This window comes from Cetorhinus maximus, chromosome 8 (genome assembly GCF_964194155.1).
Source record: "Cetorhinus maximus chromosome 8, sCetMax3.hap1.1, whole genome shotgun sequence".
Classification (NCBI taxonomy): Eukaryota; Metazoa; Chordata; class Chondrichthyes; order Lamniformes; family Cetorhinidae; genus Cetorhinus; species Cetorhinus maximus.
This window is the reverse complement of record NC_135886.1, coordinates 7,300,452-7,424,618: the sequence shown is the minus strand read 5'-3', so window position 1 is coordinate 7,424,618 and position 124,167 is coordinate 7,300,452. Positions and strand designations below refer to the sequence as shown.

Sequence of the window (124,167 nt, the reverse complement as noted above, 5' to 3'; positions counted from 1 at the left end):
CTTACTCCGGCAGGTGTTGGTGCGTTAGGAGCTTATTTTAGGGATTGGAGAGTAGTGGAAACGGGAGATACATTTACAAGAAATGGCTTTCTCATTTCAAAAGCACCAGACTATATTTTTCCCCTAGAAAGTTGTTGCATGAGTTTTATTCCTACATTTAAAATGAACACTATGCATTGTAGCAGCATGAGTGAAGTCTAACCGTAAAATACAATTTCCTCTAGTGTTATTATGCTTTCGTCGCAGAGTTGAATTTTTTTTTTTACTGTTTTGGCATATGCCAATTACTGCCCTCTAGTTAAGAATGTTTTTTAAATGAAAAGGAAAACCGTTGCTTTAATAAGTCATTTTTCACCTGTGACTTGTATTCAAATCCAGCAAGAAGAAAAATGGAAGTTTAATTTTCTCTTGGGCTTGCAAGGTGTGTTAAAACAGAGGACTTTGGCTTCAAAAAGCAGTCCAACTGCCTGCTGGAGCAATGGAGTCTGATGCCAGTGCATTAGAATAATACCCTTTCACATCCATGTAGATAAAAGGAAACGAAGAGCTACCCTCCAGGATGTCTGTTAAACATGCTAAGAAAAAACACTTGGCAGTCTTCATGTAGCACTTGATCCTAGCTCTTCAGTGCATGTGGTGGAACTGCAGTATTTTATTTAGTCGGAAGGCAATGTACCGTTAGAACTTGGTTTCAAATCCAACCTAGACAGCAAAAAGGTGTTCTGGCTACAAGAACAGGCATGGTGTATTACCTAAGAAAATACCCTTTCAGTTATGGAAGATTTCAAATCTAACTTCTACACTGGATGCAAGTCTCATAGCTAAAATAATTCTAAATTAAATGAATTTAGGGCATTGTTTATTTTTTTTAGTAAGCTCAAGTCCACAAAAAGCCTATGATGTGCATTAATTGGGCAACATGAGAGCCATTAATGTGGGAATAAAAATATCACTGCACTGTTACATATGATTCTCCTACTGATGGATGATTAATGGACACCAGAGAAACGGTGCAAGTGTTTTTAGGCAATTAGAGTTTTGCCCAATAACAACCTTGGAAATTCCAAGTACATGTGCAGGTCCTTCAGTGTTTAGGAATAAGGCACATCAATAGAACAGTGCTTATGAAGCTTTACCCTTGTCTAGCCCACACGTGCTTGACCAGGATGTACTTCAAGGCAATGTGTAAATTGTAAAGACCTTTAAACCAATCAACAGCAACCAAACTCAACATTTCCTGATTCCTAATGCAATACCTTCCACACATGCACCAGAAGAACCAGTTAAGTCAGATAATTGCCTTTTTTACCCCTGCAATCAATTAACTTTACAGTGACTGAGTAGCACTGAAACTCAGTCTTAAGGGCTTTGAATATCAGGTAGAACATTTTAATTGTTGCAGATATTATAAAAGTCATGCAGATTATAAATATTTCAACCAATGCATTGAAATGAGTGCAACTTCTTTTTGTATATAGGTTACAGATTTATAATTTTTTTATATACAGCATTTGGTTTGTAAGCATGAATCTATGAATTTAGCTGTAGAAAATAAAAGTACTGTGTACGTGGTTCAGCTAATAAAACCTTACCATTTTAGTATTTTAAGAAGTCTTGTTTACATCTTGATTAGCTTGCTAGACTGTGGGTTAATTTAGTTTGACACAAGATTTAAGTTTATTTCCTGCAGTAATACTAATATTGCATTTTTTGCCCAGCGATTTAGAATTTGGACTGTTGGTGAATACTGTAGAATTGGTGTTTTATTTCCATTTGAAACATTTGAAGTAGCACACATTGGGGTACTACAGTAGCTGGATAGCTAATGTGCTTGCAAACCTCTTTGCGCCTGGAGATTCTTACATAATACAAGCCCATCGTATTTTATAGCTAAATGGAACAATGTTAAATTTTCCTTACACGATGTTTGGAACCATTTTATTTTCAAATATCACTGTTGCCCAATGGTGTGAAGGTTTCATGTACTTGTTTTGCCTCCAATCTAAGTGAAGGAATTTCAGCTCTCTACATATAGAGCTGCAAAATGTTTCATGTGCCATTGGATGCCAGTGCTATTGGTAAGAGTGTTGAACTTTGAAAGCTTTTAGGTGGCGTATGTATGCATGCTAGATGCACAAAAATGGCTGCCAATCTCTTTAGTAGACAGGAATTTCCTATGTTATCAATTCTTCAAGAGAAGTTAATCTAAAAGGCACAGAACCCTAACTGATCACCTGCTTTTATTGCTAATTTGCCCCCTTCAAGCATTTGGTATCTAGGCAACAGTGGCATTGTGGAGGAACTTCAGCTTGGGTATAGAGTGTGTTCTTGTCTTTGTTCTTGAAGGATGACCATTTACAAACTACAGAAACATAACAGCTGGGGGCCAGTTTATAGTCACCAATTGCCACTTTTCTGCATATTATTCAATGTGCAAGGTTTTTTTTAAAAATGCACTAAAGCTAACAAAAAAAAATCTCTAAAGAATAATTGTGAAATAAGAACTTCTTTCATCTGAACCTGTAAAGGGCTCTAATTTAATCATTAAGACTCAGACAGTTTAGGAGTTTGGTCACCCAATTCTCCCATTGCAGGTGGTTGATTATTATAATCACAATAGGGTTACATCTCTACTCCTGTAATGTTATTAAAACCAACTGGCACCCCAAAAATTTAGCTCACAGAGATTAAATAATTAAGCTTTTATCATGAAAGCCAGTCCTGAACATGAGACTAAAGGCTGGTGAGCTTGGTATTTGAACTAAGCACATTAGGACAAATCAGTATAATAAGTCATTTAAAGCTCCGCTTACCAAAAACAGACAGGGATTTTGTTAAAACTCTGGACACTGCTAAAACAAAATAGAGGAGAGGGGAAAAAAAGGAAAACCATCAGGCTATTTTACAAGTCATTTTATGATAAGCAAGAAAAATCATATGTAGGAATTTAAGGAGTTCCCCATTCTGCATTCGTAGAGGCAGCAGTAACATGCTCCCTATTTTCATGGGATAGCACAAAGGAGGCACATTGAAGTCCCTTTTCTTGCAAATTTCATAAGTTAGGACCAAATTGATATCCATTCATAGCAAGTCTAAAGAATGAATAACACACAAGTGCATAACAATATTTTAATAAGAAATTAATCAAGTGTCTGAATTTCCCAATCAACCATCTATTCTGGAGCAAACCTCTTTGTAAAAGAGTGTTATTACTACATACAATCCATCCATGACACTAGAATACTCCCATTGCCAAAATGTTACCAACATCTGCAAGTATGTTTATACAGCATTTCTACCACAAACTCATCAAGCCTGATAAGAGGAAGCAGGCGAGGAGAAGAATGTTATTTTCACTTCAATGCAAGCCTATAAAATGGCACTAAAAACAATTACTACTTCCGAATGTTTTTATATTAGACAAGTTAGTCCATTTATTACTACAGCTGACAAGTCTTCAGTGCCATTTTCAACAACTTGGTATTCACTAGTGTATTTTTTTTTTTTTAAGTGTTTTACCTCTACTCATTTCACCGGCTGTACATGAAGGTCTGAGAATAGAATACAATTCATCTCAAATCGCCGTAGATATCTCCCATTGAGCAAATTATAAAAAAGGTTTGCGCAACATTAAACTCAAGTTACAAGCAGTGCAGTGGATGGACCTAACGTAGTTTAGTCCATGGGTGAAAATGTTGAGTTTAATTTAATGTCGAGCAATATGCTGCTGTGATCCACCATTGCCTGAACAGCCAGCTTGATAATGTTACTAAGAAGAATAAAGTGAACTTGTCAGTACTGTACTGCCTTTGAGAGGAAAGAACATTCCTGATTTATCACGAGAGATATAATACTAGCTCAGAAATAAAACAGCAAATAAGAACTCCATTCCCCCCCCTCAAAAAGGAGCAAACTGACTTTTGACCTACCACCGCTGTAACAGCAAATTGGTGTAACCTCTTTTTCAAGTTTGACTTCACAATGTTACAGGTTTAAATTTAAATTCAAGTTTCAAGCAAAAGATTTCAATGAGCAGAGCTGAAGACAATGTAGGAAGAAGTAAATCTCAAACAATAACATCTGTTTCTCAGGATGTACATTTCCTCGCATCAGCTCAGGATTGCTCATGCTCCTCTACTCAATGGGAAAGACATTAATAATAGAACATTACAATATCAATGAGATAAATGACAAAGTAACAATTTTGATGGGAGGTCAATTTTGCACTGTTTAATGGAAAGACTGAAGGCCTTTTTTGAAAAAAAATGTTAAAAGTCTTGGCTTGTGAAACCACTGCATCATATTAGCAAGACAATGTCCTCTATTCAACTTGAAATAACATGTGGCTTGGCACAGCAAGTCACATGAAAATAGGAGGGGGAAAGTGAATGATGATGAAAAAGCAATGAAAAAAATCTAAAACAAAAATTCACTTGCAAGAAAGAAATCTAAGCGACATCAAACCTGACCTGTTCCAAGGAGTGAACGGGAGATTCTGAGGAGGACTCCTGTCTGTTCAGTCATGTTTTATGTTACAAAATCAGGTTACCCAATATTAATGGATTAACACCACAAGCAGCAACGTGGGATTTCAATAGTTAAATCCGAATGGCTACATTTTAAATTAAGTGACTTTGAATAAATAGACTGTGTTAGAGACAAGAATCACATCTAATCAATACAAAACAGCAAAATGCCTGATCATGAATGCCAGAAATGTTTATTATGCTGCATATGAAAAACATGTCTTGCACATCACTGGGCAAGCTACACTAACGTAACTGAGTATCTGAACTGAACTTAAAGCTAGTTGTTCACTTTTAAATGCTGACAAAATAGAAATGCAGAGGAAGCAGACAAACTGCAGTAACAATTTAATCCCAAATAGCCAGTGCTTTGAAATTGGATTCTCAGGTCTTCAGTTTCTTTTACTTTATTTAAAAAAATCAAGTCAAAACTATAGTGATCTACAATTATCAGGGCAGATCTAACCTAGTAAGAGTGTAGGTACTAGCTTAGCAAATACACTCAACCTAACAGACATCTGAAAGCCCCAGTGCACCAAGCATCAATATGGCACTTAATCCATCTTGGCTACTTCCCACCATGGAAGTTGCTTAACCTGTAAACTAGGGTGCTGTATGCCTTAGGTGTACCCACAACACCTTTTAAGTTAAAGAATCACAAACAATGCATATCCACACTAATTTTCAGTAACAGTATTCCATTTTGTAGCACCTTTCCTAAACGAGGGTGTTACTTAAATAGACACATGGGTTGGGTTGAACACAATGTAATGGGACAGCTTAAGAGTCCACATTGCAGAAGGTGAAGGGGAGAGAAGGTCCAAATGTACCTTTTCGAACACTGATTAGATAAAAGGTCTCAAATGGAGTGTACCAGTGTGAATGGTATACAACTCTTTTAAAAGCACAGTGCAAGGCATTTCAACAGGAGTGTAACATTTAAGACTAATTAGCAGCAAATCAAACCATCTCTACATAATGTGCAAGAAGGTAAAGCAAAGTGACACTGGTGTAATAATAAGGAAGGTCTGAAATGTTGCCAGAAATAATCTAGAAAGACATCTGCAAAACTATTAAAAGGATTCTGCATTTCACTAGGCCCCTTGCTTCACCAGCTTATGCTTGGGTGGGGGTGTGGCTGGAGGACATACTCCTAAGCATGGTTGTCCCCTTGCATTGAGAAACACCATGTTTTATTACACCTTTCCCAGAACATCACATCACCAGGCATGTCTGTAGTGTGCCACCTACTATGGACAATCACAAAGGATTACAGTGGAGTTATACCGAACTGTTGGGATATTGGATGGATAGCATACAGAGGCAGGATATTTTCTTTACTTTGGAGCTGTACCCTATGTACATGACTATCCGTTCAAAACTAAATCCCACCTCATGCGATCTTTTAGTTCATCATTCAATCCCCACAAGAGCAAAGGTTTTTTTAACTTCGGATATCCTGCAGAAGCCACTTTTCACTAGATTTATTTTCCTATTTTTTTCCTTTATAAATAATTACAACTTGCAGCCAGAAACATAAGATCTTTGTCCAGCAGCTCAGCAGGGAAACTTGCAACATGACAAATGGCATCTCCAGTCAGTTAATCCTACAGCTTTCATTTGTTAATGGAACTCCCATCACATCCAGTGCCCCACGGTCACTCCAGTCTCAATCTCTACAAAGTGGCGGGTTTGGTGAGGCTTCTATTTAAGAACCAGAGCAACAGCCTCCATTGCTTAATGGCTGCGGTTCATCGTCAATGATCTGTACACCTCTTCGTGCGTTAGCTGCCCGACTAGGATCATTCTCTCTTGCTGCTTCCTCTGCTTGGGCAATTTCAAGCATCTCTGAAAAAAAAAGGAGAGAAAACAAAAACGTTTTAGTAACTGCAAGTGCTGACCAAGTCAGTTGTAGGTCAGGGGACCCAGAGGGCAGGGTGCTAAAAGAAAAAAAATGACTTGCATTTATATAGAAACTTTCATAACATCGGGGCATCCCAAAAGTGTTTTACAGTGAATGAAGTGCAGTCACTTATAAATAAAAGGAAACATGGCAGCTAATTTACAGACAGAAAACTCCCAGTGATGTGATCATGGGTTTTCAGAATAAATCTGTTTATGTGTTGCTCGAGAAATAAAGATCAGAGAGGATATCATGTCACAGCTGAGAACGAGTCGTGGTTGGAGAAAAATGCTTACTCACTTTTACAGACATCAAGAAAGAGTTCTTCAATGCCTTTGTTCACTTTGGCCGAAGTGTGGAAGTGCTTTGCTCCTACTGATGCCGCATACCTGTTGGGGAGGAAATAATTTTGGTAAGTCAAAAAAGAGATTTAATATCCAAAAGGACAAACAAAAATATCAATTTGGGGGCGCAACATGTACGAGCCGTCAAGTATATCGGGATCCACAAGTGGGTCCTCTCAGCTAGGCAGGGCATAAACATACAGAATGGGAAAGGGCACAAGGAAATCTACGGCAAGACATGCTTTCAACAGAATTGTTGGAATACAAATGTCTGAAAAGAGTTGTGTTGGTTTATTGATAGCCTTTAAGGGAGCAATAAGAGAATTGAGGACTCACGAAGGACTTGACACAATGGCAAAGTGAGCACATAGTGTATGGCCCACAGGCCTTAAAAAAAAAACTTAACAAAAATGAATACGTTAAAAAAAGGCTAGATATACTGATGCACTTCATTGCTTTGCAGTTTAAAGGCTAATTGAACTGCAGTATGGCTCTAAAGGATTTAGACTTGCAACATTCAAAAGACAAATTTCTAACCAGGACAAACCATTCCTGCAATTAGAATGCAATGTCCTCTTCCAAGTACGCATGTAGATCACTGAGTCACCAAACAAGGAGGTAAACCATTCAGAGCAGTCGGTAGATATAATGTTCCAACTGGGACTTAGCAATACGCATCCTTGTTTGGAGAAACAACTGACTGTACTGTATGTACTTCCATTATATAAAAGTCTATACATACAACAAGAGGCAAGAAATCAGCACAGATGCTCACCACCAAATTCCTGAAATTAAAGACCATTTCCTCAACAACTGAATTAATCATCGACTGCAAGGGCAGACTGTAAAGCTGAACTTTATCCTACCCTCACTCATCAACCGCACACCATTTCCTGCTGGGGACTGGATAGCATTTAGGAGCAGGAGAAGCCTGGAAACTGGGCAACCAGCTCTGGCACCAAGACCCTGATTTGACTCTGAACTGCCCTCTGAAATGACCTAGCAAGCCGCTCAGTTCAAGAGTGATTAGAGATCAGCAGCAAATGCTGGCCCTGCCAGCGAAGCTCACATCCCATGAAAGAATTAAAAAAAGCTGACTTGACTTTTCGAAAATAAAAATCAATCGACAGTTCACAATAAATCCCTTAAGGCTGCCTCCACATGAAGCTGTGTACCAAACACACTTCAGCAGATGCTGAGGTAACATCAGGAGGTTGCAAAATTCATCTCCAGATTTTCCTGCAGGTTCCGTTCAACGTGTGATGCTATAAAGGTTGTCGTGGATCGATTTGCTACCGATAATCTTTTTTATCCATAGTATTTGTCTCATTTCATAGGATTGTCTTTGATAAATGCAGCAGTCTGAGTAATTTTAAAATGTAAACTGCATGTTTGAACTGACCTCTGTTCAGATAGGCTGGTCATTTTAAGCGCTTATAATTGATGAGTAACTAAAAATGGAGCACCACATCAGCAATTGCTTTATCTGTAATAGGTTGATGAACTAAGCTGCTAACTGTAACAATAGGTGACTGTTGGACCAGAAAATAAAAAAAACAGGATACCTCTGCAAGATGTTGCGTAGGAGGAGGAAGTGCCAATGTGCAATTGAACTCAAGATGTGGAGTGTGGCTGGGTGAGCAGGAAACCAGCGTTTAAGTTGGCACAGCCAAAAACAATTGAACTTATGGAGTCAGGTGACCAGCACTTTGGAGAATAAAGAAGAGGGTTTGTCAGCAGCCACAGCTGGTGTGCCAGTGGAATTAATGCTGGTTACACCCTAACACTTGCCTAGCCAAAGGGACAGAAATTATCATGATATCACACGTTATTCTATCCAGAGACTGATAAGGTAATAGCCAATCATGGCTGTAAACCACTGCTGTGATATACGATGTTGTGTTGACTTTTGCCACAGACCCAGTAAAGGCCGGTCACCAACTGGCATCAGGTCAAATTCTTAAGGGAAAATCTGACGATACTTACGCCTCTGCTTCTCCAACGGACACATTCCGATCCTTCTCCAGGTCAGTTTTATTTCCTGCGATTTCAACAAACGTTATTAAGAACGGGAAGCTCCAGTCACCACCACCACCAGAAAAGGCAGCAAAACCGTAAGCTAGTTGAAATTTAATAATTTTATACATTTTTTTTAAAAAAAAATATGAGAATCCAAGTGGAAGGGTGAAATGACTTAGAGCGAGACTGAGTAAAGACGGAGCTCAAAGTGGAAGCGAAGGTCGATGCAGCAGGAGGAGTGATTAAAGGATGTCAAGCCTGGGGTATATATATTTTTTTTAAATTGAAAAAAGCGTCTTGAAATGGAGGGACACACAGCAGATGAAACTTAATGCTGAGGAGCGCATTTGGTAGGACAAACAAGGAGATGCAATAGGGACTAAAGGATACAATTCTAAAGGGGATGCAGGACCAGGGAGGGAATACATGCACAAGTAAATTATGACAGCTGGGCAGACAGAAAGTGGTTAATGAGGTATCCGGGATCCTGGGCTTTATTCACAGAGGCATCGAGTATAAAAGCAAGGAAGTTATGTTGAATCTTTATAAATCACTGGCTGGGCCTCAGCTGGAGGACTGTGTCCAATTCTGGACACCGCTCTTTAGGAAAGATGAGATGATTTTTTAGAGAGGGTGCAGAAAAGATTTGAGAACGACGCTCAGAGAAGATTAGAGGAAATTTGATGAAGGTGTACAAAATCATAAGGAGTCCAGTCTGAGTAAAAAGAGAGGGAAACTGTTCCCATCGACAGGAGAATTGAGAATCAGAGGACAGTGATTCAAAGGTGAATGGTAAAAGAACCAAAGGCAAAAATGAGAATTTAAAACAAAAAACACAGCAAATAGTTACAATCTGGAATGCAACTGCCCGAGCTGGAGGAGGGAGATTCAATCATGGCTTTCAAAAGGGAATCGGATAAGCACCTGAAGGAAAACAATTGCAGGGATGCGGGAGGACCAGGGTGAGAGGCCAGCTAAATAGCTCTTGCAAAGAGCCAGCACCAGCTCAATGGGTAAATGGCTTCCTTCTGTGCTGTAACCGTTCTATGAAAATCTGAAGAATGTGGGAGGACAACCCTATTGTTATAAGTGTCCTGGGAAAGGAATCAATTTTCAGTTTATAAAAAGGTAGCATAAATCTGGTCTGATGTCAATGGCTTCAGTGAAGGAGTGGGCAAACTGCTTAACACGGCAATGCTAATTTCACTCGGCCATCATGGTACATCAGCAAATAGATGATACGTAGAACAAAACTACATTGTGTGTGTTACAGTTTACTCAGAGTCCGAACTGCTGTGGCAACACACACGCTTTTACATGCATGTTAGTCTGGAGCTATGGATAGTGATGGTAGAGGCTCCAACATTCTTTCCATCACACGGCTGACCAGGAATCTCTCCCACTCTTACCACTGCCATTGGCGAGTGTTGGAAGGATTTGCAGGTCGATAATCAGCCTGTTTGGCCACGGAACACACACCTTCCTTGGCTATCAACTCCCAAAAAGAAACGGCTCAAACCCGGAACTTCTGACTCCGAGGCAGGGAAGCGACCCACTTCGCCACGAGGCCACCTTATAAAATTACATTAGCAAGGCTTAAAAGGAAAAAGGATGCTATCAGGGCAATTTTAAAAGAATAAAAAAGGGTGGCAGAAAAACAAAGAGCCACAGCAGTTTTCACTTGTAGGTACAGGAATAACTTAAAGAGAACAATTTGGAGGTCTTAAAAAGGGGTGATACAAATACGACGATGTTAGGAGGTCACGTACCTACGATACAGAGACAGATTTCACTGCCAAGCATCTTCCGCAGCTCTTTCACCCAGTTCTTCACCTGTTAGGTTTAAAGACATTTAAATTTACCTGGACAGACCTGACGCCACCAATATGAGCTACCGCCCAGAAAGTTGAAATAGGTTACAAACAACTTACTGTAACAAAACAAGCCATTCAGCCAGACAAGCCTGTGCTCTACAAAAGTCTCCTCCAATACCATCAGGGTATACTTCTATTCCTTTCTCATGGGCTTATCTAGTTTCCCCTTAAATGCATCAATAACTATTCGCCTCAACTACTTTTTGTGGTAGGGAGTTCTACAGGGCAGGGAATTCCACATCCTAACCACTCAAGGGAAACTTCTTTAAACTGAGTTCCTTATCAGATTTACTGGTAACCATCTTATATTTGTGACTCAGCGTTCTGGATTCACCCACAAGTGGAAATATTTTCTTTACATCTACTCTATAAAATTCTGAAAGGATTTTAAAGGCCTTTAGTCTTGGAATAGCAGGAATCCTAATATCCCAATTGTTAGACTGGCATATTAGCAAACCCCTTAATTGCTGCATGCAAAATTTCAGTAGAATTATTGTATTTGCGCAGAATGCTTCACAAAAAGCATTTTTGAAGTAAGGTTAATTTGCTTGCATATCATTAACTGAACATGACTCAATAGTACACTTGCCTCTACATCAGAAGCATGTGGGTGCAAGACCCACTTCAGGACTTGAAAAGCTAACATACTCAGTATGTTAGCATGTTGGTCAAGTCGTGCACTCTCAAGTGCTTATTCCCATCTTTAAGATGATTGTTAAGAAGCTCCTGGTACTACTCAAGAAAAGCAGCAAATCATCCTAAGGACATCACCCTTAGCCAGCGCACACAAATGAAATGCTAACTTGGCTCGTTATTTGTGGGATCTTGTTGGCTATTATATTTGTTTTCACAACAAACTCCACACTGTAATACACTGTACCCAAAAACAGCAATAGGCCATTCTCCCTTCAAGCTTGTTCCATCACTCAACTGCATCATGACCGAACTGTACCTCAACTCAGGTTCAGTCTTCACTCCCCATGCTTCAGGTGCCCTTACCAAATAAAAAGCTATTGATCTTGCTTCAGTTTCAAAATCTCAGCTGATCCGATACCCGCAGACTTTTGGCAAAAGACAGCTCCAAATCTCCACTATTTTACAACGAAACTTGAAGTTGCGACAGAATCTATTTCATTTTCCAAGTCACACAAAAGTACTCACAATTATCTTGAAGTTTTTCTTTTGGGGTTGGGGACAGCAATTGGTAATATTAATATCGAGAACGTGAATTTGGCTGCAAATGACTGAGAAAAATTGAAAGACTTGCATTTCTATAGCCTTTTTCACCTACCACCAGATGTGTCAACGTGCTTTACAGCCAATTACTTTTGAAGTGTAGTCACCGTTGTAATGTACAAAAAAACGTGGCAGCCCAATTTGCAGAGCAAGCTCACACAAACAGCAGTCCGGGCGGACTTCATCCTAGGGTCTTAACGGAGGTGGCTACTGAGGTCGTAGACATGCTGATGTTAATTTTCCAGAAATCACTTGATCTGAGTAAATGTGGCACAGGATAGCAAAGGCCTGGGGTTGATAAAAGGAAGTTTGAGGAGGAATTCATTCATGTTCATGCCCAGGATGAAGACAAAATTAACCAGCTAAAGAGGAAAGGTATTTGACAACTTTGGTTGAATATCCCTGGGTCCAGTTCTCCTGCATTGCATTGCAAAGCTGATGTCAATCTTTAGATCAACATACACATGCGAGCAGACTTTTTCTGCCTTGGGACACATCAAATGCAAGAAGCACAACAGACTAACGGATGGAAACCTCAGCGCTGAATCGCAAAACGTCCGAACATCCCTGAATCCCAATCCAAGCTCGTGGAAAACAGATCCAACCAGAAGTCGCACTGTGTATGAAGGAAGTAAGTGTCGTGTCAGGCATGCCGACGACCTGGCCCGCCCAGCGGAGAGCATGGTCAATGCTTTGATGCTGGCCTGAGCGAGAACACGGATGTTGGTGCGTTTATCCTGCCAATGGATTTACAGGGTCCTGCGCAGGCAGCACTGGCTCCCGAAACAAGCCCTCTACTCGCAGCTTCAACAGGGCAAGCGAGGAGGGCAGAGGAAACGCTTCACGGACGCCCTCAAAGCCTCCTCGACGAAGTGCAACATCTGGGAATCCCTAGCCCAAGACCTCCTGAAGCGGAGGGAAAAGCATCCTGGGAGGAGCTAAACCCTCGAGTCTCATTGCCAAGGGCTAGCCAAGCATTGACAGTGAAAGGAGCGCGTGGCAACCCGGGCACCCCCTCCACCACCGTCTGCTCCACCTGCAACAGACTGTAGGTTACGCGTTGGGCTCTTCAGTCAGCCGAGGGCTCATTTTTAGTGTGGAAGTCCCCGGGGGACTGCCTAAGCAAATGTAAGTAAGGCAAGCGTAAATATTTCTTTTGCTTTTACTATTTGTAATTGTTGACAGTTCTATTAGTATATGAATGCTTAAGCATTTTCTGTAGCTCAGAATAAAAACTCAACATGTATCAAATGTGTTTAATCTTATTCACCGGGCCGTGGTTAGTGCACGTGCCCGATTCCAATCTTGTGGCCCACTGGAGATGAAGGAGGGCCACTCATGCGGCCCACTCATTAGCCTAGGGTGCCCATCACTGTTTTACATCCAACCCGATGGGGCCTCGGTTTAAAGTTTCATCTGAAAGACTGCGCCTCCTACAACGCAGCTGTCCCTCAGTACTGCACTGGAGGGTCAACCTGGATTTCTGTGCTCAAGTTCAAGAATTTGAACCTGAAACCTTGCGACTCAAGAGCGCTACCAACTGAACCACAGCTGAAGAGGGAAAAAAAAGTGTTCCTGTAGCAGAAAACAGGCATCCACAGATGCAGAAAATAATTTATGGTTTTATCAATCGATAGTATCAATTAATGGATAACTGGGAGTGTCTGTTAATAACAATGTAAAAGGTAATCCAGAATGATAAATAGCCCACCTTCTGAAATGAGTCTTCATCAGTGATGTCATACACTAATATGGCACCATTTGAATCTCGGTAGTAAATGGGACCCAAGGCGTGAAACCGTTCCTGTCCAGCCGTGTCCTGTATGGGGGAAAGAGAGCTTCAGATGCTGAATTCTGGTGTAATGGAATATTCAAGAACACAAGCCAAAATGACAAGAGGTCATAAAGCTCTTGAAAGTTCACCCTTAAGGGGGCAAACCTAGGGTAGCAACTAACCTCGATGAAAACACAATACTGCGGATGCTGGAAATCTGAAACAAAAACAGAAAATGCTGGAAAAACTCAGCAGGTCTAACAGCCTATACGTGGAGAGAAAAGAAACAGTTAACGTTTCGAGTCCGAATGACTCTTCTTCGGAGCACAACAGACTTCTTCAGCTCTTGAAGAGTCATACAGACGCGAGTAGTTAACTGTTTTTTCTCTCCACATTTGGGTTTTTAGACCTGCGGAATTTTTCCAGCATTTTCTGTTTTTGTTATGAACTACTCTCTTCTCTATTTCCCCCAGCTGACTGATCATTCTAAGAAAATCAGATGTCTGCTTATAAAACCATCCTGTGTTTACTGGATACCGCAGCATGATGATATTTTAAGTGCTTTAAAAGATACATTACCTTGTTATTAAATAAAAATCCTATTTGAGATTTGGAGATAAACAAATGAAACTGGACACTGCTAACCATAAATAATTTTTCTCCCCAAATCCAGATTTTCTTTCTTCGCCGAGTTTGATGCTCTTTTCAATTTTCTTCCCTTCAAAAGACATGAACAAATCCGCCCGCCCCCCACCCCCACCCCACCCCCACCAATCCCCATCCCCCACCACCTCACGGAGCTGATTTCTAAGGCAGCAGTCACTCCCTTGATATCCCACCAAAGCAACACTACGCAGGCCTAGATTAGTAAGTGGAAGGTCAAAGTGTCTTAGTCGGTCTCGGTCTGTCTTTCTCTCTCCCACTCCCCAAACCTCAGACATGAGTAATGTACAAGACATTCCATATCACAACCAATTCTTTCCCTTTCTGACTTGGCTGTTTACACTTTCGTTAGGAGAGCTGCAGCTTTCAACCATTTGGTCAGATCATCACAGAACTCAGTGCCTTTTAAAGTTTACCAAGTGTGTTTTTAAACTGAACCTTCAACATGAAATGTATGGCACGTACAGTGACAATTATCATTGCTTCACTGATCACAGTACCCAGGGGAGGGGGGAATAAAACAGAAAGAAGGTCAGTTGTTTGTAGGTGACCCAGGACTATAGCGTGGAAGCCAGATCCAGTGGATTTCTATCTTTGGCAATCTGCAATCTGAGCTTTTGTTGGCCCGGGGGGGGGGGGGGGGGGGGGGGGGGTGGCGGTGAGGGTGGCGGCAGGGGTAGCAGCAAAGGAGAAGAGGTGCAAACCACCCAGCCACTTCCTGCAAATCCAGGCCAGAGTTTGGGGCGTAGCTCGGGGCTTTTCACAGATCTCCCCATGAATTCCACCCATCATCTACAGGCTGAGATCAGGATCAGGCAACATGGGGGATGGGCTGACCATTTTCAGCTGCCTCCATCCTCAGTCCACTTTGGCCTTGGGAAGCCCCTTATCTGAGCTCTGGAGTGCTTTTCTTATTTAGGCTACTTCATTGTGGCGTGTCGTTCTGTCGCCCCCTTCATGGGTACAGGCTCCTGGCCCCATTATACAAGTGACCGCATCCTTGGCGATTTGGACGGGGTGAACGCCAGGGCATGTGGCTGCCCAAGATTATCGGCAACAGAGTGGATCTATAGGAATTTCAGCCCTTCCCTCCCATTGCTTGAACATTATGCAAAGCACTTCATCAGAGCTTTCCCGCTGGGGATTTGACCCCCTTTAAACAGGCTGAGATCACAATTTCAAAATGGATTTCAAACAGGAGTTGGTGGAAGGGGCCATTCTCCTGATGGAGCTTACAATTGAAATGTGATCCTTTTGTGTAACAGTGGATATCTCTCATGATCCCAGCTGAGCACTTACACAGGCCCAGGAGCAATGTGGTAAATGGAAGAGAGGATGTGCAGATGGGCTATGACAGTGGGAGGAAGAGACTACTTTAGGCAAGCTCTGTGTCTGTGGCTGGTCAGCTAGAAAGGGAGGCTTTGGCAAATGTTGGCACCCAAGAGTTCAATGGTGCTGAGACACTTCCAACATTGCAGAAGGAGCAGGGAAAAAACAAAGATTGGAGCAACTTCTTCTCCAGCCAATATTCGACCAAAGTCAGGCTGCTAAACATTTTCGCATCAATTTTTTGCCATTAATCATAACCCATCCAATTTACAGTTTTCTGTCGCATTTCAGTATGGATGGAATTTTAATGCGCTATCCCTGCTTCTGTGCAAATTGCCTTAAATCAGAGGAGTGTCACCAGCCTATTGATTTTTCTATGTCCTTTGTATCGCAGCATATAAAATATTCATCAGTTTACAGCTAGTTCTTAACATTTCTGATGAATGATCCAATTCATTATATTCATTCACAGAATCACTGGCCAGGTCACATTTATTGCCCATACCCAATTGCCCTTGAGATGGTGGTGAGCTGCCTTTTTGAACTGCTATGCTCCATGTGGACTAGTACACCCACAGTACTGTGGAAGGAATCCCAGGATTGTGACCCAGTGACAGAGAAGGAACAGCGATATAGTTCCAAGTCAGGATGATGCGTAACTTGAAGGTGGTGGTGTTCCCACACACCCGCTGCCCTTGTTCCTCTAGGCGGTAGAGGTCGCAGGTTTGGAAGGTGCTGTCGAAGGAGCTTTACCCAATGGAATCGGAACGCTCCAAAGCAACACCCAGTACTGTCCTACTGGGAAGAATAGGATCGAATCTGTGCCCAATGCGTTAGTAACCCATGGTCTTAGCCACTCAACCTGCTCCTCAACAATATGGAGGAAGACAGGCGACACTGAAACAGCCGCTGAACAATAGCAAGATGCAGGAATTCTCTACGGCTTCAGTGAGCTGCAGTCACTTCAAAATTATGTATCCAGACTTGGCACAGTCACGTGTTGGACAAAATGTTATGAACATCCTATTACACCACCCCAAGGAACACAGCCATCAACAATAGTGAAAACCAAAAAAGTCTTACAGTGCTTAAATTCAAACAGAAAATACTGGGAAAACTCAGAAGGTCTGGCAGTATCTGTGAAGAGAAACAGATTTAACGTTTCGAGTCATACGGCTTTTGAGCTTTGGCTCTGAAGAAGAGTCATGCGGACTCGAAACATTAACACTGTTTCTCTCTCTCCCAGGTTCTGCCAAACCTGCTGATTTTTTCCCCAGCATTTTCTGTTTTAATTTCAGGTTTCCAGCATCCGCTGTATTTTGCTTTTAGCTGAAGCCTTACAGTGCGTTAAGCTACTCACCCATATCGCAAGATTCACTCGCTTCCCACTGATGTTCAATTTCTTTGTCAAGAAAGAGGCCTAAAAATGAGAAAACAATTTGAATAGTTGAGTCACAGCAGCTCCAATGCCAGAGCGCTAATATCTGGCTTCCTTTCCATTAGGAAAAAAAACACAAAACCTCAACTGTGTTAAACTGGCCAGCTGATTTCGCTAATGAAAAAAATTCAACTTCTGCTTCATAAAAGTTCACTTTCAATTTTTAAAGTCAAAAATATTTTAAGTTGTCCATAACCCTTAGTGCTATCAGCATTTTAACAAAATATGGCATGCCCCATTATCAACAACATTAGGGGAGCAGTGCGAAGCCAAGCTAAGGAAAGGACATAGATGCCTGGGTTTAGAAATTGGGACAAATTTCACTGCAAGGAATAGTGAAACAACAAGGAAAGGTTAAAAGGTCCGGGAATCACAATTTAAACAGAGAGTGCTGAACTTGGAGATTTTAAAATTTCACAGAAGTTCTTCATTCAACATTCCCTCTTGAATGTGGGAATTATCAAAGCACAGATTAGGAACAAGATCTAGGCTTAAGGAAACAAAAAAACCAAATCATCCAACAGGAACAAAGATTGGATCACAAGAGATTCCTCCATTAAGCTTTTGCCCGTGAGACTTTATTGCAAATAGCACACAGAGAATACAAGAGGTCTGACAGTCTCTAAAAGACAGCAACCACTTTCTAATGATGGATCACGTCCAAAACATGAACCGGTCTCTCTCCCTCGGGCACCTTTTTTAGAAAATTCATTTGTGGGATGCGTACATCACTGTCAAGAGCAGCATTTATTGCCCATGACTTGCTGCGTACTTCCAGAATTTATGAATCTCTCTCACACACAAAAGAATATTGCCTGATCGTACCTCTGAAGCACATTAGAATGTTTTCCATTCGACGTTAAAATGAGCTGTATAAAAGGAAAGCTGCTGTCGTTGAGGTGTTGCAGGGGCTCTTTTCTCTGGGAGAGAGAGAGAGCTGTGGGATGATCTGATAAAAAGCATGAAATAGAACAGACATAAAAAGGTCTTGCTTCTACCTGTGGTGAGACGAAACAATGCTCCATCTAAGCCACACAGCAACCAAGAAATTCACACACAGGCCGCACACAAGTCAACCCCTTTAAAAGTTAACGTGCCTGCGCAGCTGCACAAAAAGACATTTTAAAGGGCCCACACACAACAAAACAAAGGGAACATTGGCCATAAATACATGATTTAGTCACAAGTGGCAATTCAGGAGTAAGCTCTCCACACAAAGAATGGCTAGAATGTGGAAACCACTACAACAGGACATAACTGAGGTGCACGACATCAGTGCTTTAATGGAAAACTAGATAAACGAGGAGGGAAAAGGGAATAGAGGGGTGTGCCTATGGAGTTTGGTGAACAAGGATGGGAGGAGACTCGCAACAAAGTGGCATGGACCAGTTGGGCCAAATGGCCTGTTACTGTGATGTAAATTCTACACTTTTCAAGTACAGATGTAAATGTCAAATGAATATGCAGGTATTTTACATCATGGGTGTCATGTATGTCACTGTGCTAACACAAGTGAATTACTGCTTTCTCCCAAGGATTATTTTCTACTATAGGTATTAGACAAAACCTGAATACACTTCTCACTAGACCACGATGGAAGAAACTACCAAGGACAAAACATACCTCCAAACCCACGTGAAGTGAAAGTAGAAACATCTTAAGTGAATCAGCCAATCATGACTACCACTACCCCTCGGACACCATTCCTTTCTCTCAAATCGTACTAAACCATATATTCGTTCCCATCTCTCTCACTAGGTGGCCCAACATCTCCATGATATTTTAAAGACTTGCAGATGTATAGCGCCCTTCCCAACCACGAGACATCCCAAAGCACTTTACAGCCAATTAAGTGCTTTCTGAAGTGCAGTCACTGTTGTAATTAAGAAATGCTATTAAGTGAGCCATGGCTGACACCTTGGTTTTCATTTCATTGATACACAGGAATTCTACTGCAGCTGGGGATCAAATGGTCTCAATCTGCATTGGCTTCAAGCCCATTTCACTGATCCCTATTTCCTCCACCCATCAAATCAACCATCAATTTCAAATGTCACAGCCACACAAGTCAACAGTGCATTGGTTTGGAACAAGCTGGTGCTTGTCAAATAAGCTGTGTCAAAGTTGTTGGGACCATCGTACATGTACCCTCTGATATAACTTGTTGCATTAAAAAGTGGTACGTGACCTATTTCAAACCTTCATTGGAGCGGTTACAATTCTATTCCCTTTGATACTACACAAGTCCCAAACTTGACTCTGTACTAGTCAACTTCGACAAGGCATGGTACCTGTCACTGCATCTCAATTACTCAATAGCTACATTTCTGATATCTGAACTAAAGTTCACTAAAGATTATTGTCCAACCTAATCAAAGCCCAATTGCTCAGTTATAAAAAACAACGCAAGTCTCACTACTCCAGCCAAAAGGGATTTGGGGGCTAACAATGGAGGTGGTTAAGAGTTAGGAAAACAAGATGAGGGACAATCACAGGTCAGAAACACACCAGCTTGTTCTTTAAACATGACATTCTGTTTCAAGGCTGGGTTTTCAGACCAGGCACATCTCAGTTCTGAAGAAATCATATTGGACTCCAAACATTAACTCTGTTTCTCTCTCCACAGATGCTTCCTGACCTGCTGAAAACTCACCCCCACCTCCCAAAAGTCTGGACTAACAGCCAAAATCCTATAGATTCTGCAAATATTTTGAGAACTGATGCTTCAGACAAGATGCACAATGATCGATAATCTTAAAAGAAACTAAATATCACAGCTCCAACAGGGTTGGGTTACTCAGGACAAGTTTTATGCCTTAGCAAATTGTACGAAGGTCTGTCAGGAAAACGCCCCATTGTATTCTGACCAAGAGTCATACGGACTCGAAACGTTAACTCTGTCTTCCTCTCCACAGATGCTGTCAGACCTGCTGAGTTTTTCCAGCTATTTTCGTTTTTGTTTCAGATTTCCAGCATCCGCAGTATTTTGCTTTTACCATTGTGGACCAGGTCGTCTGCCAGTTCATAAACTGGAACTTCAAATTTCACAGGGCGAGGACTGTCCCTTGCACCGAGCGGGCAATGGCTGACACACCTACCCACAGTCCTGAACAGGGCTGAAACTGCCCTATCAAAAAAACCATAAGACATTGGACTTGCGCAGATAGGTAAACAACTGGAACTAAACTCGAGAAACCTTCCGTTTTGAACAAAGTCCCTTAATTAAAAATAGAAAGAAGAAAAACCCGAATAAACAGGGCAACTATTTCAAGACTTTGACAATACATTAGCAAAGTCCACAACCTAATTAATGTCCATTCAAACTCTTCATAACCGTTATTTTAATATAATTCCAGACTCTCCGTCCTAGTTACATTAGCAATTGGCGTTACAAAAGTTCCTTGCTTGACCTTCTCAAAAAAGGGCACAAAACTCAAGATTTTCGGTCAGTACTTCCAAGCAAATTTACAACGGACACGGGTGCGATTCAGCAAAGGCAGGGACTCGGGGTTCCTGACAGTCCAGAGTGGTTAGGCTGGAGCCGGTAACTTGCCGGCTGGGGCGTGTATACACGGGCGGAGAAACCCACCATGATGCGAATGTCAATGGTTACATGTCCCCAATCCGGAATCCAGAGTAAATAATAAATAAAATCACCCCAGTTATCCATGCCCCTCCTTGTGCCGAAGCCAAGAGCGGGGCTATAAATCAGCTGCTTCACTCATGAGTTAATGATTTGGCAATTATCAAACAACTGGGCAGAACTGGGGGACCAGCAAGTTTACACTTATCCTCAGAATTACCTGGAAAAACTCAGCAGGTCCGGCAGCATCGGCGGAGTTTTTCCAGGTAATTCTGTTTTTGTTTTGGATTTCCAGCATCCGCAGTAGCTTTTAGCTTTTTGTTTTTACACTTATCCCCCACCCCACCCCACCCAACACAACCACACACAAAAAAAGTGCTAAAACACAAGGCTCCGAAATATTTCGAAAAAAGACCTGTTGTTAAAAAGTTTCCTCAAAATAGGAAAGCAAATCAGTTCAGTCACCTAATTTTAAAAAAAATAAGTCATTTACAAAACGAATAGGATGGGTTGAAACCCAGAAATATTGTAAGTTTCTCCCAAGTCCTTACAACACGCGCGAGGGTTTGTTCCCCAGGACGAAACTGGCTCCTTGTCACTTTCAGGCGAGACAAATGTATCGAGTCGACAGTATCCAAATTGATCAATGTATCGAGTCAGTATCAGGACACAAGACTTTGCAACTTACACTGTCCTCCGGAGTCCCACTCACTCACCTGTAACGTGGTGATGTGTTTGTCGCTGAATTTGTTCTCACAGTATCTCAACACCAGGGAGGTTTTACCCACGCAGCCTTCCCCCAATAGCACTACTTTGAAACAGTAGCTCGTAGCGGCTGCCGCCATAATAACAGGAGACACACTAGCTTGGTGAAAGGCAGTCTCATCAGAGCGGGAGAGATTTATTTATTATTATTATTTTTTTTTTAAATGGTTACTTTTCTCCTGGCGTTGACCCGGCTGCGATTCACGACCCTGCGGGGGTCTTGCTTCTTCAGCTAGCTGTAGGCAAATTGCGACAGAACATTTTAAGATGGCGCCCTCCTCCTTTCCCAAGCCCAGGGAGCGATCAGCTGATGTGCAGAGAGGGCAATAAATGCGGCAGTGCCACACCCCCCCGCCCCTTATCCAGCTCTGACAACCCAGATCACATGAGGGTTGAGGGAGGAGACAGAAACTCCGCTGTGAGAAGTGTGCACTCGTTCGCACACAAGTCATTACACGGGCTGTTCACATCGTGGTTATGTCCCCAGTAACCTAAAGATTCAGAGACACAGTTTCATCATCCCGCTATTGTACAGGAGGGGGGCGGGTGGGGAATCTGGATGATCATGAAACCAACATATTGCCATAAAAGCTCATCTGCTTCGTTAATGGCCTGCAGGGGGGAACATCTATATAAAAGCAAAATACTGCGGATGCTGGAAATCTGAAACAAAGACAGAAACAAAAAATTGCTGGAAAAGCTCAGCAGGTCTGACAGCATCTGTGGAGAGAAAGACAGAGTTAACATTTCGAGTCCCTATGACTTCTTCAGAACTAAATAGAAGTAGGAATGTGGTGAAATACATACTGTTTAAGGGGGGTGGGACAGGTGAAGCTGGATAGAAGGCCAGGGATAGGTGGAGGCAAAGGAGAGATTGCAAAAGATGTCATAAACAGAAAGTCGAGGGGGTGTTGATGGTGGTGATACTGACTAAAGGAGGTGCTAATGGTGACATTAAGAGTAGAAAGCAGGATGAGCCAGTGACAGATGGCCCGAGCGGAGGTGGGGAGGACAGTGGGAGAAAAGATCAAAATAGGCTAAAAGGTGGGGATAAAACAATGAATGGAAATAAATGTTTTAAATAATAATACTAGAAATAGGTAGGAAAAAAATATATATATATAAATTTAAAAATAAATATTTGAAAAAGGGAAATCAAAAAGGGGTGAGGATGGAGAAGAGATTTCATGATCTGAAGTTGTTGAACTCAATGTTAAGTCCAGAAGGTTGCAAAGTGCCTAATCAGAAGATGAGGTGCTGTTCCTCCAGTTTGCGTTGAGCTTCACTGGAACAATGCAGCAAGCCAAGGACAGGCATGAGAGCAGGGTGGAGTGTTGAAATGGCAAGTGACAGGAAGGTCTGGGTCATGCTTGCGGACAGACCAAAGGTGTTCCGCAAAGCGGTCACCCAGTCTGCATTTGGTCTCTCCAATATAAAGGAGACCACATTGGGAGCAGTGAATGCAGTAGACTAAATTGAGGGAAGTGCAAGTGAAGCATTGCTTCACCTGAAAGGAGTGTTTGGACCCTTGGACGGTGAGGAGTGGGGAAGTAAAGGGGCAGGTGTTGCACCTTCTGTGATTGCATGGGAAGGTGCTGTGGTAGGGGATTGAGGTGTAGAGGGTGATGGAGGTGTGGACCAGGGTGTCCCAGAGGGAATGGTCCCTACAGAATGCCAACAGCAGGATGAAGGGAAGATGTGTTTGGTGGTGGCATCATGCTGGAGTTGGTAGAAATGGCAGAGGATCATCCTTTGAATGTGGAGGCTGGTGGGGTGAAAAGTGAGGAAAAGGGGGACCCTATCATGTTTCTTGGAGGGAGGAGAAGGCGTGAGGGCGGATGCGCGGGAGATGGGTCGGACACGGTTGAGGGTCCTGTCAACCACCGTGGGTGGGAAACCTCGGTTAAGGAAGAAGGAAGACATGTCAGAAGCACTGTTTTGGAAAGTAGCATCATTGGAACAGATGCAACGGAGATGAAGGAACCGAGAGAACAGGATGGAGTTCTTACAGGAAGCAGGGTGTGAGGAGCTGTAGTCGAGGTAGCTGTGGGAGTCGGTAGGCTTGTAATGAATATTGGTGGACAGTCTATCACCAGAAGTTGAGACAGGGAGGTCAAGGGAGGGTAGTGTCAGTGATGGACCGTGTGAAAGTCTTGGAGGGGTGGAAATTGGATGCAAAATTAATAAAGTTTTTCCAGATCCAGATGAGAGCATGAAGCGGTACCAAAGCAGTCATCGATGTACCGGAGAAAGAGTTGTGGGAGGGGGCCTGAGTAGGACTGGAACAAGGAATGTTCCACATACCCCATAAAGAGACAGGCATAGCTGGAGCCCATGCGGGTACCCATAGCCACACCTTTTATTTGGAGGAAATTAGATGAGTTTAAGGAGAAATTGCTCAGTGAGAGAACAAGTTCAGCCAGACGGAGGAGAGTAGTGGTGAATGGGGGGATTGTTCGGGCGTCTCTTTGATGAAGAAGTGGAGAGCCCTCAGACCATCCTGGTGGGGGATGGAGATGTAGAGGGATTGGACGTCCATGGTGAAAAGGAGGCGGTTGGGGCCAGGGAACTGGAAATTGTTGATATGATGCAGGGCATCAGTGGAATCGCAGATGTAGGTGGGAAGAGACTGGACAAGGGGAGAGAGAACAGAGTCAAGATAGGAAGAAATGAGTTCCATGGGGCAGGAACAGGCTGACACAATCGGTCTACTGGGACAGTCCTGTTTGTGTATTTTGGGAGGAGGTAGAAGCGGGCTGTCTGAGGTTGGTAGACTGTGAGCTTGGATGCTGTGGAGGGAAGATCTCCAGAGGAGATGAGGTCAGTGACAGTCCTGGAAACAATGGCTTGATGTTCAGTGGTGGGGTCATGGTCCAGGGGGAGGTAGGAGGAAGTGTCTGCGAGTTGATGCTCAGCCTCTGCGAGGTAGAGTTCAGTGCGCCAGACAACAACAGCACCACCTTTGTCAGCAGGCTTGATAACAAAGTCAGGGTTGGACCTGAGAGAACGGAGTGTGGCAAGTTGAGAAGGAGACAGGTTAGAGTGGGTGAGAGGAGCAGAGAAATTGAGATGGCTGATGTCACGCTGACAGTTCTCAATGAAAAGGTCAAAAGCAGGTAAGAAGCCAGAGGGAGGGGTCCAGGTGAAGCGAGAATACTGGAGGCGAGTGAAAGGATCCATTGAACAGGGGGAGGACTCCTGTCCAAAGAAGTGAGCACGGAGACGAAGGTGGAAAAAGAGTTCAGCATCGTGCTGAGCCCAGAATTCATTGAGGTGAGGGCGTAAGGGTATGAAACTGAGTCTTTTGCTGAGCACTGAACGTTCAGCATCAGAGAGGGGAAGGTCTGGGGGTATGGTGAGAATACACAGCTGGGGCTGGGATTAGAAGACGGGATGAGGTCAGAGGGATGGGAAGGGGTGGAGAGTCCTGGATGGGCATTATTATCAATAAGTTGTTGGAGCTTGCATTCCTTAGCACTTGAAAGAAAGGGATATCTGCCTTCCTTACCTGGCCTCACCAAAATGTGACTCCAGACCCACAGCAGTGTGGTTAACTCCTAACTGCCTCTGTAATAACCTAGCAAGCCACACAGTTGATTCAAGCAAGGTAACTTACCACCACCTTCTCAAGAAAAGCTTCCTAGGGATGAGCACTAAATGCTAGTCAGCGCAGCCCGCATGGATTAATCAAAAAATTAATCAGAAAGATGAATAAAGACTAAAGTCTATCTAGCTTACCTTTTACCATCCTGTTGTTGCATTTAGAACCATATAACATGAAAGGAGGCCATTTGGCCCATCATGCCTCTTGGAATCTAGTTAGTTCCCTTTCCCAGCACTTTCGCAGCCCTGTGAAGTTACCTACTTCAAATAAGTATCCAAATACGCTGAACTCTTCATATCCAATTCTCCTTTAACAGTTACTGTTGAATCCACTTCCACCACCCTTTCAGACAGCGCATTCCAGGTCACAACAAATTGCTGGTTGTGAAATCGGGCTCCGTAGTATCTGTTCCAGTTAGTGGGATGCACAGCACCTCCAACTGCATCCAGTGTGGCCCACATAGTGCCCAATATTGGAAAGGCTGCTCACACAGGCATTTCATTGTGGGGAAATGTCTATCACAGCTAAATAGCTGCAGGACTGTAGAAAGGGTGGGAAGTGGGTGTGAGGCAGGCATCATTGGAATATGTTGAGGCTGTGGTAGAGTACCTGGGTGTTAGGCGCGAGCCCTGAGTGTTAGGACTGTTGATGAGTGAGTGCTTCGGGTGTGGCGTGTTGAACAGCCTGAGATTAGTGATGCATTAGGTCTGAGGTTCTTTGATAATGGATTCCATGGATTTGACCACTCATGTGAGGTCATTAAACTTCTTGTGGGACTGCATATAGGTCTTTGGGGCAAGGCTCAGTACATTGACCTATTGAGGTCCCTGACCACCTGCTCGCACTCCCTTATAGGCATTCCTTGAGGGCCCCTTGCCCCTTTCAACCTCCCCCACTTGGAAACATGCCCTCTCACTTCCACCTTTAAGGCCTCCAGCACTACATCCATGAACCTAGCAGTCCTTTCTCTTCCCTATTGTTTCATTTATGCAGCTCTTACATGCAACCAATGCCAGCAGAAGCTCCTTTGCACTGAATCCAGCTTCCCTTTAAAAGGGACAGGCTGCCTTTAAGAGCAGTAGGCTGGCTGAATGATGTACAAAAATATTGTTCTTCTTGTTGCCTTTGATTCTTTTGCCAATCATTTTAAATCTGTGTCCTTTGGTTCTCTACAGTTCCACCAATGGGAATAGTTTATCTCTATCAAAATCTGTCTGGATTTTGAATTTCTCTATTTAATCTACTCTCAACCCTTCCTTCTCTAAGGAGAACAACACCAGTGTCTCCAATCAATCCATGGAACTGAAGTCCCTCATCCCTGGAAATATCCTCATAAATCTTTTCTGCACCCTCTCTAAATCCTTCCTGGAGTAGAGTGCCCAGAATTGGTCATAATAATCTGGTTGAGACCAAATCAATGCTTTCCAAAGATTCATCAAAACCTCCTTGGTTTTGTACTCTATGCCTCTATTTGCCTTTTTATGGAACCCATATGCCTTTTTAGCCACTTTCTCAACCTACCCTCCCACCTTCAAAATTTGTGCACATATACCGCCAGACATCTTTGTTCCTTCAGTGTATCTTGCCTCTCTTTATTCTTCTTACCAAAATCACTTTGCATTTCTCTGTGTTAAATTGCATCTCTCATGCATCTGATCATTCCACTAGTCTATGTCCTTTTGAAGTTTATCATTATCCTCCTCACAGTTCACTATACTTTCAAGTTTTGTGTCATTTGCAAATTTTAAAACCAAGTCTACGGTCATTAATATAGATCAAGAAAAGCAGTGGCCCTAATATTGACTAGCTGGTTACACTTCCTGTGCACGTGGATGTCCAGGACACAAAAAGTATCTTGAAGTTCCTGTATGGAACAGAATGCATATTCCACAGGACTGAGGTGCTCTACCATGCTTCTATTTCTTAGACAATTAACTTACTTAACAGAAATAAACTTAAAGCTTAAAAACTCATTAACCAGGCACTGGAGGTAAAAAGAAGAGAATAAAAAGCAGCACTTCCTTCCTTTTCTGTATTGATTTCCCACTTGCACCAAATTCCCAATTTTAACACTGTTAATGATGCAGTCAGTTCTGTAATCACTTTGAAATGATGCCATATATGTCCAAGATCAGGTCATTAATATATATGCAAAATAGAAATGGCCCTAATATTGACCCAGCTATAAATCAGGAAAATCCCAGAAATAGCTGTAAATCAGGAAATGGAAGGGAGGAACTCAGGAAAATTACAATCACCAGGGAGGTGGTACTGAGCAAATTGTTGGAGCTGTGGGCTAATAAGTCCCCAGATCCTGATGGACCTCATCCTAGCATCTTAAAAGAAGTGACTAGTGAGATCATTTATGTTTTGGTTTTACTTGTCCAAGACTCCCTAGATTTGACAAAGGTGCCATTAGATTGGAACATAGCAAATGTAACTCCTTTATTCAAAAAGGGAGGGAGGCAGAAAACAGGACACTACAGGTCAATTAGTTAAATGTCTGTCATTGGGAAAATTTAGAAGCTATTATTAAAGATGTTACAGCAGGGCACTTGGATAAATTCAAAGTAATCAGGTAGAATCAACATGGTTTTGTGAGACGGAAATCATATTTAACCAATTTATTAGAGTTCTTTGAAGAATGAACATGTACAGTGAATAAAGGGCTACCAGTGGATTTACTGTACTTAGGTTTCCAGAAGGCATTTGATAAGGTGCCACATCAAAGGTTATTGCAGAAAATAAAAGCTCATGGTGTAGGGGGTAACATACTGGCATGGATAGAGGATTAGTTAGCTAACAGGAAACAGAGAGTAGGCATAAATGGGTCATTTTTTGGTTGAAAAGATGTAAGAAGTGATGTGCCACACGACTCAGTGCTGAGGCCTCAATGTTTTACAATTTATATAAATGATGTGGATGAAGGGACTGAAGGTATGGTTGCTACATTTGCTGATGATACAAAGATAGGTAGGAAAGTAAGTTGCGAAGAGGACATAAGGAGGCTACAAAGGGATATAGATAGGTTAAGTGAGTGGGCAAAGATCTAGCCAATGGAATATAATGTGGGAAAATGTGAAATTGTCCATTTTGGCAGGAAGAATAAAAAAGAGACATATTCATCTAAATGGTGAGAGACTGCAGAGCGCTGAGATGCAAAGGGACTTGGGTGTCTTAGTGCATGAATCACAAAAGGTTAGTATGCAGACACAGCAAGTAATTAAGAAAGCCAATAGAATGTTATCATTTATTGTGATGGGAACTGAATACAAAAGTGGAGAGGTTATGCTTCTGTTATACAGGGCACAGGTGAGTCCACATCTGGAGTACTATGTATATTACTGGTCTTCTTATTTAAGGAAGGATGTAAATCCATTGGAAGCAGCTCAGAGAAAGTTTGCTAGACTAATACCTGGAATGAATAGGTGTCTTAAGAGGAAAGGTTGGACAGGCTAGGCTTGTATCCACTAGAGTTTAGAAGAGGCGAACTGATTGAAACATAAGATCCTGAGGGGTCTTGACAGGGTGGATGTGGAGAGGATGTTTCCTCTTGTGGGAGAATCTGGAACTAGGGATCTCTGTTTAAAAATATGGGTTGCCCATTTAAGACAGGGATGAGGAGAAATATTTTTCTCTCACAGGGTTGTGAGTCTTTGGAACACTCTTCTTCAAAAGGTGATGGGAGTAGAGTCTTTGAATATTTTTAAGGCAGAGCTATTTTTTTGTTTATTCATGGGATGTGAGCATCACTGGCTAGGCCAGCATTTATTGATCATCCCTAATTGCCCTTGTTCTAAGGGCATTTTAAGAATCACCCACATTGCTGTGGGTTTGGAGTCACATGTAGGCCAGACCAGGTAAGGATAGCAGTTGTTTATTGAATTCACACCATGTGCTGTGGTGGGATTCAAACCTGGATCCCTGGAACATTACCAGATTCCAAGTCCAGTGACAATACGACTACGCCAGCAGCTCCCCAAGACAAGAGCTAGATAGATTCTTGGATAAGCAAAGGGGTGAAGGGTTGTTGGGGTTAGGTGGGAATTTGGAGTTGAGGTTACAACCAGATCAGCCATGATCTTATTGAATGGTGGAACAGGCTCGAGGGGCCGAGTGGCCTACTCCTGCTCCTAACTCGTATGTTCGTATGTACTACTATATATTTCTCTCCAGTCTGAAAAACAGCCCTTCATCACTACTCTCCACTTTCTGTTCATTAGCCAATTTTGAATCCATGCTACTAGTGTCCCTTTAATCCCATGGGCTTTAATTTTGCTGACAAGTCTGTTATGTGGTATTTTGTCAAATGCCTTTTGACAGCACCAACCATCTCTGTTACTATTTATGAGATTTTTGTTTCAATGGAATTCACCTTATTTTTAAGCATCTCTTTGTTGCTGCCTCTGATTCACATATCTGATGCAGCTGCGCCTACCTGTATCCCCAGGCCATGGTGTCAATTACCACTTATACAGCCTCCAGTTGTTGTACAATAAACACGACTAGAACTGTAATTCAGCAGTGACCGAGTGCCACTGTTGTCCAATTCAATACCACCCCTCCCCCACTGAGTAACTACATATGTTCCCCCACCTTACTACCTGACCAGAAGGTGGCTATGGCTAAAAAAGTACAGCCTTTTCAAATTAAATATGCATGCTTAGAAAAACCTTTACCAATATTTAGAAGTTGATGATAAACATTTCCTTCTCTTCAGGTCATTTTTCCTCCTTTCAAAATCACTATCATCCACCCGACACCACCACTAACTCAAATAACCCAGCCTCAGCCCCACTGTTCTTGCAAGTTATTGTCACATCTTCAACATCCCCAGGGTGTTTGATTGTGTTGTTGTTTCCCAAATTCAAGTTCATTTTTCCCCACAGCTCCATGTTTGGATCTCTCTAATCAGGTTTCCCACCAAAGAGCTGAAACCACTCTCATCAAAGTCACGAATAACACCTGATCTAATTGTGTTTGTTCATAGGAACATAAGAACTAAGAGCAGGAATAGACTATTCAGCCTGTTGAGACTTCTCCACCATGCAATATGATCATGGCCAATTTTCTGCCTCAATCCCACTTTCCTGTCGGCTCCCCACATCATTTGATTCCCTGAGGGACCAAAAGTCTGTCTATCTTACTCTGGAATCTAGTCAACAATGGAGCATCCACAATCCTCTGGCATAGACAATTCCAAAGATTCATGACCCTTTCGGTGAAGAAGTTTCTCCTCATCTAAATGATCTTAAATGGTCCCTTTATGCCCCCCTGTTCTAAATTCCCCAGCCAAGGGAAACAACCACTCAAGCCCCTTCAGTCAAGCCCCTTCAGAATCTTGTGTTTCAAAGAGATCACCTCTCATTCTACTAAACTCCAGAGAGTACAGGCCCAATTAACTCAGCCTCTCATCAAAGGACAACCCTCTCATCCCAGGAGCCAATCTCGCTTTACTGCTTCCAATGAAAGTACATCCTTCCTTAAATATTGAGATCAACAGATGACCATCTTGTGTCACATTCTTTTGTCCACTGTTTTCATGCAAGAACTGATGTACATTATTTTAATTAAAATAGCTGTTAAGGGTAAGTCATAGGAATATGTTAAACATTCATCCATTGATAGCAACAAGACTTCTTTTTCCTTTTTTTATATTTTTGAATGTTAAAGTGATTCAATGGTAACACTTCTCACCTCTCAGTCAGAATGTGTAGGTTCAAGACCCACTCCAGTGGGTTGACCACCTAATCTAAGTTGACACTTCAGTGAAGTATTGTAGGAGTTCTGCATCATTAGAGCTGTTGAATTAGGCGTGAAACCAAGGCTCCATCTGCCTTCTCAGGTGGATGTAAAGGATCTCATGGTACAATTCAAGGCAGAACAGCTGAATCCTGACCAATGTTTATCCCTCAACCAATGCCACTAAAATCTGATTAGCTGCTTAATTATTTAATTGCTGTTTGTAGTGTTTGCTGTGTGTATATTGCCTGTCATGTTTGTCGATATAATAATATTTGATGTAATAACAAGTGCTAGGGGACATCCTGAGGACATGAAAGCCACACAAGAACAGGATAAGGCCATCCAGCCTTTCAAACCTGTTTTGTCATCGATTTGATCATGGCTGCTCTATACTTCAACTCCACTTCCCTACTTGTGCTCCCCATCCCCTTATTCTGTTTTCCTTTAACCTACTCCTCATCCTTGCATTTCTTTTGTCGTTATTTACAGAAACCTCATTCATGTCTCCTTATCTAATTGCCCTCCAAGTCTTGACTTAGGAATTTGTCATTCCCTCCCCCAACGCCTCTCCTGGTATTTCAGGAACATGGAGCAAGTCAGCTTCATTAAAATGAGTCAGGGGACATGTTGACAATCCTAGTATCTCCAAATGGATTATTTTGAGGCTTTTAAAGGAAGTTTGCCTGTTGCTTAATTCTAAAGCTGGACAGAGGCATTTAGATTTTCCACTGCACCACAGCAACAGATTGGATTTTAATAAAAGTTCAGACAATTCAGGCACAAAGACATGGCTACAAATCAAAGATGAAAATTTATTATGATTTAATTGCTATGTTACAATGCGGCTAGTCCATAAGGAAAGGGATGAGCTCACGCAGAATATTCAGAAATATGAGGACCTCGTCATCAATCAGGTTGAAGTCTCTACTTGTTTAGGCCCGGTATAGAGACTGATCCCTTGATCTCAACCAGAAAGCTCTGTATCATGTATGTCAAGCATGTGTTCTGCAGAATGCTTTCATACAACCCACAGATTTTCCATGGAATTTCGAGTTAGGAGTGCCCCGGAAGGGTCTTTGGAATTGAACAGCAATCAGAGAATGGAATAATTATCAAGGCGTATAAGAAAAAAACTGAATTAAGTATTATTATATAGGACCTAATATGGTTGATAATTTATATATTTCCATTTTAATAACTTTTGTTGAATGTAGCTGGTGGTCTGCAGTGTGAGTTGAATTGTTCTAGCTAACACGTCATTTATAATTTATCATAGTATAATAACCTAGGGGAGTAACACTCTTGAATCAGTTATTTAAGTAAATCACATTGGCACATTGTTGCTTTTTCAAACCAGTACCCTTGATGTTGCTATCCTTTGTATAAGAATGGGTGTCCAATTCCTCGGCCAAATGATCTTGTGTTTGACATTTTCCTGTACTAATATACAGAGAGTGTACATCTTCTGGCAGAACCTACATTTGTTGGTCCCAGTCTCTCAAAGAAATATTGTAATTGATAGACTTCATGCCCCTACACTGTACCATTAACTGAAATATCCTACAACATTCACTGCTATGATGTATACCCCCCTCATTTCAAGAAATACCCTCACCTGTAACCCCATCATTCTCATTGTCCAAATAGCCGCAGATCACACTCTCTGACACACCCCACACTTCTGGTAGTTCTGTGAAATACTGCTATTTTCCTCACTGTAACACTCTGACATATTCCACATCTCTCATCCCTAAGCTATATCATTGTTAGCGGAGTCTGGTTATCTGTCCATTAGAACAAGAGCCCTGTCAGCTGTTTCCTCCTTCCACTTGGAAGCAATGGAGATAAAAGTGGTGATGCCCATCACACAAGAATACAGTAACCCCTCAATCTTGACCTGTTGCCATCCCTTCCAAATCCCTCCACAGGTGTGAGGGTGATAGTTAAGAAAGTTGTATGTCGAAGAGTGAGGGTGGGAAGGGAAGGATAAATCTTAAGACCAACTAAAAGCGAATGGAATGAATATCATTTTTCGATTCAGTGATGTACAGCACTCAAGACAGCTGTTCCCAAGCCGATAGTTAACAAGTCCAAAAGTTCTCGATTTAGCCTTCCAAAACGTGAATTGTTTTGATTCACTTCTCTGCCCTCCAATCCAGAAGGTGCTGACTCTTCCTGAAGAAGAGATCACAGGTAGAACAAGCCCTTGGGCAAATAAGAACAGGAATAGGCCATTCAACCCCTCGAACCGACTCCATCATTCAATAAGATCATGGCTGATCTCTTCAATTCCACTTTTCCACCCTATCCCCATATCCCTTGAATCCCTTAGTTCCCGACACCCTATTGATCTCCAATTTGAATATACTGAACAACTGAACATCCACATTTCCCTAGAATAGAGAATTCCAAAGATGCGCAACACTCTACATGAAGAACTTTGTTCTCATCTCCGTCCCAAATGGCCGGCCCCCTTATTCTGAGATTTACAACCCCTCAATCTAGCCTCACCAGCCAGGAAAACCAGCCTGTCAGCCACTATCCTGTCAAGCCTGCTAAGAATGTTATGTGTTTCAATGAGATCACCTATCATTCTTCTAAACTCCAGAGAATATAGACCTAGTCCACTCTACTTCTCCTCATAGGAAAGCACTATCTTCCCAGGATCCCTCAGCCAGGTAAGCATTATTAATGTCATAACAGGCATAAGTGTTGCAGGATATTCCATCTTCAAGGCTCAGGGGTGGTTGGGGAGGGTTTGTTGGGGGGAGGCGGGGGGTGAAAAACATCAAAGCAGGGTGCGGTCCTCCCCAGACGTGGGACATTAGAAAATGATTAGGAGCTGGATTCCTAGCTTACCCTCTCCCCACCCCCGACTCCCCCCAATTCCCTTGCCCCCGCAGCCCTACCATAACCCAGAAATGCTCAGCCTTGGAGACAACTCACCTATCAACGCAGAACAAGCATTAAACCTGTCACGGTCCTGGATTGTGGTGTTCTGCTCTACACCATAGAATCTTACAACACAGAAGGAGGCCATGTGGCCCACCTTGTTTGTGCTGGCCCTTTGAAAGAGACAGCTACATCAGGGGAAGTATTTATCACTAATCTGTCAAATGAATTGACGTTCATTTTTTATTTAAAACCATCACGGGAGTAAATTGCGTAATGTCAAGTTTTAAAAGATTTCATAACAAAGACACGTTGTTTACTGTAGTCTTCCCTATGACACCACTTATAACCATTCACTCTTGGTAATAAATGGGAAGACTTTCCATGTGCACTATTTGTATTGAAATAATACACCTGCTACTCATTCGAATTACAAAGCATCTACAGAACAGAAGCAGGCCATTCGGCCCAACTGATTTATGCTGCTGTTTATCCTCCAAATGAGCTTGCCCCCACCTTCTTAATCTAACCCAACAGTTTATACTCGTGCATACAGTTTTGCTACAATATCGACCAAAGAATTCTTGGTTAAAAAGTCAGATTTCTATTTAAAAGTCAACCACTTGCCATTAAAATCAATAATTCATTGTTTTTGGACCCATTTGTTTCAGTGAACATGATACACAAGGAACGTTCAACTCTTTCAGCATCAAACATTTTTCTTTTGCTCGAAACATCAAGTTTTTGAGTGGAAACTTCAAGCAGAAACAGGTGTGCCCGCATGCTTACCGATCGGAAATAACTTATGTTTAATCTACTGATTTGGCTTCATCTTTAAAGTTTGCATACAGCTGAATACTGGTGTATAGATCTAAACAGAGTAGTCCCTGGAGCTGGATCCACAACACTGGGTTTAAATTTGGTTTTTTTTTGTGCAGTCTGTCACTCCTCTGATTGCCTCGGTGGTTTAATTTCGTCCCTGCATGGGATGTTGTCTAGCTGGGCCACTTACTGCCTGTAAAGAAAGAGACAAAAGATTTTATTTTTCCTTATTAAAGTCAAATGTACTGGAGTAACTGTTTCTCTCACCTTCCCTCAGCTTATCTGCATGGATGAAACCCTTATCCATGCCTTTGCTACCTCCAGACTATTCCAACTCTCTCCCAGTCGGCCTTCCATCTTCCACCCTACATTAACTTATGCTCATCCGAAACTCTTCTGCCCATATTTTAACTCACTCCAAATTTCATCCCCCAGTATCCCATGCTCACTAAAATTCACCACGATTTAAAAATTCTCATCGTTGTTTTCACATTTCTCTGTGGCCTCGCCCCTCCCTACCTTTGTAATCTCCTCCAGACCCACAAGCCTTTGAGTTCTCTGCACGTCTCCAATTCCAGCCTCCTGCACATCCCTGATTTTAATCACTCAACCAATGGCAGCCATGCTTTCAGCTGCCTTGCCCCGAAGCTCTGGAATTCCATCCCTAAACTTCTGTACATCTCTCCTTTAAGATGGTCCTGAAAACCTACTTCTTTGATCAAGCCTTTGGCCACCATTCCTGATTTTTCATTCGATGGGTCGGCACAATAAAATGTCAAAAATTATTTTCTTGAGATTGTTCTTAAAACGATTTAATCCCTTTTCTGCAGTATATCAATATGTTATTATTTTTTTGCCCAGTGCTTCTTATTTTAATTTTTCTTCAGTCTGAGAATGCACACATTTTCTGAAATCACCTTGCAGTTTGGCCATTTGTTTACTTACAGGGCCATTGTCTGGGATGGTCATTACACGTTGCGCAGGCTAGGAATAGAATGGAGCTGTTTGGAGTCAGCTGAACACAATCCCTGGGCTTGTTGGATAATATGTTGTTGCAGGATTGGGCTGTTCATCTTTGCAGAGCAATGGTTGTTGGGGTGGGGGGGGCGCACGAGTGTGAATTTGATGCTGGCGAGAGGTGGGGGGGCGCTGGGTTGTCCTGTGATTCCAAAGTGAGAAACACTTCTCAGGTACTTCTATCTTATTCTTTTCCAGAAACTCAAAAACTGAGAAATTCCTTTCCTCACTCAATCCCTCCCTCCTCCAATTTAAAAGCCTCATCCAATATCATAAGTAGTTTAAATAAACATAACATATAATATCTATAGGGGCAAACATGCATTTTTTCTTACCCCTTCATGGATTCGGAAAATCCAAATACACCACATCCACTGGTTCTCCCTCATCTATTCTGCTAGTTACGTCCTCAAAAATCTCCAGTAAGTTTGTCAAGCATGATTTCCCTTTCATAAATCCATGTTGACTTTGTCTAATCCCATTGATAGTTTTTAAGTGTCCTGTTATCACATCCTTTATAATAGACTCTAGCATTTTCCCTACTACTGATGTTAGGCTAACCGGTCTGTAATTCACTGTTTTATCCCTCCCTCCTTTTTTAAATAGTGAGGTTACATTTGTCACCCTCCAATCTACCAGGACTGTTCCAGAATCTACAGAATTTTCGAAGATGACAACCAATGCATCCACTATTTCCATGGCCACTTCCTTTAGTACCCTGGGACGTAGATTATCAGGCCCTGGGGATTTATTGGCTTTTGGTCCCATTAATTTCTCCAGCACTGTTTTTTTAGTAATACTAATTTCCTTCAATTCCATCTTCTCACTAGACCCTTGGTTCCCTAGTATTTCTGTGAAGTTTTAGTGTCTTCCTCTGTGAAGACAGAACTGAAGTAGTTGTTTAATTGCTCTGCCAATTCCTTGTTCTCTATTATAAATGCTCCCATTTTGGACTGTAAGGGACCTACATTTGTCTTCACTTCTTTTTCTTTTTACGTAGTTATAGACGCTTTTACAGTACTAAGTGATCATATAATCTGTTTTAGGTGTTATTTGAGGGATATACATTGGCCAAGATATCAGGGAGAACTTCCCTCCTCTTCTTCCAATAGTGCCATGAGATCTTTTATGTCCATCTGCGAATGGAGATGACGCCTGGTTTTAAAGTCTCATCAAATTTCATAAGTAGTTTAAATAAACATAACATATAATATCTATAGGGGCAAACATGCATTTTTTCTTACCCCTCCATGAACCATATTGTGGACAATGTGACCTTCTGTTTTAGTGATCATCTTCAACTCTTCCTTAGTTAGACTCAGTAACTGAGAGCCAGTAAGGACCCCCAGAGATGCCACAGTGCTGAAGGAAGAGAAAAAAGAAACATATGAGGAGAGAACTTACAAGCAGGAAAGATCAGAGCTAAGTGGGAAACATATCTGACACAGCGTCACAAATAGAAATAGATGAGGAGCAAATCTTGCAAGGAATAAAGATTTGAACTGTGAAGAATCCTCTGTTTTGATGAAAATAATGTGACTATTTAGAAACTTCTAGAGTCTAGAGTGCAGCATGACCTATACTTACTCTCGTGAAAAACCTTTCTTCTGGAGCCAAATTGTCACTTCCTTGGGTGTGGAGTGTCGTGTCAGGTCAGGAGAGTCGGCGTAGGGGGAATATTGGGAACCAGGATGGTTACCGACATGCTATGAATAATCAGAAGTTACATGGAAGATCACAGCAGGAAAAGAAACAAATTCACGAAGATGGAATCATACATTTAACACTGCAATGCACTTCAAACTTGGATTGTGCTTGTCCAGGATAATCAGGAATTAGAAGATGAGCCAAATGCATGGGGCCTGGATAGAGGAGGCTGTAGACATCCAAAGAACCCAGCAAGATCAGGGAGGTATTGCCAAAGTTAAGTGCAAGGCTTTGTTAACATTCTTTGGCACAGTTTCTCACCTGGCAGCCAGTCAAATTTTATTATTCATTCATGGGATGTGTTCTTCGCTGGCTAGGCCAGCATTTATTGCCCATCCCTAGTTGCACTTGAGATGCTGGTGGTGAGCTGCCTTCTTGAACTGCTGCAGTCCATATGGTGTAGGTACACCCATAGTGCTGTTAGGAAGGGAATTCCAGGATTTTGACCCAGCGACAGTGAAGGAACGGTGATATATTTCCAAGCCAGGATGGTGAGTGACTTGGAGGGAAACTTCCAGGTGGTGGTGTTCCCATCTATCTGCTGCCCTTGTCCTTCCAGGTGGTAGTGGTCGTGGGTTTGGAAGGTGCTGTTGAAGAGGCCTTGTTGAATTCCTGCAGTGCATCTTGTAGATGGTACACATTGTTAATACTGTATATTGGTGGTGAAGGGGGTGAATGTTTGTGGATGTGGTGCCAATCAAGTGGGCTGCTTTGTCCTGGATGGCGTCAAGCATCTTGACTGTTAAGGGAGCTACACTCATCCAGGCAAGTGGAGAATGTTCCAACACACTCCTGACTTGTGTCTTGTAGATGGTGGACAGGCTTTGGGGAGTCAGGAGGTAAGTTACTCATCACAGGATTCTCAGCCTCTGACCTGCTCTTGTAGCCACAGTATTTATATGCCTAGTCCAGTTCAGTTTATGGTCAATGGTAACCCCAGGATGTTGATAGTGGGGGATTCAGTGATGGTAATGCCATTGAACATCAAGGAGCGATGGTTGAATCCTCTATTGTTGGAGATGGTCATTGCCTGACCCTTGTGTGGCGCGAATGTTACTCGCCACTTGTCAGCCCAAACCTGGATATTGTCCAGGTCTTGCTGCATTTGGACATGGACTGTTTCCGTATCTGAGGAGTCTCAAATGGTGCTGAACATCATGCAATCATCAGCGAACATCCCCACTCCTTGACCTTAATACGGAAGGAAGGTCGTTGATGAAGCAGCTGAAGGTTGTTGGGCCGAGGACACTAACCTGAAGAACCTGGAGCTGCGATGATTGACCTCCAACAACCACAACCATTCTCTTTTGTGCTAGGTATGACTCCAACCAGTGGAGAGCTTTCCCCCGATTCCCACTGACTTGTTTTGTTAGGGCTCCTTGATGCCACACTCTGTCAAATGCGGCCTTGATGACAAGGGCAGTCACTCTCACCTCATCTCAGGAGGTCAGCTCTTTTGCCCATGTTTGAACCAAGGCTGTAATGAGGTTGGGAGCTGAGTGGCCCTGGCGGAACCCAAACTGGGAGTCAGTGAGCTGGTTATTGCTAAGCAAGTACCGCTTGATAACACTGTTGAAGACCCCTTCCATTACTTTACTGATGGTGGAGAGGAGAATGATGGGGCGGATTTGGCCAGGTTGGATTTGTCCTGCTTTATGTGTACAGGACATACGTGGGCAATTTTCCACATTGCTGGGTAGATGCCAGTGTTGAAGCTATACTGGAACAGCTTGGCTAGGGGCGCGGCAAGCTCTGGAGCACAAGTCGTCAGTACTATTGCTGGAATGTTGTCAGGGCCCAGAGCCTTTGCGGTATCCAGTGCCTTCAGCCGTTTCTTGATATCACGTGGAGTGAATCGAATTGGCTGAAGACTGGCACTTGTGATGCTGGGGACCTCCGGAGGAGGCCGAGATGGATCATCCACTCGGCATTTCTGGCTGAAATTTGTAGCAAATACTTCAGCCTCATCTTTTGCACTGATGTACTGGGCCCCCCTATCATTGAGGATGGGAATATTTGTGGAGACTCGTCCTCCAGTGAGTTGTTTAGTTGTCCACCAAATGGATCAGCAGCAGGAGGTCACAGCAAGGGACAATTGGGGGTGACTGCAGGGGTCAGGAGTGGGGAGTGAAGCCGTGATCAGGACCGAGTGGAGAAAGGCCACAATCCCAAGCGAGGAGGGGAAGGCCACAATCAGGAAGAGGGAGGCTCTTACTGCACTTCCCGCTCAGACCTCCAACCAGTGTTGCAGATTGGGTCAACTGTGATTCGCAGATCTGCCCACTCATATCAGGAATTACCAACATTTTGTTTTTTACTAAACTGCAAGGTTTTCTTACCAAAGGGAGGGATTCCTCCTCATTCGTCAGCAGCATGATGTTGGAGGGTACATAACCAACGTCACCATGCACGTCCTTCACTTTCCACCACTGCTTGCTGGCCTCCAACACCTGAAACACACAGCGGTATGAGTGAGCCAGTGAGGCTTATTTGGACCACAGCACACGATGAATAACCAAAGTCAAACAGAACCAGACACTTTGATGAGTCAGTCAGATCATGGAGGGCCATAAGAGTGTGACAGTTAGGCAAGGTTATGTTCGATGAGGACCAGATGAGTTAGAACCCTTTAGTGTCGGAGACTAAAGTGGTGGAACGAAAGTCTCCTGTGAAATAGGTTTGAACAATTCCAATGCACTTTCTGCTGCATTTGGACCATTCATAAATTAATATAGGAGACAAACTCATTCTCATTGGTGCAGTAGGGGGTCCAAACACTTACCAAAGTTGCAAATCATTTACTGCATGGAAACAGTCCATTCAACCCATGAGATGGATGCGGGTATTTTTGCTCCACATATGCCTCCTCCCATCCTGCTTCATATAACCCCATCAGCATTATCCCTTTTATTCCTTTCCCCTTAACTGCATCAACCTCTTCTTGAGGTCGGGGTTAGGGTTTATTGTTAATTTAATAAGGCATCTTTCTCTATATCTACCTCAGCAGAACTGACCTGAGAATACTGTAAACTGACTCACAATTGCTGCACTCATCACACAGTTCATCACAAAGTAAAGTTAGGTACTGGTTTGGTGAATAAATAAGGGTGGGTCATAGGTTACAGAAATCACAAGAACTTTACCATTCACACAAGACAATGCTAAAAGGAATATGGCACTATCTTCTGTGTTCTTTTTTAAAATCCATTGCTGGTAAGACCAATTTCAGTTCTCATTCTGATAGGGGTTGGGGATTAATTGCACTATGCAGTGTGATCCCAAACAATAGAAGACTGGGAGGACCTTAAAGTTTCATTTCACCTGACCCCGATCAACATGACCTTCTATTCATTTTCCCCTTCATGTATTTTTCTCGCTTCCCCTGAGTGATTCTATGCCACTGAACTCACCTACTCTATGTGGTAACAAGTTCCATATTGTAATCACTTCTTCTTCGAGTAGTGTTAGATGTGACTCAGTTGACATCACTGTTGCCTCTAACACAGAGATTTGGGGGTTCTATTCCCACTCCAAGGCATAAGCAACAAATTCCAGACTGAAGGAGTGTTGGATGTGCTGCCATGTGGGAGGGATGTTAAACTGAAGTCCTCTCAGGTGGATATAAAGGGTCCTAATGTCCTCTATTGAAAAAGAGCAGGGTAGTTATCTGCAGTGTCCTGACCGATATTTATCCCTGAACTAACATCATAAGACAGATAATCTGGTCAATTATTACATTGATGTTTGTGGGAACTTGCTGTGCACAAAGGGGTTGTTACCTTTCCTCCAACATTGACTATGCTTCAAAAAGCACTTCATTAACTGGAAAGTGCTTTGGAATGTCCTGGGGACATGAAAGGTGCCAAATGCAGTCTTTCTTTTTTACTTTATTAAAAGTTTCTTCTGAATTCCTTATTGGATTTATTCATGACTATCTTATATTTATGGCCTCTGGCCTGAGCTCCTCCACAAGTGGACAGATTATCACTACGTTTATGTTATCCAACCCTTTCATCATCTTAAAGCCTCTATCTGGTCACCCCTCAGTTTACTCTTTACTAGAGAAAAGTTCTTCAGCCTCTGTCCAATCCTTCCTGATGCATATAATATTTGTGTCTGTTATCATCCTTGTAAACCTTGGTTGCGCATTCTCCCTTTTGTAACTTTAAGACCAGAATAGTGCACAGTGCACATTACCTACCTGTAGAACATCTCCTTTTGTTACTGAGAGTTCCCTGGTATTTCTTTTCATGAAATCGTACATTGCCTTCGCCAACTGAGGATCCTCCTGTGACCTGTTAATGACCAAGCAGCAACTGGTTAGTTATCTGACCTTGGCGTATTCTCCTGCTCTTTTTAATCAATGGGGAAGCCTCAGCCCTATTCACCTGGCAGAGATTGGGCAGATGGTATTACCCAGGAGACTCTCACCAATGTCCAGCTGCCTTTCTGCAGCCTGTCAACTGAACCTGAACTCCCGATCAAGGACAATAGACGGAGACCTCTTTATAAGCAGAAGCCTTAGAGGGGAAGCCATTGCGGTTTTCCCACCAGACTAACCTTGTGGGATGAGGATCTGAGGAGGCCCAAAGAGGAAAAAATATGTGATTTCTCTTTACTTTCTTCATGGGGCCAAGAGGAGCAACTCAGCCAAAACCCCCTCCTTCGCAACTTACCTGAGTGTCAGGTCCCTGGTCACCAACTCCTGCTGCTCAATTTTGCCAGTTCTCAGCGTTGGATGAGAAAGTGATGGGCAGTGGGGGGCGGGTAGATTGAACACTAGCTATGCAGGTAAGACCCGAAGGTTAAGCTCTCCCAGGCTTTATATCGCTGAGATCAGGATATGTTCCACGCCCACCTCAGACCCTACCTGAACAATTCGAGTTAAAATAAAGGCAGTGATGTCTTTCAACATCAGGAAATGCTTGATACAAAGATTGATTCGCACTTAGAATGGGCAGGAAGGATGACACAGGCCTAGACTCTTATTGCATTGAAGAAACACTTGGATGCTATAATGAGAAGATGGTGGGGTTGGTATTCAGGGAGGGGGGAGAACATTGGCCAAATGGCCTTCTTCAGTAAGCTTCCATTGTGACACTTGGGTAGGGGAGTGGATCATAGAATGATACAGCAGATAATGAGGACATTCAGCCCATCATTCGTCTGCTGGCTTTTTGAAGGGGTTACCCAATTAGACCGCTCCCATTGCACTTTCCCCATAACCCTGAAACCTGTTCCCTTTCAAGTCTACAATTCTCCTTGTAAGTTACTATTGAACCTTTCCAGGCTATGTACTTTCCGGATCATCATAACTCGCCAACTACAAAAAAAATTTCCTCATCTCCTTTATTGCCAATTATCTGAAATAAATGCCGCTGGGTAACGCCCTACCACTGAAAACAGGTTCTCCTGACTTATCAAAGCACATCATAATTTTGAACATCATTATTAGATCCCTGCTTAACCTGTTCTGCTCTGTAGGGAACAAACCTAGCCTCTCTAGTCTCTCTGCGTCACTGAAGCCCCTCATTCCTGGTACCATCCTGGTAAATTTCCCCAGTCTGAAGCCTGGAAGGAAAATACCCGGCACTATTGAAGAGTCACAGTGGATGCGATGGTGCGGACACTAGGTAGATGAGCAAAAATGGGATGAGAGGCCTTCCTTGTTCATGTTTACTTTGCGATATCATACTCACTTTGCAAAGGATGCACTAGGTGAGTCTTCCATCTACCAAGAGAACAAAAGACAGAATTCAATGAGATGAAAGCATTTTTGTGACATAATTATAAACATTCAGTACTAATTTGATTATAGTCACTTGACTGTTCTAATTAGTATGTTCTGATGATGAGGTGAAAGCAGGTGACATCAAAGGACTTTAAATCACATTTGGCTTATTGTCAAAGCTCCCGTATTCCATGTATCTGCTCTGTAGCCTGGTCCACATGGCAAGCTCACCCTGTTCAAATTAGTAAGTCTCCAAATTATGATGCTCATGATGGGTATTCCTTTGCAATTCCATGAGATTGGATGTGGGGTTGACAATCAGAGTCCAAAGTATCCATTAAGCTGTTCAGAAGATCAGGCACCCAGCTACCTCTTTCCTTAACATTCACCAGCCCCACAACCCTCCAAGATCTCTGTGCATGTCCAATTCTGGCACCTAGCAGATGCCTAATTTTTATCAGTCCACCACCGGCAGCCATGCCTTCAGATGCCTGGGCCCTAAACTCTGGAATTTCCTCCCTAAGCCTCTCGACCTCTCTGCCTCTCGTTCCTCCTTTATGATACTCCTTAAACCTACCTCTTTTACTAAGCTTTTGGTCACCTATCCTAGTTGTTCCTTGTGTGGAAAATTTGTTTGGTAACACCCCTGTAAAGCGCCTTGGGGCTTTTTAGCTAAATTAAAGGTGCTATATACATGCAAATTGTTGTTCTGCATCAGATTGAGCCGTTCACCAGAAACGCCACAAGAGGGCAGCTTCTCAATGGGGTTTGACAATATTCTTCACTTACACCCACCCCACCCGAACTTTAATATTTTAAAGAGATGAAATGAAAAACAAAGGGGGTCCTCCATAGGCGTGTAATCCTGTAAACATTTCTCAGCTTTCTCTGAGTCACCAGTGCATATTTAAAAGTGCCACCAACACCAGGACAAACACTCCTTTCAAGTGAAGCAGCATTTCACTTGCATTTCCCCCAATTTAGTCTACTGCATTCGTTGCTCCCAATGCGGTCTCCTCTACATTGGAGAGACCAAACGTAAACTGGGTGACCGCTTTGCAGAACACCTGCGGTCTGTCCGCAAGAATGACCCAGACCTCCCTGTCGCTTGCCATTTTAACACTCCATCCTGCTCTCTTGCCCACATGTCTGTCCTTGGCTTGCTGCATTGTTCCAGTGAAGCCCAACGCAAACTGGAGGAACAGCACCTCATCTTCCGACTAGGCACTTTACAGCCTTCCGGACTAAATATTGAATTCAACAACTTTAGATCTTGAACTCCCTCCCCCCATCCCCACTCCCTTTCCGTTTCTTCCCCCTCCCTTTTGTTTTTTCCAATAATTTATATAGATTTTTCTTTTCCCACCTATTTCCATTATTTTTAAATCTATACCTTTAATGCCCTGTCAGTCTTTCCACCCCACCCCCACTAGAGCTGCACCTTGAGTGTCCTGCCATCCATTCTTAATTAGCACATTTGTTTAGATAATATCACCACCTTCAACACCTCTTTGCTCCTTGGTCTGTGACATCTTTTGATTATCTGCTCCTATCACTGCTTGCTTGTCCCTACAACCACCGCCCCCCCCAACTTCTCTCCCCCCACCCCCCCACCTTAAACCAGCTTATATTTCACCCCTCTCCTAATATTACTCAGTTCTGTTGAAGGATCATGAGGACTCGAAACGTCAACTCTTTTCTTCTCCGCCGATGCTACCAGACCTGCTGAGTTTTTCCAGGTAATTCTGTTTTTGACCTGTGTATCTATTGTGATGTAATGTATGAGTAGAAGCAGTGACCCCCTACCGTATATAGCACCCAATGAGCCACTCAGTATGTCCTTCATTTTATTTAAACATGGAAAGGCCTCCCGAAGACTCTGACTCGAGTGTATTCAACATGCGTCATCCTGCCCATCTGGTCATTTCTCAGGTGTGAGTTCAAACCAGGAAGTATTTGATGACTGGGGGAATCACAGGCAAGCTAACTTGTGTCCTTTGCTTGCTGGGAGTTACCTGGCCTCCACTGTCCTTGCAGTCACCCACTGAAGTAGCAGAGGAGCTAGCTAGCTTTATTGTATCCATCAGACTCTCTTTACAGAGACTTGATGGCAGAAACAAGTGAAGATCCAGCAAGTTATGTTCTTTTGTTTTCTGTCCTTTCCTTGATGTAACTTTTTCCCTCTCTCTTGTGATTTCCATGTCTCCTGTACCATTTAATAAATCAAGGAACAGCCAAAGCAGGATGTTAGTCTCGCCAACCTGCTTGTTGCTGCAATTAAGTGACCTTGTTCTCTGATGTGTCACCTCTTGTCATTCATATTTTACAGACTCTCTTACCCCACATGAGGGCAAAAAAGTAAAGACCTGCATTTACGTAGCACCTTTCATGATCACAAGACATCCAAAGCACTTTACAGGCATTGAAATTCTTTTGAAGTTTGGTTCTGTTGTACTGCAGGAAACGAAGCAGCCAATTTGCACACAGCAAGCTCCCACAAACAGTAATGTGATAATAGCTAGATAGTCTGTTTTTGCCATTTGTTCGAGGGATAAATGTTGGCCAGGACATCAGGGAGAACTCCCCTGTTCTTCAAAATAGTGCCGAGGGATTTTTTACGTTCACCTATGGGGGCAGACAGGGCTTTTGTTTAAGGGCTCATTCAAAAGATGGCACCCCTGACACTTGCTCAAGACCGAACTGGAGCATTAGCATTGACTTTTATGCTGAAGCCCTAGGGTGGAATTTTCCGTACCCGCTGGCGTCGGGCGTGATTGGTGGCATGAGCGGACAACATGGCGCGATCGGTTTCACAACGGCGTGAAAGCAGTTTGTAACTGTCCGTTCAGCCTGCCAATGATGGGCCGCGTTTCCCACCATCGGATATCAGGAACCTCGTTGTAATACATCAGCATAGAATTAATCAGGCCAGCCCGCCAAAATTGTCCCTCCCCTTGCGGGAAAGCAGGCCGACATGTCTCACAACAGCACATAAAAGGTGTGCACTTGGCAGGGGAACTTTAAAGTGAGTACACATTAACGTTGTGCAGCACTCGCCAGGGTCGCCTGTTGGACTTCAAGCTTGAGGGGCGTTGGGGGGTGGGGGTGGTAGGGGTAAAGGGCAGCCCAGCCATTGAGGTGACCTGTGGGGTGGGGGTAGGGGGGTGGTGGGCAAGGGCAGCCCAGCCGTTGAACATCGTGCAAAAGCAATCAGGGTGGGTGGTAGGGTGGGTGAGGGAAGCGGCCATGCATTAGGGAAGCCTGTATACAGTGACCAATCCACTGCAACTGAGACAGTTCAGGTGCAGCCACATTGATACGATTGAGATCGGGCTCCTAGTTTATCTGCCCACTCAAGCAATGCAGAGGCATCAAAGTGCCACCAAGCAATCCAAGGCTTTTCACCCCCCCCACCGCCCCCCCACCCCCCCGCCCCCCCCACCACCAACACCCCCAACCCTACCCCACCCTGGCACAGGCTGAAAAGTCATGAGCATTTTAGTGGACTGCAGAACAGTTGGACTGCACACGTTGTACAATCTCCTCGCTAAAGTTGGCCATGGAGCAGTCACTGGTGGAGGTGCTCACAGCCCCTCGCAATGTCAGCATCCCGGTTTGGACCAGTCTCCCCCATGGTTCAAGCTAACAGCGCAACCTTGCAGTGCAGGTTAGGAGAATGCCTGTGCCTGAGCTGAGAGCACAGCCTGCAGTCCAATGGGCAAAGCTGCTGCCAATCGGTCAGATGGAGTGGGGCGGAGGTGGGTGGGGTTTCAGGCAGCCATGCAGCGCACTAATCTCTGGCCATCCAAGTGGTGGCCAGCACTCTCCAGGAAGTGTTAAGGGGGCTTCACACTTAACCAGTTCAGGCCTTCAGTATGCCCTTGCTAACCGCGTGTCTCTGACTTTCATCCTGCAGGAGGAGTACATCAGGATCATGGAGCCTGGTGAACCAGCTGTATGCCTGATGGCCTACAGAGCGTGAAGACGACAGAGGAGAGAATGACTGAGGCTCCTGGCTGTGCAGAGGCAGGAGCAGCAACTTCAGGAAGAGTCCTAGAGCCACAGCAAGCCGTCGCTGGTCAGCACCCAGGGTCTATAGACACGCCTGTCATTCCTGCAGGTGACCAAGAACCAGTGTCGCCAAAGATTGCGCATGTCTAGAGAACTGGTCGGTCACAGCTGCCAGTTACTGCAGGATGTGTTGCCATGGGGACAAGGGAGGCATCCACTGCCAGTGGCCGTGAAAGTGACCATGGCATGCAATTTCTACACCAGTGGCTCCTTTCTGGCCTCCACAGGTGACCTTTGTGGGATATCACAATCCACCACCCACAAATGCATCCTTGAGGTCACGGATGCCATCTTCTCCATGGCACACAACTTTGTGCAGTTCACCTGGGACCGGGACAGCCAGGATGCAAGAGCGATTGGATTCGCGCAGATCTCGGGTTTCCCACAGGTACAGGGTGCGATCGACTGCACTCATGTGGTGCTCAGATCTCCATCGTAACACACGATGTACTACATCAACCGCAAGGGGTTCCATTCGCTGAATGTGCAGCTGGTGTGCGACCACCAGAAACACATCCTGTAGGTATGAGCATGGTTTCCAAGGGAGTGTGCACAACTCATACATCCTCAGTCAGTCACAGATCTCTGGAGTCTTCCAGGGTCCACAGAAGCTGCAGGGTTGGCTCCTCAGGGACAAGGGCTACCCGCAGAGGCCGTGGCTGATGACACCCGTGCGGTGGCCTCAGACTGCAGCAGAGCGACGCTATAATGAGGCTCATGCTGCAACTCGCAACTTAGTGGAGCAGACCATTGGGATGCTGAAGACAAGGTTCTGGTGCCTGGACTGACTGGTGGAGCCCTGCAATACAGTCCGCAGAGGGTGTCACACATCATTGGTGTCTGCTGCGCCCTTTACAACCTGGTGCTCCAACAGGGAGACGAGCTGGCTGAGGAAGAGATGGAGGAGGTCAAGGTCTCCTCCAATGAGGATGTTGTTGGGGATGAAGGTGAGGAGGTCCTTGGAGGTGAAGATGATGGGAATAAGGCCCTCACACTAGCTAGACAGGGCAGGTGCACTCAGGAGGCTCTCATAGCTGCTAGCTTTGTGGAGAATGATGATGACATGCAGTGAGGTGACCCCATATATCCTCACATTTGCATCTGTGCACGTTTGACTCCAGTCTGGCTTATGGCAGCGCCAATACCCTCTGTGAGAATACTCCTGTCATGGAGACACATTGGAGACCCTAATAGTAGCTCAGTTGGTGGAGGATGATGACGACATGCAGTGAGGATACTCCATAAATCTTCTCATAGCCTCTGAGAATGACTGACTCCTGTCTGGCTGAGGGCAGCTCGCTTGCTCTGTGATCAGGATCATATCATAGAGATGCAGCCATGAAACTTTAGAAGCACCTGATCCTTTCTCTGCCTTCAGCACCTGAGCCCTTCAAGAGCACAGCGTCACTGGTCACAGATGGTGAGATGGGGGCCAGCCCCACCTTAAAGGTGATCAGAGCACAGAGAGAAAATGAGAGAACTCTATGGTGCCAGTCCACTACATTCTGGCAGCAAATACAAGCGCCAGGTCTGGAGGCTGCACAGAGCACAGGGAAGGGGCCCTGGACTGAGACACCTGCCTTTGATTTGTGCAGAAAGGTTTCACATCTGAGTGACACAAACACTGCTCATCAGAACAAGGAACCATAGGCAGGGAGACATTCTGGGAGTTTATTGACAATAGTGAATGGTAAGTACAAGTGATTAACACCCGTGCCCAGGCTGTGCAACTAATTCTTCTTGACTTTCCTAACTCTGCCGCTACATCTTGGTGTACTCTTGACATCCACAGTGGAGGTGGGGGCAGCTCTCTCTGTCTTAATTCATTTTTTCTTTCTCTCTCTTTGTCTTTTTCTGTACCTGACTTAATGTTGAATTTACTGCTCTAATTTACACTTCCTTCTTAATTCTTGCACTGTTCATTTCTCAATCCTTCAATCGATTGTTTAAGGAGATACCTAACAGCTTGCACTCAGGTCACAGATGCCTGATTTCCCTTGCTATGACAGTGTTAGCTCACCCTTTCAGTTTATTTGCCATGTAAAAAAAAAATTTAAACCCTGAACAACCAAGGACAAGTCTAACAAACACAAGTCCTGTCTGTTGCCCTGACGCAGTGATTTTTGGGCCAATATCATTTAAGCCATAACAAAAACAGAAAATGCTGCAAAAACTCAGCAGGTCTGTCAGCATCTGTGGAGAGAGAAACAGAGTTGACATTTCGAGTCCATATGACTCTTCTTCAGAGCTTCTTCAGTAGCTTCTTCAGTAGCTCTGAAGAAAAGTCATATGGACTTGAAACATTAACTCTGTTTCCCTCTCCACAGATGCTGTCAGACCCGCTGCGTTTTTCCAGCATTTTCTGTTTTTGTTTTAGATTTCCAGCATCCACAGTATTTTGCTTTTATCTTTTTAGCCATGTTGCCTTAGGGATAAATATTGGACAGAATACTCAGGGGAACTTCCCTGCTCTTCAAAATAGTGCCATGGAATATTTTACATCCACCCAAAAGGGCAGACTGGTCCTCAGTGTACTGTCTCACCTAAGGACAACACCTATGACAGTACAGCACTCCCTCACTGGGTGTGTCAGCCTAGATATTGTGTGCCCAAGCCTCTGGAACGGAACTTGAACCCACGACCTTCTGGTTCAGAGGAGAACCTTCCCATGTGGGCAACCTTAGACACAAACGCACAATCAACCATGCCATGAATTTTTAACTTTGGGGCAGCCAGGATGTTGACAGGACTCCTTACTCTATAATAAGGCATTTCATAAAAGCATCAGAGTGTTTATAGGCTTCCTTTCCAGTTGGTACCTGCTCTTTCAGCCAGGCGCTCTCATTGCTAAATTGCTGATCGGATGTTGAAGACATCTGCGGGCTTGGTGGATTCCAACCACTGGAAAACTTAGGAACATAAGCATCATAACTCGCGCCATCCGGCCAATCTGATCTGCATTTAAAAACAGCAATAACAGTGTAATAAAAACAGAAAAGGCTGGGGGGGAAAAGACCACTTAGCAGGCCAAGCAGCATCTTTAGAGAGAGAAACAGAGTTAATCTTTCAGGTCAATGACCTTTCATCCCCATTAAATGGTTTCCTCAAAGGCAGCCTTGGAAGCATTAGCATAGGCTTATCCGGGTGATCTGCTTTTGGCCTGGAAACACGTTGTCAGATTATTAACAACACAAAAATAGAATTACCTGGAAAAACTCAGCAGGTCTGGCAGCATCGGCGGAGAAGAAAAGAGGTGACGTTTCAAGTCCTCATGACCCTTCATGAGGACTCGAAACGTCAACTCTTTTCTTCTCCGCCGATGCGGCCAGACCTGCTGAGTTTTTCCAGGTAATTCTGTTTTTGTTTTGGATTTCCAGCATCCACAGTAGTTTTTTGTTTTTGTCAGATTATTAGCCTGACTTGGGGGGGTGCCCAGGAATCATTGGTGCAGGTGAACCCAAACCAGGAACTCTGCTCAGAGAGCAAGCCACCAAGGTAAAGTGCTTCATAGAGTGCTGAAAAAGGATTGTTGTAAAATCATATAATCAATCCTGTGCAGTAAGTGCTGGGGGCCACAAGCTCCCAAGTTGTGACAAATCAATTCAGAGCAGTCGCATCACTGAGAATTGTTTTTTCTTTATTCTTTCATGGGATGTGGGCATCAGTGGCAAAGGCAGCTTTTGCAGCCCATCCCTAATTGCTCTTAAAACTGAGAGGCTTGCTAGGCCATTTCAGAGGGCAGTTAAGAGTCAACCACACTGCTGTGGGCCTGGAGTCACATGTAGATCAGTCCATGTAAGGAAGGCAGATTTCCCTCCCTAAAGAATATTTGTGGGCCAGGTGGATTTTCATTACAATTAATGATGACTGTCAGGGTCACCATCACTGAGACTAGCTTTCTATTCCAGATTTATTAATTGAATTTAAATTCCACCAGCTGCCATGATGGGATTTGAATCCATGTCCCCAGAACATTAGACTGGGCCTCTAGATTACTAGTTACAATGACATTACCATTACACCAGTACAGCAAATCTTAACAGCACACATGATGGGAAATTGTGCCCTTCCCTCTGCACCTTCCACTATTCACAGTTCTCTCCACCTCACAGTAAGGCTACCGATGAATAATTAATAATTACAGGCAATACACATCTGGACGTTGTTTGTTTCACCAACCTTGTAGTCTTCCACGTCTTTCCTAGGGACTTCCAGATGTCCTTCTCTTCCGCACTCGTGAGTGAGTTGAGGATCTGTAAGGCACCTGGGATCAGGAAAGGGACGATCACTTTCTGTGCCAGATTTGGCTTTGGATTGTTCTCCTGGACCTGAGAAGAAACATGTATTTTTCAACAAGAGAAACAAATAAGACTTTTGGCATGCAAAGACTCCATACCAAGACGGCCTTGGATTGGGTACTGCAGTGAAGCGTTCTGATGAGTAAACCAGGCAGAGTCATTGATGTGAGATTGTCAATTTAAAATGGCGCCCCCCAAGAGTGGGGAAGGGCGTTAGGTTGTATGGAGTGATTTAGTACAGGGAGTAGTTAAGGCAGGGGCCATTGAATCTTCGGAGAAAATTGGATAAATATTGAAGACTAAGGGGGAAGAGTGGGATAGTGAGAACAATTTTGCATTGCTCTGGCAAAAAGCCAGCACAGTTACAATGGGCCAAAAGGCTTTGTTTTGAATGATAGCATCCTATGGTTTTATGAGTAATAGCTGTGGCATTGCCTCCCTTTTACTTGCGCACTTCAGTAATTTGGAAATCCAGTAGTATCCTATTGTCCTATTTCAAAACAGTGCTGGCATTTATGATGAGACAGAGCTGTAGAGCTGAAGAAGGAAATACTAGGAGATGTGGATTTTAGTGGTCAGTCTTAAAGGAGGAGATAAAGAAAGACTTGAATTTATATAGTGCCTCTCATGGCCTCTGGATGTCGCAAAGCATTTCCTAGCCAACTGAATACTTTGAAAGTGTTCTTCTAATGCAGCAGCCAATTTGCAGACAGCAAGCTCCTACAAACAGCAAAGTGATAATGATCTGAAAATACATTTTACTGATGTTGGTTGAGTATTGACCAGGACACAATGGACTCCTTCCCTGCTGTTCTTTGAAATAGTGCCATGGCAACCTCAATCTCATAGCTCCTGTGAATAACAAAGTCAGGGGTCACCACCAGTTTGCTCTGGAGTCTTCGTCATACTAGTAATGTCCAACGAGAGATAACAGGGCTTTGTTTCAATTCCTATCTGTAAGTGATACTCCATCAGTGCAGTGCTGAAGTGGAAGCCTGGATTGTGTGCCCAAATCTCTGGAGTGTGACTTGACCCCACAAACTTCCAATTTAGAAGCAAGAGTGTCACTCAGTGAACCAAAGTGTAGAAGCTGAAGACATGTCTACCAATTGTGGGGCCAAAATGAAGGGGTGAGCAAAAGCCTGTAATCATTAAAAGTCAGTCCCAAAATCAGGGATCATTACCGGGGGTTTCATTGTATAGTTAACCACTATAAAAAGAGGTAGCCTTATACACAAGTCATTTTTATTGAAATATCCAATAAATGCATCTCCTTCAGGAAATTGGTTTTGCCCTTAATTGGGCTATTGTGATTATTTTTATTAATTTCTGGGATGTGGGCATTGCTGGCAAAGCCAAAATTTATTGCCTATCCCTAATTGCCCTTGAGAAAGAAGATGGTCATAAGCTACCTTGTTGAACCGCTGCAGTCCATCGGTGCAGGTACACCGACAGTGCTGTTCAGGAGGAGTTCTGGAATTTTGACCCAGCGTCAGTGAAGGAACTACAATATTGTTCCAATTCAGGATGGTGTGAGACTTAGAGGGAACTTGTAGGTGGTGATGTTTCCATGCACCTGCAGCCCTTGTTCTTCTAAGTAATTTAGATTAGAGGTTTGGAAGGTGCTGTCGAGAAGGTTTGGTGGGATGTGCAATGCATCTTGTAGATGTTACGCACTGCTGCCATGGCACACTGATGGTGAAGGGAGAGAATGATTAAGATGGTGGATGAAGTGCCAATCAAGTGGGCTGCTTTGAGCTTTTTGAGTGTTGCTTGAGCTGCACTCATCCAGAAAAGTGGGGAGTATTCCATCACATTCCTGACTTGTGCCTTGTAGATGGTGGACAGGCTCTGGGGAGTCACTGTAGAATACCTAGTCTTTGATCTAGCCACAGTATTTGTATGACTCAGTGAATTTTTAGGTGATTTTGCTTGGATCACTCAATTAAAAGACCAGCACAAGGTGTCTTCTTCTGAAGAAGAGTCTTACTGTCTCGAAATGTTAACATTGTCTTTCTCCCCACAGATGCTGTTAGACCTGCTGAGTTTTTCCAGAATTTTCTGTTTTTGTTTCAGATTTCCAGCATCCGCAATATTTTGCTTTTATCTAAGGGAACAGCAATGTCAGGTACACAATAGTAGGTTGCTCACTGACCCTCCCGGTTGATGCATGATGTGATGGTCTTAACAAATGAGATAATGCCACAGAACTGAATGGGTCTTACTAATCAGGAAAAAAAAAAGCTCAGTGCAGAAGGAGGCTATTCAGCCCATCTTTCCTCCATTGCTAAGCAGCATTCACATTTTTTTCTTTGCTCTTAGCTCAAATCCTTTCACACATGCCCTCATGTCACAGTTAGTGCACCTAGAGTGCCCATCTCAGTGTGTACTGCCTCACATAATGCCAGGAAAGCTTATCTGAACGCAGCCAAGTTAGGGATCGTTTAAAGAGGGGATGGAGAAATAGGGAACATTTACTTACAAATTCAATAATCTTGAACAAACTGTGAACCATGTCTGCAGTGCTTGGATTCTTGAGTTCGTTTTCCACCATGCTCTAAAGAGGAAACAGAATTCATCATCACCTTTAGAATCTTGGTACAATTCACATATAGCTTCCGCCAGCAAATGGATAAAAGTAAAACCCAAGGAACCATTGCATCGTATTTATTGTCCAGAAACAGGCCATTCAGTACAACAGTTCTATGCCCGCATTTATTTGAATGCCTTTTGAGACAGGTTTATTGTTCTTTGTTACATGCTATTGGTTTTGGTTTCTAAATAAGGTGAAATTTATCTTTTACTTATTGTTTTCACATTTGTAGTTCTTTTAAAAAGTCACATTGTCAGGATTTGTATATCTCAGAGCCAATTTCTTATTTTTTCATTCTTTCATGGGATGTGATCTTCACTGGCAAGGGCAGCATTTTGTCGCACATCTCGAATTGCTCTTCTGAAGGTGGTGGTGAGTCGCCATCTTGAACTGCTGTAATCCATCTGGTGCAGGTACACCCACAGTGTGTTTAGGAAGGAAGTTCCAGCATTTTGACAGAACAGCAATGAAGGAATAGCAATATAGGTCCAAGTCAGGATGGTTTGTGGAGTGGGACTTGCAGGTGGCGGTGTTCCCATACGTCTGCTGCCCTTGTCCTTCTAGGTGGTAGAGGTTGCAGGTTTGAAAGGTGCTGTCAAAGGAGCCTTGGCTAGTTGCTGCAGTGCATTTTGTAATCGGTACACACTGCTGCCACTGTGCATCAGTGGAGAGAGTGGTGGATGGGCTGCCAATCACTGGTGGGTCATTAACTATGAAGAAAAGTGGACAGTCCCCGCATTCAGAAGTCTCCACGTCAACACCACAACAATCCCAGTAGGCCATTAGAGCGCGTGAAGATGGAATAAATCATGCAGCCCAAAGAGCGACTTGCTTCAACAGCCTCTGTGCAATCCATCTCCTCTGAGAAAGTTGCTGGAGCGTTTGGCCCAATCAAAGGGGGAACACAAAAACAAAAACAGTGGAGAAAAGAGTAACGTATAGGAGTGAAATCCTGCAAGCACTATATCACCATTCACATGAGAGGTCCGGACAGAAAGTCGTGAATATATGGTATATGAGCAAGAACAGTCAATTCTATTGTGGAGATGATAACCGAAGAAGGAAAGATGCAGGTTAGGTTAATATTTCCTTAAATGTTTAATCTCACAACAAAAGCCTTGATGAAACAGTCTGTCTATTTGATGACTACCATCTACCCACAAAGCATTTGTGGTGAAATTAGTACCTTTATGGCAACAATAATCTTTAAATCCCCATATCCCATGACATTTCCATTCTTCCCATGTCATCCTTCTCATGCCATACCCACCCCATTCCTTTCAACCCTTTCATATCATCCTCACCCCATTCCCCCATTCCACCCCCTTCTTCCTATGCTATCCCTGTAGCATATTGAAAATTGCATTGTGCATCTTGTCCACTTAAGGCTTCCATACACATATGCCAGCAGAGGGAATCCAGCAGGGAATAAAGGATTCCTTATTTTAACAGCATATGCAGCAATTCTGTTTCTTACTGAAACTATTTGAATCTTACTGTTTCTTCCCAAGAACTTCACAACCTCCACAGCTACTCTGTCCTTCTTATGTTATCCCATTTCCATCCCCCATTCCACACCTTCCATTCCATCCCAGTAGACCCCCTAATACCACCCCACTGCCTCTCATTCTGTTCCCCCTCCCTTCTTCCCAAACTGTTACGACAGGTGCTCAGGCAAGGTCCACCAAGTTGTTATGATCGCGGACAAGTTACCCCAAATTGTTAACTTCCCGAACGGGACCCCAATTTTGTTATGCTCCCAGGTGAGGAGGAATGAGCTGGCTTCCCTTCTCTATTCATCCCCCACCGTTGGTCACAACAAGGTTTAATTTAAAAGGGATCCCTTCCCTCATGGATTTCTCTTCCCAGCCCAAATGTACTTATGTTTTAGAAGGAGCCAATTTAACCAGGCTTTCTTGAGAAAGAGTAAGTTTATTAGTTACTAAAACCCCAAGAAAAAATAATTAAAATGCAACATACAAACATACAGATTAGAAATGGAAAGTGGAGTCCAAAAATAAAAGTTTAAAAAGATATACAAATCAGTCTTTGACTTGTCCATAAGGATTAAATGGCGAACCATTGTGGCTATTAAGTTGGGTGATTCCTGTACAGCTGACTTTGGCAGTTGAGAAGTTGGTTTGAAGACACTTGGTTCTGCAGGTTAGCTGAAGAAGCTGTTCTATTTCCTTTTGACTGTGGCTTTGCTGACTTGTGACTTGCCTCCAGCAACAGAGAAAAAAGACAGACTTTTACTTGCAAGGTACAGGGATGCCTAATTGCTGTTCTTCTGCTGTGACCCTCATAGCAGACACTAGCACACCAGAACTAGAACACTAGAACCACCACACACAGACCAGGTTTGCAACTGGCTTTTTAAACCATTTCCTTGTGTATTCCTGGAAGGGAGAAAACAAACATGTCTTTCGCCCAGAATATGCTTTCTTTCAACTCAGACCATTTCCATATTCTGAGATATAACTCAACAGGAGATGGTTCCAGTTGAGATGTGGTAATCAGTCTCCATTGTCTCCGCAACCACAGGAGATTAAAGTTCAGTCTTTTGTATTGCATCTCTCCCTTTCAAGTGTCTCTGTCTGAAGTAGGCCTTGACCCCTTTTAGGTGCGACATTCCAATCTCGCTGGTCTAGTCAGTCAAGTGTAATCCACATAGGAATTTTCCAGCAAGTGGCAACTTTACAGTCTCAACCAGCTTTTGCTTGTAGGTCTTTTTAAAAAAACACATGTCTTCCTTAAAAAAGTTCAATATGTCTGTATGTCTGTAAGTAATTCAGGCTATGATCCACTGTTATGACAATACCAACCCTTTCTCCTTCCCTCCCATGCCATTCCCCCTTCCCTCCCGTGCTGTCTCCCACCCTAATCCCTCCATCCTACTTTAGTGGTGGATGAAAGTTGTCCTTAACCACACTTAATCGCAAGGGACAGACAGGAATAGAAAAAGGGGAAGGTAATAATTTTAGAAAAATAGCACAGATTATTCATTAGAATGGGTATATTTGTAATGGGATATCAAAGTGCCTAATCCATAGTGCCTAATTTACCCCTTCCTAATTCATTACACCCACAGGTCCCTAAATTAGCCTTTAGAAATACAATAATTATTCTGAAGCACAATCTTCTCACTGCTGCAGCTCAGGGCAACTTTATTGATAATATTTTATGTCACTACAAACCGTAGTGGCATCTTTTCAGAATAACGTTCACTCAAAATAAAATTGTATCTCAGTGGATGGTGATGGATCTCTCTATTAAGTAAACCCAGCTGGAACTTTGTATGTGGCTTACCTAGATGAACCCTGGACCAATAAAAGCTTAGGGATTGTACTGAGCTAACATGTTAATTTTGAGATCTGATGGTGGAGTTCGTTAGCACTGCCTCTGGGATCTGGTGGAGTGAATTACTCCACTTGTTCTGGGATCTGATGGAGTGAGTGATCCTGCTGGTTCTGGGATCTGGTGGAATAAGTGATCCTGCTGGTTCTGGGATCTGGCTGAGTGAGTCATCCTGCTGGTTCTGGGATCTGATGGAGTGAGTGATCCTGCTGGTTCTGGGATCTGGCTGAGTGAGTCATCCTGCTAGTTCTGGGATCTGGTGGAATGAGTCATCCTGCTGGTCTGGGATCTGATGGAGTGAGTGATCCTGCTGGTTCTGGGATCTGGTGGAGTGAGTCAAGCTGCTGGTTCTGGGATCTGGTGGAATGAGTGATCCTGCTGGTTTTGGGATCTGGTGGAATGCGTGATCCTGCTGGTTCTGGGATCTGGTGGAATGCGTGATCCTGCTGGTTCTGGGATCTGGTGGAATGAGTGATCCTGCTGGTTCTGGGAACTGACGGATTGAGTTATTCCAGAGGTTTTGGGATTTGGTTTCAATCCAGCTCAGGCTGACAGAATGTAAATTGCCTCTGTCTATTGATTGTAAGGGCCCTATATATTGTGCATCTGGCATAGTCTTAGCCTAGTTCCATGAGGTTCCTTCTAGTTTGGTACAAAGTCGGAAATTGCGTGTAAAGGACCCACAGGTTGTCGGCCGTTGCACTGGTGTAAGCTCACAGATGCACATGTTCACAAATTATACAGATTGTACAGCACAGAAACAGGTCATTCTACCCGACTAGTCCATGCTGACGTTTATGCTCCACATAAACCTCGTACCTTTCTTTTTCAGCTAACCTTATCAGCATAACCTTCTATTCCATGCTTAATTTTGTGTTTTTCTAGCTTGCCCTCAAATGCATCTATGCTCTTCACCTCAACTATTCCACGTGATAGCACATTTCACATTCTAACCACTCTCTGGGTAAAGAAGTTTCTTCTGAATTTCATATTGGGTTTATTAGGGACTATTTTATATTTATGTCCCCTACCTTTAGTCCCCTCCACAAGTGCAAACATCTTCTCTACATCCACCTTATCAAGCCCTTAAAAATCTCTATCAGTTTACTGTTCAGCCTTCTCTTTTCTGGAGAAAGAAGCCCCAGCCAGTTTAATCATTCTGGATCGGTATAGTCTCTTACTTCTGGTATCAGCCTAGTAAATCGTTTCAAAAATTAATCCACGGTATTTACACTTGTATGTTTCAGTGATTGATCTCCCTCTTTCATTGTACTGATGACAAGATCCTTATGTCTTTCTCCATTCTTTTACTTACTACCAAATTAAAGGCGTATTTTATCTTCTGCAGGCAGTCCTCAAACTCACTCTCAGGAGGTAATCCTTCTGCAGGGAAACATTCACAGAAAACCCAGTTAGTGGAGAGTCACAGGATGACAGCAACTAGCTGCCCATTTACTAGCAACACTCACAGGGCTGTATTTACTACCCTTCCCAAACTGGCCCAAGAGCCAACCATAAGGCGTGGAGCCTGAAGTCACAGGTAAGCAGAGGAGACAGGCTCTGTTCCGTGAAGACCAGTGAACCAGTTGGGTTTTTAATGACAAACTCAAAGCCATCAAAATCAGGTGTTGTGCCCCACAGAAAAGGCCTATAGATTCACTGAACTCAGCTTTGTAGGACTGGGGCCTATGGCCACTAATTTTTGCAATTCTATATTTTATTTCTGCTTTGCTCTTGATTTTAAGCCTGCATTGAATATTTAGAGTTATTTTGTAGACCTTGATTTAAACTAAGCGTTATTGTGCTTTGATTAAGCTCAGTAATTAATCAGTTGTAATCAGTAGTGATATTATTAACTGTAGACATGTTTTCCCAATACCTTATTTTTCATACTGGCCATTCACAGCTGGTATTTCATCTACGTACGTCATTGTTTTCTCTTTTCAAGCTAGACTTACTCGAATAAAAGTTACCTTTGATTAGCAGAAGTCATTTTTCTTATTGTATTCAATGACCTGTGAACTACAAGCCAGGACAATGAATAACCTTGAGAACTATGGTGTGGAATCAGGAGATGGAGTTTCACTGATGGACACACAACTCGATTGAGGGCAGATGGGAGACACCATTGAAAGATGCGTACACAACTTGAATATTGCAAAGTCTGCAAAGCCTTGCAGTGCCTGTGAGGAGAATTTGATAAGAACTCACGTTTACCAGACCCTTGTTTTGAGAAAATCTGCACTGAAGCCTCGAAAGGCTGGAATGGAGCCAGAAATTGGACTTAAAGGGGCAAAGCGTCCAACATTCAGGGCTGCAGCCGGAATGGATTAGTCAATCACTCAAGACTATGGGAGGTCAAGGAAGATCGACAGAGTGACTGACTGGAGTGTCCATCCCCATGTAAGGTTGTCGGAGACTTGGTGGCGTATGAACCAAGGAGAATTTCACCGTTTTAGGGAGCTGTCTTGAACAGGCTAATTTGGGGTTAACATTTGTAATATAGCATGTATAGTATGTATTTGTAATATAGAATGTGTAGTATATATGTAAAGTTGTGTTCCTTCCTTTCTTTTATACAAAGAGTTTATTTCTTCCTTTTTAATAAAGTTATCTTTCTTTCACTCATTAATAATTGTTTATTAGTTATCTACTAAAGATTGTTGTTTTCATACATTGCTTGGTATTGAGTCGCTCATTCCTGTTCATCTAGAGTCCAGCTCTGAACTTAAGTGAGATTCCACAAAGGACTCTCATACTCTTACATTTTCACAACTTGAACATGGTGGGATTTGACCCCACAACCTATAACTTGCAAGTCAGTTGCTATAGCCACTATGCAAAGTGCTCCATTTGACTTCATCTATTCATTCGGTGAAAGGGCTGGTGTAATAAGTGTAATTTTCTACTAATGGTAGATGTTTCGGTGCCTTCTGTATATTTCCTATTGGCATAGATTTGACACAAAGACCACCCATTATTTTAACTGCATTAATTTTTGTATTAAAGTAGTCAAGAAAGCTGGCGTTAAGAGGACAAAAACAGAATTACCTGGAAAAACTCAGCAAGTCTGGCAGCATCTTCTCCGCCGATGCTGCCAGACCTGCTGAGTTTTTCCAGGTAATTCTGTTTTTGTTTTGGATTTCCAGCATCCGCAGTAGTTTTTTGTTTTTATCTCTGGCGTTAAGAGGAACTTGTTTGAGGCAGTGATATCAAGGGAGCTCACATATTTTGGACATGTGATGTGAACAGGAGGGGAGGTGTTTAGAAAAAAGAGGTAGTGCAAGGCAAGACACCTGGAAAACATGCAGATGGAACACCCAAGATGACATGTGGGTGGATTAAATCAAGACCCACAGCAATGTGGTTGACTCTTAAATGCCTTCTGAACAAGGGCAATTAGGGATGGGCAACAAATGCTGGCCTAGCCAGCGACGCCCACATCCCATGAACGAATAAAAGAAAATATCAGAATGTGGACTGGCCTCTCCATGGGACAGGCAGTGCGGGCAGCAGAGAAAGATGGGCAATGGAGAAAGATTGGTCATAGTGCTGCCAACCCTCGGAATGAGGACGGGTCAAAGGCACAACAAGTCAAGCTGCAAATTTGGCATGGGCACTTTAAAATATCACTTCCAAAACAATGCTAATCGCACAATATGTCTCAGAGAGTGACTGGGGTTAAAACTAAAATTCTCACTGGATGGAAAAGTGCCTGAGGAAATTTAAAAAAGAAACAAAGACTTGCATTTCTATAGTGCCTTTAATGACTCGAGGGTCCCCGATGTGCTTTGCAGACGATGAATTACTTTTGATGTGTAGTCACTGTTGTAATGTCAGAAACTTGGCAGCCAAATGATGCACAGCAAGCTCCCACAAACAGCAACATGATAATGACCAAAAAACAAGACCTGTTTTTGCGATGCTAACTGAGGGAGCATTATTGGCTAGGACTCCGGGGATAATTCCCACACTGTCCTTCAAAATAGCAATATGCACCCGAGAGAGAGAGCAGTCAGTGTTTCAGCTTAACATCTCATCCAAAAGATGGCATCTCCAATAGTGCAGCAATCCCTCAGAGCTGCATTGGAGTGTCAGCCAAGGTTTTGGTAATCTAGTCACTGCAGTAGAAACACACAGCCTTCTGACTCTTAAATAAGAGTGCTACCAACTGAGCCATGTTGATGTAAGTTTTAATTATTAAAAGATAAACCTTTCGCTTCAGCAATTCTTGACTTGTAGGGGAGAAAACTCTATAGGATGGCAGAAAGTGTCAATAATAGAGTCAAGATACTGTTGCTGTTTTCTGAACTCTATATACTGAGACCATTTGAAGCCATCTCCATTGTAACTAGATCAGGAATACAAGGGACCCTTCATTATAGACAATTACCTATACGCTTTTTTGATTTCTTCTTTTTCTTCTGAGGTTTGGAGCCAATGGCCTGAGTAATTTTATCGGAAAACAGCTCAATGTCATCTAAGATGTGATTGAGGATGTCCTGTCAGGAAACAAAGACACTACATCTCAGATGGAAAGCTCACCAGTAGTCATTCAATGTGCACAATAATTGGGTTGTAGTTGTACTGGATGATTTTAATAACAAGCTTGTACCAGGTTGATATGTAATTTCATTAGCTGCTATTTTTTTCATGAAAGTCTTGCAGTTATATATTGCCTTTCGCAATCTCAGAATATAATGTGGGAAACAGCAGCCAATTTGCACACAGCAAGTTCCCACAAACAGTAATGTAATAATGATCAGATAATCTGTTTTAGTCATAAGTTTTGGCCAAGACATCGCTGCCTTTCTCAAAGTAGTTTCATAAGAGTTTTTATATCCACCTAAGAAGGCCTTGGTTTAACATCTCATCTGGAGTGTCAACCTGGCTTGCATGCTTAAATATCTGGAGTGGTGCATGGATGCACAATGTTATGACTCAGAGGCAGAAGTGTTACCTACTGATATTCAAAGACATTAAACAATTTAAAATAGACGAGTCAATGTAGCAGATGAAAGAAATTTCAAATAACCTTATTAAAACTGGGACTGCAATGATAGTTCTCAGTGCTGTATATTCCTGTGTTGCAATGTAATCATATTAACACAACGCAAAATTCAACCCAAATGGCTTACATGGTACAGATCGGTTATGGTGTAATTGAATGGTGGAGCAGTTTTGAAGAACTGAATGATCTATTCCCGTTCCTATGCTCCCGGGCTGGGGGAGGAAAAGGCGGATATATGAACAGCAATGTGTTGCTGTTCTACCCAGCCCTCACCCCTCCCCTCACCCTACAACAGCAGAGATTCGATCTCCAAACACCCTTGGTAGCCCACGTCCAGTGAAGTTTCGGGGATGGGATGTAGCATTTAAGATCTCATCTCAACCCCTTAGACATGCTTGTTATTAATTTTTCAAAGCTCAGTGGGTTCTGGAAAAAGAATGAAGAAGACATCGTAGATTACAACACAGAAGGGCTTGAGCTGGAACATTTGTCATGTAAGCTGCTTTGGGTTACAATTGCAGTGACCACAGGGCTTGGTGTTATGCTCAGGTGAAGACAATTCCTTCCAATGTAAACAGTTCAGCTTTTACAGCTTCACTGTGAATCGGAACCTTGATCCAACATCATAAATGTAACAGCAGTGGCTTTGTTTAATTGCAAGTGCGATGACCACACCATAGAATCCAGATTCAGTCTCTGGTCTGTGCTGTGCTGACTGATCTCAGCCAGGCTGCTTGTCAAGTTGGTACATTTAGGCACCAGTACTTGGCTTGTATTCCCTTTGAGCATAGAGGATTAGGAGGCAATCTGATCAAGGAGTTTTAAATGTTAAAAGAATTTGTAGGAGATACAGAGAAACTGTATCCTCTGGTGGAGAAATCAAAAATGAGAGAACATAATAAATTAGAGTTAGTGCATTCAGAAGGGAAATCAGGGAGTACATTTTCCACATAGACGGTAGCAGAAATCTGGAATTCTCTCCCCCAACAGATTGTGGATGCTGCTTTCAACACTGAGGTCAATAGATTTCTGTTTGATAAGGGTATTGAGGAATTATAGAGCTAAGGTAGATAAATGGAATTGTGGTACAGATCAGCTATGGTCTGACTGAATGGTGGAGCATGTTTGAAGAGCTGAATGATCTATTCCTGTTCCTATGTTCCTAGGCTAGGGAAGGGGAAAATATATAACCAGAGCTCTTATTCACTGGAGGGCTTGTGGCACAGTGGATAATGTCCCTCCCTCAGGCTCCAGGTTCAAGTCTCACCCCAGGCCTCGATGACCGAGAAAGGTGTATTCATAATGTGGCTGAACAGGTTGAGTATCAACCTGCAAATCTTTTCAACACATAGCAATAGCAGGCGGTGAGAGTGGGTGAGATTCCTGGTCATCCGTGTGATGGAAAGAAAGGTGGAGACTCTACCATCACAATCCATAGCTCCAGGCTATAACATGCGTATAAATGTGCATGTTGTCATAGTAATGTGGTCTCCCTCGGTGCTCTGTAACCCACCACCTGCTCATAATTCCAGTGGGGATATTGCTCAGGGAGGAAATTCCGGACTTTAACACCGAAAGGGTGGAATGAAGGAAGTGAGGGATGCGCAAGAACCCAGAGTAGGAGGAACTCAGAAATCTCAGAGGGCTGGATGACTGGAGGATGTTACAGAGGCAGGGAAGGGTGAGGCCATGAAGGGATTTAAACACAAGGATGGGAATTTTAACATTGAAGTGATGGTGGACCAGGAGGCAAAGTACGTCAGCTAGCACAGGACAGAGAGAAGACAGAAATTTTAGTTTGTGCGAAGCCACTTGTATGAAGAAAAAATATTGGGAAAAATATCTGGCAAAATAACTTTTTTGGAGTAAGTGTTTACTCACCATATATTTTAGCTCAGTTGAATGATGCGGAATTTCCTTCTCTCTATCATCATTGCTGATCTTTGAATATATTGAAGATGCTTGTAATGAAATAACGTAGATTTCAGGTTAAAGATCTCAGGGCAAGGCAAAACAAACAAAACAGGAATTGACTGACTTGCGGCTGTACCATATTCAGACGGTGCCCTGGACTGTTGCTCTGTCCAGCTTCCATGCTCTGACATTGCAGGCTGTAGAGGCTTAACAGGGTCTAGCGGCATCCATTTATCCTGAGGGGGCAGCATTGCAGACTTCCCGTAAGGTGGCTGAGGATGCTGAGAGAGCATGCTCTCTAGGTTGTTTCTGCAAACATTTGAGAGGAGGGAGAGAGAGAGAGAGACTGACTAGTGTTTAACAGCAAGGACAATGACTGAATGCAATGGCTTGTAATTAAGGCAGCTAATAGTATAAAAACAAAAAGCTAAAAGCTACTGCGAATGCTGGAAATCCAAAACAAAAACAGAATTACCTGGAAAAACTCAGCAGGTCTGGCAGCATCGGCGGAGAAGAAAAGAGTTGACGTTTCGAGTCCTCATGACCCTTCAAAACGTCAACTCTTTTCTTCTCCGCCGATGCTGCCAGACTTGCTGAGTTTTTCCAGGTAATTCTGTTTTTGTTTTGGATTTCCAGCATCCGCAGTAGGTTTTTGTTTTTATTAATCCAGAGGCCTGGATAAATAATTTAGAGACATATCCCACCATGGCTGCTGAGTAGTTTAAATTCAATAAATTAAATAGATCCTGGAATATAGGAGAAAAACCAGTAATGGATAATGGTGACTATAGACTATTGGGCCGTTGTTTAAACTCTTCCAGTTTACTAATGCCCCTTAGGGAAGGAAACTGCCATCCTTAGCTGGTTTGACCTACTTTGTGACTCCAGACCAACAGCAAAGTGGTTGACTCTTAACTGCCCTCTGAAATGGCCTAGCAATTTACTCAGTTCTGTTCAGGAAGCTGGATGACTGCTACCTTCTCAAGAACCGTCAGGGATTGCTAACAAATGCTGACCTTGCCAGCAATGCCCATGAATTTTTAAAAAAAAAATAGATGGACATTTAAATTCCCAGTTTGTAAATTAACCATAAAATGACTCTGGCCCTTTAGTTATTCTGTGGAGTATAAGAATCTTTGGTGAGACCTCACCTGGGTTATCGTGTAGAGCTTTGGCCTCCTTACCTTTACTTTCCTTAGAGGGAGTGCAACAAAAGTTCGCTAGACTGATACCTGAGATGAGAGGGCTGTCCTATGAAGAGAGATTGAGTGTACTGGGCTTATATTCCCTGGAGTTTAGAAGTGACCTCAGTGAAACATATAACATTTTTAGCAAGCTTGACAGGGTGGATGATGAGGCTGTTTCTCCCTTGCTGGAGAGTCTAGAAATAGGGATAACAGTCTCTGAATAAGGGGTTCAGCCATTTTAGGGCTGAGATGAGGAGAAATTTCTCCACTCATGGGTTGTGAATCTTTGGAATTCTGTGGATGTCATTTCTTGGATATATTCAAGCCTCAGATTAATTATTTTTGAACACCGATGGATTCAAGAGATTGGGGGAGGGGCAAGAAAATGCAGTTAAGGTAGAAGATAAGCCATGATCTTATTAAACGACAGAGGAGATTCAGGGGGCCCTATGGCCTACTCCTGCTCTTGCTTTTTAATGTTCTTATGAACTACAAACCTCAGCACATCCTGGTTTCCTTGTGTCCCTTTCTTTCCTCTGATCTTGTTATCAATTTCGGCCTGTATCAGATCTGCCTATTCAAATGAAAACAAAGATACAGAGATAAACATATTCTGTAAAGATGTCCTAACATTTGAACTTATTAAGAATAGAGTGCCCTTGTATCTCTCACCCACCAGTTACACGATGACAAGAGTACAAAAGTATTATATCTTGAATGCATAGTTTAACTGGTTGAATTTTCATTTTTTTCTTTTATTTATTCTTTCACAGGATGTGAGCGTTGTCACAAGACCAGCATTTGTTGCCCTTCCCCAAACTGCCCTTGAAAAGCTGGGGGTGAGCCGCCTTCTTGAACAGTTATGGTCCATGTGGTGCAGGTACGCCTGCAGTGCTGGTGGCAAATGAGCTCCAGGGTTTTGACCCAGCGACAGTGAAGGAACGGTGATATATTCCCAAGTCAGGATGGTATGTGGCTTGGTGGGGAACTTGCAGGTGGTGGCGTTCCAATGCACCTGCTGCCCTTGTCCTTCAAGGTGGTGGAGGTTGTGGGTTTGGAAGGTGCTGTCGAAGGGGAGTTAGCACATTGCAGCCGTGTATCTTGTAAATGGTACACACTGCTGCCACTGTATGCCAGTTGTGGAGCGAGTGAATGTTTACGTTGGTGGATGGGGGGGTAATCAAGCATCCACTTGTTCACTGCCAGCATGGTCATTGTGGCTTGGTTGGTTGTACTCTTACTTCTGACTGAGAAGGCTCTGGATTCAAGTTCCACTTCAGAGACTTGAGCATAAAACCTAGGCTTATTTCCCAATTGAGTGCTGAGGGAATGCTGCACCATTGGAAATGTTGCCATTTTGATGAGATGTTAAATCAAGATCCTGTAAAAGATTCCATTACACTATTTGGTAAAAGAAAGCTTGGGACTTCTAAGTGGTGTCCTAAACATGATTTATTCCTCAACCACCATCACTAAAAATCAGATTACCTGGTCATTATCACTTTGCTGTTTGTGGGGCCTTGCTGTGCACAGATTGACTCCTACATTTCAACCTTCACTACACTTCAGAAGTACTCCAATGGCTGTGAAACACTTTGGGACTTCCTGAGGTCAGGTGCTACATAAATGTAGCTCTTTCTTTTGATTAATGAGAAGTTATGACATTGCACCATCTAATGCCAGTTTTGAGAAGTAGATTTTGAGCAAAGGAGGCCACTGGGGATGTCGCAGTGTCTCCAATATTGGGGAGCACGGGGGAATGGGGAGCAGAGGGAGAGCGTTCTTGATATACCTCAGAAGTAGAAGTCTCAATGGACCAAGTAGTTTTCCTGTGCTTTTAGCAACTTGGCAGCAGTTAACACAATGAACGGTTGATGCTTGCATTAAATAGAATCCATAAAAGCTTTGAAAAGGGAGTGGATAAATACTTAAAAAAGAAAATTTGAATAGGTACATAGTAGTGAAGTGAACTGAAGACTTGGAGTGCGCTCCAACAGAAGGCTAGTACTGGCACAATCAGTTGCATGTGTCACTATCTAATTTTAACTCCTCTCCTTGCCTTTGCATGCTAAAGTGTATCTTCATTATTTCATTTCTCCAACTTTCCTGCTTTTTCTGCCAATTTTAACCTTTTCTCACTCAAGGATCTGATTCATCGCTGCAGTGCAGATATTAGTTTCCCTCGGGTACCTTGCTGAACTGTCCATGCTTTGTGTGTGAATTTAAGCAGCGAGTTGCTGGAGGCATCATCACTGAAACTAATCTGCCCTCAAGTGACGTTCCTACATGCACGGAGATGGCTATATGAAGTTCTGCCAATCGCTTAGTGGGCGCATGTAGGATGTACCACTGAACTTGAAGGGGCCATGGATTAATTGCTGATAGATTCTCAGTTTATTCATCTTTTTTAAAGGAATGGAAAGATGGTATGATTGGTTTGGCTCCATAAGGCTACTTTTGGGAACTCCTGCTTTGCTGGAGATGTTAGTCCACTATAAATTTAAGAACAAAATCTCACTTTGCAAAGTGTGGTAAATTTGGCACTAGAATTTGCAATGATAGAGAAAGTGGTGTGTGTTGTATGTGCTGCGTGCATTGTGTGTGCTGTGCCTGTGTGTGTGTGCACGTACATGCATGTGTATGTGTACACTGGAGGAAATCCCAGCATTAAAAAAGCAGGTATGGACTCCACTGCAGGGCAGATTGTGATTGGTTTGTGGAAGGCTCAAGCTTGGTGCTTTATCTTCCCTCCTCTCCTGAAGGTGTTGACTCTTTGCTGAAGTTCAGTTCCAAGGACACTAAATTTCCTTCAGTGCCTCACTCAAGAAGCAATTCTACAAATACGAGCTTGGACAATTAGCTTGGCAGGCCATTCAATGGTGGGCAATATCACAGTCCAGTTGGCCTCACCCTCATTCAATTAACAGAAGTCAATGGACAATGATTGAGACCAATTATTGTCTCTCTACGGGCTAGCCTAACTAAATAAAGACTGTGGATTAAGCCTCAGCCCTTACTGCTCGATATGGTTCAAATCTACACCTTGTAAATACATTTACTACTTATGGTACTCCTGTGGCTTAGCTGGCAGCCCTCCTGCCTCTAGTACCTAACAGTTGTATGTTCCAGACCTTGAAAAGGAGTGTTCACAATGTGGCCTATCAGCCTATGAATCCTTTTGACACTGCACTATTCCCCAAAGGGGAAAAGAGTGTGAACAAACAGAAACATTTCCATGTTTTATGATGATCTGCATTGGGACCCATCTGTTCCCCTTACCTTACACTCCCTTTATACCCACTGTGTTCTGGGAAAGGACTGAAGGTTGAAAACACTTATTTAGTTTGATGTGTGAACTGTGTCTGTGCCATTCCCCACATTTGGTCAGCATTTCCTGGAGCAGCTATCCCGTTTCCCTCAACTTTCTTACAATGCATACTCACAGAGACTTCCTCACATTGGAACAGGTACACACTTGTCTTCCCCTTGGTCGTGCCTTTGATGGAGATAGCCAGCACTGAATTGTAGCCACAGCTGTTTAATATTGCCTGGCTGTCTTGAATTGCTTCAATAGGGAAGACTTCCAAATAATCCTAGAGAAATGCCAAAGGGGTAAATACAAACAGCTTCACACAATTGCCCATTTTGCAATCGCGCACAAAACTGACAGGGCCTTTCAATTAGGTTCATTTAAGAATGTTCCCCTTTTTAAGCTTTTCAGAGGCACTGTGATCAAATTGACATTCATTCACATTCAGACAACAAAAGGGACCAAAGATGGCATGAGGAATTTTTTTTTTCTAAAATGCACCAAGCAGTTTGGAATACACCTGAGAGGGTGTTGGGAGTCGATTCAACAGTGGTGTTCAAAACAGCATTGGATAAATACTTGAAAAGAAACAAAAATGGTTCTATGGGGAAAGAACAGAGGATTGGGACAGTGCTACAAAGGAGCTGGCACAGGCATGGTGGGTTGAATGGCCTCCTTCTATCAATTGTTGGCTTACTGATTATAAAGGAGAATTTTCATCTGGCAATCCAACGTTTCCTTCCGACTCTGTCGCTGCAAATATCAGTCAGCCATTTCAGGACTGAGATGGGAAGTTTCTTCATTCAGAGGGTTGTGGAAACTTTGGAATTCTTTGCCGCAGAAAGCTGTGGCAACTGATTTCCACTCCACCGAAGTTACAGGCCATTATTTTGGGGTGTTAGCAGGGCTGATTTGACATAATACCCTAACCCCCTCTTCCCTCCCGCCATTGACTATTCAAAACGGAGGTCGATAGATTTTTGGACTCTCAGGGAATCAGAGGATAAGCAGGGAAATGGAGCTGAGGTAGAAAACAGCCACGATCTTAGGGATAGGGTTGCCAACCTTCCAGGATTATTCTGGAGTCTCCAGGAACGAAGGGCAACGCTTTTGGCTTTGGCTGCGAGTAACCCAGTCGAAAAATCTTCGAAGCATTCAAAACTAATTTTTAAAAATTTCTTCTTTGAGCACGGTTTATTGGTTATGAAAATATTGGCGATGGTGGGGAGGTGGGGAAGAAGTTGCTTGACTGGGTGTGAGAGTTATGCTTTGAACTCTTCAGGAATATAACCAATTCAAGTTAGAGAGCCTAATGGTGGAGCGGGCTCAAGGGATCAAAAGGCCTACTCCAACTCCTAGTTTTTTTTTTGGTTGTCATGACAAAAACCTGTGAGATTCTTTCCTGCCCCAGCTTAGCTGCCTTTTCCAAAATAGTTCCCAAGATTCCATTTCAAAAACGCTCCAGGATTTGCAGGCAGTTTGACCTGATTTTCCTCTTTCCCCCTCCCTTTACTCTTACACCACTGGGGAGTGTGGGCACAGGATTGAAACATCCATAGAAGCTTCTGTAAAGTGATTCACCTGATGAGTCAGGGATAACTGAAACATGCAGGTTGTAGAGCATCGAATTTGAGTCATGACTTGTACTGAATGACGGTGGGGGGAGCAGAGGAAGTTGAAGTATAATGTCAAATCAGTCCTGCTAACGTCCCAACATAATGGCCCGTAACTTCCTGGCAATCAGAGTTGGACTGCCGCTTTGCTCCTACTTAGTCCACTACTCTCTCGGCTGACCTTCTGGCTCTGGCCGGGTGAGGACAGTGTAGTGCAGCACGTTCCCGAGACCTGGTGCCGAGGGCAGGAGAGTCAGGGGTAAGGAGCCCACGCCGTAAAGCCAGTAGGTTTAAAGGTCCAGCCACTTTGAGAAGCCAGGGAGAAGGTAAACGTACAAGGTCAGTGGGTAAGATTGGGGGTTGGGGAGATTGCCACCAATCAGAGGCTCAGGGATAAAGACGGAAGACTAGAATTGGGAAGGTACATTCTCAAAGGGTCATTGACCTGAAACATTAACTCTATTTCTCTCGCCACAAATGCTACCTCGCCTGCTGAGTATTTCCAGAATTTTCTGTTTATACTCCAGGCATGTGTACAGTTTAGTTTTAAGTACTTTAACGTAGGGAGTGATTGTATGGGAGATCTGGATATCTACTTGAGGGAGTGGGTGGGGGAGAGGGTCTAGCTTTTGGGACTGGTGAGATGAACGTTAGTCTTTTTTAGTCATGTGCCACCCTATCATCCTAATAATATCTCTCTCTACTCTGAAATGTTCCAGGATTTGTGCCACATTCAAAGTACTACCATTGGCAAGATCAGCAGGGGAACATTCATGTGACCTTCCCATATTAGCCGATGGGAGTTCAATTCATTTCACATGGGTTAATGGCTCCATTAAAATAGCAGAAGGATGAATGCCACACGAATGTCAGCTATCGTTATCACTAGTGGTAGCTTTTCGCTTTGTATTCTTTCAAAACCCTACACAACTTCTGAAGCGATACACTCACAGGATGTAATGTGACTGCAGATAGACAAGACTATATTGAATGGGTCTGTTTTCTGTCTCAATCTGGGAGTGCTGAGGTTCAGACAGATTGTCAAGGAAATAGAAGGACTGGTTAAATCCATTAAAACAAAATGTAAAGTTGCTTGTGGGCCAGGACTATTCTTTCTGGTCCCAGGAGGATCCCTTGGGCCTCCCCTGTTCCAGGCTACTCCCTCCCTCTTCTGATTCCAAACTTGAGACTCTACCCCCACACCCTGCCTCTCCCCTCCCCCCACCCTCAACCCTTTGTATCTGTTCCCATGGGTCCCCAGTCAGGGCGTAACCCCGACTACCACACCTCGCCCCACACAAAACCACCAATTATGACTCCCATCCGCCAGCAGTGGCTTCATTCTCATTGGTTTCAAGCAGGAGTCAGAGTCGGGGTTTACAAGTACAGGTCAGGGAGATCAAATCTCACGGTCGATGGGGGTGGTCAGACAGCCCGTTCCAGGACCCCCAACTTCCCATTCCTCAGCCTCCCTCAAGGCCCCCAATTTCTCAACCCCCATCCCATGCTGCCACCTCACCCCCGTCATCTCCCCTCTCCACTCCCCCCGCCCCCCTTCACACCACCCCCTCACGCCACAAGTTGAAATCTGACCCATACCTTGAGCTTACTCTGAGATTTTACCTAAGGGAAAGCTGAGCATTGTATTTGTTGTCACCTGAGGATCTCACCTGCATTGCTCCCCAACAGAGTGTGATGATTCAGGTTCCGGGGAAGGGAGGGGGAATTGAAACTCTTCTATTTCTACCCTCCACCCCACTCACTGTGACGACAGTTACACACAGCTAAACTCCTTCCGGAATTCTTTACCTTGGTCATAATGTCGGCCAATTTGAAAGTGGTGTCAGTCAGCTGCAGGAACATGTCTTGTCCCCAGATTTTACCCTGGGCGTGCAGTAGCTTAAGCTTCATGATACAATGGTCCACAGACCTCAGATTCTTTGAGTCAAGCTCACAGGTAGTCAGGTGCTGCATACAAAATTCAGAAGAGATTCGAAACAAAAATCAAGTGAGTGTTGGAACAGTAACGGGGTGCGGTGAGTTACAGCGATCTGCAGTACACTTCCTGATGCGCTATTGTCTCCTCGCTTCTAAACTATCTTCCTATCTGCTTTCCTGAGAACCTTTCCATCACTGGAATTTTCAACTTTGCCTGGTAATGTTGGATTAGCCGCTTGTTATATGCCCTTCCTGATTACCCTTTCCACTCAACGCCCCCTTTTCCTTCCCCGCCTTCCCTCAAATGTTGAAAGCTCGGACCCACTGGGGGCAGGGTTTCTCTCAGAGTGGACTCTGGATGTGTAATGCTCAATTATTCAATTGTGCTGTGTTTGATTATGTGGAGTCTGGTACACTCAAGCTTCAAAACACAAGCACAATTTCAGCCGAGCAGAATACTGCTACTCCAAAGAGGTACCTTTGCCCCAACGGTTCACAGCACAGAGTGACCAATGTTCGGCTGCCTTCTTGAATTTTCAGGGCTTTCCTTAGCCCTCTTCGATTACCAGGGCTTCTCCTGAGCCCACTTCACTTAAAGTCTGCTCCCAGCAGTGCTTTCTTTAACTGGAGGCTGTTTCTCCTTTTCCTAACTCAACTGGGACTTGTTCCTGTCCTTTGTCTCTTGTCTCTGCCTCTGGGACACTTCTTGGGACCTTTCCCTGCACCCCCCTCCCTTGTCCCTCCCCCTGGCTGACTATGGCGCTCTGCACCCTATTTTTTTCCCCTATGTGAAGGTGCACAGGGCCTGTGCAGGGCCTGAGGAACGAAAAGTTGCTGAAGCGTGCACGTGCAGACCGTTCCCGGCCTGCGCACACGCGGGAAGTCTGAAGATTGTTGGGACTTGGAGTTCCCGACCTCTGTTCCTGACAAACAGGTAAGCTTGGGTTTTGTAACACGGTTGTATTAAATTGAGATACAAAAAGGTGGTCAGCCACGGGCCACACTTTGTGTCAAAGAGCCGTGTGCAACCCCTGAGCCACGGTTTGGCCACACCTGGTGTAGACACTTTGAAGCATTGTATAGAACTCTTTCATTAAAGTTCCTGCATATTTAGACACCAGTGTCATCTCTGCATTGCCCTGAGGAAAATCAAATACATAAAATATGCAACAGGGTGCTTGGCCAGTGGAGGGTGCTCAGACCAGTAGCCCTGGTGGGAGGCCAGGACCATTAGGTAGGGCCTGGGCCACATTAACATTCAGATGGTAGGGAACCCTTCTATCTATCCCACTATAATATTGCTCAAGGTTTACAACATTATAATATAGTATTATGACTGCCGTATATTAAAGATGTACGACCATAATATTATAGTGAGCCTGTCATGACCATCATACTGCAGTGAGCCCATGACACTATATTACACTGTGCCTGCAATACCATAATATAACAGCGGGTCAGTCGCCATCATAATACTGCAAGAACCCACAGCCTTCTGGCTCAGAGGTGAGAGTGCTACCAACTGAACCACGGCTGATTCTTCATATAATATTACAGTAATTCTGTCAAATTATAATATTGCACTCTATAATACTATATTGATTCCCTTAATAGAAAACTAATTTCAAAAAAATCTGTGACACAAACCTCGACATGATACTGCACGAGACTGTCTGCAGAGGTAATTGACAGTGCGTAGGCTTTTCTTTGCTCTGTTGAATAGTGAGAGAGAAAGATGATTAGAATGCTTTGAAGAGTCAGGACAGCTTTAACTACAAAGGGGTGAGTTGCAATAGGCTGACATGAAGGGATGTTACCTGTACACGAGATCAGCTTACAGTTTGTCAGCTCTATCCGCGATGTCTGCTTTTCTATATAAAATTGTCTTGTGTGTTAAATTAGAATTAAAATCTGTCTTAAAAGGCACTAGGAGGTTTTGAGCTAATTTTGAGATACTTCTGGTCTCCCATCAGATTTGCAATTCATGAAGCGATGTTTCACTCCTTTGTGACATCAGCTCCATAGGATTAGCAAATTTTTCGCTGCGGATCAGCAGAATGTTGGTAAAGAGTTGCTCTCCTATAGAGATCATTGTGTTGTACTGAACCTAGATTATTGGAGTAACATCGTATCACAGAGAGCAGACATCAGCCAAGTTCCAGGTAATGATCACAGTTCACTGACACCTGCATCTGGGTGGATATTAGGTGAAACATATGGGGCTTGGCTGTGATGCCTTTTTTATTATTCATTCATGGGATGTGAGCATTGCTGGCAAGGGCAGCATTTATTACCCATCCCTAATTGCCCTTGATAAGGTGCTGGTGAGCCGCCTTCTTGAACCACTGCGGTCCATATGGTGTAAGTGCACCCACATTGCTGTTAGGTAGGGAGTTCCAGGATTTTGACCCAGTGATAGTGAAGGAACGGCAATATAGCTTCAAGTTAGGATGGTGTGTAGCTTGGAGGGTAACTTTCAGGTGGTGGTGTTCCTGTGCAACTGCTGTCTAGATGATAGCAATCACAGGCTTGGAAGGTGCAGTCGAAGGAGTCTTGATGAGTTTCTGTAGTGCATCTTGTAGATGGTTAACACTGCTGCCACTGTGTATCCGTTGTGGCAGAAGTGAATGGTTAAGGAGCTTGATGGGGTGCCAGACAAGTGGGCTGCTTTGTCTTGGATGGTGTCCAGCTTCTTGAGTGTTGTTGGAGCTGTACTCATCCAGGAAAGTGGAGAGTATTCCATCACACTCCTGACTTGTGTCTTGTAGATGGTGGACAGGCTTTGGGGAGTCAGAAGGTGAGTTACTCTCCCCAGCATTCCCAGTCTCTGACCTGCCCTTGTAGCCACAGTATTTATATGGCTAGTCCAGTCTCTGGTCTAGGGTAACCCCCCAGAATGTTGATAGTGGAGGATTCAACAATGGCAATGCTGTTGAACATCAAAGGGAGATGGTTAGATTCCCTCTTGTTGGAGATTTGGTCATTGTTGGTCATTGCCTGGTACAAATGTGATATGTGTTACTTGTCACTTATCAGCCCAAGCCTGAATGTTGTCCATATCTTGCTGCATGTGGGCATGGAGTGCCTCATTAGCTGAGGATTCACGAATGGTATTGAACACTGTGCTTTCATGGTTGAACAGCCTACTGATGTGTAATGTCTAGGCCCAAGTAGGGAGGAATGCCAGTGGGCAAGCTGCTAAAAGGTTGGCCATCGATTCATTATGTCCCAAAACAATCATATTTTTCATAATATTATTGTAGGCTTATGGGTGTGAGTGGGGATGCTTCTGTTTGCGTGACTGGTTTAATCAGACTAGAGACACTTAGACTACAAGATTGAAATTAGCAAAAGAGTTAGTTGTTAAGCAGACTTTTGAAATGGAGATGGATGAACTAGAATGAGGGCTCCACAGATAGGGCATGAGTGAAATTAGCATTTTTAGATAAGTGAAGGGGTTGTTTGATTTTCAAAGGGATGGTGTAATGTTTACAATAACAACATTAGTGAGGTAAAGCAATACATTTATTTTTCCCGGAAATGCTGACCGTAATGATGACACGAAAGATTTTTATATTATGGGAAAAGCAAATTTTCAGAGGCATGTAGGACAATGGGATTTTACGCATTAAAGAGAGAGAAACATATATAAAGAAGGATGGAAGGCTATGTGGGGGTGTGGCCGTGTAAAATCTTGAAAGATACACTGTGTAAAACAGGCTTGGAAAAAGCCTCTAGCCGCTTGGAAGAAGAGGTGCTGCTCCAGTAACTAAAGTTGTATTAAAAAGCCTTTGGAATTCCACTATCGAGTGGGTGCTGTGGTAACCTTGCTGGATTTGCCTATTTAAATTTAAAATCTATTTTGGACTGTTGCCTTAAAGGAGGTGTGTAGTTGGGAGTCAGGTTAATTAGGAGTTTCAGGATTTGTTCTAATATCAAGTAACAGTAATCTTATGTATGTGTTTGAATTCTTTTCTTTTGTTAATAAAAATTTTAATTTAACTTTTAAAATCTCTAAAGGTGTTCGTGGACTCATTACTTCTAAATTCAGTGCACAAATCTCATAGTAAATACAAATTGCAAAACCATTGTGATAACGTGGCCAAGTTTCCCTTGTGCATTTGGTCTGCCTGGCACATATCACCTGCTGCATCATAACAATTATACTGTCCATGATCTAATTGAAACTTATAAAATTCTTAAGTGTCTTGATGGGGTAGATGCTGGAAAAATGTTTCCTCCCCAGCTGGGGAATCTAGAACATGGGCTCACAGTCTCAGAATAAGGGGTTGACCATTTAGGACTGAGATGATGAGAAATTTCTTAACCCAAAGAGTTATGAGTCTTTGGATTCTCTAACCCAGAGATCTATGGATGCTTACTCATTATGTATATTCAAGACAGAGGTCAATAGGTTTCTGGGTACTAACAGAATTAAGGGATATGGGGATAACGCAGGAAAATTGAATTGGGGTAGAAGATCAGTCATGATCTTATTGGAGGCCAGAGCAGTTTTGAAGGGCCAATTGGCTTACCCCTGCTCCTATTTCTTATGTTCTAGATTCATAGGCCATCAGCAACAGCAGAATTGTACACCACCACAATCTGTAGCCTCATGGACCAGCAAATCCTTCACTCTTCTAACACAGGCAAATAAGGTGGTGAACACTGGTTGATTGAGGAATATAGAAGACCATTGTAACTAAAAATGTGATGCCAATCCTAGTGAAACATGACACAAGACTACAAGTGTGCTCAACAGTGTAAGAAACATGTTATAGATGGAGCTAAGCAAGCCGACAATCAATGAATAAGGTCAAAGCTTTACAACTCTGCCACATCCAATTGCAAATGGTGGCTGCGAATGGTGGTGGGCAATCAAGCAACTAACAGGAGGAGGAGGCTCCACACATCTGCAGCATCAACAATGGCAGAGCCCAGGATGTGACAAGACTGAAGTGTTTGCAACCATTTTCAGTCAGAAGTTCTGAGTGAATGATCCTTCTTGGCCTCCTCCTGAGTTCACCACCATCACAGATACCAATCTTCAACTAATTCCAATTACTCCACATGATATCAAGAAATAGCTGAGGACACAGGGCATATTAAATGCGTAGGGCCCCAGTTGTAATGCTAAAGACCTGTGCTATACATATAGCCATGGCTCGAGCCAAGTTATCCTTGTAATTCTGAAACAGATAACAAAAATCTAACACTTACCATAAATAGCTTTTGCACTTGGTCTTTTGGAGGTGTTGGATCTTTGGAGTGGAGATTTTTCAGGAGTAAACCCACTAAAGACAAAAAATAAAACTATGAAGCTGATGTTTTACATCTATGGTTTTGTTATTTAATTTGAATCAATGATATACAGAGGAGCGTCATCAAGTTGAGAAAAATGACAGAAACATCATATCAACACAATGGGTCACTGACCTCATCCTGTTCTACCTTTTGTAAATTGCATTTCATTATTGACAGATGTGACTAAACAAGCCCATTAACATTGAATGTTAGAACCGGAGGGTTGTTTGCTAAACCATTAGCAGCAGTTTATAACCCAGTTCTCATTGATGCGCTAACCCAACCCAATAGAACCAAGCAAAAAGCGTGAAATACTACCTTGAACTAATCAAAATTAGCAGGCTAAAGATAGAAGCAAAATACTGCGGATGATGGAAATCTGAAATAAAAACAGAAAATTCTGGGAAAACCTGGCATGTCTGGCAGCATCTGTAGAGAGAGAAACAGAGTTTCCCATATGACTCTTCTGCAGAGCTCTGAAGAAGAGTTTAGTACTCCAGCTAGCGTAAAACACATGCTGCAGTGCTCAGCACACCAGCGCGGGGGTGGGAGGAGGGCGAGCGTGGAAGTTCGCGCATGCGCAAGAGCAATGTTGAAAACATGTCTTTGTAACCCTGTCACATGACCAGGGACATGTTATAAATGACACTTAAACATTTTTATTCAATTTTTAATTGCTCTTGGAAACCTCATCCCGCCCATGGATGAGGGTTCCTAAAAAATCCAAAGGTCGCTTGACCTTTTCACCTACCCGTCAACCGTAAGGTTGGACAGGCAGCGCAAAAAGTCATTCAGTTATAACTTTAATGGCCTTATTAGGCCTGTTAATTGCCGGCTGACGCATGCCGACTCACACCCGCGCCCGCCAACCGAAGTATCGCCCAAGTACGCGATGACATCAGGACGCTTACTCAACGTCATCGCTTGTCATTTCATAATCAAGTGGGCCGGGCACGCACCCGCTTGCTTCATGCAAATTTCTTCCCATGGATTACCATAGAATCATAGGCCAGGATACTGAGGCCGGCGAGCGGGGGGGGTGGGGCATGCTCGCTGATGCGTAAAATGACGTGGGATGACGTCGGGCGGAACTCCCGACGTCACCCTGCATCATTTCAATTTTCAGGTTGGCGGGGAAGCAGCCAAATCAGCTGTGCGCCCGCTGACCTGTCAATGGCCAATTGAGGCCATTTAAAAACTAATTGAACTAGTTAAAGGACCTGCCCGTCCAACCTCAAGGTTGGTGGGAAGGCCGGGAGCCCTGGTGGGCTTCAGAAAAAGCATGATGCCTCATCCTTGGGCGGGACAAGGTTTCATGTAGGTTTTAAAAATTTAATAAAAGTTTGATCAAAAGTGATGGACATGTCCCAACTCATGCGACAGTGTCACATGAGGGGACATGTCAGCGAAATTTTATTTCTCTACATTTACCATTTTTAAATTTGGCGCCGATCTCCCTGAGGCAGCACTTAGCCTCAAGGAGATGAGGGCGCTCATTCGTGCGCATGCGCAAAAGAGCGTACTCTTGGCTGAGGGAATCCCCCCACCGCCTGCACAGGGAGCGCATAATGCTTCCTGGTGGACATCACGTTGGGCGGGCCTTAATTGGCCTGCCCACGTAAAATGGCAGCGCACCCCCCACTGGGGGCGCCGATCGGAGGCGCGCCTCCATGTACCCGTTCCTAAACTTCCCCCCGACGGTGGGAAAATTCTGCCCATAGGGATTTCAAGATATGGCCATTCAGCCCATCATGCCTATAACTGACACTCTAATTTCATTCCTTTGTAATTTAAAGTTCTGTCAGCCATGACTCAGTAGGTAATACCTTCACAATCTGAGTCAGAAGATTGTGGATTCATGCCCCACTCTAGAGACTTGAGCACAAGAATGTTGTTTGACACTCCAATGCATTACTGAGGGAATGCAGCGCTGTCAGGGCTGCCATCTTTTGGAGGAAAGGTTAAACCAAGGAGCTGTCTGCTCAGGTGGATATAAAATATCCCACAGCATTATTCAGAGGTGAGTAAGTGAAATAAATCTGCTCTGCTGACCAATATTAATCTCTCAATTAACATTATGTAAACAGATTATTGCATTGTTGTTTGTGGGAGCTTGCTGTGTAAAAATTGGCTGCCATGTTTCTTGCATTATAACCATGACTTCAAAAGACTCCATCTTCCCTATCACTTGTAGGATATCTCAGTCAAATTGCTATGATCCCAGTAATTAAATCAATTTCTACAACCAAATTTCCCAGCTGTCCAATGTGCCACCATTTAAATCTCTTGGTCCACTCTTGCATCTGCCAGCTATTTTACAAATCACCCATTGGCCAGTACCCAGGATTAACTCTCTGCCACAAGTTCACTTGGCAGTCTTTCCAATAGTAGCACAGTAGTTCCTCTGTGAAATCACTGTTGGGGAGGAAATTGAGGAGCTTATGATGCGAACACTTCTGCAATATGCAGATCTTTGCCCAGTGTCCAAAACCTCAGCCAAAGTCTCGCTGGAGGGCAATCTCAGGATCATGGCAGAGGAACGTAGGAATAGGATGAGGTCATTTAGCCCCTCAACCCTGCTCCGTCAAGCTGGTGGCTGATCTGTGACTTAACTCAATATATGGGCAGTTGTCCCATTTTCCTTAAAATTGCTGGCAAACAAAAATCTATCAGTTTCAATTTAAAACTTAATAATTGATCTAGCATAATTTGCAGAAGGGTTCCAAATTTCTACCACCCTTTTCATGAAGAATTGCTTCCTAGGCCAGGGTTTTGCCCTCGTCGGGCAGGCTCGGCGGGGGTGGGGCTGGGCAGGAGCGGCCAGGAAGCCGCCCGCCGCCCGCGATCGGGGCCAGACTGCGATTTCACACCGGCGGGCCAATTACGGCCCGTCCAACATGAAATGCGCGTGGCAGCGCTCAGCGCTCAGCGCTGCCTGTGTAGGAGGGGAGGAAGGCAAGCGTAGCGAGTGGGCAACTTCACGCATGAGCGCAGGTGCGTGCTGGAAAAGCTCCCAGAGCTGCCTCAGGGAGATGATCAGTTTCGAAAATGAAAAATAAATGATTGTAAAATGTTAAAAAAAATACATGTCCTCTCAAGGGACTCTGTCACATGAGCAGGGTCATGTTATTAATGGAATGTTTACATTTTTATCTCATTTTTAATAGCTGTTGGAAACCTCACCCCACCCGTTAATGAGGTTTCCTAAAAAATCCAAAGGCTGCTTGGCCTCTTCGCCTGCCCGCCCAACGTAAGGCTGGACGGGCAGTGAAAAATTTCTTTCAATTATGACTTTAATGGCCTCAATAGGCCTTTTGTTGGTGGGCGCCCTGCCGATTCCCGCGCGTGCCCGCTGACCGAAACATCGCACGGGTGCGCGACGACGTTGGGACGCTCGCCTGATGTCATCGCGCATCATTTTACGCTCGCTTGGGTAGAGCACACGCTCGTCTAACGAGCGTAATATTCTGGCCCTAATTTCACACCTGAAACGCTTGGCTCTAGTTTTTTGACTCTGCTCCCAATTCTTAGACTCCCCAACCATTCTTGCAATATTCCCTTATCTGTTCTCCTCAATATCTTGAAAACTTGAACATGCAGTGCCACATGTTAATGTCTTGTCAATTACATTGTTCAGGTTTGTTAATGTCAATTATATTGTTAAGGTTAAGAGAAGCAGCTGATGGGTATTAATTGTCTTTGAGGACATATAAATAGGGGATAGCTGGGACACTGAGTTGAATGGGAGGAGAGCTGTGAGTCTGAACAAGTCAATGAACTCTCTACATAAAGAAATGCTCTGTTTCTTGGTTTTGGCTTCACCAGCCAGCTTGCAACCTATTAACACTACGGAGTAAGAGGACATGTTTAACTCTAATGATTTACCACCTGCTGAGCAATTGATTTTGGTCATGTCACTGCTGCCATGGTCAGACATTTCCTCACCAGAACAAAAACTATAGGATCAGTAATTCTATTTAACAGGGTTCTTACTATAGGGTCAATAGCTCCATCGAACACGATATTTACTGAAGGCAGGAAAAGAGGGAGTCAGAATGAGTAAAACACACAGAGAATAATTGTGATTAATGTTTATCATTTAAAATTATTAACTAATTTATCATTGGAAACTTATCCTGTGCTAAAAGTCCTGGCACTGATGGAGTTTTCATTCCTGCGTTTTGTGGTACTTCTCTGAAGGGAAATGAGCTTGGCTCAGTTCAGGTACTCCAGACTCACAAGTAGAAGGTTGTGAGTCACAGCTCAAATATTGGATTTGAGCGCGTAATCTAGGTTGACAGGGGAGTACCCAGGGAATGCTGGATTATCAGAGATGCCAGGACTTGGGATGAGACAACAAAGCCTCATCTAGCTGTTCACGTGGTTATAAATCCAATGAGCACTGCGTGCAGAAGGGCGGGAACTCAGTCGTTCTTCCTTCAATCCACACCAGCGAAGGAGAACAACTAGCCATTTGTCTCATTGACGGGATCTTGCTATGTGCAACTTGGCCACCACAGAGCAATAGCAGTGACTACATGGCTAAAGAAATTCATTTGTTGAGACATGTTTTGGGATGGGGCCAAGGTGGCGAAAGATCCTTTACGGATACAAATTCTTTCCTTGTATGATTTCAAACTCAATAGCAAAAAGAAAAGCCCATGATATTAAATCAATTCTTACTTGTAAAAACAATAATTATCTGTGCCGAATGAATGCCAGGGCCAAAATTGGATGAATTGCAATATTAAAAGTTCATAGGGCAGAGGGAAGGATCCCTGGGTTGATTTGCATGCTGTGCAGGGATAAGGGGTTGTGGAAGGGGAGGCCAACAATTTGCCAGTTGGTGAATGCATTTTAATAGCTATACTACTGGTTTCTACAGTTTTGATTTGCTTACTTCAATTGAATTGTCCCAATTTATCGGCAGGTACTGAAACATTTGACTGTAATTGCCACTTTTAAAGCCTGCTTGCCTGTTATCTCTGCTATTTTTCCTGATGGTGTTTGTTTTAGTTTTAGCATGTTCAGCAAGTTTATTTCAGAAACACTGACCTTTGCACAAGAAATTTTGCTTTCAGTCCAGTTCAGTTCATACAGTGGGAATATGGTGAAGGCTTTTTTTATTGTGCTGAATTCATTTAAAGAAGGTTTTCTGTCTTACATGGACCCCTCAGATGTCTAGTGTGACGTGACACACTGTAACGCTTCTAATAGTTGTTTCTTTTTAACATTTCCCATCTCGGTGGTCTTGATATTGTTATATTTTAGCTGCAGCAATGTTTGTTCCAGATCAGTTAATGTGCCTTTAACGACGCCAGCAGCATGGGTTCAATCCCAATTGGCTGTGGTAGTTCGTGGAGGGTCTTCCTCCTTGCCCTGCCACACGCTTGATGCAGAGTGCCAAGCCTCAAGCTTCATAATCACTTGTCTCCCTCTCTCTCTAATGGAGAGAGAGATGCCTCTGGTCCCTTGCAGACTGTAGCTAATTACCTGTTATAAATTGCAATTGTTAGCAGTGCTCATTAAATGTAAACTCAGAGACATACTTGATCTGGGAGTCGTTATCATCATAATCTGGAATGCGTCGATTGCCATAATCTCCATACATTGCAGTCATTGATTAGGATCCTGCAAAGGAAATGAATAAACCTTAATATCTCCTGTAGATGGGAGTTGCAAGAAGGTGTCTGGACACGGGAAGGGGGTTGGGTTAAGACAAGAGAAGATTGGATATGGGAAAAAGAGAGAGTTAAAGACAAGAGGAAATCATCTATACCTCAGACTAATTGCTAATGATAGTTGGTAAATATGGTATTGCAGTAAATATGAGTTTTGTTGGACAGGCAAAAACATCATGTAATAATCTTATTTTTAAACATTCTTTCATGGGATGTGGGTGTCACTGACAAGGCCAGCATATGTTGCCCATCCCTAATTGCTCTTGAACAGAGTGGCTTGCCCCACCATTTCAGAGGGCAGCTAAGAGTCAACCACATTGCTGTGGGTCTGGAGTTACATGTAGGCCAGATTTGAACCAAGCGAACCTGATGGGTCTTTACAACAATTAGTGATAGTTTCATGGTCATCATCACTAAGACTAGCTTTATATTCCAGATTTATTAATTGAATTTGAATTCCACCGGCTACCATAGTGGGATTTGAACCCATGTGCCCAGGGCATTAAAACCTGGACCTCTGGATTAATGGTCCAGTGACATCACCATTACACCACCATCACCCCGCTTCTAGTTTGGCAAGGGGGGGTGGGGGGAGGGGGGTAGGGGGTTGGTGGGGTGGTAGGGGGGCGATTAACTAAAAGGGGCCTCATGGGAACTCCCAGTCAGTCATCAGCAAGTGCCTTAAGGCATCTGCCGGACTTTGGCCTCAGCAGGCGGGGCGACATCTGCCACTCGGAAGATCCCATTGGTCACCCCAATTTGCCTATAATTGGACAATTATGTAGATTGACTACCAGCCACTGCTGGTCAAGGCATCCTTGCCATTTCCACCCCTTCTCTGGCAAGATTGACCAGAGGTGGGGACACATCAGCCCATTGGCCCAACATCCTCCCATTCCACATCCCTCCCTCCCATTCCAGCTTCCTCCCTGTCCCACCCTCAAGTCTGCCTCAGTGGGACCGGGAAGATGCAGCCCATTATTTCTAATCTCAGATTTATTAAAGACTGGAGCCAAGTTCTCAACTGGTTTTGGTGAAATTTGAGCTCATCTTCACTGGATTATTAATTCGGTAAGATAGCCACCATGCTGCTGTACTTGTGCACATTCTAATATAGGCTGGAACATAGGGACGTTGTAACTGGTGCATGGTTTAACTCTAATCTTTGACTTAACATAAAACATAAGAGCAGGAGAACATTAGCCAGGGCCTACTGGATTACTAGCCCAGCGCCATTACCGCTACGCCACTGTCTACCCCTTTTGTGCTGATGAAAGATCTGTTTCAGGAATCATAGAGTCATAGAGCCATTGCAACACAGAAGGAAGCAATTCATCGAGTCCATATTGGCTGTCTGTAGAGCAATCCAGTCAGTCCCATTCTCCTCTCTTTATCCCTGTAGACCTGCAGGTTTATTTCCTTCAAGTGCCCATCCAATGTAAACCCAGGACAAGATAAAAATGTTCACTTTTCAAGTCACTGTTAGTGATTTTGTTTCTGACTGAAGGCTGGGAAATGTAGAAACAGGCCAGATAGCAAATGTACATCATTGACCCACACACCATTGAATCATTACATAGCAGAAAGGGGCCACTCAGCCCAGAGTGCCCAGACTAGCTCTCTGAAAGAGCAATCCAATTGGTCCCACGTCCCTGCTCTTTTCCCATAGCCTTGCAAATTTTTCATTCTCATTTAGCCAATTAATCCTGGCATCCAAATCTCTTCCCTACCTGCCCCCACCCCCTCCCATTCTTGCCCCACCACCAACCCTACCCCCCCACCCACCCCCAGCAAAACCCTCACCCCCCCTTTCCAGCTCCTTTCTCAATCTACTCTGGACAGGACTAGTTTTGTCATTCATTTTGGCAGCACTGCTCATATTTGCCATAAGTGGGAGATCATTGGTCCCACGCATTGTGAGCTTTAAATTGAAGTTTGCTTGTTATGGTGTACAGGGACTGGTGAGGTGGCCTGTCAAGCTGAGCAAGCAGCAGCAAATCAAGTGGATAACCTGCTTTAAATTTAATAATCTGCTTTAGATTTAAATTAAGTGGGTAGTCTGATTTGGGATTAAATTGCCTCTTGTGCTGGGATCACTAATGCCCCCTGGCAAGAAAAAAATATGTTGGCTGCTGGTTAGAATCAGGGTCTGATGGTCACACTCCGCACATTATGATGCACTAGTAACACGTTCAGTACAGGTTGTCCTACCTGTGTTATTTTGGCAAAACAAAAACAGAATTACCTGGAAAAACTCAGCAGAACTCGGAGGTCATGAGGACTCGAAACGTCAACTCTTTTCTTCTCCGCCGATGCTGCCAGACCTGCTGAGTTTTTCCAGGTGATTCTGTTTTTGTTTTGGATTTCCAGCATCCGCAGTAGTTTTTTGTTTTTATCTCTATGTTATTTTGGCCTCTGGTGTTTGTTATCTTCAGAGGAGTGGGATGTGCTGGGCTTTCCAGGAAAACTACTCCGCCTTAGGAAGCAACCTTGGCTCATTGGTAGCACCCTCACCGCTGAGTTTGAAGGTGTTTGGGTTCAAGTCCTGTAAGAAATGGCACTATTCAGAATATTATAGGATTCTAATGGAGTTAGTAGGCATAGAGTGAGGCCATCTGGCAGAAGAGTTGTTTCTTTGGAAAAACACATAAACCATCCCCAGAAATGTCAACGTCTCCTGAACCAGGCTTCCATGTTGACATCTCTAAGTCGATAGGATGGCATCTTGTACCCCCTTAACTATACAAGTCTCTAGTAAAGATTAGCAAATAGCTGCCAGCATGGGGTAAACTAAAAGATGACACTGAGCTAAAGCAATGGACGGGGTGGGGGGTGTGGTGTGTGGGGTTGGTGACACCTTGGTTGTCCATCCTGGGTTATTGGGTAGAGCCATTTGAACAAGTGATTGGCATAGGGTACACAACCAGCCCCTCGAAATAAAGTATATTAACGGGTGCTTGGAGGCAGGGGACATTCCTCATCAGGATCATGCCTGATCTTCAGATGGAAGAAAACCAGGGAAGACGGAGGAAGGCCACAGGAAGGGAAGAGCTTCCTAACAATTCAACTACTGAGCAACTATCTGACCACAGCCTACATAGATCAACACACACTCTGCACCCCTATCTGACCTTTTGTGCTCCGGGATCCGTAAACTGCTCTCATCTGTCATGGTCGTATGCTTTTCCTATCTATTTAGCTTATGCATCATATCTAAACTGTCACTTCTTAATAAACTGCCTTAAAATCATTTATGAGTTCTCAGCCACTCTTTTGGATAATCTGTGACTTCTGAACATTAAAACTTACTGTCGCCCTCCAGAAGATTCAGCATAAAATCCAGAATGACACTCTGATGGAGGACTGAGGGAGTGCTGCACTGTTGGTGGTAAAAGACATCTTTTCAGGTGGGTCTTGGTGCCTCAATGGGCACCAGAATCATGTGATTTACCTTACAGACTTCAGACAAGCAGTTATTTCAATCAGGAAGAAAAGTTGCATCCAATCGTCTATCTTGTAGTTCAGGTGAAGGGAGAGATTGGGGTTTTTTTATACCTTGTTAAGACTTGAAATACTTCACAGGAAACAGAGGTTGAAGCAGAATCCATAATGCCATTTAAAAGAAAAGGGATAATAATTTGAAAAATGAAAACCTTCAAGGAGTTTGAAAAGAGCAGGATTATCCATATAATGGGACCTTCTTAAGGGCAAGTAGGGATGGGCAATGAATGGTGGCTTTGCCAGCGACGGTCACATCCCACGACAGAATATTTAAAAAGTTCTTTGAGAGCTAGTGTGAGCATGATAGGCCAGAAGGCCACCCCTACACACATTTACAAACATGCACACGCTCTCAAGCCACCGCCTCTGCTTTCCAAGACTACAGTTAAATATTTAATCACTTAAACCAATGCAGCAAAACTGAGTAAGCTTTTCTTGAGTTGCATGCAACAATTCCGCAATGATTAATAATGTTTTGTGTTTATAATCCCATTGTACTTCTCACAAGGTCCCATTGTAGGCCAGCTGTGAGAGTTGCAAACGTACAATGAGTTGCTCAGTCCTAGTAGTTCCATCACATCACAATGCTAAAAAGGGAGTCTTTTTGTCATACAGTCCATGTAGACAAAAGAAAGAAGGAATTTACCATTATATAGTTCTTTTCATGATCTCAGAATGTCCCAAGACAAAGTTGTAATGTAGGAAATGTGAGAACCAGTTTATTCACAGCAAACTCCCACAAACGGCAATGAGATAATGACCAGATAATCTATTTGAGAAATAAATATTAGGCAAGCCACTGAGGAGAACCCTGGTCTTCTTTGAAATAATAACATGAGAACTTTTATATCCCCCTGAGAAGGCAGATGGGGCCTTGATTTAAGGTTGCATCCAATAGACAGCACTGCCAATAGAGCTCTCCCTTAGTACCGCACAGGAGTCTCAGCCTAGATCTTGTGCTCAAAGGTCTGGAATGGGATTTGAACATTTAACCTTCTGACTCAGAGACAACTGTTCTACTGAGCCATGGCTAACACTTAATGCAATTTCCTGCTAAACCTAAACCACTGGCTACTGCAAAACAAGAATGAAGATCATTGTGAGTTCATTAGTACAACTCTCATTTTGGTTGGGAATTAACATTATCAATAGATTCTTCTGATATCTATATCTCTGTTGATGCCTCCTCTACAGAGAAACATGGCAAGTAGTTTGGGATGCACATCACCAAACAATGTACTTTAAATCAACATTTATAAATTGGTTAAATGTTACCACTCCAGTAAATCAATTAGAATTGGGAGATGGTGGTGGGGCAGTGGTAATATCACTGCACTAATAACCCAGAGATAAATACTCAGGGGATATGGGTTCAAGTCCCACCATGGCAACTGGTGGAATTTAAATTCAATTAATAAATCTGGAATTATAGTGACCATGAAGCCATTTTTGCCAAAACATCATCTGGTTCACTAATCCCCTTTCGGGAAGGAAATATGCCATCCTTACCTGACTCTGGCCCCAAAGCAATGTGGTTGACTCTTAACTGCCTGCAGAAATGGCCTAGCAAGCCACTCTTAAATCAAACTGCTACGAAGCCTAAAAGGAATGAAACAGGGTGGACCACTGGCAAACCCAGCCCTATCGATCCTGGAGGCTTGTGCTAAAATTGGGAGAGCTGTCCCACAGATTACCACCTACTGCCCTCCCTCTGATGAATCAGTGCTCCTCCATGTTGAACACCACTTGGAAGAAGCACTGAGGATGGCTAGGGTGCAGAATGTACTCTGGCTGGGAGACTTCAATGCCCATCACCAAGAGCGGCTGAGTCCTAAAAGGTATAGCTGCCAGACTGGGTCTGTGGCAAGTGCTGAGGGAACCAAGAAGAGAAAAAAATGCACTTGACTTTGCCCTCAGCAATCCACCTGTTGCAGATGCATCTGTCCATGACAGTGTTGGTAGGAGTGGCCATCAGACAGTCCTTGTGGAGGCAAAGGCCTGTCTTCACATTGAGGATACCCTCCATCATGTTCTGTGGCACTACCACTGTGCTAGATGGGGTTAATTTTGAACAGATCTAGCAGCTCAAAACTGGGCATCCATGAGGTGCTGTGGGCCATCAGCAGCAGCAGAATTGTATTCAACCACAATCTGTAACTTCATGGCCCGGCATATCCCCCACTCTACCATTACCTTCAAGCCAGGGGATCAATCCTAGTTCAATGAAGAGTGCAGGAGGACATGTCAAGAGCAGCCCCAGGCATACTTCAAAATGCATTATCAACCTAATGAAACTACACCGCAGGACTTGTTGTGTGCCAAACAGGAAAAGTAGCATGCGATAGACAGAGCTAAGCGATTCCACAACCGACAGATCAGATCTAAGCTCTGCAGTCCTCCCACATCCAGACCTGAATGGTGGTGGTGGTGGACAATTAAACAACTTACAGGAGGAGGAGGCTCCACAAATATCCCCATCCTCAATGAAGGAGCCCAGCACCTCAGCCAGTTGCAGCACCTCTGGCAGGAGGGTGTAATTGCAGTATATCAAATTTACATTGGCAGTTACCATTATTTAAAAAAGGAAGCCTTGCATTCATACCGTGCCGTTCACCAACATCATTTTATCCAAAATTGCTTTACAGCCAATGAAGTACTTTGGAAGTATCATCACTGATATAATGTAGAAAATGTAGCAGCAAATTTGCACATAGAAATGTCCAACAAACAGCAAGTGATAATGACCAGGTAATCTGTTTTAGAGATGTTGGTTAAGAGACAAGTATTGGCCCAGGACACCAGGGAGAGTTCCTCTACTCTTTTTCAAAATAGTTTCATGGGATCGGTTATGTCTACCGAAGAGGTCAAATGGAGCCATGGTTTAATGGCTCAATGGAAAGATGGGATGTGGATTAGTAATATATACAGCAACGGTGAATATTGACAGGAAACGGGCACAGACGCAAGATAGAAAGCATGGTTAGTGAAAATCATGGAGTTTCATCATCAGCTTGTTTTCTGATTGGCTGATTGATGGTATGAGGGATTGGAGACTTCAATTATGTAGAGAGACTGGAGAAGCTTGGACTGATCTCCTTAAAGAAGAGAAGGTTAAGGGGAGATTTAATAGAGGTGTTCAAAATTATGAAGCGGGATGAGGTTTCCTGAAGGTTTCAAAAAATAATTAAATAAATTTTGCTAACTGTACAAACATGTCCCAGCTCATGTGACACTGTCACATGAGGGGACATATTTAAATAATTTTTCAGATCCTTTATTGAAGATTTCCAAAACCAATTTAATCTCCTGAGGCAGCTCCGTGCTCCATGCCTCAGGGAGATTTCTGCGCTCATTCGCGCGCATACGTGAAAGAGCACAGGCCCCGACCCTCCCTCCTCCCCCTGCCTGCACAGGTAGCGCTGAGTTCTACTGGCCGTGAGCCATGCTGGGCAGGCCTTAATTGGCCCGTCCATGTAAAATGGCGGGTGGCGATCAGCTCTGCGCCCGCCCTCGCCTGCTCCCGACCAGCCCGCCTGACACAGGTACGTTTCTGGCCATAGATTTTAAATGACCCAGGCACGGTGACACCCAATACCCTGAACCAGTTGAATTCAAAGTGAGTTTTCTTAACTTCTTTGAAGACAGCAACTTGAGGCTTTTCACACTTGTTAGATCTTAAAAATGCCTACCCTTACACACAGTCTTTGCTCCTTTATACATATTTTCCCCTTTGAATGCAAATTCCCATTGTTTCACAGAGGTGCCTCAGGGAGATTTCTGCGCTCTTCCATGCACATGCGCGAAAGAGTGCAGGCCCAGACTCAGGGAATCCCCCCCACCTGCACAGGGAGCACTCAGCGTTTCTGGGCGAGTGTCACGCTGGGCGTGCCAAGGCCCGCACACATAAAATGGCAGCGCAGACCCAGTCGGGAGCACCAATCGGGTTCGCACTCACTCCTGCCCGCCTGCGCACAACCCCCCCCAACGGGGTGGGGGGTGGTGGGGGGAATCCAGCCCAATGACTTTAAACTGATATAGTCCATCTGGCATCACAAAAGCCGATATCTCCTTTGCTCTCTCCAATAACGGTACTTGCCAATTTCCTTTTAGCAAGTCAAACTTTGGGATAGATTTTGATTGCCCCACTTTCTCAATACAATCTTTCAACCACGGTATAGGATATGAATCTGCATTTGTCACCAGATTGACCTTTCAATGGCCCACACACAATCTTTGTGTTCCATCTAGTTTCAGTAGCAGCACAATAGGTGAACTCCAATTACTGCAACTAGACTCAATGCTATTATTTTCAAGCATGAATTCGATTTCTTTCTATACTTGAGATAATGTTGCCGGATTTAATCTATAAGGATGTTGCCTTATCAAAGATGAAATTCCTACAGACAAATCATGTATAGCTAAATTTGTCCTTCCCAGCTTATTTCCACAAATGTTGTTGTGTGACCACAATAGCTTTTCCAAATCGCTTTGACACTTGTCTGGAAGCTAACTCAATGTTACATTTAAATTTTCAAGTACCCCCTCATTAGCCAGTTTGATCAAAGGAAAATCAATTTCAGAATCCTGCAGTTCCACTTCTTTCTCATTATCTACCACCACTAATACCTCCTTTTGGTCCTCTTCCCTGTCAAAGTACTTTTAAAGCATATTTACATGGCACACCCTCTGCTTCTTTCCTCTCTAACTGGAGTATTTATTAAATAATTCACCTCACTCAGCTACTTTTCAATCCTGCAAAGGCCCACTAAACCTTGCCTTTAATGAGCCACCCAGTACTGGTAACAGAACTAGCACTTTCTCCCCAGCACCAAAACCATGAGCTGTAGCTTTCCCGTCTGCTTTTATTTTCATCGCTTGCTGTGATATCTTTAAATGTTCCCCAGCCAACTCACATGTTCTATCTCAACTCTCTCTGAAATTTGATGCCTAATCCAGGAGAGTAGTTTCTGAATTTTGACCATCAATTTCTCAGGAATCAATTCCAGTGGCCCCCTTATCTCATGACCATAAACTAGTTCAAAAGGATTAAAAACAGTCGAATCATTAGTGTCCCTAATGGCAAACAATAAGAATGGAATTCCCTCACCCCAATCCTGCGGATAACCTTGACTATATGCTCTCATCATTGTTTTTAGAGTTTGATGCCATCTTTACAAAGTCCCTTGTGACTCAGGATGATAAGCTGTTGACTTAAATTGTTTTATTCCCAAGCTGTTCATTACTTCCTTAAACAGCTGTGACATGAAACTTGAACCCTGATCCGATTGTATTTCCTTACGTAAACCATATCTTGTAAAATAATTTAGTTAACTCTTCCACAATTCTCTTTGTTGTAATATTTCTCAAAGGTATTGCTTCAGAAAACCTGGTAGGTACACTCATTATTGTCAGTAAGTACTGTCTTAGAGAGGGGTCCTACATAATCAATCTTGACCCTAGTAAAAGGTTCTTCAAATGCTGGAATGGGAATTAAAGGTGCTGGCTTAATCACTGTTTATGGTTTACCTATCACCTGACATATGTGACATGTTCTAGAGAATTTTACTACATCCCTATGCAATCCAGGCCAATAAAAATGTTTTTGTATCTTCACCTGTGTCTTTCGAATTCCTAAATGTCCCTCCCATTGGAATTTCATGAGCTATCCTCAGTATCTCATTTCTATATCCAAATGGTAGTATAATCTGATGCACTTGCCTCCAGATTTCATTTGCTGAAACATGATAAGGCCTCCATTTTCTCATTAAAACAGTACCCATGAGGTAATAACATTCTGGAATACATTTTGCCTCTGTTTCTGAGTAAGCTCTCTGATATAAATGTTTTATTTGCAAATCCTTTTTCTGTAACTCCACTGACCTCCTTGAGTTAAACACTTCAGCTGAATTCTCCTCCGGTCTCCCTGTGTCTCTTAAAATTTTAACATCTTTACCTACTCCACCCTGTACACATTAGAAAGACTTGCCCTTCACACACAAAATCTTTAAACATTTAAACATGCTTCTCCGAATTCTCTTGGGTGAATTGTGAACACATTCCCACTTCTTTACCTGAAACTGATTCTCCCTGTTTTACCTGTACACAAACCATTGGTTTCCCTCTGCCTGAACCTCAGAACGCACAGTGCTTTTACTTCCAGAACTATTCTGCGCCCATATAATTCCAAGAGATTTTCCCTGCAATTTCCAACACACAGATTTCGTATGTCCAACTTTATTGCAATGAAAACACCTCAATTTTCGAATGTCACTTCTACCCTCAGCGCCTTCCTTTTCATGCTGAGAAAAAACTTCCTGCAAATTCCCATCTACTCCTTCTCTTCCCTGATTAAGCACCTTGCTTTCACCTTCCTACTTTCCATCCTTTCCTGATTTAAAAAGGCAACAAAAAAAAAAGGTTTAGCTCTATAAAATAACTCATAATCATCAGCTATCTCTGCTGCTTATCTTACCATTTGAACCCTCTGTTTCGCCACATGATTCTGACTACAGAAGGAATTGAATCTTTAAATTCTGCCAAAAGAATTACTTCTCTAAGAGTTGCATATGTTATCTCTATCTTTAATGTCAATATCCACCAGTCAAAATTACTTCGTTTCACTTTTTCAAGCTCAATATAAGTTTGCCCAGGCTGTTTTCTCATATTCCTAAATTTCTGCCTGTATGCCTCAGGAACCAAGTCAAATGCACTCAAAATAGCCCTTTTTTTTATCACATCATAGCTCACGGACATTTCTTCTACAGTGAAGCATATGCTCTACCCACCAACCTGGATTGTAACGACAATGCCCAGTTTCCTGTGGCCATTTCATCTGTTTAGCGATCTTCTCAAATGAAATAAAGAACGCTTCAACATCTCTTCCCTCAAACTTTGGAAGAGCTTGTACAAATTTAAACATCTCCCCACTGGGTTTTCAGTTAAAGGTTTTTTCCTCATCAGAACTTTCCTCAGGATCTGAGATCTCTTTTTTAACATCCGGCCTTTTAAGCTGGTATTCTCTGTCTCTTTCCTTCATTCTCTGTTCCATTGCTTTTCATTCTTTGTCCACCTCTCTTGCCTGGAATTCCAGTTCCAGCTTCCTTTCTTTCTCCTGCCTTTCCACTTTCTCCCTTCGAAATGTCCTTCCTTTTTCTTTTTCTGCCCTTCCCTTTTCTGCTGCCTCTAGCTCCAGTTTTCTCATTTCCAATTCCTTTTCCTTATCATTTGCCTCCAATTCAAGTTTTCTCAGTTCCTTTGCTTGTTCAAATTCAAGCCTCTCCATTTCTAACTGAAGTCTCACTGCCTCCAGCTGTGACCCACTAGTATCAGGTATCACTTCCAACTTTAAATGCTGTGCTATACCATCAATTATATCTGCTTCCTTAGCCCCTGCAGGTATCCCCAATTGTAATCTATCCACCAATTCCATTAACTTAACTTTAGTTACCTTTTGTAAACTAGCCAAAGTTATAACTTCAACTCCCAAACAAGTCTGAGCAACTGCCAAAGCCATATTGCAGCCTCACCTCTTAAAAAAAACCTCACACCAACTCCTAAATTCAAAGTGCTTCTTGTGTTCGGAACCTTAAGATTCACCAACTCCAAAACAATCAAGGAATTTCAAATATATCCCACAAGGAGCCCCCAGCTGTGTTATGGCACAGCCGATGGTAAATGCTGAGTTGCTCAAATCCCAAAGGGAAACTGGAAACAACTGCCACAACTTGTTTTGCAATTTGTATAAATTTCGAGATGCGTGCCTTGAATTCAGTAGTAATAAGACCACCAAGTCTTACAGGAGCACGATTTTGCCCTTGGCGGGGGTACTTGGTGGGGGCGGGCGGGAGCGGTCGGGAAGCCAATTAAGGCCCCCTGAGCGCTGCCTGTGCAGGCGGGGGGAAGAGGGAGAGCCGGGCCTAGCGCGCAGTTCACACATGCGCAAGAAAGAGTGCTTCAATTTCCCTGAGGCACAGAGCTGCCTCAGGGAGACTGAAGCGTTGTGTAAAAAAAACAATGACGAGAATAAAAATTTAATAATACATGTCCCCTCATGTGACATAGTTGTCCATAGCTGGGACATGTTTTTAGTTCAAAAATAATGTTTTTATTTACTGTTTATTTGCTTCAGGAAACCTCATCCTGCTCGTGGATGAGGCTTCCTAAAAAATGTAAAGGCCGCTTGGCCTTTTCACCTGTCCGCCAACTGTTAGGTTGGATGGGCAGCATAAATTTGAATTTAATTAGAAATGGCCTTAATAAGCCTTTTAATTATGGGCAGGCGCGCAGCCGACTCCACAATGACGTTGGAATGCATGCCCGACATCATCACGCGTTATTTTACGCTCGGGCGTGTTGGGTGCGTGCCCAAACGCTGAGCGTAATATTCTGCTCTAGGTTTTTACAAAATTAGATTAAACATTTATTAACAAGAGAAATGGTTTTAAATACATTCATTCATACAAATTACTACTGTGGTAACTTCTAAATGCCCTAACCAATCTAACTCCCAGTTACACTTTCATTAAGGCACAAGTGAGACAGGCAGATTTTAAATGACACAGGCAAGGTGACACACAATACCCTGAACTAGTTGAATTCAAAGTGAGTTTTCTTAACTTCAGTTCTTTGAAGACAGCAGCTTGAGGCATAGATGCTGAAGGCTTTTCACACTTGTTAGATCTTAAAAATGCCTACCCTTACACACAGCCTTCGTTCCTCTATAGATATTTTCCCTTTTGAATGCAAATTCCCATTGTTTCACCATGTCTTTGGACTTTACCTTTCTGGTAATAAAATAAAAGTTTTACCAGTAATCTTTGGGAAAAATAAACACACTGTTTCTTAACTTCACCTGGCTAGGTGGCACATTTCACTCCCTCTTTTGAAAACAATCTAGGCTGGTTTATTTAAAAATGCAAATATCCTTTTACACCTTACATTCAAAACTTCCCCCATGTTTACCATGGTTACATCAAAGCCTTCAGACCAGCTGCCTTTAATCCAATTAAGTCTCTATCTCACACACACAAACACACACACACAGATACAACAATTTTACAATAAATTCCAATAACATTATGAGAATTATTATATCTTCCTGACAAATATCTCAGTGTATGACCAATTAGCAATTTTTTCACAATTTTAAGGCCAGCCAGTTTGATGGCAGCCCCATTTCTCCACTCATTTCATCTTGTCCTTCTAGCTGGTCACTCACCCTTCCTAAAGGTGCCAATTCAAGCTGAGGTGTGGTTATTAATGGCAACATTCCTGTATCTCATCCAAGTAGCCAAACATCATGTGTGACTTGACTATGTGTTAGTTGTCAGCCTACGTGCATTGCAGCTTGCCTGGTAGCCACGCACAATGTACTTGTAACACAGGGTAGTGAAACCTTTTGCTGGGCACTAAGATCATCCTAATTGGAATCATAGAATGATACAGGACATTGGCCCACCATGCCTGTGCTGGTTCTTTGAAAGAGCCATCCAATTTGTCCATTCCTCCTCCCCAATCCTGTAGCTCAGCAAATATTTCCCCTAAATATTTATCCAACTACTTTTCAAAATGAAGTTACTATTGAATCTGTTGCTACCACCTTTCGAGGAAGTTCGTTCCAGATCACCACCCTTTCAGGCCATCATAACAATTCATTCCCTAAATAAAAAATTTCCCGGTCTCCCCTCTGATTCTTTTTCCAATCAATCATCTTTTTTGTGATTTTTAATTATTCTTTCATGGAATGTGGACGTTGCTGGCTAGGCCAGCATTTATTGCCCAACCCTAACTGCCATTGAGAATGTGGTGGTGAGCTGTCTTCTTGAACTGCCGCAGTGCAGATAGGGAGGGAGTTCCAGGATCCTCACCTTGATTCCTCCATGTAAGAGTAATATTTCTGATAAAGTGATATAACATGGAAAGTATTCCATGATGTCTCAAAAATGTCTGACACTAACCTTCTGCGCCATAGTTTCTCCAACTTGCACACAGGTTAGAGCTTCCTGTGCCAACATTAAAGATAATAACTCTAAGGGGAGTGGTGTACAATTTTCAACGATACCTAACATCCCTCTGGTAATTAGGTTCACTCCCATAAATGAATGCCCATTCCCTGATCTAGTGCCGTGTGTCTGTAATACCTCCTGATGCAGCATTGCAAAGGCCAAAGAGAAAACACTGTTACTGTCATGCGTTCACTGCCCAAGTTATTGCATAATGGAAGAGCAATTACTTTATCAGCTTTCGTGATAAGCCTATAATCTACACATCAGGTTTGCTTCTGAACCCAAACCATAATTTTAACCCACCCTGCCAGTCGGTAACTGGGCGTGTGAGGGGTTAAAAGGTAGACAGGTGTTATCAGCTGCTTTCCCTTACCCGGCTATTTTAACTCCTGGGTTTTTGGGACCATCAAACTGCACAGCTCATGGTTCTATGTACCAAGGCATCCAATGACATAATTCGAACCCTAATGCTAATTTAATGCTGAGACACTCTACCCAGTAATGTGGCAAAAACTAGACCAAGACCAGAAGAGTTCCAAAAAAAATTATTTGAAAAGAGATCTTTTCAATGTATCTTTCTGGACCAATATGAACAGCTCCCTTCTTCGCCTGGCCCCACTAGGAACTCCTGGCCCTCCTCTGCTTTGGGCTACCCCCCTCCCCCACCCCCCCACCGGCTTCCCCCACCGTCCCCGCACACCCCGCCCCCTTCTGCCACCCTCAAGCTTGCCACTGTTTCATTTCTGCCCTCAGAAGCCAATCTGCCACCACTTGATTTCCTGATCCTGGGCCTTACATTGAGGGGGAAGAGGGACTGACCAACTGCCACCCATGTTAACCACCCCTCCCCCCCGCAATAGGTTACAATGGAGGAACTAGTCTCAGCAGCAAGCACTCCCAGTTAGGCCAGGTATAACACAAACAGATAACAGATGGTAAGGCCTCTACCCTGCTGCAACAATATACCTCTGTCTCAGCTCCCTAAAGTCAAATGTTTTAAATAAAACATTAAAACAATTAAATCAGGAGAAATGTGTACCCAAGTTCCAAGCCTTAAGTGACTCAAAGACATGAAGTGGTTTAGTTGCACCTCAAATGCTAATCTTTCTGATGGATGTTCTAGTGCAGCTGGTTTCATTTTATCATATTTCTTATGGGTGAAAATGCAAAATTCTGTCCTTTAGCTTGGGAAGCTAACAAAATAAAAAGGGTTGTTAAAAGTACTTTAGCTGCTGAAACACTGGCTCTTGTGGTGCACTAAGCAGAGTAACATTCCTCCATTTCACAATCAGCCGTTCTATGAAATGATGATGCGCTTATTGCCAAATGAGGCACAGTATTGTTTGGTAGGATATGCTTTTTAGGGGTGGGACTGCATAAACTCATTTCACAAGATCAATGAAAGAATTTGCATTTCGACAGCATCCTTATGACCTCAGGACATCCCAACACTCTTTACAGTCAATGAAGGAGGTAATTGAGAGCAAATTTGTTGACAAATTTAAAAGACGTGTAACAAAAATAGAGGGGTAATATGAGGAGACTTTAATTACTATAATGCAGACTGGGAAAAATATTATGTTAAGGGTAGGGAAGGAGAGCCATTTCTGAGATGTGTGCAAGACAACTTTCTCAATCAATGTCTTCGGTCCAACAAGGAATGAAGTAGCTTTGGATCTAGTTCTGAGAAATGAAGATGGCAAGTGGAATGTGTTACAGTGGGCAATCATTTAGCTAACAGCAACTACAACATAATTCGGTTTAGAGTAATTGTGTAAAGAGACCAGAAAACATTGAAGATAAAAACGCTTAACTGGGAATAAGCTAACTTTAGTAATTTAAGAAGGGATCTCGTAGTTTGGAAGAGATGATTGCAGGGTAAAGCATTAGCGGAACAATGTAAGGCATTCAGGGACAACAGACATCTGGTACCAACTATACATATTTCTCTGAAAGAAATTGGAGCGTCCAAAGATAATGTGGAAAGGAAATAAAAGTTAAAATAAAACAGAAAAAGGGGGCTTATAACAAGCGTCAGGAGCAAGCTTCGATATCTGACATCCCTCTGGTAATTAGGTTCACTCCTATAAATGAGTGCCCACTCCCTGATCTAGTGCCGTGTGTCTGTAATACCTCCTGATGCAGCATTGCAAAGGCCAAAGAGAAAACACTGTTACTGTCATGCGTTCACTGCCCAAGTTATTGCATAATGGAAGAGCAATTACTTTACCAGCTTTCGTGCTAAGCCTATAATCTACACATCAGGTTTGCTTCTGAACCCAAACCATAATTTTATAACCAGGAAGGTCAGATAGGGAAACGTTTGCAGGGCTATGGGGAAGAGCATTGAAGTGAGCCTAATTGAATAACTCTTTCAAAGTGCCGGCAGCACTGGCTCGATGGGCCCCTTCTGGGCTGTAAGATTCTAAACTCTATGATAAATACTTTTGAAGTGTAATCGCTGCTGTCATGTAGGAAACACAGCAACCAATTTGCACACAGCAAGGTCCACAAACGACAATGCAATAAATGGCCAGATCACCTCTTGGTCACCTGCCCTAATATCTCCTTATGTGACAAGGTGTCATGTTTCATTTTAAAAGGCCCCTGTGAAGTGCACTGGGACATTTAAGTATGTTAAAGGTGCAACATAAATGCAAGCGGTTGTTATTATTGTGTTGGTTGAGGGGTTAACTCTCCTGCAGCTTCTTCAAATAGTGCCTTGGGATCATTTACATCCACCTGAGAGAGCAGATAGGGCTTCAATTTAATGTTTCATCCAAAAGACAGCACCTCCAACAGTGGAGCACTCCCTCAGTACTGCATTGGGAGCATCAGCCTAATTTATATTCTCAAGCCATTAGAGTGGGATTTGAACCCTCAAATTTCTGACTCAGAGGCAAGAGTTCTATCCTTACGGGGAGCCACAACTTTTGTTTACAGGCTGTAGGCACAGTTTTGGGTGGATTTAAACCCGGATCCTAGAGGTGAAACACCAGAATCTTAAATTACTACAGCACTCAGTTCCTAACTATCCCATTTTAGTTTGGATTTTTGGAGGTGAAATGGCAGGCTTGGAGAGCAAGGATCCAGAGCCAAAAAACTCAGTTCATTCGGCGTTCCCATGGAAACACCTCACCCCTGAAATGAGCACCAACTGGAATTCCACCTATCAATGCAAAGTCACCAACATCCCACTCAAGCAGTGTCTGGTCCTGTCAAGAAGATATAATAATGTTATTGGAAATTATTTTAAGATAGAGTTTAGTGGTGCCTGTGTCTATGTGTGTGTATGTGTGTGTGTGTGTCTTAATTGGTTAAAGCCAGCTGGTCTAGAGGTTTTGACGTATCGAAGAGAAGTAGGCTTGAAATGGTAATTAGATAAACATTGGGAAATAGAGGGTGAGGTGTAAAGGGGGAAATTTGTATTTGTAAATAGACCATTCAAAAGAGCGGGTGAAATATTACACCTAACCAGGTGAAGCTCAGAAACAATGGCCAGGATTTTCCAACCCCGTTGGGGGTGGGACCTGCTGTGGGTGAGGCGGCGCCCCATCCAGAAGTCCATTGACTTGTGGCAGGACAGGAAGATCCCCGCGGCGGGCAGGTACAGAAAATCCCACGCAATGTGTTTATTTTTTTAAAGCTCGCTAGTAAAGTGGGTATTACGAAAGCGTTTTGTTAGAAGATTTAAAGTTTAAAAAAACCTAGTGACAATGAGAAATTGCAATCAATGGAGGAAAATATGTATAAAGGAAGAGAAAGATGTTGGTAAAAGGAGGAGGGATTCTAAGGTATAAAGCCTCTAGCCTGTAAGCCTCAAGCCTGTCAGCAAGGACCCAGAGCTGAAAGAAACTCATTTTGAATGTGACTGTCCAGGGTGTGTTTTGCCAGAGGTCTGTTTAAATCTATGTGTTTTACTGTTGCCTTACCTGGGGTCTAACTGACAGTCAGATTAATTAGGGGATTTTTGCAGTTATTATAGCAGTAATTTTTGTAGACATATGTATGTGGTCTTATTACTACTGAATTCAAAGCCTGCATCTCGAAACATACAAATTGCAAAAAATGGGTTATGACAGTTGTTTCAAGTTTCCCTCTGGGATTTGAACAACTCAGCCTTTCTCATCGGCTGTGTCATAATAGTCCACAGAGCTCACATATCACTCTCCGCCACATGGCTCCTCTACTTAATGGGAGCACATTGGAGTCAGGGAGAGGAGCTATTAGTGACTGAGTTCAGGAGGAGTGGGGTCAGGTTGCGCTGCAGAATTCTAGCCACGCAGCAACTTACAAATTTCAGGCAGGGTGAGATCGCCGCTGCCTTTGAACTGTGGTGGAAGCGGAGATGGTCAATGATTTCAAAAGGAAATTGGATTGGCACTTCAGGGAAACACACCTGCAGGGCTCCAGGAATAGAGCAAGGGAATGTGACTGACTGGATTGTTCTACAGAGAGCCAGGATGGTTTGGATGGGCTGAATGGACTCATGCTGACTCTATGAGTCTATTTAAACACAATGAGGAGAATTTAAAATTTGAAATGTTGGAGCACGGGGAGTGGAACAAGGTTGGTGGGTGGGTGGGTGGGTGGGTGGGATGTGAAGATCCACTGGTAGAAGTTTGGGTGTGCTGAAGTTCAGAAAGAATGACTGGTCAGGAGGTCTTTGGGAATCTGGAGTCCGGAAATGACCAAGGTGTGTATGGGTATTTCAGTGGCAGGTGGGCTAAGGGAGGAGCAGAGGCAGGCAAGTAACAGAGAAATGGAGCTGGGTGTCATCAGTTTACATGTGGAAGTTGACATCATGTCTGAGATACGTTAAGTTCCCAAGGGTCACTACGTACTCCGCAAGGGCAATCAGTCCTGTTATGCACAATTTGTCTGATTATTATTCATACAGTCAGTGCTGGGACACTCAGTCCTGTTATATGTACAGTCAGTGCTTGGACACGCAGTCCTGTTACAAACACACAGCCAGTGCTTGGACATACACACACGCACATGGATTTTCACTCCCAGTTAGGGTGCTCAAAGTCAGAGAATTCCCGGCTCCGCAAAATTGGGTGGGGGGTGGGGGTGGGGGTGGGGGTGTTGGGTTACATTAGAAGTCGGGGTGGACGACCCCGGAAAACATGAGAAGGCTGGGCAGAAGGTCTGCCTCAGGGTTCCAGCACTGTGTTCAAAAATTAAAAAAAAACATAAAACACCTCTTCACCCCCCCATACCCTACCCATGCCCCATCCATGCCAACCCATGCAACCTCATGCTCTCCACCAACTCCCCATGGCCCCTCTTACCCTCTATGCCAACCTAAGGCATTGTACTCACCCCCATGGCCCTTCATAGCCCTAATGCCAACTAAGTGCCAACTAATGCCAACCCATGACCCACATCCACCACATTTTTCCATAACACCTATCATGTCAACTCACCCAGTATCCACCCTGGGCAAACCTCAGGACCCATGTAGATATGAGATTTTAAAAAGTTCTATAAAATAAAGTTCTAAAATATTAATTGCAGACCACCCTATTGAAAAGAACACACTCATTCATAAAAAACAATTTACTACATTTACATTCCCTCATAACTACATAAAGCCTTACAACAACCAACATTTCATTCAAGTGCACAATCCCTTATAACAACAAGCATTGGCATTCATAGTCCTACTTCAAAGGGTTACAAAATCACAGAGTCTCAGAATATTTACAGTGCAGATGGGGACCATTCTCTGAAAGAGCATTCGACCTAGTCCCACCCCCTGTCTATAACCACTTGTAACTGTCAATCAAACTGTGAATGGCAGACACCCTACTGTGACAATGGATGGTTGTGAAATCAGTCATGCAGCATTAATCCAGTAATGAAAATCCTCAGGCTTAAGTCAACAGACAGAATAAAATAGCAAGCAATTTTTTTTTTAAAAATACTGCAAACAATTTTTTCAAAGATTTAAAGGACAGGGCTTTTAAAAGCCTTGAAAGCATGACAGTTCCATTTGACAGGTGCGTTTGACAGTTTTGACATGAGCTCGACAGTAATGAGTTTATGCATTTTTTATACACATTTATGCCTACTTTTAACAATTCCAAAGGGACCTGATCTACCCCGGAGGGCACCTTACCTCCACCAAGGACACCTCACCTCCCTGCTGTGGTGTCCCAGGACTAGATCCAAAAGTGTACCTTACCACTCCAAAGGCTATCGAAACGAATCCACAAAGTTCAGACCTGCTCTTACCAGGTCTAATCTGCACACTTTGGGTTTCACATTCCTGGCCTACAAAGGTCCAACTTCAGTAGAGGCAACTGATGATTTAAATGGCCAGCTGCCTCCATAAAATGCGCATGCCCCACCACTATTCCTGCTCGCTGGAGAAAATGCAAAGTGTCATGTTCAGGGCAGAACTTTCAATTTTCGGGCAGTTCCACTATTTTCACCACAACAAAGACGCACTCCGTCATGGCGAAAATCTGGGCCACAGTCAGTTCTGGGATACTCAGTCCTGTTACAAACACAGCCAGGGCTGGGACAGTCAGTTCTGTTAGACACACACAGTCAGTACTGGGACACAGTCCTGATATATACACACACAGTGTTGGGACATACAGTCCTGATATCAACACACAGTCAGTGCTGGGACACTCAGTCCTGGTGTACACACCCGGTCAGCGCTGGACACTCGGTCCTGTTATACACACAGACAGTGTTGGGATACACAGTATAATAAAAGCAAAATATTGCAGATGCTGGAAATCTGAAATAAAAACAGAAAATGCTGGAAAAACTCAGCAGGTCTGACAGCATCTGTGAGGGAGAAACAGTCAGTTCTGGGACATTCAGTCGTGTTACAAACACACTGTCAGTGCTGGGACAGTCAGTCCTGTTATACACACAGTCAATATTCAGTCTTGTTCGGTACAGCTAGCTAATTCATCATCGTAGTTCCGTTTACATCAGCACTATTATTTGCTTTACTTGGTCGACTTGCTACAAACACTAATATTACTGAATTGTTGAACAAGCACCTTTTTGACATATTATCTCCCGAGGAAGGAATGATGAACATTAAGGATTTAATTAATGAGCAAAACAATATTTGTGGTGGGTTACATGGATAGGCATATCTAGGATAATGCAAGTTTCCATCAGATCCATGAAATAACTATCAGCATTGTGTAATTCGTTGCTGGTCCATTAATCTTAGATAAACAAGGGCAGCAGACGTGACTTTTCTCTCTGTGCATGGGAACACCACCAGCTGCAAGTTCTCCTTCAAGCCACACACCGCCCTGACTTGGAAATGTATCACCGTTCCTTCACTGGGACAGGGTTAAGAGTTGCCTCCCTATCAGCACTGTGGGTGTACCTACACCACAAGAACTCAGTGGTCTAAGAAGGCAGCTCATCACCACTTTCTCAAGGGCAATTAGGAATGGGCAATAATGCAGGCCTTGCCAGTGATACCCATGTCACAAACACGTATAGAAAGAAGTCTATGAATTCAGAGGGAAGTGCAGTTGTCCACTAGTGCAAAGAGAGCGGCTGAATTTATGCATCTGGATCTGGGACAGTCAAAGATGAAAGGACCCTCTTCTCCAACCCGAAGAAAAACCTCCAAGTGCCAAAATCAAAAATAGAAGTGCATGGTCCCAGCAATGGCAGCTGTAGTCACTCTTCACCTCTCTTATTGTCACACTACTCCTCGAGAAGTCCCCACACACCCTGCTCAGTTCCTGTGTGCAGCATCTGTGCGGCACAATGCTTTTTGTCACAATCCAAAGTTCAATGCTGTGTAGATGGATTATTTTCCATGCCACTCGACATGATGGGAAAAGATAGCACCATAAATAAGACCCCCAAAAAATTCAATTTAATTATTTATTGGACTCCCCAGCACACTGAAAAATGGTTTCCCGCATCTGCCTTCTCCCCCACAACTGCTCTCCCACCGCCCCCCCACCATTTCTTAGATGGAGCATACAATGTCACACCACATCCTACCATCCAGGCAGAAACTGTTGGATAAATCAGTAAACTGCTGCTTTTACATCAGGCAATCATTTCCCAGCCTGGACTTTCTCCAAAAGTTTTTAACTTGAGTTTACGACAGAAAGTCATTTGTTTTTCATAAAAGAGGGTCAAGTTCCTTAAGAACCAATAGCTGCCCCTTTGTATGTGCCTTAACTGATTGGCAAAAGAGTCAGAGGCGACATGAGGAAAATCTCTTCTTTTATGCAAAGATTGTTTAGGATTTGGAATGCACTGCCTGATAGCTTGGTGGAAACAGATTCAATGCTAGTCTTCAAAAGAGAATTGGATAAATAAGTGAAAAGGAAAACAATGAAGGAATATGGGGAAAGAGTGGGCGAGTGAGGCTAATTGGATTGCTCTTCAGAAGAGTTGGCACATTCTCAATGGGCCAAATGGCTTTCTTCTGTGCTTTACTATTTTATGGGCAGAATTTTGCCCTTGGCGTGCGGGATCGGCTGGTGCGGGCGGGGGCAACCAGGAAGCCGACAGCCCCCTCCCACGATCGGCAGTGCTCCGCAACTTTACGCGGGTGAGCCAATTAAGGCCCGCCCAGTGTGATACCAGAGCGGCAGCACTGAGCACTGCCTGCGTGGGCGGAGGGGGTGGGGTTGGGGGAAGAGTGCGAGCAGGCCTAGCATGAACTTCACGCATACACGTGAGACAAAACGGAGTAATCTCCCTGAGGCACGGAACTGCCTCAGGGAGGTGAAGAATTTTCAAAAAAAAAGACAGAAAAATGTAATGAAACATGTCCCCTCGTGTGACTCTGTCACATGAGCAGGGTCATGTTTTTAATTAAAAAAATAAAGTTTTTATTTTATCTGAAATTGCTTTTGGAAACTTCATCCCACCCGTGGATGAGGTTTCCAAAAAAAATGCAAAGGCCGCTTGACCTTTTCACCTGCCACCAACCATTAGGTTGAATGGGCAGTGAAAAATTAAAGTCAATTGTTAACTTAATGGCCTTAATAGGCTTCTTAATTGTCAGCCGGCATGCTGCTGGCTCTGGCGTGTGCCCGCCCAACCGAACTATCACGCGACCACGTTGGCACGCTCAGCTGACGTCATCATGCATCATTTCAAGCTCAGTCAGGTCGGGCACATGCCCACCCGCCAAGCTAAAAATTCTGCCCCATGAAAAGGGATATCATACACGTGACTAACAATTATGACTAAAGTCATATGAGATGCATACCACATTCTCCTTCCTAGTCTGAAAGATAATATCGCATTATCAGATCATTGTTTTCAGGTTAAAACTAATAATTGGATTTATTTACAAGGCAGATAATTTTTTTACAGAGAGGTTTTTGTTGGTTCAAATGCTTAGATACTAATAAAACTAGAATCAGTGCACAAGGGGAAAAATATGCTCTTGGGATTCATTTCATATGGATTCCAATAAGATTCAAGGCAGGTGGATAAAACCAACTTTCATAGATGCCTCACAGTGATGGCTATGGGAGTAATGTAATACTTGGATCTACCTAAGTGTTCAACTTCACAAGTGAGCTCAAATAAATTTGAACTGCTGGGACAGTCCCTGTGTATTGAATGGAGACTTTTATTTTCCAGGGACTAATATTACAGTATTAACTAACTTCTTTCCACGCCAAACATATTCCCTGTTGGGTCAGCATTATAGCTAATTCCCTCAAATTGTATAGGATTTCTTCCAGTCTCATGCTGGGTCTCCACCTATTCCCTATGGCAACATGAATTTCAGTGCTAACAGATTTGTTTACTCCTCCCCACCAATTAGATGACTTGCATAGATTAGCATTTCAGTGAGAGACCAACCAGCCAACAAAAAATCTTTAATGTAGACCCAGCCTTACGACCCTCCACCATATCTACACTCCTTCAAATTCTGACCACTTGCACATCTCCAATTTTGATTGCTTCACCAATAGCAGCTGAGACCTCAGCTGCCTTGCATCTAGGCTCTGGGATTCCCTCCCTCTCCCTCTGGTATCCCCTCCCTCTCCCTATGGGATTCCCTCCCTCTCCCTCTGGTATCCTCTCCCTCTCCCTGTGGGATTTCCTCCCTCTCCCTCTGCGCCTCTCTCTTCTCTAAATTGCTTCTTAAAGCCAGACTCTTTGGCCAAGCTTTTGACCACCGGTCCGAATATCTCCTTGTGTGGCTTGGTGTCAAATTCTGTTAGATAATGCACACGTGAGGTGCCTTGGGACATTTTACTACATTGAAGGCACTATATAAATGCAGGCCATTGTTGTTGTTCGGATTGTTGTACTGACTAAGAAAGCAAGCCAACTTGAAAGTGTGGGTGGGTCTGCTCAATACCACGGACTGGCATCCACCGAGGCAAAAGGGGCTTGGATCTTCTGCTGAATCATCAACACTGGAGGAAGAGTAGGGATGGGGAGTTATTGTTGTGAGCAGCGTGGGACGCACGAGGCAGGTGTGGTGTTGGGGACGCGGTGGGAGCAGAGGCGAACAAGACTTCTGCCTGCTGTCAACTTGCATCCCTGACCTCAGCCTCACTTCTGGCACCAGAATTGTTTAACTAATGCTGCTGGACTCAAGCACTCTGACTGAATTACATCCCAGAGAGCCACGTAAATCAGGCAGAGTACCCAGGCCTGGGAGCCCTTTATACACTAAGATGTCGAAAGCCGATTTTTAAATCCAATCTAAAGTAATTTTAAAAAATCTTACTTGACACAGGTGGAATGTATAGCACTCGTCGCAGCTATTTTCGATATTCACTGAAGTGAGCTCTGTATTATTTAGCCACAAGCTCTTTATCCTGAGTTTCGAACTTTAGTCGGCAACCTGCCTAGTTTCCACAGCCCCATGTGGTTAATGATTAATTTTAATTACAGAGTTACATTTTCAGCTTGCTCAGGCTGAATATCAGACTAGTTCTAAAACAGCTCCAACTGGGGTCCTTTGTTTACATTGGATTGCCTGAAACTGGGAGGATGTCTTGTTTCGAATTAATTCCCCTACTGAGTAAGCTGTTGAGAAAATGTTACCCAATACACAGGAGCAGCTAAGATTATCTATACTGTACTCTATATACAGGAACAAATTAATCTCAAGCAAACCACCAACTAAAATGCCACAAACCTCCACACCATCCAATGACATAAGGGGATATAGGGATAGTGTAGGAAAAAGACATTGAAGTGGATGATCAGCTATGATTGCATTGAATGGCAGGGTAGGCTTGATGGGCTGAATGGCCAACTCCTGCTCAAGAGTCCTGTACACAGGTTGCAATAAACTCACAGTCCGCTAAATACAGATTGAAATGAACTCCCAACGCCTAAGGTATAATGATCTGAATAACCTCCCAATGTTGGGTCTATACTGATATGAATAATATGGCCTGAAGAAGAATTTTCTCTTTGTTCAGGACTCAATAGTTAATATGTGACCACTCGATGGGAGGCTGGAGCTGTAACAGTTCTTGTTCTTATGTGTTTTTCCAGGTAAACAGGACAGTGCCGTTCACAGTGTCATTAGGTTTCTATTGCACTGATAACACAGTGCACACCCAGTACGTGATGTTCAGTGAGATGAGATGACTCACACCTTCCATTTCCTCCACCATCACCATATTACAATCTCTGTCCCAGATGTACAACATTTTTCTGCTCCCCCACACCCACCCCCACCTCCCCCCGCCCACCTCCCCACTCACTGAAATGAATTGTGCTCACAATCTCCAATATTTTCCAGTCTGAATCGCGCGAGCATCCCCTGGCTGGGTTTTGTATTGACAGAGGTTGCAAGAAAGTGAAGCGCAGAGAAAGGTACAAGTTCTTCCCTTCTTTCTTTCCTCTTGTTACACCATTGTGCACATCAAGTAACTAAAATGAGTTCCTCATCTGCTTTAAGAATCTGTACATTGCACTGTAATAATAAGACAGCGCTAGTCACTGCATGAGATCATCCCTCAAGCCCTTGCTTTTCCAGTTGATGTCCCACTTGGCACCCTTCGTAAAGTTAAACGCATCCACAGCTCTGCTGCCTATATCCTAATGTCCACAAAGTCACATTCACCCTTCACCCTTGAGCTCACTGACGTACAATGGCTCCTGTCCCAGAAACTCCTCGATTTTAAAATCCTCATGCATGTCTTTAATCCCTTCCATGTCCTTGCCCCTTCCTTACCTTAATTAACCTCCTCCAGCCCTACAACCGTCCGAAATTTCTCTACTCCTCCAATTCTGACCTCCTGCGCACCTCTTAATTATCATTGCTGTACTATGAGCAACCATGCCTTCAGCTGCCAAGACCCTCCCTAAACCTCTTCATATCTCTACCTCTCTCTCATCCCTTAAAACCTACCTGTCTGACCAGACTTTTGGCCACTTGCCCTAATGTTTCCTTCTGTGGTTTGATGTCAGATTTTGATAATCCTTTAAACATTGAGATGTAAATCCAGTCTCAAGTCACTAAAAGCAAATCTTACTTGACACAGGTGAAATATGTAATGTTTATCACAGCTATTTCCGTGGAAATATAATTTCCGATATTCGCTGAAGTGAGCTCTGTATACTTAGCCACAACCTTTTATACTGACTTTTGAACTTTAACTGGAAACCTGCCCAGTTTCCGCACGTCCAAGTAATTAATGATTGATTTTAATTACAAGGTAAAAATTTTAGCTGGCTCAAGCTGAGGTGTTTCATGGAACAGGAGCCATTTTCAATATAATCTCTCCCATGAATAATCACCTCGGGGTATTGTACCATGTTGCAGGTGCTATATAAATGCATAGTTTGCTATTTTGATGTTCTTACTAAGTTGCCGTTGTCCCCTCTGGGGCCGAGGTTCTGATCCAATTCCAAATTTGATCCGGCCTCAGATGCCTCTCCCAGTTGCATTGGGAACGTCAGTCCCGTTTGGGCAGCCTAAGCCCAATTTCTAAGGAGAACAAGGTCATGCCACAAACCTGACTACAGGTTTGCAGTCAGACTCGGTCTACAAGGAGGGCTGGGAGAAATGGGAATGTCATATTTTTTGCAGGAAGGAGAGTCCTTCTGAAAGCAACCAATGGAAAAGTGTCCTTTAACACATCACAGGCGATCTAGGAACCATCAGTGGTGACAAAGTTCCATTCCTCTGCATTGATTCACCACTTAAACAGTTTCAACACATACCTGCAATAAAAATAAACGAATAAAGCAGCAGTAAATGTTATCTTCTTTTATTCACCCTCGTGATGTAGGCATTGCTGGCAAGGCCAGCATTTACTGCCCGTCCATAGTTGTCATTGAGACAGTGGTAGTGAGCCGATCTACACAGTTTTGTCTGGAAAATGTCGCCGTTTTTAAGAGTGGGTGCAGGTCGGGTATATTAACCGTGAGATTGGGCTTCCTGTTACTTCTCCCCCATTCTCTCTCCTGAAAATGCTGGCAGCTCCAGCAAGAGAAATCATGGGATGTAGTTGGATGGAGCTCTTCCCCAAGCTTTTGGTCAGTGCCACCTTTTCTTGTCCGACAAACTCACTTGTTCCCTTACATGCCAACCATCCATCCCAAAAAAAGACCTACCTGAAATGTGAGAGGGGGTATAGCTCAGTGGTAGAGTATTTGACTGCAACTCCCAAGGGCCCTGGCTCAAGTTGAGACACCCCCTTCACTCCTTATGATGTTAAGGGATAGGACAGAAAAGTGGAGTTGATGTAAAAGTTCAGCCATGATCTCATTAAATGATGAAGCAGGCTCAAGAGGCCATATGGCCTAGTCCAGCTCTATTATGTCAGCTTTTTACAAATAAAACGCCATCAACCTTTCCCACTTTCCAATGCCAGTGTCAACTATGCCAAACACAGGACATATTCATCAAGACCCTGGCTGATCTGATTATGGCCTCAATTCCACTTTCCTGTCTGCCCCTCACAACCTTTGACTCCCTTGTCTATCAAAAGTCTATTTAACTTAGTCTTAAATGAATTCAGTGACCCAGCCACCACTGCTTTCTAGGGAAGAGAATGCCACAAACGAATGACTCTCTGAGAGAAAAAAATTCTCCTCACCTCCATCTTAAAAGGGAGACTTCTTAGTTTTAATCTGTGTCACCTAGTTCTAATGTCCCCCACAAGAAACAAGGGAAACATCCTCCCAGCATCCATCCTATCAAGTTCTGCTCTCATTCTTCTAAACTCCAAGGGGTATAGGCCCAACCTAGTCAATCTTTCTTCATAAGATAAGCCCTTTATTCCAGGAATGAGTCGAGTGACCCTTCTCTGAACTGCTTCTAATGCAATTGTATCCTGGTCAAATAAGGAGACGAAAAACTATACATAGTACTCCAGATGCAATCTCACCAAGGCCCAGTACAGCGGCAGTAAAACTTCCTTTCCATTCTCCTTGTAATAAATGTTAACTTTTCATTTGCCTTCCTGATCACTTGCTTTATCTGCATAGTAACCGTTTGCGATTCATGTACCAGGACACGCAAATCCCTCTGTACCTCAGAGTTCTGCAATCTCTCTCCATTTTAATAATATGCTGCTTTTCTATTGTTCCTGCCAAAGTGGACAAGTTCACATTTTCTCACATTATACCCCACCTGCCAGGTTTTTGGCCACTTATTAAGGCCTGTCTATATCCCTTTGTAGACTCTTTGCCTCCCCTTTGACAATTTACTTTCCAACCCATCTTGGTATCATTGGCAAATTTAGCTACCATACATTCGGACCCTTCATCCAATTTGGATGGTAGGATTGCAGTTGTCAGAATCAGATTGGTTAGGGGTCATCAGTCAGCTGCCAGCTGGGATACACTGGCACAGTGTTTATGTTGCTGGACTAGCAACCCAGAGGCCTTGACTAATGATCAGTTCAAACCCTACCCTGGTAGCTGGGGACCTCAAATTCAATTAACTAAATCAGTCTGGAATTAAAAAGTTATTATTAGCAATAATAGCCATGGAGCTACTGACTGAAAAAGCTAATTTCCTTTCGTTGATTGTTTCACACGAGTTTTGAGGCAGGAAAAAGTTGAAACAACTATTTGCCTCCAATCAGTGGAGGCTATTTTGATCTTGGGCAATGGTGTAAAGTATTGGATGAATTAGTTGAAATTAGATCAATGAAATTGAAAATCAGGAGAGATATGGCCCAATTTACACTATATCCCCAAAGTCACAACTTGCTCCATTGTTCAGGTTTATTTAACGCTTATTCCAAAAGAAGGTATGATATTGTATTATATATATATATCCTAGCACAGGAGCAACCAATGGGAAGAATGTTCATTATTAATATGTTTTATGTCCCTAGATACAGACCCATGGCTACTTGTTTGCCCTTTCTGCAGGCTTATCCATCCCCACTGTCACCTTTAATGACCTGTGGGCCTGCACACCAGTGTCCATCTGTGCCCTTGCTTCATTTAAAATCTTACAATGCTCCACATTGATTGTCCTTGTGGGAGAAAATTTGGAGAACATTAGCTAGTTTCTTGTTATGACTTCCTTAATGTGAACTTCATCAAGGTAGGAGATGATGGTGGTGGAGAATAGAACTCTGCTGGGTCATGGAGGACAGACGGCAACAGGAAGCGGTTGAGCTGAATGGACTGTCTCTATGCTGTAATTTCTATGTAACTCTCCATTACAGCCAAGGTGTTACCAAGACTCCCCAGGACAGGTTAGATGCAGACTAAAGCTCTCTCAACGTTGGCTCAGCAATGAGAGTTGCCAGCTGTGATTAAATATAATCCCTGGAGGCCTCCACGCTCCAGCCATTAGTTGGCCAACACATCCACCCTTGTGTTGTACTGTCTTCCTATAAGCCAATTAGAAAGCAAAAAGACTCATTACCCAATTGAATGATGCTTGACTGTCAGCCAATCAGCCTTTTCTCCCCCATTGTCAATATTTTTATAACTGGTAAAGAGAAAATGACAAAAGAAAAATCATTTTTAATGTCCCGATGATTTTTCTCCTGGGTTGTACACAGCAGTGTCCTAGAGATTGATCTTCAATTCCTGGACACTCCAGGCCAATCTTGGAGGGCTGGCAACCCTCTCAGATCCAATCCCATCTCCAGCACAAGTCTGATCCCAAAGCAGCCATATTCTGGCATTTCAAAATAAAATTGTCAACTGGTCTTAGTGTGGGAGTAGTTTCATGTTTTTAATGATTCATACTGGGAACAGAATGTCTAAAGTAACTTCACACGGGGCTTTTGCTGTTCATAGAAAATGGAAACTTTTACCCTCCCCCACAAAACCCCCCGTCGGTTTGTTAGATCACTCATTCCCAATATCTCACTGCCTGATAACTGCCACAACAGTTCCTTTAGCTAAAGATTCACGTCTGCAACTCAACAATAATTAGCTCAACCTAGAGCTCTTAATGTAGAAAAATAAATGCTATGGCACAAAAAGGTGTGAGAAAAAGGCTGAAATAAAGGTGAAGAGGTTAGGAAGGGTGACCTTAATCAGGAATTGAAGATCAATCTCTAGGACACTGCTGGTGTACAACCCAGGAGAAAAATCATATTGGTCAAAGACATGGGTTTTAGGAAGGAGGAGATGAACGAGTATAGGGAACAAACTATAGCATCTTCAGTACTTTAATGATGGTGGAGGTGTTTCTAGGACCATGCAATGTGTGTCCATGTGATTTACATATTGGTGTTATTAAGAATGAACTTGCATTATTATAGCACCTTCCAAGGTAAATTAAAGTACTTTACAGCCAACAAAGTATTTTTGAAGTATAGTTACTGTGGCCAGGATTTTCTGGTCCCGCCCGCTATGGGACTGGAAATTCCCACCTGACATCAACGGACCTTTGGCTGGTTCATTATATCCTCTGTCCTCGCCTGGGTCGATTCCTGCCACAGGCAGGACTGAAAAATCCCGGCTTGCGGTAATGCCGGGAACCACATGTAAAGGCCAATAGCCCCTGTACATGTGCACAGCCATCTCCCACAAACAGTAATGAGTTAAAGATCAGGCTTTTGACTGGAGGATAAATGTTGGCCATGGTACAGGGAGAACTCTCTTGCTCTTCTTTGAATAGTGTCGTGAGATCCACCTGAGAAGGTAGTCGGGACCTCGGATTTAATGTCTCACCTGAAAGACAGCAGTTAGTTGAAAGATTGAGGCTTCAGTGAGCAGAGCAGGGCTGTAGAGACTGAGACTTTACTGAACAGAGCAGGACTTAAGTTTAAGGAAATAGCCTTTTAATTAAAAACAAACAAAACATATGGCAAGGGAGCTCAGTCCTGTGTGTTGCACGGCCTGCAGCACATGGGAATTCTTAGACACTCCTTGCAGTCTGGATGACCACATGTGCAGGAAGTGCCACTGGCTTGACCAGCTTGAGCAACGGGTTTTGGAACTTGAGCGTCAGCTGGAGACACAGTGGTGCATCCGCGAGGCTGAGGGTTACGTGGATAGCACGTTTTTAAGATGTGGTCACTCCGCAGCTTAAGGAAGTGCAGTCAGAGAGGGGATAGGTGACCACCAGTCAGAAGAAGGGAGGCAGGCAGGTAGTCAGGAAAACCCGAGAGTGCATGTCACTCAAGAACCGTTGGAAAACGGTGAGGGTGAAGGTTCCTCTGGAGAGTGCAGCCAGAGCCAAGTTCACAGCACTGTGGGTGGCTCAGTTGCCCAAGAGCGGAGGAGTAAGAGTGCAAGAGCAATAGTGGTAGGAGACTCAATAGTGAGGGGTCCAGACAGGAGCTTCTGCGGCCTTAGACGTGACTCCAGGATGGTGCGTTGCCTCTCTGGTGCCAGGGTCAAGGATGTCACAGAATGGCTGCAGGGCATTCTGAAGAGGGAGGGCAAACAATCAGAGGTTGTGGTTCACATTGGTACCAACGACATAGGTGGAAAGAGGGATGAGGTCCTGCAACAAGAATTTAGGGAGCTAGGTAGCAGATTAAAAAGCAGAACCTCAAAGGTTCTAATCTCTGGATTGCTCCCTGTGCCACATGCTAGTGAGTATAGCAATAGGAGGGTAGAGAGGATGAATGTATGGCTGAACAGATGCTGCAGGAGGGAGGGCTCTAGTTTCCTGGATCAGTGGGTCTGTTTCTGGGACCAAAGTGGCAATCTGTGTGTGGAGCTGGAGGATGTTAGTGAGGTTTTGAATGATTAGTTTTCACCTGTTCATTTTGGAGAAGGACAAGGTAGGTGTAGAAATCAGGGAGGGGAACTGAGATATACTCGAACAAATTAGCATTGAAAGGGAGGAGGTATTAACGATTTTAGCGGGCTTAAAAGTGGATAAATCCCCAGGCCCAGATGAGATGAATCCCAGGCTGCTATGTGAGGAAGGGAGGAGATTACAGGGGCTCTGACATTAATTTTCAAATCCTCTCTGGCCACAGGAGAGGTGCCAGAGGACTGGAGGACAGCAAATGTGGTACCATTATTCAAAAAGGGTAGTAGGGATAAACCAGGTAATTACAGGCCAGTGAGTCTGACATCAGTGGTAGGGAAACTATTGGAAACAATTCTGAGAGACAGGATTAATCTCCACTTGGAGAGGCAGGGATTAATCAGGGATTGTCAGCATGGCTTTGTCATGGGGAGGTAATGTCTAACAAATTTGATTGAATTTTTTGAGGAGGTGACTAGTTGGTGTAGATGAAGGTAATGCAGCTGATGTAGTCTACATGGACCTCAGTAAGGCCTTTGACAAAGTCTTGCGTGGATGAATGGTCAAGGAGGTAAGAGCCCATGGGATCCAGGGCAATTTGGCAAATTGGATCCAAAATTGGTTTAGTGGCAGGAGGCAGAGGGTGATGGTCAAAGGTTGTTTTTGCAATTGGAAGCTTGTGACGAGTGGTGTACCGCAGGGATCGGTGCTGGGATTCTTGCTGTTTGTAGCGTACATTAATGATTTAGACGTGAATATAGGAGGTATGATCAGTATGTTCACAGATGACACAAAAATTAGTGGTGTCGTAAATAGGGAGGAGGAACTCCTTAGATTACAGGATGATATAGAAGTAAAATGGCAGAGCAGTGGCAAATAGAATTTAATCCTGAGAAGTGTGAGGTGATGCATTTTGGGAGGACGAACACAGCAAGGGAACACACAATGAATGGTAGGACCCTAGAAAGTACAATGCATCAGAGGGACCTTGGTGTACATGTCCATAGATCCCTGAAGGCAGCAGCACAGGTAGATAAGGTGGTTAAGAAAGCATATGGGATATTTGCCTTTATTAGCCAAGGCATAGAATATAAGAGCAGGGAGGTTATGTTGGAGCTGTGTAAAACGTTAGTTAGGCCACAGCTGGAGCACTGTGTGCAGTTCTAGTCGTCACACTATAGAAAGGATGGTGATTGCACTGGAGAGGGTGCAGAAGAGATTCACAAGGATGTTGTCTGGGCTGGAGCGTTTCAGCTATGAAGAGAAACTGGATAAGCTAGGGTTGTTTTCCTTAGAGGAGAGAAGGCTGGGGTTGGACCTGACAGAGGTACACAGAATTACGAGGGGCATAGATAGGGTAGATAGGAAGAAACTTTTCCCCTTAGCGGAGATGTCAATAACCAGGGGGCATCAATTTAAGGTAAGGGGCAGGAGGTTTAGAGGGGATTTGAGGAAATAATTTTTCATCCAGAGGGTGGTTGGAATCTGGAACACACTGCCTGAGGGGTGGTAGAGGCAGGGACCCTCACAACATTTAAGAAGTATCTAGATGAGCACTTGAAATGCCATAGCATACAGGGCTATGGGCCAAGTGCTGGAAAATGGGATTAGAATAGATAGATGCTTGATGGCCGGCATGGACGCAATGGGCCGAAGGGCCTGTTTCTGTGCAGTATAACTCTATGACTCTATAACAGTGCAGCACTGCCCAAGTACCGCAACAGAGTGTCAGCCTAGAGTATGTCCTCAAGTCCTCAAATGGGACTGGGTTGCCAAAATTGGTAGAGGGGTAAATATTGGTAGGACACCATGGTAACTCCTCTGCTCTACTTTCTATGGCACCATGAGATCCTTAATGTCCACCTGAGAGGGCAGGTGGTTTAACATCTCATCCGAAAGACAGCACCTCCGACAGTGCAGCACTCCTTCAGATGGTCAGTCAGTCCAGGTTATTTACTCAAGTGTTTGAAGTGGTACTTGACTCCACAACCTGCTGGCTCAGAGGCGAGAGTGCTACCAACTGCAGATGACACCTAATGTCCCGCAAAGTCTAACTGCCTGACAAATACTCACTGTTGTCACTCAACACATTTAGAATGTGTACTTGGGCAAGGTACTGAAGAGCTGTTGTCCACTGTGGAACCTGTACCCCAGCAAGGATCAAAGCCTTGAAAAGGGAGGAAGAAAACTGAGCAGGACAGAAATCGATAAATTAATAATAATTTGCAATAAAGTCAATAAGTTAGCCATGCTAGGGACAGTGGGGTAGATTAAGGGGCAAGGCTTGACAAATCCACTTGGCGTTCACAAGATTCAGGCTCAATTCCTCACCTGTCTCTTCTCTATTGTTAATATATTCAATGCAGACCTCAGTCAGGCTCTGGATGGAGGGACAGTTCAGGGACTATTGGCTTTTAGCTTGCTGAAATCTGTATGTCTATCAGAAACACTGTAAATCTTCCTGTGGAAGACCAAGGGTTAACAGAGCTTTGATCTTTTTGCATGACAGTGTGAATCACTCAGCATTTCTATCAGGCTATTACATAGGTGACCTTTGTACCTAATGCATTACCTGGATACAATCATTTGTCAGCTCTAACACACCTCGATGAAAATGACTTTCCTTCAGTGTTAAAGTGGCAATTGTGGTGCTGCTCTATTTCAGCAGATGTGGCAACATTTCACATAACAATGCTGAGGTTTCCATGTCATTATTATGTAAAAGACAACAATCATTGGAGCTATTTTTCTTTATTCTTTCATACAGTATGGGTGTCACTGGCAAGGCCAGTATTTGCTGCCTACCTGTAATTGCCCAGTTTACTAGGACATTTCAGAGTCACATGTAGGCTAGTCAAGAACAGCAGATTTCCTTCCTTAAAGGGTTTTGATGGTAGCTTCAGGGTCACCACTATTAAGAGTGACTTTTTATCCCAGGTTTATTAATTGAATTTGAATTCCACCAGCTACCATGGTGGGATTTGAATCCATGCTACCAGAACATTAGCCTGGGTCCCTGGATTATTAGGCCAGTGACATTACCACTACACTGGCTCTGGCTGCATCCAGGATTTAGTGGAAGTCACAGCCCTGAAAATGTAAACTTTATGGTGACCGATAGGGCAGTAGTGTGGATGACATAAAGAAAGAAGAAAAGACTTGCATTTATGTAACATCTTTTACAACCTCGGGAAGCACTTTGCGGCCAGTGAAGTATCTTTTGAAGTGTAGTCACTATTGTAAGGTAGGGAAATGTAAAGAAAAGACCTTGCATTTATGTAGCACCTCTGATGACTTCAGGACACGTACTGCCTGAAAGGACAATGGAAGCAGATCCAATAATAACTTTCAAAATGGAATTGGATAAATATTTGAAGGGAAAAAAAAACGACAGCCCTATGATGAAAGAGAGGATTGGATTAATTGGATAGCTCATTCAAAGAGCTAACACAGGCAAAATGGGCTGAATGGCCTCTTTCTCTGTTGTTTGTTTCCATGATTCTATCATAAAGCACTATACAGCCAATGAACTACTTTTTGAAGTGTGGTCATTTTTGTAATGTAGGAAACACAGCAGCCAGTTTATGCACAGAGAGATCCCACAATCAACAATGTGACAATGACCTGGCTACTGTCAGTTAGCCAGCGCATTTGGGAGATCTCCCCTGTTCTTCATTTAAACAGTGCCACAGGATCTTTTACATCCATCCAAGAGCAGCGACAGGCTTTGGTTTAATATCTCAACCAAAAAATGGCACTTCCAACACTGCTGCACTCCCTCAGAACTGCAATGGGAGTGTCAGACTAAATTATGTGCTCAAACCTCAAATCTCAAGCGAGACTTGAACCCATGGCCTTCAGACTCAGCAATGAGCATTTTAAGCAACAAACCATTACTTGCACTCTAAAGTAACAATTCCCTTGAGGGCCCCACTTCCACACACCATCACCACCCTCCCCTCCTCCTGCCTTCAAGCCCTAGTCAGTCAGGAAGATGCAATTTGGAGCTAAAGTTGTTTGCAAGATTTCAAACCGCAAAATCTTGAAAAATTTATGGAAAAGCCTGAATTCAATTAAAAAGCCGCGGAGTGTCTGCGTTCAGCGGAACTGGCGGGCACCTCTGACTAAATCACCTCAAACTTGCCCGTAGCCTTGGGGAGGCCAGTGGAACATATCCAATGACCAGCACTGCCGCACGTGATGGAAGTCACACTGCATCAGTGTGGCCACTTCATTCCTGCATTCTTCATTAACTGTTTACAATTCCTCTCGCTTTCTTCTGGCTGCCTCGGGCATGTGGACATGACACGAAAAATTGTTGATACGCAACCAGAAATCTTGAACGATGTCAGCACCTAGGATTTCTGCATTGATAATCTTTCCGTCCATAGGTAGAGCTACCCCATAACGTGCAATAATCCAAGTCTGTCAACGCCGGAGAAGGAGCAGGGTGAGACTTAAAATCAAAAAAAAGAGATGTGTGTGGAGATGGAGCAATATTTAGCAACTAATTTGCACTCAGCAAGCTCCCATATGCAGCAATATGATAATGACCAGTTAATCCGTTTGAGCGATGTTACGTGAGAGATAAATATTGGTCAGAACTCCCCTGCTCTCCTTCGAAATAGTGTCGTTTAAACAGTGTGGATTTACCGTGAAACAAACTGGTAGGGGACCCCGAAAATGAAGCTGGGCACAAAATTTGAGTTTAGCCCGATTAACAGCTTGGAAAGATGACACACTGCAGACACTAACAAAAAATGCATTGCCTCACAAGCACCTTTAGCCCCACGATACAAAGTGGGTGGGTAAAGTTGTATGAAGTGTCAAGAGTGACACATTCCTGGATTCTCAACTAATCTCTTTCTTAAACTGTTGAAACACAACTGTGGTCATTGCTCTTCAAAGTAAAGGTTTGTGTATCAAAAGCAATTTTTTCATATCCTAAAAGTTGTACCAAGTGGATAATTTGGCTGAACTTCATTGTCATTTAATTTGATCTTTTTACTTTGATTTTCCTTTTGCAAAAAAACATCATAAATTGACTTCCAGTGAAAGGATATTGTATTTTAAAGTCAAACTCTGCCAGTTGCAGTAGAAGATGAGTTTTAGTCTGCTGCCTGTCTGCTCACTGCACCTGTCTGCCTGGACAGACTGCCTGTCCTTTCTTGAATCGGGAAATCCCCAGCTCCTCCAGCCCTATTCATTTTTGTTTCTCATTGTAGTTAGTAATTAATTTTATAATTTAGAAGTTTACCCTTATTTGTTTAACATGATTATCTTAAGACTTCTCTCTTTTAGAAGTACTAACTAAACTTTACTTTTTTTGTATTTAAGAATGAGTTTAAACTGGCAAGGATGAAGTGACTTGTTATTTGGTTGTTCAATCCTTTTGGATCTGTGCAGATTTTCTCAAACGGTACAGTAGAAGTTAAAGTGAGCGAGGGGAGCTGGGTGACACCGTAATAAGGTGATGGAAAGAATCAGCGATCAATTGACCCAAATCACAGGCAGCGAACTTTCACAGGGCAGTACCAAACTTTAGGCTCATAACTCCAATATGTCTGCCAATTCATTTTCTCAATAGATCAACAGTTCTTTAATTGCTCCTCTCAGTGTCTTAATAAACCTCATAATCTATTTCAGAAATTTCCCCAACTAGTACAGGAAACAAATAACATTCTCATTGTTCAAGAAGAATTGCACTGATCTCTATGTCTGTGTAGCTCGATGCTAATGTGCTCATGGAAATTTCCAGTGCAGATTATTTCTAGCGAAATGATACATCTGTTCAGAGGAGTAATTTAGGATGTAGCTACCCATTTTTCTATTCATTCATGGGATATGGGCCAGCACTTATTGCCCATCCCTAATTGCCCTTGATCAGAGGACATTTAAGAGCCAACCACATTGCTGTGGGTCTGGAGTCACATGTAGGCCAGACCAGGTAAGGACAGCAGATTTCCTTCCCTAAAGGACATCAGTGAACAAATGGGTTTTTATGACAATCGGCAATGGTTTCATGGTTACCACGAGACTTTTAATTCCGGATTTTTATTGAATTCAAACTTCACCATCTGCTGTGGCAGGATTCAAACCCGGGTCCCTAGAACATTACCTTGGGTCTCTGGTATACTAGTCCAGTGACAATACCACTATTTCACTGCCTTCCCCCCACACAGTGAGCAGTTCTCCCATCCCACCCGCCCCTGAAACATTAGGGGATAGACTTTGGTTCCATTCTCAGTTGGTATAAATCTGACTAGCAACCTGAGTGTCCCTGTTTTGAATTCCCCCTGCATCCTGTCTCAGGCTCGTGTATTTAACAGAAAGCAGAGATCGTCCTGAGAACTTGATCTTGCTGTCAACATCCATCTGCCTTATGTCAACGATACCATGACTGAATCGAGTCAGAGTATAAAACAGAGATATTCCCTGAGTGACAGGCTAGCTGAATGTTAGCTTTCTTATCTGCTTTGTTTCAAAGAGCTTCTGTTGGAGGAAGAGAACAGTGAGCGAGCTCAAGTTGAATACATCGGCAAGAGTTGACATTAAAACGTTTCAGATGGAAACATGATCACTTTCTAAAAATATTTAACTCTGGATATCGTTGTGGTCATCAGGTCCTTGTCTGTTAATAGAACTTAGAATTATTTTATTTTAACGTAACTGCAATTTGCATTCTTAAAAACAAACGTGTTTGTATTGAGTTCAGTTAGTAAATATATTTGACGCAAGGTACAGTCCAGGAACCCAATCTGTCGTTTTGCAGTGTGCTCAGTTTTAGTGAAAACCTTGCAGAGCCACATCTGAATAAAAATCACAGATACAGTCAGTAATGTAAAATCAATAACCGCATTTGAGATTGGAGCCAACCATTGGGAAAGTCAGCATCAGAGGGGAAAGAGCGTTGTATGAACAGGTGTGCATGTCCACCTGTTCACAAAGTGCATGCTCAGCCACCCTAACAACAGGGGACCCCGACAAAGAAGCTGAGCACAGGGCCCCACTAGCTCTAAACCCCTCCACTGCATTTTAAGAGGGCAGTCCGGGCCTCAGTTTAATGTCTCATCTGAAAGATATCCCTTCCAACAGTGCACACTCCATCAGCTCATTTCCCCTCGCTTTATTCCTCGCCGATGAAACGAAAATAAGAGGGAAAAAAATGAATAGAGAAAATGAGAGGGATGGAGGGACTTTGGTTATGTGGGAGAGACTGAAGAAGTTGGGATCATTCCCTTCGGAGCAGAGAAGGTTGAAGGGAGTTTTGTTCGAGGTGTTTCAGAATTAGGAGGAGTCTGGATGGAGCACGTAAGGAGAAACTGCTTCCGCTGCCAAGGGAGTTGGTAACCAGAGGATACCTATTTATAACTCAAAAGAAAAGAAGATAAGGTGAAAAATGCTTACGCAGCGAGTTCTTTGACTGCAATGTGCTGCCTGAAAGGGCGGTGGGAGCAGTTTCAATAACAACTGGATAAATAATTAAAATGAAAAAAAAAATGCAGGGCTATGGGAAAAGAGTAGGGGGGAGAGCGACTAGTTGGGTGGAATCTTCCCGGTCCAGCCGAGTTGGATTCGAAGGCAGAAGCTGGAGTAAAGTTGCAGAATTGGGACTCGGGTCAGCTACCTTACGTGCTCCCCTCTCCGAACGATCTTACTGGAGGTGGGGTCATATCAGCACCAGCAACCTGCCCGGTAGCAGTGCATAGCCAATGATGGCAATGTAGTGGCCACTTGGGAGCAAATTGCTGACATCGCCATGATCTTATCAGCAGTGGAAGGGCCTTCTGGTGAGGCCAAATCCAGGCAGATGACTGGGGGCAGTCCTGGCGGCAGGGCAGGAGCCCAATGAGGCCTCCGTTATCAACTCCTCCCTCAGACAGTTAGAGGGTAACAGCCGCCACCACAGGCCCTCCTGTGGAGGGGGCTTCCCTCCACCACGATGACCAGGCAGCTGTAAACACACTCCCTTTTAGAGAACTTTTAGGTCTTCAGGGGACGCCTAAATCTTCCTATCTACCCTATCTATGCCCCTCATCATTTTGTATACCTCTATCAGGTCCACGCTCAGCCTTCGCTGCTCTAAGGAAAACAACCCTAGCCTATACAGTCTCTCTTCATAGCTGAAACGCTCCAGCCCAGGAAACATCCTTGTGAATCTCCTCTGCACCCTCTCCAGTACAATCACATCCTTCCTATAGCGTGGTGACCAGAACTGCACACAGTACTCCAGCTGTGGCCTAACTAGCGTTTTATACAGCTCCAACATAACCTCCCTGTTCTTTTACTCTATGGCGGCTAATAAAGACAAATATCCCATATGCCTTCTTAACCACCGTATCTACGTGTTCTGCTGCCTTCAATGATCTATGGACAGGTACACCAAGGTCCCTCTGATCAACTGTACTTCCTAGGGTCCTACCATTCACTGTGTGTTCCCTTGCTGTGTTCATCCTCCCAAAATGCATCACCTCACACTTCTCAGGATTAAATTCTATTTGCCACTGCTCTGCCATTTTACTTCTATATCATCCTGTAATCTAAGGAGTTCCTCCTCCCTATTTACGACACCACTAATTTTTGTGTCATCTGTGAACATACTGATCATACCTCCTATATTCACGTCTAAATCATTAATGTACACTACAAACAGCAAGAATCCCAGCACCGATCCCTGCGGTACACCACTCGTCACAAGCTTCCAATTGCAAAAACAACCTTTGACCATCACCCTCTGCCTCCTGCCACTAAGCCAATTTTGGATCCAATTTGCCAAATTGCCCTGGATCCCATGGGCTCTTACCTCCTTGACCATTCACCCATGCGGGACCTTGTCAAAAGCCTTACTGAAGTCCATGTAGACTACCTCAACTGCACTACTCTCATCTGCACAACTAGTCACCTCCTCAAAAAATTCAATCAAATTTGTTAGACATTACCTCCCCATGACAAAGCCATGCTGACAATCCCTGATTAATCCCTGCCTCTCCAAGTGGAGATTAATCCTGTCTCTCAGAATTGTTTCCAATAGTTTCCCTACCACTGATGTCAGACTCACTGGCCTGTAATTACCTGGTTTATCCCTACTACCCTTTTTGAATAATGGTACCACATTTGCTGTCCTCCAGTCCTCTGGCACCTCTCCTGTGGCCAGAGAGGATTTGAAAATTAATGTCAGAGCCCCTGTAATCTCCTCCCTTGCCTCACATAGCAGCCTGGGATTCATCTCATCTGGGCCTGGGGATTTATCCACTTTTAAGCCCGCTAAAATCGCTAA

The 124,167-nt window shown here is 43.5% G+C and overlaps 2 protein-coding genes across 4 annotated transcripts; both read right to left on the bottom strand.

The window, feature by feature from the left end:
- Nucleotides 1–4,703: 4,703 nt before the first annotated feature.
- Nucleotides 4,704–21,755, bottom strand: LOC144683411 (ras-related protein Rab-21-like). Its single transcript, XM_078546398.1, has 7 exons — nucleotides 21,406–21,755; nucleotides 17,029–17,088; nucleotides 13,614–13,721; nucleotides 10,562–10,625; nucleotides 8,760–8,814; nucleotides 6,730–6,818; nucleotides 4,704–6,374 (listed from the first exon to the last, which is right to left on the bottom strand). Exons 1-7 carry the CDS (start codon nucleotides 21,532–21,534, stop codon nucleotides 6,235–6,237), a joined length of 645 nt encoding a protein of 214 aa, XP_078402524.1. The 5' UTR covers nucleotides 21,535–21,755; the 3' UTR covers nucleotides 4,704–6,234.
- A 12,521-nt stretch (nucleotides 21,756–34,276) lies between these two features.
- eps8l3b (EPS8 signaling adaptor L3b) lies at nucleotides 34,277–109,321 on the bottom strand. Of its 3 annotated transcripts, none has more exons than XM_078546400.1 (20): nucleotides 109,237–109,321; nucleotides 83,118–83,199; nucleotides 77,485–77,558; nucleotides 73,912–73,976; nucleotides 72,136–72,294; nucleotides 68,847–68,996; nucleotides 65,901–65,977; nucleotides 64,353–64,525; nucleotides 64,184–64,263; nucleotides 61,685–61,793; nucleotides 58,607–58,674; nucleotides 53,824–53,898; nucleotides 51,223–51,371; nucleotides 49,863–49,998; nucleotides 42,941–42,972; nucleotides 41,443–41,536; nucleotides 39,581–39,691; nucleotides 37,122–37,240; nucleotides 36,779–36,896; nucleotides 34,277–34,710 (listed from the first exon to the last, which is right to left on the bottom strand). In XM_078546400.1, exons 2-20 carry the CDS (start codon nucleotides 83,186–83,188, stop codon nucleotides 34,663–34,665), a joined length of 1,908 nt encoding a protein of 635 aa, XP_078402526.1. In that variant the 5' UTR covers nucleotides 83,189–83,199; nucleotides 109,237–109,321; the 3' UTR covers nucleotides 34,277–34,662. The 3 variants fall into 3 exon arrangements, with proteins under 3 accessions (XP_078402526.1, XP_078402525.1, XP_078402527.1); XM_078546399.1 differs by lacking the exon at nucleotides 109,237–109,321 and adding an exon at nucleotides 107,472–107,594; XM_078546401.1 differs by lacking the exon at nucleotides 109,237–109,321 and adding an exon at nucleotides 86,701–86,813.
- Nucleotides 109,322–124,167: the final 14,846 nt, after the last annotated feature.

Excerpts from the sequence above, each read along its gene's own strand:
- eps8l3b (XM_078546400.1), bottom strand. The coding sequence starts at position 83,188 with ATGACTGCAATGTATGGAGATTATGGCAATCGACGCATTCCAGATTAT. Across the intron at positions 64,526-65,900 it reads GGAAACCAGGATGTGCTGAG|AAACAACCTAGAGAGCATGC; the intron begins GTTTGTAGTTCA and ends AAATGTTTGCAG. Across the intron at positions 49,999-51,222 it reads AAGACGTGGAAGACTACAAG|ATCAGATTGGCCGGATGGCG; the intron begins GTTGGTGAAACA and ends TTTTAAATGCAG.
- LOC144683411 (XM_078546398.1), bottom strand. The coding sequence starts at position 21,534 with ATGGCGGCAGCCGCTACGAGCTACTGTTTCAAAGTAGTGCTATTGGGG. Across the intron at positions 10,626-13,613 it reads ATGAAGACTCATTTCAGAAG|GTGAAGAACTGGGTGAAAGA; the intron begins GTGGGCTATTTA and ends TAAACCTAACAG. Across the intron at positions 8,815-10,561 it reads AATCTGTCTCTGTATCGTAG|GAAATAAAACTGACCTGGAG; the intron begins GTACGTGACCTC and ends TTGAAATCGCAG.